The sequence below is a fragment of the Cydia splendana genome, chromosome 26 (genome assembly GCF_910591565.1).
Source record: "Cydia splendana chromosome 26, ilCydSple1.2, whole genome shotgun sequence".
Lineage (NCBI taxonomy): Eukaryota > Metazoa > Arthropoda > Insecta > Lepidoptera > Tortricidae > Cydia > Cydia splendana.
The window spans coordinates 6439739-6583917 of record NC_085985.1 but is presented as its reverse complement, the minus strand read 5'-3'; the positions used below and the strand labels follow the sequence as shown (position 1 = coordinate 6583917).

The window sequence follows — 144179 nt, the reverse complement described above, 5'->3', positions numbered from 1 at the left end:
TACGACGGCAAAAAAATGCATTGGATTTACACTAATGTGCCGACAAACATGGTACGGTCTGCGCCAAGGTTTAATCGTGTGTTCTGAGGTGTGTTTTTAGGTACAGTCGACGTCAATGTTATGTTTACACTTTTTCACCTTACTCCTTTGTAAACATATTTTTAACGTCGACTTGTACCTACAGAAAGTACGTTCATTGTCGTCGTGTAAGGCTATCCAACGTAGGTACATCTTATCGAATCGCACCAAAATCATGCTTCAAAATTTGGCTTGGCACCGACTTCAAACATATCAGTTGGTAACGCATAGACTTAAAAAAGGATAATATTTTATTTCATACTTTTTGAAGTCGGTTTCCTTTTTTTTGTAAAAAGTTTTTATTTTGTTTGCACAGAGGGTCTGGGTTCGATCCCCAGTAATTGTATGCTGGGATAAACTTTTTCTATTTTTTTACTCTTAAAATTAGTATTTTTTTTTTAATTTACTATATTTTATTACAAGCTTTTATTTAGCTTCATCTGTCCGTTGTCTGCCTGTCTGTCTGTCTGTAATCAAATCTTGCAAGTTAAATTTGATCCACTTCCCGGTTTCCGATTGAGCTGAAATTTTGCATGCATGTATAAATCGGATGACAATGCAATATTATGGTACCATCGAGCTGATCTGATGATGGAGACAGGAGGTGGCCATAGGAACTCTGTGATGAAACAACGCAACCTAATTGTGTTAGGGGTTTTTAGAATTGTCTCGATGAGTATTAGTTGTCTGTCGTAAGAAAAGTACAGTCAGCGATAAAAGCTTGTACTTACCGAAAATGAAACTTTTGCCAAAAACTTATATTTATTTTCAATATTAGGTTAAAAATTTCGTATTGTTGATTGATCAAGCGCGGGTAAGTTTCATTTTTACAAGCTTCTATATTTTAACTATCCCTAAAAAATGAGTTTTTTTTGTCATTTAAAATTGTTATATTATTCTAAACGGCTGAGTCATACATTTTTACCCGACTACGGCAACGCAAAAGGAGGGTTATAATTTTGACCGGTATGTACTTGTGTTATCATCTCAGCCATAAGACGTCCACTGCTGAACATAGGCCTCCCCCTTGGACCTCCACCTTGGAGTGTACTTATGTAGGTATGTATTATGTTCATTTGTTTCCTAATAACTTCTAAAGTACTCATTATAATTTGTCAAACGATGTGTCTTTCGAATCGTCTTAATCGTCCGCTGGTTAAAGGCTATTATGACGTAAGAACAATTTGAAAACGGCGCTATCCAGAGGTCATAAAGTCGCAAACCAAAAAAATACAAATAAGTAATGATGACGTGTTGTATATCATTTGAAAGGGATTTTTAATACATTTCAAATACATACATATTGTTAGCTTTTGCGCCCGGCTTTGCTTGCATGCACCCGATAAAACATAATTTATCGGGTAATTAGAACTACGAATTCACAAGCGCTCTGGATTCTATCCGCGCATTACCAGACTACGGCGATACAAGAAGACTTAAGGATGACTCACGCTAGACCGGGCCGTACCCGGACCGTGGCGTCCGACACGTCATTTTGGATGATGACTGATAGGAGATCACGTGGTGCGTATCTTAGAAAATGAAGCGCCGGACGCTCCGGCCCGGCCCCGGTCCGGTCTAGCGTGAGTGCGTGAGGCATCCTTTATACAAAAGAAATTTGCTTGTCCGCTATATAGACTGTATGATACAGTCTGTTTTTTAGTGACCTGGGGCCCGTTTCTCAAAATCTTGTAACGTAACATCTAATACAAGTGGAAGTCCCTTTCTAACTAAAGCTGCCAAAAAGTGACATCTGCTTATATTACGAGTGTGGCCCATAATTTCCAAAAATCATTTTTTCTTCGAGGCAATTACTCCGTTCCCATTTTTTCTTCGCTTTATTTCATTTTTGTGGACATCTTTTCATAAAATGTCATAGGATGCGTTCTGTTTCTCATTTATATAAACGATCTTCCCAAATCTACCAACCACAAAGTCGTTATGTTTGCTGATGACATTTCCCTCTTATTCCAATGCCCAGATAAGAACAGCAGCAACCCTTACATAGAACAAACTTTCAATTCAATAACTCATTGGCTACGCGATCACAATCTCATAATAAATAACGAAAAATCAAAATTAATCCAGTTCAAACCCAGACAAAAGCAACCCATTAACCTAAACACGATAACAAACAACTTAAATATTAAAGAAGTAACCGAGAGTACCTTATTAGGCCTTACACTGGACAGCCATCTGACATGGAAAGCACAAGTAAATCAAGTAAAAAACAAGCTTTCTCGATTTGTTTACGCACTCAGCGTACTAAAAAGTAGCACTACCTTTGAGTGTGCGCTGGCAGCGTATCACTCGCAAGCAGTCGCGTGGCTACGCTACGGACTCCTCTTGTGGGGCCACAGCACTGACATCCAAAACGTTTTTGTAATGCAAAAGAAATGTATTAGGATCCTATCAAACATACATCAACCCCACAGCTGCAGACCCCACTTTAAAAAACTAAACCTACTTACCCTCCCCTCCCTATACATTTTGGAAATAGCTACATTTGTCCGTAAGAACCTACATATATTTAATTTCTGCCAAAACCCCCGACGACTTCATTACATAGAACTCCCGGAGCCTAAATTGGAAATATATAAAAACGGACCATATTACAGAGCCATAAAAATTTATAATAATATCCCCACATATTTAAAAACTGAAAAATCTGATTCAAACTTCATAAACCGTCTAAAATGTAAGCTGCTGGATAAATGTTACTATTCAATAACTGAATTTATGGAGGATGATAATATATAACAATATAGGTTTAGTACATTCTAGTTCATAAGTATAGTTATAATTATAACAAAAAGATGCTAAGTTATTCTTTATTAACTTAAAATATTTTTTGTTCTTGGTTGGAATTAGTAATAAGTAGTTAATGAACAATGTTTTGTTATACCCTTCCAGGGTCCATTATGTAACCTATATGTAACATACTGGTATGCAAATAAAGGTCTTATCTTATCTTAAATAAATTTTCCCTTTCTCAATTTATTCCCTTTTCTTTTTAATCCCAGTGGTTGAAATAACCAGTAGGTTTTTTTTTTTCACTAATTAAATATATTCTCTATCTCCATATTTTGTCTTTGTTTTAAATGCTAGTGCTAAAAATAACCAGGTTTTTTTCAAATAGGTACCTAGGTTAGGGTTTTTTTTTCTGACCCTAAAAACAAAACTGCTCCCAGAGATAGGTAGGTTAGGGTTATTTTTTTTGATGACCCTAAAAACGAATCTGCTCCCAGAGATAGGTAGGTTAGGGTTTTTTTTTGATGGCCTGACAGCGTTTGGGGCAATTTTTTCACTTGTAGTTTTTTAGATTATGTTTTGATTTTAGTGTTTTTGATATTGGTTGTATGTGAAATACCTACAAGTAACAAATATAATTACTACACTATTAACATACAGTAACAAGAAAATATTATCCTAGATATTTAAAAGAACGAAAATTATAAGGAAAAGATTAAAATAATTTAAAAATAGGCGATTGCGGAAAAAAACCATTGGGAAAATATGGGAACTGAGTAATTGCCACCGAGAATGAATCATTTCGGGAAATTATGGGCAACGCAAAATATTACCTAGAACGGAGTAATTGCCTCGAAGAAAAAATGATTTTCGGAAATTATGGGCCACACTCAAATGTCAACATCAGACCAGCCAAAATGTATGAAACAGTAATTTTTTTATAAGATCGGGTTTGGTCCTATACACGTCCTATAGTAAAAGTTGCTCGTATATTTACTTCGTAAAATATTACAGGACAAAAAGGCCTTGGTTGTTGTCAGGCGAAGTATACTGAAATTTACCTACGTAACGCACTGCACTCAGTCCAAAGCCGGGCGCCAAAGGAGCCCCCACACTACAAGAGTCAGGCGTTGCCCGATGTACCTAGTGGCACGCTGTACGCGTTCCAAATCCGAAGCGCCCGCCCTAATACTAAAGGTGTCGGGACTGTCGGGCGTAACCCGACGTACGTGGCGCGCTGCACGTGGTCCAAAGCCGTACTAAAAGAGTCGGGCGTAGCCCGATGTAGGTAGGTACGTGGCGCGCTGTATGCGTTCCAAAGCCGGGCGCCTTCGGCGCCCTAACACTAAATGGTCGGGCGTAGCCTGACGTACTTACGTGGCGAGCTGTACGCGTTCCAAAGCCGGGCGCCGAAGGACCATGAAAAATTGTAAATTATTGGCACAGTGTGAAGCGCATGGTAGCGCAAGTAAAGGCGCATAAGGTGGTATAAATATAGGCACTAACGGGAGTCTTTAACATTTCATAAAAGTTATTCCATAGTGGTTGATAGTTTTGATTATTAGACACTTAACTTACCATTACCAGTCAAACGCTCTATTGTCTTCGTTAGATCGAGGATTGTTGTCGTCAGGTCGATCGTCGAGTTCCTTGTAGCGGGTCTCGCTAACCCTCGGATGCCTTTCTCATCCCGAGGGCCACGGAACGCTCGCTGCGAGGGTGCGAGCTCAAACGCGGACCCCAACAGCCATATATTTGTTTTAACCTTTGTATGGTGGTCGGCGTTGAAGCGTTTTTACATTGGCCGATCGGATGTCGGATGACTTATGGAGCAAAACAGGTTCTAGATAATTCCCTATATCATCAGTCTTCTATTTTTGCATTAACGCATTCTTTCGAACAACAATCATTATTAAATGTTTAAAAAAATATAAAAAGGCACTATTTACTTTTAGCTTCTTTGTAGTCGTATCTATCCGACATACATATATCAGATGTGAAAACGCTCTTAGCGTCGAGCGTCCGTTTCGTGGCCGAGAGTTAAGGCCCCATTACACAGTGGTCAAGGATGGTCCATGACAAGCCATCGCCGTTGTGTACAGGGGGCAATGGTATGCAATGGCGGAAGACTGACCATCAGTTGTCTATCGTGGTGAGAAATCGGGAAGTTGTCAGTTTTTATGACACTTCAAAGGAACGTGGTCTGTGGTGTTCACACAGTCGCCCATGATATGGCTCGGCATGGCCCATAGTTAGCCACTGTGTACTGAGGCCTAGAGAGTAGACGCCATTTGGTTTGGGGAAAGTTTGGTGGGGCTGTCGGGAAAATTATGTTTCGGGATAAAATATAATACAATAGTCGTAATCATAGCATTTATTCATAAGCAATACAAGATTGTGTTTAAAAATACATATTTTAAAAGTAACAGAAAACCAATTCAATAACTTTTCAATGGGTACAACGACTCAAATAAATATTACAAGTCTTAAGACTAAAGAAAAGAAAAATAATGAATATCTAATTTTACAACTAAAGCTTATAACTAACTACAGGAAAAAAAAACCAAAGATTTCATCCCAGTATAAAGACACCCTCTCAACATTAACTGCTTCAATTTGTTTTTAAAGTATTAGAGTTTAGATATTGTTTCATATCGTGACTACTTTAAAAAAACCGGCCAAGTGCGAGTCGGACTCGCACACGAAGGGTTCCGTACCATTATCTATAAAAACGGTCACCCATCCAAGTACTGACCCCGCCCGACGTTGCTTAACTTCGGTCAAAAATCACGTTTGTTGTATGGGAGCCCCACTTAAATCTTTATTTTATTCTGTTTTTAGTATTTGTTGTTATAGCGGCAACAGAAATACATCATCTCTGAAAATTTCAACTGTCTAGCTATCACGGTTCGTGAGATACAGCCTGGTGACAGACAGACGGACGGACGGACGGACGGACGGACAGCGGAGTCTTAGTAATAGGGTCCTGTTTTACCCTTTGAGTACGGAACCCTAAAAAAACACGTATCTTGTTCTGCCAATCAAAAGAAAAATGTAACTATGTATGGGATGCATGCAGCAGAGTTACTGCGTTTTAACTTTCGAGTAGCAGTTTGAGATACGAGATTTTTTTCAAAGTAGTGACGATATATCATATCTAAAATATTTTGAGCAATAAGGGTTCTTAAAATTCAAGGGCCCGAGAGAGAACAAGAAAATCGTCCCTGACCGCCGCGTCGTGTGGTTACATATCAGAATATCGAAAACTGATTTACCTAATGTTGAATCACCTATGCTTGATTCACCTATTTTTAAATTACCTATCGATCTTTTTACCTAAACATTGACTGACCTAAGTTTATAATACCTAAGCTCAAATAACCTAATGGACGAAACACCTAATGCACGATATACCTAATGCACGTTTTACCTACTGCACGTTTCACCTAAAGCCGATATACCGAATGCACGTTTCACCTAAAGCTATTATGCCTAATGCACGAATCACCTATAGCCAATATACCTAATGGACGATACACCTAAAGCTGATATACCTAATGAACGATGTTCCTAAACTTGATTTACCTAATAGACGAAATAGCTAAAACTGTTAAACCTATCGAACGAAATACCTAAAGTTGATATACCTCCTGAACGAATTACTTAATGTCGATATCCCTAATGCACGGAATACCTAAAGTCTAAGAAATACCTAGCACAAAATTCAGATCATTTTGCCGAATGATCAAGTGGCAACTCTACCCAATAAATCGTATGATTTCCCAACCTTACAGTAGAAACTGTTTGTTTGGATAACAACTTAAAAAACACACTTTTAGAAACGCTACGTTTTAGGTAGTAGAATGATTTTGTAAGTCTAATACAAAACACAAAAACTTTATTTTTGTAAGTTAACATCATGACGATGAAACTGAAGTCGGTTTTGGCACTGTTTGGTCACAGTTAACCTAACACGCTCCTCCTCGCTTTGCTCGTCGTCGCACTAATCTCGACTCTGTCAAATGACTAGACCTTATATTATATAAAAAAATAGTAAGCCAATTGAATGACTTGGCTAAAAAAATTACACCAATTGTTCTATGTCCTAATAATATTCTACTAAACAATAATTATATTTTTGATTTTGATTTTAGGTATTTCGTTCATTAAGTGCATCGACTTCAGGTATTTCGTACATTAGGTGTATCGAATTTAGGTATTACGTTCATTAGGTATGTTAACTTTAGGTAATTCGATCATTAGGTATACCGACTTTAGGTAATTCGTGCAGTAGGTATGTTAACTTTAGGTAATTCGATCATTAGGTATACCGATTTTAGGTATTTCGAGCATTAGGTGTTTCGTGTATTAGGTATATTAGCTTTAGGTATTTCGTGTAATAGGTAAATCAGTTTTAGGTATTTCGAGCATTAGGTGTTTCAACTTTAGGTAAATCGACCATAGGTATTCTGAGCTTAGGTAAAGGTAAACCAATTGTAGGTGAAACGTGCAATAGGTAATTCGACTAATTCGTTCATTCGTTGTTATGAGCTTAGGTTAATTGATCATTAGGTATTTAAAAAAATAGGTGAAACGAGCATAGGTGATTCCACATTAGGTAAATCGATTTTCGGTATTCTGATATGTAACCCGTCGTGTGCTTCGCGTACTATGTCAGCTCGTAAGTAGTGATGTACCGACTATTGATTTAGCCGACCGACTAATCGGCCTTAGCCGACTACAGCCACGACCATCTACTAGGGATCGCGCCACACCACTCACGACCACCTGACCAGCACGGGGCCCCCCGAGCCCTCCTACACAACGAATAAAACACCACTACACACACACACTCGGATGATGCCCAGTTTTTTAACGAGTAGATTGGGCCCAATGATAAACAGAAAAAGCAAATTGTCTACCGCAATAAACTGCACCTTTACAAGACCGTCATCAGGCCCATCTTCACATACGCCTGCCTCACCTTCACCTTTCTAGGTGAAAAAAGAATTCAACCCCTGCATACACTACAAAACAAACTTATCAGAAGAATACTAAAAGTACTGTCGCGAATAGGTCTAAATAAAGTAAAATATAAACGTGTAAATAATTAATGATAATTTCTGTATTGTATTTTGTATTAACCAATTTTTATGTGTCTAGTGTAAGTTAATCATGTTCCTAATAAATAACCTTACCTGATCCATCATATTGTAAACATTGTAATAGCTTAAGCCTATTGGTGCAATAAATCAATTACGCACACTCTGCGCAAAACACCCACGCCTTCAATAGACGTGGTCTAAATGCCTATGGTGGGGCGCGCGCCTATAAATACTCGATTACATTTCATTACATAACAAGGAGAGGACAGCCTTCGGACCAACTGCTCCAACTGATCTGCTCGGACGCCCAATCAGCACCACCAGCCAATCCTGCCAGTTTTTCTTACGAAAAATCTCGCCGGATCGCGCCCGGCAACCCTGCCGGAGGGAAACCCCAAGTGCGCCCACCTGCAGCCAATCACCACCGGCCGCCCTGCTCAAACAGGACCGACCGGAGGTGATGCGTCGCAGAGGTCCGACGACAACAAGAAAGAAGAACCATCACGATGGACAAGAAGCCTCCGAAGCCCCCCCGCTCCCCCCGCGGCGGGTGGATACCCGGACAACTGGTTTAAACAAACCACCCACAGCCGACAAGAAGCCCGTGACCCCCCCCCCCCCCCCCCCCGCCACACCGGAGGGGGTGGGTACTTCGAAAAATGAGTTTCGTGCCCTACCCGCACGAAACTCACCCACGGCCGCCGCCCCCGACACCACCGCGGAACATGCGGGTAGCTCGAAAAACAGTTTTTCGCAGCTACCGACACCACCACTTTCACTCGATCCTGAGAGTATAAAAAAAGGCGCAAACGACGACTCGCTCTCGGGAGTATCAAATTACATGACACCCCTATACCCTGGGTACCTGTAGCGAGGTACCTTGGGGTATACCTTGACAGGAGACTTAATTTTTGCCATCATATTAAGAAAGTCAAAAACAGAGCTACTTTTTTCGCAAGTAGGATGAACGTCCTCATAGGGAAATACAGCACCATGTCAACGCAAAACAAACTGACATTATACAAGACGTGCATAAGGCCGGTGTTCGGCTATGCCTGCACTGCCTTCGCACACGCCTCGAACACAAACATTAAGTCATAACAGATCTTACAGAACAAACTGCTGCGGCGTGCCGTAGGGGCGCCGTGGTACGTTAGCAATCTAGATTTACACAGAGACCTTAAAATGCCCACAGTGAGACGCTTCATGAAACTTCTCTCAAAGAAGTTTCACGAAGACGTCGAAAACCACGCAAACCCCTTAATTAAAAAGTTTGGCAACTATATACCAAACCCTCATGCCAACAAGTTTAAGAGAAGACCTAGAAACGTCCTACTTGACAGCGATGACGAAATAACAAAGGCCCAGGAGGTAGAGGACCAAATCATTAATGAACTCCGGAATAAAAAACTTGCATTAGGCTGCGCGAGCACACCCTGCCATTGTCGCCGATGTGATCCCGAACTGGCCGAAAGTTCTAACGGATCTCTCGAACGAGCTTAGGGAGTCGCCATTCACCACACCGCTGGGGGCTGGGATTCTCTTCGAGCCCCGCTCCGAGACGGAGTACCGCCTAGTGAGCCGCTACCTTAACAACATGGAGGCCGCTTATGAGGCCGCCACTGAAGAAGCCGTGAAGAAAGGGGAACCCACTGACAACATCATCAAGCCAATCTACAACATCAACGGGCTGGACGATGAGAAGAGGCTCAAGGTGGCCGTCAGGGGCCTTCCCTACTTCACACCAATAGAAGATATCAAGCAAGCCCTGGAGAAACTGGGTCACCCCGTCGAGTACGCCAAGCAGATAGACGCAAGAGGGGGCCGCCCGGGCTGCATATATTTTGTGCAGCTCGCAGGCCCCGCCCGAGACCACACGGGCATCTACGGGGTGACGGAGCTTCTCCACATGAGGAGTGTCAAGGTGGTGGGAAGAAGGGGCCTGCGCAATGACATCGCTGCCAGGGCTTCCGACACTCCTCGCACGGATGTCACAGACAGCTCGCCTGCGTCGAACCACACTGGGCCAGCCAATGCACGCGCTCGCTAGACCAGAAGGCCACTTGCAAGAACTGCCGAGGCGACCACCCTGGAAACAGCCGCAACTGCCCCGTGTTCAAGAGGGAGATGAGGAACTACAGGGCCGGGAGAACTGCCCTCTCGGCCCCGGTCCCGAAACGCCCGGGCCCCATCACCAACGCCACAGTCCCGAAGCCCACAGTGGAGGAGTCGGCGCTCAGCCCAAACCTTCCCCCCCGCTGCACACTGCAATCTACGGGGTAAAGGAGCTCCTGTGCATGAGTTCCGTGAAGATCGAAGCATGTAGAGGGAAGACCGGCCCCCCGCAGTGCCACAACTGCCAGGGGTTTAGACACCACTCCAAGGGGTGCCACAGGCCGCAGAAATGCGTGCGCTGTACGGGCCCCCACCCAGCAAAAGAATGCCCCCGGCCGAAGGACCAACCCTGCACATATGCCAACTGCGCAGGGCCCCGGCCAACTACCGGAAATGCCCGGTCTTTATACGTGAGGCCGCAACTGGAGGGCGGGCAGGAAGGCACGCACTGTGCTCCAGAAGCCAGGACCAGTGACGAAGGCGAGCGTCACCAAACCCACGGTGGAGGAGTCGGCACCAGCAACCCTGATGGCGCCGGCCAACCCCCCCAAACAAAGGGGGGCGAGCGACCAGCCCCAAGGCACTGGCCCCACACAGAAGCCCAAGAAAAAAAAGAAGAAGAACAAGAAGAGGACGGCTACCGAGGCCCCAGTTGCCCCAGCCCTCGCTTCCAACCAAGAAGCACCAGCTCCAGAGACCGCTAAAACCACCGCAGCGGCCCAAGACCTGGCAACCTTGATAGCCGCCCTACTCCAGGCAGCGGCTGCCCTGGGACCGGAAGCGGTCTCAAGGGCCCTTACGAAGACTGCACTATCCCCACCGGCAAGTTCACTCGCAAGCTGAGGATAGTGTACTGGAACGCCCAGACCCTGACCGGCAAGATAGCTCTGCTCCGCCACTTCCTCCGCGAGCAGAACGTGGACATCCTGCTGGTCAGCGAGACCCACCTGAAGACCGACCTCAAGATGGGAGGTTACATCGTGTACCAGCGGAACGAGAAAAACCAGTTGGGACACCCGTTCCGCGGTCTAGCCGTGATGGTCCGTAAAACCATCGTCCACCAGCCCGTCGACTTCGTCCCCCGTGACTCTTTCACGGCGCTCGGCGTCGACATCCGGGTGGCAGATGGAGACCTCCGGCTGTACACGATCTACCGACCACCAACGACTCCGACAGCACACCTGAAGGCAGAGCTGCGTGCCTTGTTCCAGAACCCAACGCCGACCATCCTGGCAGGGTACTGGAACGCCAAACACGTGGCCTGGAACGCCTTCAGAAATGACCAGCCTGGACGGGTCATTTACAGTGCAGCAGTGGACTACAATTTCGACATATCAGGACCAGAAGAGCCCACACACTTCGCCGATGCTCACTCGTCCTGCGACATCATCGACTTTGTGTCCACAAGGACGTGACAGCAGCCATGGCCCAGGAGGTCCTCCCCGACCTCCCGTCAGACCACCGGCCGATCCTGCTCACCCTGGACACGTCACCAAGCTCCGCCCCGAGGAGAAAGGCGAGGCGGAAGACGGACTGGGAGGCCTTCTCGGCAGCCCTGGTGAACCCTCTCACTGGGCCCGTCTCCACGGCCGAGGAGGTAGAGTCAGCAACAGCAGCCATCACCGAGAGCATCCAGCTGGCGCTGGAATCATCATCGCGCACCATCCCTGCAGGAGAGAGGTGCAAACCCCTACCTGCAGCGATCAAGGACCTCTTGCGACAGAAGCGCCAGCTGCGACGGAGATGGCAGCACACGCGCTGCCCGACTATGAAGACCGAGCTCAACCGACTCGTGGAGCGAGCCAAGGAGGAGCTCCGGAACCATGCTGCACAGGAGTGGGAAGCCCACATAGCCAGCATTGACGGCACACTGCCCTCAATCCACCATCTCTGCAGGCAGCTTGGGCAAACCGCAGACCCAATAAGACCGCTGATCGACGAGGGAGGGGCACCTCGCTACAAAGCCGAAGAACGAGCGGAACTGTTCGCAGACAGCCTGGAGCGACAGTTCCAGCCGTTCCCCTCTCTCAACGAGGACCACACGAGGGAAGTGGAGACACGCTTGGAGAGGTAATACCAGCAGCAGCCGAACGAGGAAGAGGAAATGGTCTTCTTCTCGCCCGACCAAGTAAAGAAGATACTAAACAGAATCAACCCCAAGAAGGCCCCGGGCGCCGACTCGATCCCAAACGAGGCACTCCGTCACCTGCCGCAGCACACCATCGTGGCGGTGACGCGCCTGTTTAATGGGATCACGCGCTCGGGACACTTCCCAAGCGCCTGGAAACTTGGTCGGGTCATCATGATCCCCAAACCAGGGAAGGACAGGAGAAGACCAGACAGCTACAGACCCATCACGCTGCTGAGTACTCTCTCCAAAGTGTTCGAGAGACTGCTCCTGAACAGGCTCCAACCCCACATCGAGCCCAGACCGGAGCAGTTCGGATTCCGCACCGAGCACTTGACGACACTCCAACAGACGCGCGTCCTATCATACATGGCAGAGCGGATGAATCAGAAGGAGCACGTAGTATTCCTCGACATGGAGAAGGCATTCGACAGAGTCTGGCACGAGGGCCTGCTGGACAAACTGTCGACATCTTCGGTCCCAAGTCGAGTGATGCGCGTACTGCGCTCCTTCCTGACCCAGCGACGCTTCCACGTGGCAGTGGAAGATACCATCTCCACGGAACGCCCGATCCTCGCGGGAGTTCCCCAAGGGAGCTGCCTGTCCCCAGCATGGTACGCCTGGTTCACCGATGACATCCCGGTGGTCGGCGACGTCAAGCTGGGACTATTCGCGGACGACGCAGCGTATTACGCAGCGTCCATCACACCCGCACACGCAGCAATCAAGATCCAGCGACAGCTTGACGTCCTACCCGAGTGGCTGACCAAATGGAGGCTCTCGGTGAACGTGGGCAAGACACAGGCGCTCCTGACAGGAGCGAAGGAGCATCCGCCGCCACTCAAACTCTTCGGGGAAGAGATCCAGTGGCAGCACACGGCGAAGTACCTGGGGGTCACAATCGACAGGGGCCTCACCATGAAACACCACGTAGACGAGGTGGTACGGCGAGCGAAGACCGCTCGCATAAAACTCCGTCCAGTCCTTAGCAGCAGCCTACCGTTCCGCACAAAGCTGGGGATCCACAAGGCTTACGTACGGTCCAGATTAACCTACGCGTCTCCCGCCTGGTATGCCAGGACGGCAGAGTCGAACAGGCGGAGACTCAGAGCGCAGGAGACGCAAAGCCTTAGGCCTTAGGACCATCGTCAGAGCCCCACGCTATGTGCGGAACGCGACCATATTCAGAGACCTGAAACTCCAGAGACTGGACGAGTTTGTGGGACAGCTGGCGCGCAAGATGTTCGCCAACGCTGACTCGTCGCGACACCAGTTGCTGAGAGGGATAGCCCCCCTCCATGCCCGCCCCCCAGAAGTCCGACGCGCACGAGCCCAACCGCGCGAGCTCGTGCCGCAAGACTAGCCCCGTAGACCTCAAAGCCGCAGATTGGCCAATATGACCTCTAAGCCATGATGGCCAACCAAGTCCTCCAGGAGCAAGAAGGAGAATAACGCCAACCAAGTTGGCAACAACAGACCGGGCTGTCGTAACAGCCCGCGACAGAAGCCGCCAAAATGGGCGTAGCCCAGATATGGCCACCTCACACCCCCTGAAAGGGGGAGTGTCAGACGACCCCGCTGCTGATTACATAACAATTACAACACACCGGACGTGACAACAGTAAAGTCAGACTTCAACAGTTCTTTCACAATCTCCAAACCACCACTCGCAATCTCAATCTCAGAACACCCAAGAGATGGAGTTGGTATATGAGGCAGAGGACAACGACTCGCTCGTTGAGGACGACGACTTTGACAATTACACAGAAGAGGATGAGGACCAGCCCAAACGGAAGCCCAGATCCCCCCCCCCCCCCCATATTTTGTAGTTTACGACCCTAACAGATGGGCCACACTCTCAAAGCAGGCTTACATTAAAAAACTTGGTTTCCTAAGGTCACATGTTGGTATAAGTAAAATTTACCAAAGAACCCATCCTATACATAGACACCCAGACCCCAGATCAATATAGAGGCTGGCGTAAACTACTGAAGGGGGGATTCCATTCCCACTCTACTGGCAAGCAGAGGAAGCTGAGGGTGGTCATCCTCGGCTTACCAGTGAGCATTGAAACTAAGAACTTAACTGAGATGATATTAAGAACGACCTAATCAGCAAAGACCTCACAGTTTTCGAAGTTTCTAGAATGCTAAAAGGCCCCAAAGACAAGCGCGAACCTTTCAACGCAGTTAAGGTAGTACTAGACCTTATTAAAAAAGGAAAAAAATATTTGATGTCCAGCACGTATGCAGCCTCAGTGGGCTCAAAATTGAACCACCTCACAAGAGTAACACAGTGGCTCAGTGTCAAAAATGCCAAAGGTATGGCCACACCGCAAAATATTATCAGATGCCACCCAGGTGTGTTAAATGCCCAGGCAATCACCTCACAGCTCACAGTAAACTGCGACTAAGACAGCCTGATCCGGTAACGGGCAAATTCGTAACCACATGTGTGCTATGCGGAGGAAATCACTCTGTTAATGCCTCAATTTGCCCGGCAGCCCCCCCTCCAAAAAACGTCAGACCCCGCCGTAGAAGGGGTAATAACAATCCTAACAACCCCCGAACCCAACAGATCTCACCCACCAACCAACCTTTCTTCGATCTCTCTCAGGCAGAGACAGGTGATGCCAGGGGGGTACCTTCCCAATTCAACCCATTCCCCGTTATTTACCCTCTCAAATTCAGACCCAGCCACAACCTAAACCACCCCAACAAAAAGTAGCAGTGAAGAATAACTCAAATTTCACATGGGGCAGTAACCCCCCCCCCCCCCCCTCTTCAAAATCAACCCTGGCAACAAAATTCATCTCCTGCCAATCAGCATCAGGCACAAAAGCCTCACCCCCATCAAAAGAGCTCCTCACACCTCAAACTTTCCCCCCCACCACCTGCATTGCCACATCACCACGAGTCACACTTGCCCATCAAAAACACCCAAAGGCGAACACCAGTCCCGCCTCCGCAGCAGCCACACCTTTCCCACATCCCACACCCTAATGGCAACCCCGAAGCGGACTTGCAGCTGGTGATGGACATCGCAAATGCCCTCGACATTGACGAGGTCTGTCTACTGGCTTCTAAGATCCGGAACGCTAACTCTACAGCCCAACAACTTTTAGCCATGGTCCAGCATGCTTAAACTCCTGTCAAATATAAAGAATTTATGTAAAAACAACGTTAATGGATTGTACGCCCGTTAGCAGAAGTAAACCTAAATCATTAAACGTAGGATTCTACAATATTAATGGTATTCAAGGTAAAAAAGAGGAGTTATCCGGGGCCATGAAGACGCACCAATTGGACGTACTCCTGGTCCAGGAATCATTCCTCACACCAGCTCACAGAAATCCTAAAATAGCAAATTATAAAATAATAAGAAATGTCAGGCTGGGCAACATGAAAGGTGAACTTTAATTTATTATAAAAAAGACTGCTCTGTCATCCCCCCTCCAACCCTAACCAATTTAGAAATTTCCGCGTGTAGAATTGCACTTACAGGTCATACTCCTATTACAATCGTCTCTGCATACCAGCCTGCCTCCAAGAGCATCATCCTGCAGGACCTGGAGACCGTGTTTGGCATGGACGAGTCGGTCATAGTGGCCGGCGACTTAAATGCCAAGCACGTTCAATGGAACTGCAGGGTGAACAACGGTAATGGCAGGTTATGTCAGTACCTACAAAAGTCTGACCCCCCGATTGATATAATCTCACCCCTCGAGCCCACTCACTACCCTGCACAAGACGATTTTCTCCCGGATATTCTGGACGTGGCACTCCTGAAGAACATCTCCCTCACAATGCGCTCAATAGAAGAAGCCACGTTGTTTTACTGCATCCTGCCGCCTATGAAAATTCCTACAGTCCAACAGTGTACTGGGAATTGAATGGTATTTAGGGTAAAGAGAAATAGGACGGGATTTGTCCGGCCGACTCTGTAAAAAAATATTCGGATGACGCCTACATAGGCACGACGTACACGCCAGCCTAAGCTCGCCTTCACTGCGGCCCCGAAACCTGGCCCCGCTCAAACGGTATCACCAGGCTAGGAGTCGTGGGTTGGATAACGGCCGGTAGCGATAAAGCTGGCCAACACCAGATGCACAACCGGCCCCAAAATGACGACGAATGACCGACTAGAAGGCTGACCCAAATCATGGATGCCTCACACCTCCTCCTCGAGGAACAGTTTGGGTTTCGGCAGGGTCACTCGTACGCGCATCAAGTGCACCGTATCGTGGATACTCTACTTTCCCTCCCGACTGTAAATAAACTTAACAAAACCGCTCGCTAACCGCTAACCCATCAATCCATCACCGAAAACTTTTTTCAGTTCGCCTCAAGAACATACTTCCACCGAGCTCCCGACCACTCAAACTCCTTAATCGCTGACACCGTAGCCTATATACACCCCCAAACAAGACCCCAAAAGGGGCAAACGCAGACCCAAACATGTTTTGACTAAAATACGTAAGGTCAATGTGGCTTAGGGATCGTTGGGTTGGATAACGGCCGGTAGTGATAAAGCTGGCCAACAACAGACACACACCCGTCCCCAAAACGACAGCGTACGACCGCCCCACAACGTGGGGCGCGAACCGAAACAGGCTCCAAAGCAAGGATGCGGACGAGCTCCCTCACAACCCCTCAAAAGGGTGTCGAATGACAACACGACGACTGGCCGACTTTCAATCTGCGCATTCAATCTACATTACTAACTCTAATCAACTTTAAAACTAAATGTGTTTTTACCAACACCCTAACAACTAACCCGGTAATGGTGGTTTGGCGGTAATCTAACAGACTTCGTGCAAATCTCCGGCCAGAGCGTTCCAGCCTTCGCGTCTTCTTCTCTTCGAACAGAAAAATAGTCTACGCTCGTCAATAGACCTAATCAACCTGCCTGACGATGACGCCAGGACTGCCGTTGAACGCATTTAGAATCCCCGCTCAAACGGTATCACCAGGCTAGGGGTCATGGGGTTCGATAACGGCCGATAGCGATAAAGCTCGCCCACACCGGATCGCACAGTCGTCCATACAATGACGAGGGAAGACCGCCCCTCGAGGATGGGGCGCGAAAAGAGACAGTCTCCGAAGCAGGAATGCGGTCGAGACCCCTCACACCCTCCCAATAGGGTGTAGAAAGATATATATCAAATAATATACATAATAGCCAATATTTTATAAAATTTGTGTGTCGAGCGTCCCGCGTCATGTATGACCGCGCGGACAACTGCAGCCACGACCATCTACGAGGGATCGAGGGAAAAGTACTGTCGCGAATAGGTCTAAATAAAGTAAAATATAAACGTGTAAATGATTAATGATAATTTCTGTATTGTATTTTGTATTAACCAATTTTTATGTGTCTAGTGTAAGTTAATCATGTTCCTAATAAATAACCTTACCTGTTCCTTCCATATTGTAAATATTGTAATAGCGTAAGCCTATTGGTGCAATAAATCAACGATTTAACGCACACTCTGCGCAAAACACCCACGCCATCAATAGACGTGGTCTAAATGCCTATGGTGGGGCGCGCGCCCATAAATACTCGATTACACCCCCGCTCAAACGGTATCACCAGGCTAGGGGTAGCGGGGTTGGATAACGGCCGGTAGTGACAAAGCTGGCCCACACCTGACACACAGCCGTCCCCAAAACGACGCGCGAATGACCGCCCCACAAGGTGGGACGCGACTAGATACAGCCTCCGCAGCCGGAAGGCGGAAGAGGCCACTCACACCCCTCCTAAAAGGGGGTGTCGAACGACATACCTACTCGATTACATTTTCAGACATTTGCCATTTTGATTGCACGGACGGTCAAACAGTACTTACAGTACGGACGCATTTACTACCTTCGTTCATCCTAAGTGGTAAGCTCCCGCAGTGGTACAAAGTCACCGAAGATATTGCCAAAGAAGTGGGCAGGACAGCGAACTCCAAGAACATGGGGTGAGGAGTACGCTTTGAACCCAAATCAGAGGAAGAGTACAGGTGTGTCTATAACCACCTGGAAAAGCTAGAAAACGAAGGGGTGCCTCTTGAGTGGCACGTCTACCAGATGGATGGGGAGAGGCGCATGAAGGTGGCGCTGCGAGGAATCCCATCCGACACCCCAATCGACGAGATCAAGAAGGCGTGCGAGGGGCTCCGCTATCCGGTCGAGTACGTCAAACAAATCAACGCAATCCCGGTGGTCGGCGACGTCAAGCTGGGCCTGTTCGCGGACGACGCGGCGTACTAGTTACGCGTCGTCCATCTCACCGATTCACGCCGCACGCAAGATCCAGCGCCAGCTTGACGCCCTACCCGAGTGGCTGACCAATTGGAGGCTCTCGGTGAACGTCGGCAAGACCCAAGCGTTCCCCACGGGAGCAGCTACCCGCCGCCGCTAAAGCTCCTAGGCGAGGAGATCCAGTGGCAGCACACAGTGAAGTACCTAGGGGTCACTATAGATAGGGGCCTCACCATGAAGCACCACACCGAGGAGGTAGTGAGGCGAGCGAAAACTGCGCGCACCCTTCTTCGTTCAGTGCTCCACAGCAGCCTCCCCATTCGCACGAAGCTGGGGATCTACAAGACATACATCCGATCGAGGCTGACGTACGCGGCTCCTGCCTGGTATGCCAGGACCAAACACAACCTAACCGCCTACGTCACCTCAGAAGGCAGGGGCTAGCAATAGCCCCACTTCTTCATCTCCACATCCACTAGAAAAAAGCTCAACCAGTGAATACCGAGATAGTGAACTAAGCACAAACACTGACGGGAGCGCAGACTACAGTAGCCCGGCACCAACCCTTACATCAAACAGCACCCCTATACTAGGATTAAATTCAAATGCCCGCGCCGCTCACACCCATGCAGCCCCAATACTACCCAATGGATCATAGCTATGCCAATCCTAACCCACCACAACCCTATAACATCAATAACCAGGTAAACACCAAAATCGGACCTCAACCCAGAAAAATAAACCATAACATCTATCATAAAAACTCTCCCACTGTTAACAATAACTAGCATCACTCCACTCCTTACCCTCCTCATAACCATGAGGGAGGACTGGCCGAGGACCTGCGGCTGGTGTTCGACCTCGCCAGTGTTATTGACATCGACGAGGTATGCGCACTGGCTGCCGAGTTCCGCAGTGCCTCTTCCCCCATGGAGAGATTTCAAATCATGGCTTACTTACTTACTTACTGCCGTGGCGCAGCGACCCGAAGTGGATCTTGGCCTCTGACACTAAGGAACGCCATGCTTCTCTGTCTAGCGCCGTTTCTGTCCAATCGACGGCACCGAGCTCGTTCAGATCTTTCACGACCTCATCGCTCCAGCGATACCTAGGACGCCCAACTGGTCGTCGACCATCCGGACGGCCCGAGTACGCTCTCCAAACCGCTCGATCTTCACCCATACGGACCACGTGCCCGAGCCATCGGAGTCTTGAGGCTTTCGTTTCTCCTACTATGTTGGGCTCGGCCACCAGATCTTCGATTTCCTGGTTCCTGCGTATCCTCCACGAGCCATCCTCTCCGAGCCATCAAATCATGGCTAATCATGCAAATCTCATTAAATCAATGAAACAATTCAACATTAATAAATAATGGACCAGAGGCCGACAAGATACAAAACAAACTCACTCACAATAGCCTTTTTTAACGCAAACAGTATGTCAAACAAAAGAGACGAAATAACACTATTTTTACGTAACCATTCCATCGATATACTTTTAATTCAAGAAAGCTTTTTAAAACCAAATCACCGTGACCCTAAAATAGCAAATTACACAATCATACGTGACGATAGAACCTCAGGCGAAAAGGGTGGTACTATTATCTACCACAGACGAGCCCTCCATATATCTGCTATAACATTGCCAAAACTAGATACCCTAGAGGCCTCCGGGTGCAAAATAGCACTAGCAGGCCACAAACCCATAACTATCTTTTCTGTATATTTATCACCCACGAAATTATTACCTTTTAGCGACTAAAAGCACTTTTAGAAACAGATTAATCTGTCATAATAGCAGGCGATCTAAATTCAAAACATATTTTATCGAATTGTAACTCCACCAACCCTAAGGCCCCGTTCGCACGGCAGCTTTTTCAACGCGCGTTAAAAAAGCGTTTGAATGACACAAATGGATAACCATGTATGTATTCACACGAAGGCGGTTTTTAAGCGCGGCGCTTTTTTATCGAGCACTGTTCGATTTTCGGCGTTGAGCGTTGGCGTCAAATTGAATAGACCATACGGAAATCCGTGTATCTGTTCTCACAAGCGTTGAAAAAGCGCCGGCGCTGCTGTCAGTTGGCTGTCATGTGTCAATTTTTGGTGTCAATCGTCAAGATTATTATTAGTTTCACCTTAAAAATGTCAACTTATGCTTACAAATTCCTGAAATATTCAAGCTATATTCAAATAATACGTCGTAATAGCAAATAAAGTATGGCTTTGCTGAGATGCGTACGTGGCAGTACGACTCACAAGTGATTTTTAAGCGTTCATATGAACACAAATATTGGAAACGGTAAAAAAGCGCCAACGTCGGGTTTTAACGCAACGCTTTTTAAGCTGTCGTGCGAATGGGGCCTAACGGCCGCCGTCTTTATAAATACACTCAAAAACTTGAAGTAGATATTTTAGCGCCTCTCGAACCTACCCACTTTCCTGCAACAGTAACCCATAGGCCAGACATACTAGATTTAGCAATTTTCAAGGATGTATCGTTAAAACTTAGATCTATAGCTGTAATTCACGAACTAACGTCCGACCACCGCCCAGTCATTTTAGCTCTGGGTCCCGACCCAAATTATACCCTACCTCCCAAAACCATAACAGACTGGAACAAAGTCTACAAAGAACTAAGCAAAGACGACTGCCCCCTACTTAGCATCGACAACGTGAGCCTTACAAACTCATCACAAATTGATTCAGCAATAGACTCATTCACCGGAGGCCTTAAAAACATAATTAAATATTGCTCAAGAGAGGTACCTGCGGAGGACGACCGGGATGGCGGCTTCCACAGCACCTGACAGAATTGGTCAGGGAAAAGAATGCGGCGGTCAGGGCATACGACGCATTCCCCTCTCCTGACAAAAATAACCTAAATAAACTAATCAAAAATCTAAAACGAAAAATCGCAATCTGGCGCAACACTAGATGGAACAACACACTTAAAAATATAACCCCTAACCATTTAGCTTTCTGGAAAATAACAAAAGCCCTTAAAAAAGATTCCATCCCACCCATGCCACCACTTAACAGACCAAACGGCTTACCTCCGGCCTTTGAAGATAAAGACAAAGCCTAATGCCTCGCCGAAAGCCTAGAGGCCCAGTGCTCCCCAAGCCTACAACCCACTGACCCCGATCACATAAAACTGGTAACTAATTATCTCATGGAAAAACAGTCTGACCCCATAAATCCAATCCCCCTCCCTTATATCACGATGACAGAATTAAAACAACAAATTAAAATACTAAAGATTAAAAAAGCCCCAGGCTCTGACGGAATTTCTAACAAATTAATAAAAGCCCTTCCAGACCGTGTCCTATCAATATTAATTCAAATTTACAACATGTCATTGACATACTGCCATTTTCCAGCTTGCTGGAGAGAGGCGGATGTCATCGGCATTCCAAAACCAGGAAAAACAAGAGTGGACCCTACCAGCTATCGCCCCATAAGTCTATTACAATCCCTAGGAAAGCTATACGAGCGGCTTATACTTACCCGCCTCCAACAACACCTAAACGACCATAGGGATAATCATCCCTGAACAATTTGGGTTCAGGACTGAACACTCCTGCACCAACCAAATTCACCAGCTAGTTGAACACGTCCTGTTTTGGATGACGGGCTGGGGCCGTTCCATCCCAACTGGTGCCATATTCTTTGATATAAGCAAGGCTTTTGATAAGGTATGGCACCAGGGCCTAATTTTCAAACAAGATAAAATAGGTATTAATAACCGACTAATAAAACTAATAGAAAACTTTCTTTCAAATCGAAAATTCAAATGTAAAATCGAAGAAACAAAATCAGAACCCCATCCAATACTTGCAGGCGTCCCCCAGGGCTCCTGTCTCTCACCAACCCTTTTTGGTATATATATTAACGATATTCCGATAAAACCTCAAACTCATTATGCACTTTTTGCTGACGATACTGCTATTTACGCAACCTCACCCCGCCCCGAAAGGATTTTTCATCTGCTGCAGGAGGCATCAGCCGCCTTAGGGCACTGGTGCCGACTGTGGCGGGTAGAAATCAATCCCGAAAAAAGCGTTGCCATCCTATTCTCCAGATCCTCTATTATTAAAAAAAATAATGACCACTGCACCTAACATCACCCTATGCGGACGATCCATCCCGTGGAAGAACGAAGTCAAATACCTCGGCATCACCCTAGATACCAGATAAAATTTCCACAAACATATTAAAATGTGACGTTCCACGAGAAAAGGTACCTTATGAGGGTTTCTAGTTTCGGAGATATGAAATGTTTTGTAAAGAGGTGAAAAAATGCTCAATTTTTTTTTATTGTGTGATCTGAAACCTTAATGCGTAACGTTTGTTTACCTGTTTTTATTTTTGTTATAAGTTAGTAATAAGCCTAGTAATGTCGTCTCAGAGTTTAGTAGAAAAGGTACCTTATGGAAAAAAGATTGAAAATTCCCAAAAAAACTAGTCAATACGGGAAAAGAAGTTTGGTAGAGAACTGTATCAGCATTCTGCAAAACTAATTTGATAATTTCAGTTCTGGTTGGGGCGCCTCGCAAATATTATAACCGTACATAGACCGACATCACAAATCCATGTAGCCTGCTATTATACCAAAGTTACTCTCGTCAAGTCTTTCTTAACTAGAATAATCTTCATTTGGTTTGGTCGCATGCAGTAAATCAGCCATTGGTTTGCTGAAAAATGCCAATACCCGACGCATTACCTTATGGAATATCTGAGGTCATTGAACCTCAATGCCGCTTATCTTCAATAGCAACCGAAATATATTATTGATAAGAAATAGACGATTTATACCATTACCAAAATATTATTAGTTTATCCTAACTGTTCCATCATCATCATGCCTCATCATGTAACTTAATCACAAGGTACCTTTTCATTACATACAAATTATTGGTCTTTTTTAAGATTATTATGACGAAGAACTAATTAAATTTGGGGCAGTTTAATGTAAATTAATATTTTCTATTCATAAAAGATAAACTGTAATATGATTGATATTTTGTAGTGATGTATTATTAGATTTATTTCCATAAGGTACCTTTTCGTAAATGTATGGAGCAAATACTGTTATTGTTATGTAAGTTTAAAGTGGCATAAGGGGTTAAATATAGTATTTAGTTGGGGTTTTAGGATTTATTTCATTTGAATGACAGAATTTCTTTCATATGTGCTCAGAAAAATTGATTGTGTGTCACATTAAAAGTAAAAATATTCAATTTTGTGATTTTATATGAAAAAATCAGAAAATACATTTTCACCTCTAAATCGGTATTGTTTTTTGCTTAAACTGTCTGTCAGTGTCGTTTTCTAATAGATAAAATTTAAATCTTGAGAGCTCATTGCAATCAATCGTGAAAATGAAATAAAACTTTATTTTCAAGAGATTGGTTAGTATACACATAAATCAGTCGATATCAAAAGTTTCTATTTGCATTACAGAACAAGTCGCAATATTTTTTTAATCTCAGATATATAAGGTATTATTATTTGTAGTCAACTATGTAACTTACTTCAGGAACATAGTTTTTTAGGCGGCTAAACTTAAAACTTCTCTATCGTAAAGTTGCTCATTTCACAACATTATTTTCAAAAAATCATATCTCTGTAACTACGCAACCTAGAAGGTTGATCTTTTGTGTTATCGATAGCTTATTTATTGTAGATTACTGGGGTATGCATAACTCCATACCCGCCATAAGGTACCTTTGACCGTGGGACGTCACAAATAGTCAAAAACCGCGCTTCATACTATCTAGGTCGCATGCACTCAATATTGTCAAAAAACAGTGGCATGAAAATCCATAACAAATTACACATTTACAAAATAGCTATTAGAACAGTTTTTTCATACTCGTCAGTGGCATTCGCTCAATCCTCCAAAAGAGAATTAAAAAATCTACAAACACTTCAAAATAAGTTCCTAAGGAGAACGATTGGCGCTCCGTGGTATGTAAGGAATATAGACATCCACAAGGACCTAAAAATAGCAACGGTGGCCCAGCACTTCAAAACGCTGAGCCACCGTTACTTCGAAAAGGCTGAAACCCATAACAACGACCTGATAAGACATGCCTCGGTGTACACCCCTGAGATTCCTCCCAGGAAGCGTGAAAAGTCAAAACAGAGACGACGCTAACTACTACTACATCGAAGACAGACCCATCGAGCGTGATACCCTGATGTACGACGTTTTAGCAACTACGACAGATTAATAAATTCGACGGCCTACGTGTTACTTTTCATCGAGAAACTGAAAACCAGAAACAAGTATAAGCCGAGCATATGTGGCTTCAAAATAGTCAGCGAAGAAGCTTCCCGGACGAGTTACGAACACTGAACGTAGGACGAGAGTTAGAGAAGAAATCGCGACTATTCACTCTAGCGCCCGAGCTGTGCGACGACGGCGTGCTACGAATGAAAACAAGACTGGGGAGCGCTCCAGTGTTGTATTCATCGATACAACCAATAATACCTGTATCAGACCCGTCTTTAGGGTAATGAGAAATAGGGCCGGATTTTTCCGGCCGACTCAGATTTCTATGTTAAAAAAAAAAAAAAAAAAAAAAGTATCAGACCCGTGTTCTCTTATGCCAGTGTGACATTTGCCCATGCCACGCTGGGTAAGCTCAGAACCCTGCAGACGGTACAAAACAAATTCCCGAGGAGCGCCACGGGTGGCCCCTATTATATCAGGAACGTTAGGTTACACGCAGACCTGGACATGCCGTCTTTGTCGAAATACTTCCAGGACATTTCCAGGAGGTATTTCGATAAAGCAGCACATAATGCTAACCCGCTCATAGTCAAGGCTGCCAAGTATGAGCCTGTTCTGCACGTTAAAAAAGACAGGCGCAGACCTAGACACGTGCTACTAGACGACGACGATATTTTCATCATTCTTAACAGGCTGCTACGTTTACTCCCTGATAACCTGATCAATATACTAGTAGACATATTCAATGCCGCCCTGTCTAACTGTCACTTCCCGGCAGCCTGGAAGGTGGCAGTAGTAATAGGAATACCAAAAATCGGAAAACCAAGTAATGAGCCAGCTAATTACAGACCTATCTCCCTTTTAAATACGTTAGGTAAACTATATGAAAAACTTATTCATATACGATTGATGGAGGTAGTGAACTCCAGGGATCTATTAATACAGGAGCAATTCGGGTTCAGAGCCCAACACTCGTGTATCCACCAAGTACATCGCCTAACAGAACACATTCTCTACTGGCTGACGAGCTGGAAGGGAGTCCCAACAGGAGCCATTTTCCTGGACGTAGCTAAAGCATTCGACAAAGTCTGGCACAGCGGCTTGCTCTACAAGCTGCTTGAACTCCAAGTGCCAGACAGTCTCGTTCACATTCTACGAGACTTCTTGTCGGAAAGATGCTTTAGCTACAGAGTCGAGGGAACCCTTTCGGTTCGTCACCCGGTGAAAGCGGGTGTCCCCCAGGGCTCGGTCCTGTCCCCCACACTCTTTGCCCTCTATATTAATGACCTGCCCAAGATCCCAGGAGTTCACTATTCCTTATTTGCCGATGACACCGCAATTTATGCCTCCTCCCACATCCCTTCAAGGTTAACCTCGCTTCTCCAGCGGGCTATCGACTCTCTCGGGAGCTGGTTTGACCGATGGAGAATAGAGGTCACCCCAGATAAAAGTGCAGCTGTTCTCTTCTCCAGGAAGAAGCTAAATTACACAAAACAGCTGGAATCGCACCCGCCCATCCATCTTTTCGGCAGGCCCATAAACTGGACTGATGAAACAAAATATTTAGGGGTCACCCTTGACAGGCAGCTTAACTTCAAATCCCACATTAAGACTGTTCGTGATAGGGCCGCCATTGTAATGGGACGACTCCATCCATTGATAAACCCTCGCAGAAAAATGGCCACTAGAAATAAACTAACCATATACAAAACCTGTGTGAGACCCATCCTTACTTACGCTAGTGTTGTCTTCGCACACACACCGAAGTACCGTCTTGAAAAGTTCCAAATCCTACAGAATAGATTCCTGAGGAGTGCAGTCGGCGCTCCGATATATGTCAGAGTGGCCGACCTTCACAGGGATCTACGAATAACGTCCATAGCACACTTCATGAACGTTACATCGAGACGATACTTCGATAAAGCGCCCCATAACCCCAATCCCCTTATCAGGGAGATGGTCAAATACATCCCATATCCAGTTTCCGACTCAAAAGATAGACGCCCTAAGCATGTCCTCCAGGACCCTGAGGATAAGCTTACGGCAGCTATAAATAATGGTTCGTTGAATCCGCCTAGGCGCTTTCCTGTAGGTCCTTCAATTGATGTGTCAAACGTATCAGAAGAGGAATTTGACTCTTTACTAAACAAACTTAAGGAAATGGGTGCTGTCTTGCGTGCTCCTTCTTGCAGGTATCGGCCCAGCATTACAAAAAGGAGAGTGGGTAATAGCCCGGGACCCGACATTCGGTCATCCCCGGCTCTGCCCCATGATCCAGGATGATGACTTTCACTCCATTGTTCAATTTCATATAACCAACATACTTATAGACTTTCTACATATACTTTCCAAAACAGTTTTTATTACTGACTTACTTACTGACTTATATCAACACCCACACAAAAAAGACCTGAGTCCCTTCTGGGAAATAGAGAAAGAATATGATGCCGAGCTTAGATCATCACCCACTTGCCATAACAATGAATCTGATGAAGGCAGGGTTTACCTGCCAAGTCTTACTGAGGAAATTACTAAATCCATCCCTATCACAGTCCAGGCTGATGCTGGAGGGCCCGCTGCTGTATCCCAAACCCCCTGTTCCATTTCGTACAGACCTAGGCTCAAAAGGAAAATAACAAGAAACCAGGTTTTCCATCCCCGTTAGGCCTCCTTCCAAAATTGGGCATTTACCCAAAACAAAATAGAACTCTGTATATTTATATTGTGCAAATAGTAATTGTACTGTATATAACTTGTATTGTGTCTGTCTTGTTGCGGGAGAGGAGTGGCGCGGAGGCGGGGCCTCAACCACGATTTGGTTGGGGGCGCGGCCGGTGCCACGTGCTCGCCATGTGCGCAGTACTAGGATGGAATTGTTATGTATGAATTCATTAGTTTAGTTTGTAAAATGTAATCATATGCATTTCTGTTCTGATTTTGGTTTGACTTAATTATTGTTTTGTAAATAATAATAAATGTAAATAATCTCAATTCATGTAAATCTGTAAATATATTCAAACGGTATCACCAGGATAGGAGTCGTGGGGTTGGATAACGGCCGGTAGCGATAAAGCTGGCCAACACCAGATGCACAGCCGGCCCCAAAATGACGGCGAATGACCGACCAGAAGGCTGACCCAATTCATGGATGCCTCAAACCTCCTTCTCGAGAAACAGTTTGGGTTTCGGCAGGGTCACTCGTACGCGCATCAAGTGCACCGTATCGTGGATACTCTACTTTCCCTTCCGACTGGTAAATAAACTTAAGAAACCCATCCATCCACCATCCCTCCATCCATCACCGAAAACTTTTTTCAGTTCGCCTCAAGAAGATACTTCCACCGAGCTCCCGACCACTCAAACTCCTTAATCGCTGACACCGTAGCCTACACCCCCAAACAAGACCCCAAAAGGGGCAAACTAAGACCCAAACATGTTTTGACTAAAACACGTAAGGTCAATGTGGCTTAGGGTTCGTGGGGTTGGATAACGGCCGGTAGTGATAAAGCTGGCCAACACCAGACACACAGCCGTCCCCAAACCGACAGCGTACGACCGCCCCACAAGGTGGAGCGCGAGCCGAAATAGGGTCCAAAGCAGGGATGCGGACGAGCGTCGTGAGGGGTCACACCCCCTCAAAAGGGTGTCGAATGACGACGTCTAGTCTACGCTCGTCAATAGACCTAATCAACCTGCCTGACGATGTCGCCAGGACTGCCGTTGAACGCATTTAGAATCCCCGCTCAAACGGTATCACCAGGCTAGGGGTCATGGGGTTCGATAACGGACGATAGCGACAAAGCTCACCCACACCGGATCGCACAGTCGTCCATACAATGACGACGGAAGACCGCCCCACGAGGATAGGGCGCGAAAAGAGACAGTCTCCGAAGCAGGAATGCGGTCGAGACCTCTCACACCCTCCCAATAGGGTGTAGAAAGATATATATTAAATAATATATATAATAGCTAATATTTTATAAAATTTGTGTGTCGAGCGTCTCGCGCGGGTCATGTATGACCGCGCGGACAACTGCAGCCACGACCAATTACGAGGGATCGCGCCACACCACACACGACCACCAGACCAGCACGGGGCCCCCCGAGCCCTCCTACACAACGAATAAAACACCACTACACACACTCGGATGATGCCCAGTTTTTTACGAGTAGATTGGGCCCAGTGATAAACAGAAAAAGCAAATTATCTACCGCAATAAACTGCAACTTTACAAGACCGTCATCAGGCCCATCTTCACCTACGCCTGCCTCACCTTCACCTTAAAGTGAATAAAGACTTCAACCCCTGCAGACACTACAAAACAAACTTATCAGAAGAATACTAAAAGTACTGTCGCGAATTGGTCTAAATAAAGTAAAATATAAACGTGTAAATAATTAATGATAATTTCTGTATTGTATTTTGTATTAACCAATTTTTATGTGTCTAGTGTAAGTTGATCATGTTCCTAATAAATAACCTTACCTGTTCCATCATATTGTAAATATTGTAATAGCTTAAGCCTATTGGTGCAATAAATCAACGCACACTCTGCGCAAAACACCCACGCCTTCAATAGACGTGGTCTAAATGCCTATGGTGGGGCGCGGGCCTATAAATACTCAGACATTTGACTTGCGCTGAGTGCCTTGCCGATAGCATAGAAGCCCAATGCTCCCCTAGCTTACAACCCACGGACCCTGTCCACACCCAGCTAGTCGCAGATCTCCTCATTGAAAAACAATTAGAAACCCTATATATACCCAACTCCTCTCCCTTCCATATCCATGACCGAAATTAAGCAACAATTATAAAAGATTAAAATCAAGAAAGCCCCGGGGCTCTGATGGTATTCCTAATAGAATCATAAAAATACTTCCCGGCCGTATATTATCAATATTGCTATTAATTTATAATGTCTATGGCATTCTGTCATTTTCCAGATCGCTGGAAGGAGGTAGATGTCATAGGCATCCCTAAACCAGGAAAAACTAAAGTTAACCCTTCTAGTTACCGTACCATAAGCCTCTTACAAACCATAGGAAAATTATATGAGCGTCTTATTCTCTCCCGCCTAAAACAACACCTAACCGACCGCGGGGTGATCATCCCCGAACAATTTGGGTTCCGGGAGGACCACTCATGCGCGAATCAAGTACACAGGCTAGTCGAACACATTCTCTTCTGGATGACTGGATGGGGTCGTTCAATTCCAACTGGAGCTATATTCTTCGATATAAGTAAGGCCTTCGATAAAGTATGGCATCAGGGCCTTATTTATAAATTACATAAAATAGGTTTAAATAACAGGCTCATCAAAATTCTAGAAAGCTTTCTCCATAATAGGAATTTTAAATTTAAAATTGAAAACACTAAATCCAACCCACACCCAATAAGAGCAGGCGTCCCCCAGGGCTCCTGTCTCTCTCCGACCCTTTTTTCCATCTTTATTAACGACATACCTAAACTTCCCCAAACTAATTACGCCCTATTTGCGGATGACACCGCCATCTATGCCACTTCCCCTCGCCCCGACAGGATAATTCGGCTGCTGCAGGATGCATCAGATGCCCTAGGCCACTGGTGCAGACTGTGGCGAGTCGAAATAAATCCTGATAAGAGCGTGGGAATCCTTTTCTCCAGGTCTTCCAATTATAATAATATATTAGCCACCATTCCCAACATTACCCTCTGTGACCAAGCCATCCCCTGGAAAAATGAGGCGAAATACCTAGGAATTATTCTAGATAAAAGACTGAACTTCCAAAAACATATAAAAACTGTTAAAAATCGCGCCACCTTCCACCTTAGCCGACTGCACGCACTTCTAACAAAAAGAAGCTGTATGTCAAACTCAAACAAAATGCACGTTTACAAAATAGCTATCCGCACAGTCTTCTCCTACGCATCTGTAGCGTTCGCCCAATCTTCAAAAAAACAGTTATACAGTCTACAAGTTCTTCAAAATATTTTTTTAAGAAAAATATCTGGGGCAGAATGGTACGTCACTAATAAGGATCTACATAAAGATTTTCAAATAGCTACAGTAGCACAGCACTTCAAAATATTAAGTCGTCGATACTTTGAAAAGGCTGAAACTCACTCCAACGATCTGATAAGACATACCTCGGTGTACACCCCTGAGGTTCCTCCCAGGAAAGGTGTACGTAGGGGGCTATTCATAAATTACGTCATTTCAAATTAGGGGGGGGGGTCTGGACATCGGATGACGGTAGCATGAAGTAGGAGGAAATGGGGTCATTTGAAGCATGATATTTGGATGATTATAGGGGGGGGGGGGGTCCAAAATCGTCAAAAATCGATGACGTAATTTATGGACAGCCCCTAGGCTGAGGCATGTCTTAATAGACCCGGACGACGACATAACTCTAGCCCAAAATCGTGAGATAGAAATCAAAAAAATACTCAGAAATCAGGCCTCTAACAGCACCAATAGTAACTCAAAAAGGAAAAAATCACATTCCTATTATAGGTAGTACCCGCCCGCACTGGGAAAATAAAAGAAAGTAATAAATTCATAGTCACAAACGGTCAATAACACACAGGGCCCTCCGCCCTAGGGAACTTTCAATTGTATAAAAGCACCACAACACTAACAATTTAGTTTATATAGCGCCACCAATTAGCTAAAAATATTGTAAACTTCTCTTTTCTATACTCTAATCTATAATCTTTAACTTCTAGCTATCTCTTTCCCTCTATTTTTCTTCTTGACCCCTGTTATATCATAGGCTGTAACTGGCCCCTGGCACAGATTAATAAATAGTTACTACGTAACATTTTTTTTTTTTTTTTTTTTTTTTTTTACTATTATTATAGTTGTAGGTCCTCGCTTTCAATACGGGCGGCCTATAACTATTATTACTTCGTTTCATTAGTTTTTATGAATGTATTATTATGCAGTTTATTTAGATATATAAAATATTATAAATATAATTATATATGCATATATATTAGGCACTTTATTTACGTATATAACATATTATAGTATATAGCATGTTTATGTGTTATTAAATTGTTTAAGTGTGTTTATTATTTTACTTATGAATTTTTCGAACGATGTTTTTGTTATTTCTTTTTCTATTATTTTAGATATATCATATGGGTCTATTTGATGTAGTCCACAGAGAAACTCGTGGTCACAGCGGAAGTATGAATATTTGGGACAGTGTTTGAGGAGATGTCGATAGTTTGTGGAGTTGTGTCATCGCATGGGCAGGTATCAGTGTCGGTGATGTGGAAGCGTGCTAGATAGGCTTTGTGATATCCATGACCGGTAAGTATTTGAGTGAGTTCGAAGGTGAGTGACATATGCTTGCGAAGTGTTGTTACATGTGTAAGTGTAGGCAGATGTTGCTTTGTGTGGGTTCCTGTTGTACTGTTTGTGTACATTTGTTCATGTTTTCCTACTATTGTTTTATGTAGGTTCTTTTTATGAAAGGATAGGGGAAATCTGCAGAAATCAGGACTTCTGTGTAATGATGCCGCGTGTTTGGCGGCTGTGTCTGCTGCCTCATTGCCGTGAAGGCCGGCGTGGGCTTTAATCCAACAAAAATGGATTTCTCCTGTTTGTTGGATTTGGCGGATTAATTTATGGATACTGTTTATTGTTCTGTTTGTGCTGCTGCGATTTGCAACTTCTTGCAGCGCAGACTTCGAGTCCGAGAAAATTGTGATTTTTTCAAGGCCCAGTATGATGCATTCATGACACGCTCCTTCTATAGCCACACATTCAGCCTGAAAAACTGTACAGCTCTTATGTAGCTTAAATTTTTTAGTTCTGTCACTTCCATCAGGGTAGTGTATAACGAATGCCGCTCCTACTCCTGCATCGTGCTTGCTTCCATCAGTGTAGATTCTGTGCATATCTGACGTATAATAAGGTTCTAAGTCGTTTTCAGTAAGTATGTCGGTTATATTTATAGTAATTCTGTCTGCGGGGTGTAATAAGCCAGTCACTGGTACTCTTTTGTCATATGTTATGTCGTCTGGTAGGTATTCTGTCAGTCTGGTTCGTTTAACAGTTTCGATGGAAGCAATTTCTTGCACTTTCAGCGGAAGGGGCGTGAGTCCAGCTAGTGCTATCGATTGTATGGTTGGGAGAGTTCGAAAGCCATGTATAATTTTGATAGCGAACCCGCGTTGCAGGCTTAGAAGTGCTTTGTTCACTTTTTTATATTTAATAGCGTGATGCCATACCTCAGCCGCGTATGTTATTGTGGGTTCAATGACTTGTCGGTAGATTGTGCTAACATTTTCAGAATGGACCCCCCATGTAGGTCTTACATACATACACATTTTTTTGTAAATATTTTGTGCCTTATTAATTATGTATTCTACATGTTGAATAAATGTTAAACGCTGGTCTATAATTACTCCGAGTAGTTTGAAATGTTTATTAAATGGGATTTGGATATTGTTAAAAAATATTTTGGCGTTTTTGGCTTTCGGCGTTGGTGAGATCATTTGTGTTTTCGCAGGTCCGAATTTTAACTTATTGTTTTCCCCCCACGTATATACCATCTCTAGGATGCTATTTGTGTTTAACTCCAGTTCAATTAAATCTTTTCCGTGACAAATTAATAGAATGTCGTCCGCATACGCTTGTATGTGGGTGTTGGTTCGTGATATTTGTTCCAGCAAGGTGTCGGTTATAGTGTTCCAGAAGATAGGTCCAAGGACAGATCCTTGGACACATCCTCTGGTTTGCGTTTTTGTTACGGTGGCGTCGGAATAGTTTAAAGTGATTGTTCGTTCTGTGAAGTAGCTACGTATGAGATTTAATATATTATTCGGGCAGTTTATGTTACTAAGCCGGTTAATCAAGGCTGGCCACCATGCGTGGTCGAAAGCTCCTTGTATATCTAAGGATATTACTATAATAAATTTTTTGTTAAGTTTTAGTTCCTTCATGGTATCAATAGCGGTAATTAGTGCATCTGTTGTTGTTTGCTGTTCTTTAAAACCAAATTGCTTGGAGTTGCAGGCGTATCTTGTATGCATGTAGTACGTTAATCTCCTCGCAATAAGCTTTTCTAGAACTTTCCCTAAAATATTTATTAATCCTATAGGTCTATATGAGGCGAGCTCGCCATAACCTGATTTGTTTGGTTTCGGTATAGTTTTTATGTACGCGGATTTCCATGACTTTGGAAAGTATCCTAGTAACAAACATCTATTATATAATTTTGTGATAAGTGCCGGGTACGAGTCGATGAAATGTCTACATATATCTGAGGTTAAGTGGTCTACGCCTGGAGCCTTCTTAGGATTCATATTATATATGGCTTCTTTGATTTCTTCGGTCGTGAATGCAGGTTCATTATTTTGCGTATTAGAGTTCATTGTATTTTGTGTGTTGTCATTATCGTTTCTTATTTGTTGGTGGTACGGAGAGTCATCGGTTGGGTTATCTTCGGGGAAGAATTTGAACATAAGTTTTTCAGCTGTGTCATCCGTAGACTTTGTGTAGTTGTTTTCGTCTATTTTCAAAGTTGCCGGTGGCTGTGGGTGAGGTGTACTTTTTAGCAATCTGTTTGTGACAGACCATACGTTTTCTCTATCTTGCTTATTGCAGAAATGTTTGAAGTTATCAGTAGATGTGGTCCGGATTTTTCTGCTGTATTCATCTCTGGCCTTATTTATTTCTATAATTATGTTAGTGAGGTCTTTCTTTCCGCGTTTCAGATCTTGAAGTCGGTGGTGTAAGTGGATTACTTTCTTTTTTAATTCAGTAAGTTCTTCAGTCCACCATGGAATTTTCTGGTAGGGTGTTTTGCGTCGGAAAATGGCATCACAACTCTTGTTTATTGTTTGTGTTATGTTAGTTATGTACGTGTCGATTTGATCTGCGCACAATGAGTCAATGTTGACTGTGTCTAATGACATTTGTTCAAAGTCTTCTTTTAGTTTTGTGTCAAAGTTTTCCCAGTTGGTACGGTCAGTATTATATATAAAAGTTGTTGTTGAGATCTTCTTTTTTAGTCTCTCTTGATTGAGATTGATTTTAAATTCTATAGCGTGATGATCTGAAGATGGTATGACGTTCTGGTTTACCTTCCAGTCTATAATGTTTCTCGATGTGTTTAGTGTTGTCAGGGTAAGGTCAATTATAGAGGTTCTTGTTTGTCCTTGTGCGATCGTTTCAAATGTTGGTTCATTTCCTTGGTTGCAAGTCACTAAATCATTTGCAATGGCAATATCATACACTTCTTCACCTCTTTCATTGTTCCTTGTGGAGCCCCAGGTTGTATGCCATGCGTTAAAATCACCACATATGACGTGTTTTTGTCTTTTGTTATTTTGTAGGAACTGTTCCAGGTGGGGTAGAGTACGTGAAGGATCTTCGCCTGGTTCTACATAGATAGAGGTAAGCATGATTTTATTATTTTCAAGTGATAACTGCACTGTTGAGAAATTGGTTGTTATATGTTGCGTGAGTCCAAGGTAAGTGCCCAATTTTTTATTTATTGCAATGCATGCTTTGGTTCTGTTGGTGGCGTCTGATTTTTGGTATAAGTCATATCCATTAATGGAGCTTAATTTATTATTTTTGCCAACATATGGTTCTGATATCATGATTATATCATGTTCTTTTTCAGCGACATTATGTTTCATTTCTTTGGTTGCTGCATAGCCACGTCCAAGATTACACTGTAATACTGTGAGAGCGGATTTTCTTTGTTTTGTACCTTGTGGGTGGCCCTTAACAATATCGTATTGCCGCTCGTGCTATTCGGTCCCATTTTTGCCATTCCGGGCAAGTCTGGCTATAGGCTGGGTGATCATGTTGGTTTCCATTTTCTTTACAGTTGGTGCAGCATGGTGTGGCTGTGTTTCTTGGGCAGCTTCTTGTATCATGTCTCTCTGCACAAAAGCCGCATCGCATTTCTGAGCTGCAGTCAGTTGCGCGATGTCCATAGCGCAGACAGTGGTAGCACTGCAGAACCGGTGATTGATCAACAGCTCGTACCGATTGATATCCGATCCGCACTTTTTGATTTTGCATAGCCGCCCAGACTTGTGGACTTGTTTCAACAATGACATTTTTGATTGCAGTATTTCTTCCTCTAACACTGCGTATATATTTGATGTGAATGTCTTCTTTTTTGATGGTCCCCAGGATTCTGTGATTCTGTTTGTTTAGAGCATCAACAATCTTTTCACTGGCGTATTCTGGGATAACCCCAATAATTTTTATTGTGGGGTTCTTAATTTGAGGCGCGTCTACAGTTATTCCATTTGTTTTTTGTCTAATAATAGAGCTTAGCTTTTGTTGGTCTTGTTCTGAGTCACATAAGATGACCACCTTCTTTTTCTTAGTCACCCGAATTCCTTGCACTCCAATGCCTATTTCCGCGATGTTGACTTTTTGTTTTATTTCATTGATGATATCGTCTCCTCCTACTACGTAACAGATACTTCATTCCCAAACAAAAGCGAAAATACCTACGCTATAATAGCCTACAAAACCTTAATAATAATACCTGCTGCTCAGGACAAGAAGAAATGTACCATAAGTACGCGCACAAAGAGTCGAGACTGTGTTGCCCGCCGTGCGAGTCACGTGCTAACGCGTCATCGTAAGAATGCGCTAGGGTTGTAGGCATCTACCTATGATGATTATTGTAATAAAACGAATGTTGCGGATCAACCATATTTTTTATTAGTCAATCAAATATGTTTTAGTTTTATATAATGATTTATATTTTTTTCCCTTCTCGGAATTCTCTGTTATTAAATTTTATAGTTGTAAATATCCTAAATTGCGTAAATAATTTTAATAAATACTCAGGAGCAAAGCAACGGAAAATCAACGGTTTTGAAAGTTGTAATACGGTGCTACCAGGCCGATTAATTATTAGTTACGTCGTCAAAATTATTTAAAAATACTTTTTCTAACCCTTCAATATAATTCTTAAACGTTTCAGGTGGGACCTTTAGCCCGCCATAAAAAGAAGAATCTTTATTATAGGCTTTTTCCTTTGTTTGACTTTTACACCCATTTACTGCACAATAATTACGTGGTTTCGGCATTTCGAAGCGTAAGCGCGGGAAACGTGCGGTGCGAGCGTTCAGGCGGGCGTTCGGCGGCCCTCTGTCGGTTGTATCGTCGACGATACGCCGAGCGGTAGGCATATAGCGCGTGGCCTTGAGCGTGTGACGGAGGCCTGCCCCTGGCGAGGCCAAACAGTATAAGCCATAAAAAAAATGGAGAGGGTGAGGGAGTTTAGAGACGAAAAATGGAACGGTTTTCTTGAGGAGTTGTCCCCCAGTCACCAGGCGTACTGGAGGCTGGCGAGAACCTTCAAGACAGACTGTGTTGTGTCTATGCACCATTGGTCCGACCTGACTTCCCGACCCCAGCCTTCACTGACGACGAAACAGCGGAATCACTAGCAACCAGTTTGGAATCACAATGTTCACCAGGTAAAGAAACTACTGACCCTGACCATATACCACTGGTGGAAGAGATGGTAGAAGACAAACTATCTACTGCACCAAATGATCCCCTAGACCAATTTCATTCACCGAGGTTAAATTTCTAATAAAGAAACTAAAAGTTAAAAAAAGCCCCGGGGGAGGACACCATTCCAAACAGGTTGCTACGTCTACTCCCTGACAACCTGATAAATATACTAGTTGACATCTTCAATGCTGCCCTGTCTAATTGTCACTTCCCAGCAGCCTGGAAGGTGGCAGTAGTAATCGGAATCCCTAAAATCGGTAAACCAAGAAATGAGCCTGCCAACTACAGGCCTATCTCCCTGTTAAACACTTTAGGTAAACTGTACGAAAAACTTATTCATATAAGATTGATGGAGGTAGTGAACTCCAGGGATCTCATAATACAGGAGCAATTCGGGTTCAGAGTCCAACACTCGTGCATCCACCAAGTGCATCGCCTTGCAGAGCATATTCTCTACTGGTTGACGAACTGGAAGGGAGTCACAGCAGCAGCCTCAACCACAGCAGCCGCGCAAGACAAAGTACCCGAACATCGAGGCATCGGTGCTCCCGCAGTGGTACAAAGTCACCGAAGATATCGCCAAAGAATTGGGCAGGACAGCGAACTCCAAGAACATGGGGAGAGGAGTACGCTTCGAACCCCAATTAGAGGAAGAGTACAGGTGTGTCTATAACCACCACCATATGATGGGGACAGAACTGGCGTCTGCGGGCCTGAAGGCGTGGATGGCCGCCTACATACGCATCTCATCACACATGATGGGAATACAGACTGAACTACAGCCCGAGGATGCCCAATTCCTGGAATTCCTGAGGGCCCCCCCGGCCGTCCTGAGGCCCCTCTAAGAGACCTAGAGAAAGCCCTGCACAGCAACAGGAAGAGAAGAGGCCCTGCAGGAAGCCGACACCGCCCACGGACCCCTTCGAGCCATAGTTAGAGCCCCACGCGCAGTGCGGAACGTGACGCTCTACAGGGACCTCAAGCACCAGAGCCTCGACGAGTTCGTCGGACATCTAGCACGCAGGATGTTCGATCGTGCTGACTCGTCCCAACATCCAATGCTGCATGGCATAGCCCCCCTCCAGGCCCGCCCCCCTGATGCCCGCCGTGCACGAGCCCAACCGCGCGAGCTCGAGCCACCACCAGACCCCTAGGACCCACAAAGCCGCAGATTGCCCAACATGTCCTCAAAGCCATGATAACCAACACGAAGAGAGAGAGAGAGATGAAGAACGACCAACAACGTAAACGTTGGCCCAAAAAGACCGGGCTGTCGTTACAGCCCGCGACAGATGCAGCCAAAATGGGCACAGCCCAGAAATGTCCTCCTCACACCCCCAGAAAGGGGGAGTATAAGATGACACCGCGCGTTTTTGGCCAGAGGATACCGTGGGTTGAGTCAACCAAATACCTCGGAGTAAATCTGGACAGAAGGCTCAACTTTGGTGGACAGAAGGCTCTCTTTAGTCAGGCCAGTTCTCGAATATGGATCCACCGTTTGGAATCCTAGCTATAAATGTTACATCAACTGCATTGAGGCAATCCAGAAAAAACTAAGTAAACATTTAAAATATAAAGCCTACAAATCTAATCAACCGCCAAACGTCGGAAATTTGGTTTCGCTCGAAGGTCGGCGCACATTAAAGGATCAAACTTTTTTATATAAAATTTTGACAAATCATATTGACTCCCCTTATTTAATAAATAAAATTAATTTTAGAACTCCTCGTTTGAACACACGACATCACAAACTCTTTCACATCCCCTTTACGCGAAAAAAATACAAAGCGAATTCCTTCATTGATAAAGCGTGCAAGTGTAATAATAATCTTTTCTCACACATTGATATGTTTAACATTCCGTTAGTTAAGTTAAGCATGAGGTTCTTAGTACTTTGAATACTTAATGTTTAGAATATTTTAACTTTTAACTGATTTTTTTTTTCTCATTATTCTCCTTTATTTTTAAATTCATTAACAATGCCGACAAATGTTTGTTTGCTCTGTGGATATTCTAGTTGTTATTCCGTTGTTTATTTTTTGTATACGTGTTAGTAGTTAGTGGCAACTTCACTGGTTCATGTATTGAATAATATTAATATCTGTAAGTATTATTGTACCGTTTGTGCCCAAATAAACATTAAAACATTAAAACACATCAGGAAATCGAGAAATAAAGCTGTCTTTTACGTGTCTAGGTTAACCTGCCTGCTGGGGGGCAGGAGTAAGCTCTCCCTAAGAAACAAGCTTACTATTTACAAATCTTGTATAAGACCTGTTTTACCTGTTCGTATGCTAGCGTGGCCTTTGCCCATGCTACGCAGGCTAAGATCAGAACACTTCAAACCGTACAAAATAAGTTCTATAGCAATAGCAATAGAAGGTGGATATCTTAGTTAAAACTCTTTAAAAAAAAAGGTGGGATTTGTCCGGCCGACTCTGTAAAAAAACATTCAGATGACCAGCCTAAGCTGCCGGTCGCCTTCACTGCGGCCCCGAAACCTGGCCCCGCTCAAACGGTATCACCAGGGTAGGAGTCGTGAGGTTGGATAACGGCCGGTAGCGATAAAGCTGGCCAACATTAGATGTGTGTTTTTACTAACACCCTAACAACTAAACCGGTAATGGTGGTTTGGCGGTAATCTAACAGACTTCGTGCAAGTCTCCGGCCAGCGCGTTCCAGCCTTCGCGTCTTCTTCTCTTCGAACAGAAAAATAGTCTACGCTCGTCAATAGACCTAATCAACCTGCCTGGCGGTGACGCCAGGACTGCCGTTGAACGCATTTAGAATCCCCGCTCAAACGGTATCACCAGGCTAGTGGTCATGGGTTTCGATAACGGCCGATAGCGATAAAGCTCACCCACACCGGATCGCACAGTCGTCCATACAATGACGACGGAAGACCGCCCCACGAGGATGGGGCGCGAAAAGAGACAGTCTCCGAAGCAGGAATGCGGTCGAGACCCCCTCACACCCTCCCAATAGGGTGTAGAAAGATATATATAAAATAACATATATAGCCAATCATCATCATATATATAAAATTGAAAAACCAGAACGGGATGAAAAACGAGGGAAGAAGCGAGATGGGGCCTTACATATTTCTAAAAAAGTTTTTGACACGTTTCTCGAATACGACGCACGTATGATAAGAAAAACCTGTTCAAATCAATTATCTACATCATATATATAAAATTGAAAAACCAGAACGGGATGAAAAACGAGGGAAGAAGCGAGATGGCGCCTTACATATTTCTAAAAAAGTTTTTGACACTTGTCTCGAATACGACGCACGTATGATAAGAAAAACCTGTTCAAATCAATTATCTACATATGGGAATAGAACTAGAGCATAAAAGCTATCGCTTCCGATGCGTATTTAATTTACAATAAGGAAAAGAAATTTTCATAACAATCTTCACATCGGCCACATCACGGCAACTCTCGGTTGCTTTCGTTTGGCGGTGCTACAGATTAGACCAAATAATCCGTAAGTTAAAGTAAACTAAATTATGTTTGTCATGTTGGTATACAGGTATTTCTGAGTTTTTTTACACGAAGTAAAATAAAAAGTGCTGTCAACCTCAACCTTAGTCTATAGAGCCCATACGAGTGATTTATGTCATATATGACTTATCATTCTTATCAATCAAAGTAATTACTATATTATTATTATCAATTTGTATTTTGTTGTTTTAAATTTATTTTTGAGTTATATTATTCAGATTGACTTTCACGGCTTCGGCAAACATTGCCATTCGTCCGGGGAACGGGCTAAGAATGCTGAGATGGGCCAAAAATACAAAGTTGATAGTAAGTTATGTAGGTAGATTAAAGTGCATGTTCAGATATTATTGAGCGACCTGATAAAAATAAGCAAATGTACAGTCAGCAGTCAGCCAAATATCGTAATATAATTTTGTTGCCATAGAAATAAGGATGTGGTCCGATATAGTGGCGAAATATTGAGAGACAAAAGCGGCTAAATTCAGTGGTGGCTCGGACACTTAGAGAGAATGGGAGAGGATCGTGGCGTGAAGAGAGCGCAGGTACTTGGGACAACAAAATGGGAGACGCCCGACTGGACGTCCTAGGTACCGCTGAAACGACGTAGTTGCTCAAGACCTGCTCAACCTCGGCCATGGCGACTGGCGAGAGCTATCGCAAGACCGAGAGGACTGGACTACCTATGTTTGTATGATAAGGCGATTTAAGGGCGGTGGTCGTCCATATTCGTCTTAAGGCGAAAATTAATCTAATGAACGTTTTTGCAACTAGGCTTATAAGAACAAATAATAACTTTATCTTGAAACAAGTTTTAAATAAATACGTGTAGATGAAAAAACACAATCTTGCCTTTTATCAAATCACATCATTTTTTGACAAATTTGCGAATTGAGTTATCCAAATAACGGCTACAAATAAGAAATCCCTATCACAGTTTTAAACCATGGCAGGGTTGAATACATAATAATATCGGTATTTAACTAAACATAAGACGAACTCTTTATTTCATTTACGCGAGCGGAGCTGCGGGCCCGTCTAGTATTTTATAAAACTTGTGGTCGAGCGAGCGTCTCGCGCGGGTCATGTATGACCGCGCGGACAACTGCAGACACGACCATCTACTAGGAATCGCGCCACACCACACACGACCACCAGACCAGTACGGGGCTCCCGGAGCCCTCCTACACAACGAATAAAACGGCCTCCCGCACCGCTTCCCCCGCCCCAGCGGGGCAAGAAGAGGAAGAAATAGAAGCAACGGATACAGCAGATCAGCTGCTTCCGGAACCGGACCGATGGCGTCGGCGAGCCTGAAGGCGTGGATGGCCGCCTACATACGCATCTCGTCGCACATGATGGGGATGCACACAGAGCTACAGCCCGAGGACGCACCATTTTTGGAGTTCCTAAGGGCCCACCCGGCCGTCCTGAGGCCCCCCAAGAGACTCAGAGAAAGCCCCTATGTGACGACGCAGGAAGAGAAGAGGACCTGCAGGAAGCCGACCCCAACCACGGACCCCAGACTGCACCGCCGATCCAGGTCGGCAGGAGGCGACGCAACCACACCATCACCTGCACGAGACTTTTACCAGCCCCGTCTCCTACCTCTATCTTGGTGAGATGCGGACTGAAGGGGGTGGTACAGAGGCGACTGAATGTCTTCCCACTACAATTAGAAGAGCCCCCCGCCCCCACACCCGTGGAGGCCCAACACATAGCAGCCCAACCAACAGAAGCCCCCGCCAGCGCGGATCAACAATCTCAGCCAAGGCCGCCGAGTGGCACGTGTACGAGCTGGATGCCGTTGTATGTAAATTGAATGTTGACGGGTATAAGTGCCCTTGTGGCCTATTTGCTTAATAAATGTTGAAGTTTGAACTCGCAAAAAAGACGTCCTAAACATGTTCTCCAAGATCCGGAGGACAATCTAATAGCTGCTATAAATAAGGCACAGACAAGACATCCTCCAGACTGAGCATAGTAGCTCTACCCCGTCTGCCACAATATACGGTAGTTTTACTCCATTTTCGAGTCGAAAGTGTCTTTGTGTGACGTCCGTGTCTTTGAACGGACCAATCACGGCACGGGACCTCGCTCATCTCGTCCCCCGCACCCCGGTATTTTTGGCAGCATCGGTTTCATTAAATAATTAAGGGCAAGAAGGACGAAATCAAAACTTTCCTCTCAAAGCATAATATCGATCTCATACTCATCCAAGAATCATTTCTAAAGCCAGCGACACGATCCTTCGTGCTCCCGGGGTTCGCACTAACCCGAAATGACAGAACAGACCGCAACCTCGGCGGCACAATGATCTTTTACAAGCGCCAACTACATTGCATCCCCCTAGACCCTCCCCCCCTCCAAAACATTTAAGCCACCGTTTGCAGGATTTCCCCCCACGGCCACCAACAGATAACTATAGTCTCAGCATACCTATCCCCGGGGAAGGAGCTCCTACTCGAGGACTTGAGGTTGCTTGCGGACTTGGGGCCTTCAGTCATATTGGCCGGAGACCTCAACAGCAAGCACACCTCATGGAACTGTGTAGCCTCCAACAGAAACGGCAACAGGCTCTACCACCTCATGCTAAACGATAAAATACGTTTCGACCTCATCTCACCCCTTGAACCTACCCACTTCCCCAACATAGTCGCCCATAGACCGGATATCCTAGACATCACATTGCTGAAAAACATCTCCCTCTCCCTCCACTCCATAGAAGTACACCACGAGCTGGACTCAGACCACAGACCGGTCATCCTGAGACTAGGCCCAGACCCCAGCAACCCCCAAAGCACCAGAGCCAAAACAGATTGGAGGAAGGTGGATCTAGGTCTCCAGAAGCCCCTCACCCACATTCCCACATCCCCCTCCATGACTAAGACTCAGACAGAAGACGCAATAAACCTATACAGCAGTCACCTCTCCTCTGTTATCAGTGATGCCTCAGCAGAGGTGCCGGACGACGACTCTCGTCGCCGGCCCCTCCCGACAGCTTGAGGAGACTGCTGGATAGGAAAAACACTGCCCTACGAGCCTACTCCCGATTTCCCTCGCCCGAAAACCGGCGACTCCTGAGGGGCCTTCAAAGGCAAGTCCAGGAGGGCATCGCCGCTTTTCGGGCGAGCGAATTCGACGAGCTCCTAGGAAATATTTCGCCCAGCCACCAGGCCTACTGGAGGCTGGCGACATATTTCAAGGCAGATGTAGTCACCACCATCCCCCCGCTTAACAGACCTGACTGTCCCACACCCGCATTTGAGGACGAGGAGCAAGCTGAGTGCCTGGCCAAAAGCCTAGAAAACCAATGCTCCCCAAACACAAAGTTAGTAGACCACAACCACATCTCTCATGTCGAAAGCACAATAACAAACCTCCTGTCCTCCCCCCCAAAAGACCCCCCAATCCGCCCAGTCACCCTTGAAGATCTAACATATTACATCAGACAGCTGAGACCCAAGAAAGCACCCGGCCCCGATGGCATCCCAAACAGACTTCTAAAAATGCTTCCTGGGTCTCACATCGAAGTAATGTGCGACATCTTCAACTCTGCTCTTATTAACAGCCACTTCCCGGGGCCATGGAAAATAGCAACGGTCATAGGTATCCCCAAACCGGGGAAACCTAGGACCGAACCATCCTCCTACAGACCTATCAGCCTGCTGAGCACCCTAGGGAAGCTCTTTGAGAAAGTCGTCCTGGCTCGAAATCAGACCTGGTGTCATGAGGAGGATATCCTCATACAGGAGCAGTTTGGGTTCCGATCTAGACACTCCTGCGTACACCAGGTCCACAGGATTGTTGAGCACATCCTGGACGGCTTTTCTCGGTTGGGGGGCCTCAAGACCGAGGCGATATTTCTAGACGTGGCGAAGGCGTTCGACAGGGTCTAGCATTCTGGTCTGGTATATAAACTATACCAACTAGGCATGCCAGACCGTCTCCTACATCTCGTGGGAGACTTTCTGTCGAACCGCCAATTCCGTTACCGAATAGAAAAATCGCTCTCGGCCCCGCAACCCATCCGAGCAGGGGTTCCCCAGGGATCAGCATTATCCCCAATCCTATACTCCCTCTTCACCAATGACATCCCCAACACCCCCCCAGTACACCTAGCTTTATTTGCCGACGACACTGCCATCTATTACACCCACACCACTCTCTCCGCGATTTATAAGAACCTCCAGATCGCCATCGCTTCCCTCAGGGAGTGGTGTAAGCTCTGGAGGATCGAAGTGAATCCGGAGAAGAGTGCCGCCATCCTATTCCACCCAACAGCCACCACTACACCCAACATGCCAAACTTTACACTACACAACAAACCCATCCCGTTTGACACCAAGGTAAAATACCTTGGTGTCACTCTGGACCAGAGACTCACTTTCAGACCGCACATTAGTAACGTAAATGCCAAGGCCCAGTTTGTCACTGGCAGACTGGGTCCCATGATAAACAAAAATAGCAAACTATCTACACTAAACAAACTACACCTATACAAAACCGTAATACGACCCATCTTCTCATACGCATGTCCTACATTCACTTTCCTAGGGGAACAAAGACTACAGCCACTTCAAACACTCCAAAACAAGTTACTAAGGCCCTTCTTAAAAGCACCTTGGTACTCGCGCAATACAGACAATCACTTCCAATCCCAACTCCCCACAGTCTACGAATTCTTACGTAAAGCCTCCCGCCACTATTTCGACAACGCCCCCCACCACCCAAACCCCCTCGTCCAACAGTCCGTAAACTACCAAACGCACCCAAAACCCGACCCACCTAAAGTCACCCCACGACCCGCCATTGCCCGGCCTCCCCTACCACAAGACGACGAGATAGAGGAGGACACACTCGGACCCTCCCTCACTCTCACAATCACCCCAATAGACGGACAAACGACGACAATGACAGCAACACCGACTAACAGACGGAAACCAAAGGGCAGCGCGGTTCGCCGCCCTAAGGACGTCCTAAACGACACGACAGACTACATGACAGAAACAATCGAAAAATGGACCAGACAGAGACAGGACATGACAAATGACACAACGATAGACGTTCACACTCGACCTCGCCACCGCCGACGAGGTCGACCACCGCGAGACACAGTTACACTCCCCGATTCCCCGATGGACCTACTGCAATCAGATACGATTGTAGTAGCCCATATGATGGGGACAGAACTGGCGTCTGCGGGCCTGAAGGCGTGGATGGCCGCCTACATACGCATCTCATCACACATGATGGGAATACAGACTGAACTACAGCCCGAGGATGCCCAATTCCTGGAATTCCTGAGGGCCCCCCCGGCCGTCCTGAGGCCCCTCTAAGAGACCTAGAGAAAGCCCTGCACAGCAACAGGAAGAGAAGAGGCCCTGCAGGAAGCCGACACCGCCCACGGACCCCTTCGAGCCATAGTTAGAGCCCCACGCGCAGTGCGGAACGTGACGCTCTACAGGGACCTCAAGCACCAGAGCCTCGACGAGTTCGTCGGACATCTAGCACGCAGGATGTTCGATCGTGCTGACTCGTCCCAACATCCAATGCTGCATGGCATAGCCCCCCTCCAGGCCCGCCCCCCTGATGCCCGCCGTGCACGAGCCCAACCGCGCGAGCTCGAGCCACCACCAGACCCCTAGGACCCACAAAGCCGCAGATTGCCCAACATGTCCTCAAAGCCATGATAACCAACACGAAGAGAGAGAGAGAGATGAAGAACGACCAACAACGTAAACGTTGGCCCAAAAAGACCGGGCTGTCGTTACAGCCCGCGACAGATGCAGCCAAAATGGGCACAGCCCAGAAATGTCCTCCTCACACCCCCAGAAAGGGGGAGTATAAGATGACACCGCGCGTTTTTGGCCAGAGGATACCGTGGGTTGAGTCAACCAAATACCTCGGAGTAAATCTGGACAGAAGGCTCAACTTTGGTGAACACATCAGGAAATCGAGAAATAAAGCTGTCTTTTACGTGTCTAGGTTAACCTGCCTGCTGGGGGGCAGGAGTAAGCTCTCCCTAAGAAACAAGCTTACTATTTACAAATCTTGTATAAGACCTGTTTTACCTGTTCGTATGCTAGCGTGGCCTTTGCCCATGCTACGCAGGCTAAGATCAGAACACTTCAAACCGTACAAAATAAGTTCTATAGCAATAGCAATAGAAGGTGGATATCTTAGTTAAAACTCTTTAAAAAAAAAGGTGGGATTTGTCCGGCCGACTCTGTAAAAAAACATTCAGATGACCAGCCTAAGCTGCCGGTCGCCTTCACTGCGGCCCCGAAACCTGGCCCCGCTCAAACGGTATCACCAGGGTAGGAGTCGTGAGGTTGGATAACGGCCGGTAGCGATAAAGCTGGCCAACATTAGATGTGTGTTTTTACTAACACCCTAACAACTAAACCGGTAATGGTGGTTTGGCGGTAATCTAACAGACTTCGTGCAAGTCTCCGGCCAGCGCGTTCCAGCCTTCGCGTCTTCTTCTCTTCGAACAGAAAAATAGTCTACGCTCGTCAATAGACCTAATCAACCTGCCTGGCGGTGACGCCAGGACTGCCGTTGAACGCATTTAGAATCCCCGCTCAAACGGTATCACCAGGCTAGTGGTCATGGGTTTCGATAACGGCCGATAGCGATAAAGCTCACCCACACCGGATCGCACAGTCGTCCATACAATGACGACGGAAGACCGCCCCACGAGGATGGGGCGCGAAAAGAGACAGTCTCCGAAGCAGGAATGCGGTCGAGACCCCCTCACACCCTCCCAATAGGGTGTAGAAAGATATATATAAAATAACATATATAGCCAATCATCATCATATATATAAAATTGAAAAACCAGAACGGGATGAAAAACGAGGGAAGAAGCGAGATGGGGCCTTACATATTTCTAAAAAAGTTTTTGACACGTTTCTCGAATACGACGCACGTATGATAAGAAAAACCTGTTCAAATCAATTATCTACATCATATATATAAAATTGAAAAACCAGAACGGGATGAAAAACGAGGGAAGAAGCGAGATGGCGCCTTACATATTTCTAAAAAAGTTTTTGACACGTGTCTCGAATACGACGCACGTATGATAAGAAAAACCTGTTCAAATCAATTATCTACATATGGGAATAGAACTAGAGCATAAAAGCTATCGCTTCCGATGCGTATTTAATTTACAATAAGGAAAAGAAATTTTCATAACAATCTTCACATCGGCCACATCACGGCAACTCTCGGTTGCTTTCGTTTGGCGGTGCTACAGATTAGACCAAATAATCCGTAAGTTAAAGTAAACTAAATTATGTTTGTCATGTTGGTATACAGGTATTTCTGAGTTTTTTTACACGAAGTAAAATAAAAAGTGCTGTCAACCTCAACCTTAGTCTATAGAGCCCATACGAGTGATTTATGTCATATATGACTTATCATTCTTATCAATCAAAGTAATTACTATATTATTATTATCAATTTGTATTTTGTTGTTTTAAATTTATTTTTGAGTTATATTATTCAGATTGACTTTCACGGCTTCGGCAAACATTGCCATTCGTCCGGGGAACGGGCTAAGAATGCTGAGATGGGCCAAAAATACAAAGTTGATAGTAAGTTATGTAGGTAGATTAAAGTGCATGTTCAGATATTATTGAGCGACCTGATAAAAATAAGCAAATGTACAGTCAGCAGTCAGCCAAATATCGTAATATAATTTTGTTGCCATAGAAATAAGGATGTGGTCCGATATAGTGGCGAAATATTGAGAGACAAAAGCGGCTAAATTCAGTGGTGGCTCGGACACTTAGAGAGAATGGGAGAGGATCGTGGCGTGAAGAGAGCGCAGGTACTTGGGACAACAAAATGGGAGACGCCCGACTGGACGTCCTAGGTACCGCTGAAACGACGTAGTTGCTCAAGACCTGCTCAACCTCGGCCATGGCGACTGGCGAGAGCTATCGCAAGACCGAGAGGACTGGACTACCTATGTTTGTATGATAAGGCGATTTAAGGGCGGTGGTCGTCCATATTCGTCTTAAGGCGAAAATTAATCTAATGAACGTTTTTGCAACTAGGCTTATAAGAACAAATAATAACTTTATCTTGAAACAAGTTTTAAATAAATACGTGTAGATGAAAAAACACAATCTTGCCTTTTATCAAATCACATCATTTTTTGACAAATTTGCGAATTGAGTTATCCAAATAACGGCTACAAATAAGAAATCCCTATCACAGTTTTAAACCATGGCAGGGTTGAATACATAATAATATCGGTATTTAACTAAACATAAGACGAACTCTATATTTCATTTACGCGAGCGGAGCTGCGGGCCCGTCTAGTATTTTATAAAACTTGTGGTCGAGCGAGCGTCTCGCGCGGGTCATGTATGACCGCGCGGACAACTGCAGACACGACCATCTACTAGGAATCGCGCCACACCACACACGACCACCAGACCAGTACGGGGCTCCCGGAGCAACGAATAAAACGGCCTCCCGCACCGCTTCCCCCGCCCCAGCGGGGCAAGAAGAGGAAGAAATAGAAGCAACGGATACAGCAGATCAGCTGCTTCCGGAACCGGACCGATGGCGTCGGCGAGCCTGAAGGCGTGGATGGCCGCCTACATACGCATCTCGTCGCACATGATGGGGATGCACACAGAGCTACAGCCCGAGGACGCACCATTTTTGGAGTTCCTAAGGGCCCACCCGGCCGTCCTGAGGCCCCCCAAGAGACTCAGAGAAAGCCCCTATGTGACGACGCAGGAAGAGAAGAGGACCTGCAGGAAGCCGACCCCACCCACGGACCCCAGACTGCACCGCCGATCCAGGTCGGCAGGAGGCGACGCAACCACACCATCACCTGCACGAGACTTTTACCAGCCCCGTCTCCTACCTCTATCTTGGTGAGATGCGGACTGAAGGGGGTGGTACAGAGGCGACTGAATGTCTTCCCACTACAATTAGAAGAGCCCCCCGCCCCCACACCCGTGGAGGCCCAACACATAGCAGCCCAACCAACAGAAGCCCCCGCCAGCGCGGATCAACAATCTCAGCCAAGGCCGCCGAGTGGCACGTGTACGAGCTGGATGCCGTTGTATGTAAATTGAATGTTGACGGGTATAAGTGCCCTTGTGGCCTATTTGCTGAATAAATGTTGAAGTTTGAACTCGCAAAAAAGACGTCCTAAACATGTTCTCCAAGATCCGGAGGACAATCTAATAGCTGCTATAAATAAGGCACAGACAAGACATCCTCCAGACTGAGCATAGTAGCTCTACCCCGTCTGCCACAATATACGGTAGTTTTACTCCATTTTCGAGTCGAAAGTGTCTTTGTGTGACGTCCGTGTCTTTGAACGGACCAATCACGGCACGGGACCTCGCTCATCTCGTCCCCCGCACCCCGGTATTTTTGGCAGCATCGGTTTCATTAAATAATTAAGGGCAAGAAGGACGAAATCAAAACTTTCCTCTCAAAGCATAATATCGATCTCATACTCATCCAAGAATCATTTCTAAAGCCAGCGACACGATCCTTCGTGCTCCCGGGGTTCGCACTAACCCGAAATGACGGCCGATTGCGGCCTAAATAAGCACATGCGCACCATGGGGAAACGTGACATAGGGCGGTGCAGACTCTGCATGGAGGCGGAGGAGACGCCCTTGCACATCCTCACAGAGTGCCCTTGCCTAATGCGTACTCGTGACCTAATCTTGGGCGGACACATATTACGCCCGGAGGAGGTAAAGTCTCTCGAGACCAAAAGGATCCTGCAGCTATTCGAAGTTGCAGGGTTGGATCGAGAGTTGTAATAGGTGGCGATCACAATAGATCAGGAATGGTCGCAGTGATACATAGGCTTTGGAGCCTTATATAGCCCCTAATAAAGAAGAAGAAGAAGAACCCGAAATGACAGAACAGACCGCAACCTCGGCGGCACAATGATCTTTTACAAGCGCCAACTACATTGCATCCCCCTAGACCCTCCCCCCCTCCAAAACATTTAAGCCACCGTTTGCAGGATTTCCCCCCACGGCCACCAACAGATAACTATTGTCTCAGCATACCTATCCCCGGGGAAGGAGCTCCTACTCGAGGACTTGAGGTTGCTTGCGGACTTGGGGCCTTCAGTCATATTGGCCGGAGACCTCAACAGCAAGCACACCTCATGGAACTGTGTAGCCTCCAACAGAAACGGCAACAGGCTCTACCACCTCATGCTAAACGATAAAATACGTTTCGACCTCATCTCACCCCTTGAACCTACCCACTTCCCCAACATAGTCGCCCATAGACCGGATATCCTAGACATCACATTGCTGAAAAACATCTCCCTCTCCCTCCACTCCATAGAAGTACACCACGAGCTGGACTCAGACCACAGACCGGTCATCCTGAGACTAGGCCCAGACCCCAGCAACCCCCAAAGCACCAGAACCAAAACAGATTGGAGGAAGGTGGATCTAGGTCTCCAGAAGCCCCTCACCCACATTCCCACATCCCCCTCCATGACTAAGACTCAGACAGAAGACGCAATAAACCTATACAGCAGTCACCTCTCCTCTGTTATCAGTGATGCCTCAGCAGAGGTGCCGGACGACGACTCTCGTCGCCGGCCCCTCCCGACAGCTTGAGGAGACTGCTGGATAGGAAAAACACTGCCCTACGAGCCTACTCCCGATTTCCCTCGCCCGAAAACCGGCGACTCCTGAGGGGCCTTCAAAGGCAAGTCCAGGAGGGCATCGCCGCTTTTCGGGCGAGCGAATTCGACGAGCTCCTAGGAAATATTTCGCCCAGCCACCAGGCCTACTGGAGGCTGGCGACATATTTCAAGGCAGATGTAGTCACCACCATCCCCCCGCTTAACAGACCTGACTGTCCCACACCCGCATTTGAGGACGAGGAGCAAGCTGAGTGCCTGGCCAAAAGCCTAGAAAACCAATGCTCCCCAAACACAAAGTTAGTAGACCACAACCACATCTCTCATGTCGAAAGCACAATAACAAACCTCCTGTCCTCCCCCCCAAAAGACCCCCCAATCCGCCCAGTCACCCTTGAAGATCTAACATATTACATCAGACAGCTGAGACCCAAGAAAGCACCCGGCCCCGATGGCATCCCAAACAGACTTCTAAAAATGCTTCCTGGGTCTCACATCGAAGTAATGTGCGACATCTTCAACTCTGCTCTTATTAACAGCCACTTCCCGGGGCCATGGAAAATAGCAACGGTCATAGGTATCCCCAAACCGGGGAAACCTAGGACCGAACCATCCTCCTACAGACCTATCAGCCTGCTGAGCACCCTAGGGAAGCTCTTTGAGAAAGTCGTCCTGGCTCGAAATCAGACCTGGTGTCATGAGGAGGATATCCTCATACAGGAGCAGTTTGGGTTCCGATCTAGACACTCCTGCGTACACCAGGTCCACAGGATTGTTGAGCACATCCTGGACGGCTTTTCTCGGTTGGGGGGCCTCAAGACCGAGGCGATATTTCTAGACGTGGCGAAGGCGTTCGACAGGGTCTAGCATTCTGGTCTGGTATATAAACTATACCAACTAGGCATGCCAGACCGTCTCCTACATCTCGTGGGAGACTTTCTGTCGAACCGCCAATTCCGTTACCGAATAGAAAAATCGCTCTCGGCCCCGCAACCCATCCGAGCAGGGGTTCCCCAGGGATCAGCATTATCCCCAATCCTATACTCCCTCTTCACCAATGACATCCCCAACACCCCCCCAGTACACCTAGCTTTATTTGCCGACGACACTGCCATCTATTACACCCACACCACTCTCTCCGCGATTTATAAGAACCTCCAGATCGCCATCGCTTCCCTCAGGGAGTGGTGTAAGCTCTGGAGGATCGAAGTGAATCCGGAGAAGAGTGCCGCCATCCTATTCCACCCAACAGCCACCACTACACCCAACATGCCAAACTTTACACTACACAACAAACCCATCCCGTTTGACACCAAGGTAAAATACCTTGGTGTCACTCTGGACCAGAGACTCACTTTCAGACCGCACATTAGTAACGTAAATGCCAAGGCCCAGTTTGTCACTGGCAGACTGGGTCCCATGATAAACAAAAATAGCAAACTATCTACACTAAACAAACTACACCTATACAAAACCGTAATACGACCCATCTTCTCATACGCATGTCCTACATTCACTTTCCTAGGGGAACAAAGACTACAGCCACTTCAAACACTCCAAAACAAGTTACTAAGGCCCTTCTTAAAAGCACCTTGGTACTCGCGCAATACAGACAATCACTTCCAATCCCAACTCCCCACAGTCTACGAATTCTTACGTAAAGCCTCCCGCCACTATTTCGACAACGCCCCCCACCACCCAAACCCCCTCGTCCAACAGTCCGTAAACTACCAAACGCACCCAAAACCCGACCCACCTAAAGTCACCCCACGACCCGCCATTGCCCGGCCTCCCCTACCACAAGACGACGAGATAGAGGAGGACACACTCGGACCCTCCCTCACTCTCACAATCACCCCAATAGACGGACAAACGACGACAATGACAGCAACACCGACTAACAGACGGAAACCAAAGGGCAGCGCGGTTCGCCGCCCTAAGGACGTCCTAAACGACACGACAGACTACATGACAGAAACAATCGAAAAATGGACCAGACAGAGACAGGACATGACAAATGACACAACGATAGACGTTCACACTCGACCTCGCCACCGCCGAAGAGGTCGACCACCGCGAGACACAGTTACACTCCACCACGACACGTCGCTACTCGGTGCATCCGCACCGAGTAGCTGACAATACACTACACTTCACATTTGCTCAAAGACAGTTAGGTAATTATTGACACACCCTCAAACTGCCTCACAACGCCCGCGCGCTGCTGAGTGCCCGCGATTTTCAAATCATAGCATATCATCGGTTCGGGAGGCCCAAAAAAGGAGCCCTCCCAATCGTAGCCAGCGCCTCCAGCAAAATTCGAGAGAATGCTGAAGCGAACAGTACAAAAAAAAAAAAAAAATAATAATTGCCCTAAACTCCGTCTAGAGGATTCCTAGTCTATGTAAATAAGGGATCCTTTAATCCGCCTCAGCGCTTTCCAGTAGGACCTACTATAGATGTCTCTAATGCAACATAAGAAGAGTTTGACACCTTATTGAATCAACTTAAAGAAATGGGTGCTGCGTTGGGATGTCACAGCACATGTCAAAGTCAGTGGCGAGGTCCATCGCTTGGCGCTCACAAGGCTTGCAGTTCCTCCAATGCTCTAGGCAGGCTTCAAATACCACTAACAGATCCGGGGTCAAAGCGACCGGAGTAGTAGTATAAGTCATTTTACACTATACAATACAGTTTAGCTGACACAATAAGAATAGTATAACACTAAATCACTTAATATTACAATTATAAATGAAATGAGTCGCGTAACTTTAAACACGGATAAATTAAACTGTCAGAGTTTGCGACTTGGCATTAAGAAAAGGTAATAATAGGGCTTTATTATTAGTATCTTTAATTCATAGTTAGTTTTAATGTTTTTTTTATTATTAATAATTATAAATTTGTATTTTAATACCTTTAAGACACTGATAAAGTTTCTAAAGAGTTAAAAAAATAATATAGGGTACATTATTTCCTAAGACGGTCCAAAGGATTTATCCGAGTTTGAAGTTAAGAAACTCAAATGTACAAGTCCTAACCTAACTAATTTACATAACCTATCTCATGTTTTAATGTTTCTTTTTTCGATACCAATGTATACCACGCCGACGCCGCGTATACCAGTCTTGATGTGATGTATGTTTTTGTTCTCTTTTGTTCTTATTGATATTTTACCTGCCAGTACAACTTGGCTGCATCCTGAATAGCCGTTTCTGCCAACACAATACGTATCGCGGCTTGCGTACCGGACACAGCACAGCAGGCGAGCTGGGAGTTCCGGAGCCTATCTTGGTGGAGGCCGGTAGAGTACACAACACCGGGCTATTCCTTGCTGGTCCTTCGGTTGCATATCGGCGCAGGTGATTCGATTATCCTGAAAAGATTAAGGATGCTGTGAAATGTAATGAATTAAAAAATAAATAGAATATATTAAATAAGGGCAGTTTTAAGGATCTGAAGTTAACAGCACCATCTTTATGTTAATCACCGGCAACTTGAGTCGCCAGCACAGAGCCGCCGAATTCACCTTTTCATATAGGTAATCGAAGTTACACTCTCATATTTTAACGACATGCTAGAATAACGAGAAACTTGGCATGAACATTGAAGTATCTATGCCTTTAATTAGTTTTCTTTGCTAGAACTCACAACATAGATGAAATATAGCGATTAGAATTTTTGTAAGTATATCTTCTACTTGCTCTATTTTCTTTGTACTTACTACAATTTTTAGCAATGAAAACTAATTACAGGCATAGATATATGTAACTTCAATGTTCATGCTAAATTACATATTATTTTAGCATGTCGTTATAAAATGACCCCCTTATTCATAAACGCGCTACAAACCGCAATTACCTAATAATAGTTTCTCCTTATCTGTCATTTTGACTTATGTATTTGTAAGAAAGGGATAAAATTTAACTAAATCAGTCCCGTAATGTTTTATGAATAAGGGGGTGAGAGTCTTACTACGTTTATATGGCGTGCGGCTCTGTGCTGGCAACTCGTTAAGGGTAGAATGTGTGAGACTAACTTCTGCTCGCGATTTCGTCTGCGTTGGATGATGACGCGGATGATGTTGATTGATAAAAACTATCATATGACCTTCCCTGACCTCAAACCATATCTGTGTCAAATTTCATCTGAATTGATTCAGCAGCTTAAGCATGAAGAGGTAACAGACAGACAGTATTAGTAGGGATATCCTATGATTTGTCCAAAAGTCCTAACAGTTTAACCCTTTTCCAGGGCTAGTACGATTTATTGACCAAATACGAGCCAATAGAATTTCAACTTTAGTAGTCCGATTTATGGTTCAAATTAGATTACACGTCATCAAATGAATCATCAAAGCTGGATTAATTGGTATATATTTGGATTATTGGCAAAACGTTGTAGATTGGTGCGGCCTGGAAATGGGTTAATACATAACCTGCGTGTGGGATATGTAAATTTGGCATGTTGTAGATATATGGATACACTATCTCAGGGCCAAATAGAATCAGGCTTTACGTACTGTCTTATAGTTTCTGCTGACGATACGACCCAGCTCCGGCGAGCGCCGTACTCTGCTGCTGTCCCACAGCTCCACCGTACGCTGCTATCGCCACCTGAAAAACACAGCGATACATATGAATCTGTGAGCTGTAGACCTCGCGCTAAAACTGAATAAGAGGTGTAGACCTCGCGAGCATAACTTAAAACTGAACGAATGTATGGCTCCACCATTTTGAAAAACCGGCCAAGTGCGAGTCGGTCTCGCGTTCCAAGGGTTCCGTATAAAGTCCTACTCACGCTTGACTGCACATTTCTAATAGGTTTTCCGGTCATCTAAAGGTAAAGAGCTATTTTGTGTATTTTTTTTTTCAAAATTTTAGATCCAGTAGTTTCGGAGATAAAGGGGGGGAATAGTCACTTTTCGTCTATTTTCTTAAATAACTTCTAACCTTTATGTTTTATTTCATTTTATTTATTTAAGGTTTACCAACAGATATAACACTACAGAAATTACAGACATAATATAAAAAAATATATTTATTTGAAATTCGAAAAACGGAATCTTGAGCGTTGCGTGGGTTTCAAAGCACGAGGGTTAAACAAAATTTGCCCCTCAGTGAAACACAAAATTTTTCACTACACCAACCCGAAGCAAATATTAAATGTAAAATATCAAACATAAAAACTTTTTACAAAAAAAATCAAACTGACTTCAAAAAGGATGAAATAAATAATTATCCTTTTTGAAGTCTATGCGTTACCAACTGATAGCCAAATTTTGAAGCATACCATGATTTTGGTGCGATTCGATAAGGATGTACGTTGGATTGCCTTACACGACGACAATGAACGTACTTTCTGTAGGTACAGTCGACGTTAAAAATATATTTACACTTTTCGCCTTATTACAAAGGAGTAAGGTGCAAAATTGTAAACATATCTTTGACATCGATTGTATCTAAGAACACACCTCAGAACAGTCAGAACACACGATCAAACCTTTTTGGCGCAGTTTGTACCATGTTTATCGGCACATTAGTGGAAATCCAATGCATTTATTTTTTTCTGTCGTATTTTTAGGGTTCCGTACCCAAAGGGTAAAACGGGACCCTATTACTAAGACTTCGCTGTCCGTCCGTCCGTCAGTCCGTCCGTCCGTCCGTCCGTCTGTCTGTCACCAGGCTGTATCTCACGAACCGTGATAGCTAGACAGTTGAAATTTTCACAGATGATGTATTTCTGTTGCCGCTATAACAACAAATACTAAAAACAGATTAAAATAAAGATTTAAATGGGGCTCCCATACAACAAACGTGATTTTTGACCAAAGTTAAGCAACGTCGGGAGTGGTCAGTACTTGGATGGGTGACCGTTTTTTATTTGCTTTTTTTTTCGTTTTTTTTTTTGCATTATGGTACGGAACCCTTCGTGCGCGAGTACGACTCGCACTTGCCCGGTTTTTTTTAAAGAGTATTTCTTACTAATGCTCGAACAGTCTATGGCACGCAAGTGTGAGATTGGGACTGCGTTGTTTCCCGTCCCTTATCCAGAGGACTACATTTGAAAATATAAAACAATTCAAGAAATTTACCTTCTTGCCAAATTTCACCTAAAGCGGTTCAGTTGTTAAGCCATGAAAAGGCGACAAAGAGGCAGACAGAATTACTTACACATTTATAATAGTTATTAGTACAGTTCTAATGGGATTTATAGCCATAAAGCTGATTATTTTTGACTGGTATTGTTACTACTTGGCTTGGCACCGACTTCAAACATATCAGTTGGTAACGCATAGACTTCAAAAAGGATAATTATTTATTTCATCCTTTTTGAAGTCAGTTTGATTTTTTTTGTAAAAAGTTTTTATTTTTCCATTTTTAGTTTTAACGCATTAAGAGCGCGACGCATGAATGAAAAACAAGATCATGTTTAACACTAAATTCGTGTACCTACCTATTACTTTAATAAATATGTAATCAGGAATTTTCTCGAGTCCGTCTGGGAAATTATAATTCCTGTCACTAAATCCATCCTCCACCCCGCCACTGACCCAATCCCTCAACGCCCCGATCACTCAACCTCACAGCGCATCAACCCCTGATCCAGGAACCCCTCGACCCTGAACCAGCAACCCTTCAACCGCCATTACCCGACCCCTTAATCCCTGCCCCTTAACTCCTAACCCTAACCCCCGATCAGTAGCCTTACCAGTTTACCACGAGTTTGACATTGATATATTCGCTAGCGTGTGTGTAACTTACTTTCTTTGCATCTCGCTCGTACTGGCATATTCGTGCGAGCAAGATGCATAAAAAGTAAGTTACGAAGACGTTAGCGAATATGTCAATGTCAAACTCGTGGTAAGGCTACTGATCGGGGGTAGTGTCAAACTCATGGTAAGGCTACAGTCGCACTACATCAAATTGGTGGTTTTCGGAAGCAAATGCTCGAGTTACTTTAGAAAACACCGAAATCACTTTACACGTGCCTTTAAGAATTGAGGAGTTCCCTCAATTCCTCATGGATTCCATCATCAGACCAGAACCAAAAATAATACGGAAACACCTTGGAGGTAACTTCTTCCAAACAAAAAAATAATTACTCAAATCGGATCACAGGTGCCGGAGTAATCGCTGAACAACTACATTTAAAAAAGTCATCATCATTATCATCATAACCATCATCATCATCAGGTCTACTTCATCAAATTGGTGGTTTTCGGCAGAAAATGCTCGAGTTGCTTAAGAGAACACCCAAATCACCATGCTTGTGCCTTTAAAAATTGAGGAGTTCCCTCAGTTCCTCATGGATCCCATCATCAGAACAGAACCAAATTAATATGGGACCAACTTGGAGGTAGCTCCTTTTAAACAAAAAAAGAATTACTCAAATTGGACTACGGATGTCGGAGTAATCGGTGAACGTACATAGAAAAAAAAAAACCGGGCAAGTGCGAGTCGGACTCGCGCACGAAGGGTTCCGTACCATAATGCAAAAAAAAAAAAAACAAAAAGCAAAAAAAAACGGTCACCCATCCAAGTACTGACCACTCCCGACGTTGCTTAACTTTGGTCAAAAATCACATTTGTTGTATGGGAGCCCCATTTAAATCTTTATTTTATTCTGTTTTTAGTATTTGTTGTTATAGCGGCAACAGAAATACATCATCTGTGAAAATTTCAACTGTCTAGCTATCACGGTTCGTGAGATACAGCCTGGTGACAGACGGACGGACGGACGGACAGCAGTATTAGTAATAGGGTCCCGTTTTACCCTTTGGGTACGGAACCCTAAAAAACAGCCACAACCGAATACAGAACCTCCTCCTTCTATGAAATTGAAGTCGGTTAAAAATCAAATCCAAATGAATGTTATTAAATATTTATCATCCAAAATCAACATTTAAAAGTCAATTCTACCAGAAAACGTCACAAAACAAGTCAAAATTTGCATTAATAAAATGCAACTTTGCTATCAGTTTTTGAAGTGCAAAGCCAAGCAAGCCTTTCCGAGCTGGTGTGGTGAAAAATACTTACAATGTTCTCCAGTTACTGCCGCTACAACCCAGCATATGTGAGTGTGGTGCTCCGCTGCTGTCCTGTGAACATAGCCCTGCCTCACGCTGTTATCGGCAACTGAAAAATACAGGCATACTATGTGTTAAACATTGCCATTACTTTATTTAATAGACGTAAGTACCTAATGATAAAGAATGAGTCACATTTATAAATTTAAAGTTATAGAAATGGTAAAATAAAAAAACGTCTTTTCTATAAACTCACACTAAAACCAAACTAAAACACTAAAACTCAAATTTTTGTCAAAAATATAGCCTCCTAAAGACTTAAAAAAAATTATAGTCTCCTATCCCATCCCCATTAAAGAAGAAATAATCGTCCAAGAGCATGTCAAGCCATGCCAAGGCATCATCCTTACTGTTGCTGCAATAGGGTGCTTCTAGTTTAGTTGATATTTTCCATATTGAAAATTAACTCTGTCTTCGTTATGTTTATGTATAGGTACTCAGGAAAGGGATGAATGGTAATGGATGAAGAGCGGATGGTAGACCCAAAAAACGATGGATGGATTGTGAGAGAGGATATGAGAAAGAAAGAAGTTAGTGCTCAGGTGACGAAAGACAGAGGAGAATGGAAGAGAAAAACCGTGCCGACCTCACATAACGTGGGATAAGGGCAGGGAAAAGAAGAAGACTCAGCAAAGCTATTAGCTTAGCTAGACACCCCTACATGACACATTTGTATGCAGGGGTACTTTTGGGATAACTTCAAAAGCAGAGATTAAATAATAAAGAGCCAAAGTAATTTACCTGTAGAAAAGAATTATCCGGAATCCAGATACATATGTTCAAGGCAGTTTCTGTTTTCCAATTTTGACATCATGTCAGATTCAGAGCCGTGAGGAAGCTCCATCTGCAAAACATTTGCCAGGTAAAGGTAATGGCAATAAATGTTTGTTAACTCCAATGTAGAGCAAGTTTTACAATTTTTTTTTTTAATGGTGCTACTACTGAATTACTTATAATATAATTTTCTTACATCCTAAATTAATATTCAAATACACTAATAAATATTTAGGGGCAAAAAAAAGCACTGGTAGCCTAGTGGTAAAAGCGTGCGACTTTCAATCCGGAGGTCGTGGGTTCAAGCCCCGGCTCGTACCAATGAGTTTTTCAGAATTTATGTATGAAATATCATTTGATATTTACCAGTCGCTTTTCGGTGAAGTTTTAAACATCGTGAGGAAACCGGACTAATCCCAATAAGGCCTTGTTTGTTTACCCTCTGGGTTGGAAGGTCAGATGGCAGTCGTTTTCGTAAAAACTAGTGCCTACGGCAATTCTTGGGATTAGTTGCCAAGCGGACCCCAGGCTCCCATGAGCCGTAGCAAAATATCGGGATAACGCGAGGAAGAACAAATATTTAGGGACAATCTTACACAGACTTAGTCCCAAACTAAGCAAAGCTTGTACTATGAATACATTGTAGTACCGTTCTTTTTAGTATTAGAAAGAAAGGAAGCAATCTTAATAACACATTATGACATTACATACCTGATCAATTCAATCTGTGGTGTCAGAAATGCGCCCCCATAGTTGCCTCCTCTGGTTTTGCAGAACTATTTGCTTGAAATCTTGCATTTTGCTTCCATAGAGACCTGAAAATATAAATTAATATTACATTTAAATAAATCACTAGTTATTTAAGTGGTATTTAATATATTACAGACGGCGCACTAAGAAGGCGCGGCGCAGGCATGATGATAATGTAAGAAAGCGACAATATGTTGTGAATTATTAGTTAGTAAGATGCCGTTTGTCGAGGTTGTTTAGAGATGCCACGCCATCATCATTTTATGCTTTTATTGACCTCTGAATCAAAATAAACGCAACTTCGCTTGAAATAAGATTAAATAAACACGTACGGGTTTTAACTCACCTCGATATTTTTATAAATACTCCACTTTTGCCACTGTTTCAAATATATTCAGTTTAAAATAAAGCAAAAGAAGGCGTGCGCTGCTAATTCTGTAGGTAGATATAAAATTCGTGGAAGTGGTCAAGCAAGTGGGTGGAAGCAGAAGCACATGGAAACGGAAGGAAAATCAAATCACCGGATTCACCGGACATGAGACCCACGTTTACATTCGCGTGCGAGCCGAGCCGAGCCGAGCTGCGAGCCGAGCCACGAGACGCGAGTTAAATAAGCTTAGAAATGAGAAAGCGGCTCGTGGCTCGTCTCGTGTGCGCCTCGAGCTCGTAAGCTCATCGAGCTAATTATTACACTTTCGCCTCGTGGCTCGTCTCGTGTCTCAGCCACAGCTCGTAAGCTCGTCGAACTAATAAAAAAACCGCTCCTTCACGCGAGCCAGGCGAGCGCAAGCCGAGCCGTGAGACGAGCCACGAGCCCACCGCTTACACTCGCGTCTCGTGGCTCGGCTCGCGGTTTGGCTCGTGGCTCGCACGCGAATGTAACAAGCTGTTTACATTTTCGCGCGAGGAGCGGTTTTTTGGGCACGAGTCAAAGGGGCTCGCGATGGTCTCGTGGCTCGGCTAAAGTACCAAGTCTATTGACATGTTTACAATCTCGTGCGAGCCTCCAGCCGAGTCACGAGACGCAAGTAATCATTAGCTCGACCATAGATGGTAGAATCCTATAGATGTCTATACGCGTGCCACCGTGAGGGACAAAAGATACGCAATGCGACACTATGATTAGTCGAATTTATTTGTTGCTCACCATAATCCATACTAAATTTACGGTGGGGATAAAAAAAAGTGAGACTGTGACAAGGACAAACCATAATAGCGCTTTCGCTGCTACTCCTACTGAAAGATACATAAGACAATCCCGTTCGATCACTTCCCTCCACCTGATTCAGTTATAAGTGGTATCCAGACGGGACTGATTTTGATCAGAAATGAAATTGGCGTCAATCTCCAATTTTAGATTTATGGTGATATTAGAGCGCTCTAAATTGAAAAAATGCCCCAGAACGAAAAAAATCTCCTCACAAATTGGTATTCTTGCGTCCGCACCTCATTTTATCGGTAATTATCGGCGGTTGAATTCGGCGAGCCAAATTGGTATTTGCGTCCGCACCCAGGGGTGCGAAACTCCTGACTTCGGTCAAACTCGGCTCCGCTCGGCTCAGCATTGCTCCGAGCAATTATTAGGGTTGGCACCACTTGACTTCCTTTTGCGTGCACGACCACAGATAAGATAATCACTTGATTTTTGACAACCCTAGTTGTCAAAAATCGTTTTTGTAGGAAGTTTCCTTTCTGTACGGTAGTACTATTAATTATTCTGTGCCGCACCCACAGATTATTAACATATTAAATAAGCTAGCTAGGCGGCACCTCCTGTGGCCTATTTTATAAAGCTACAAGTTACAATTTACAAGCGGAAGTCTCTTTCTAACCCTATGTGTTAGAACGAGACTTCCGCTTGTAAATTGTAATTTGTAGCTTTATAAAATAGGCCACTGATTCAATCGGGCAATTTATCAGATTGGCAAAAAATTTTATTGACTAATCTGGATACGCCTATATACTAGATTCATGAGCTCGACGTGCTTACGCGCTCGAGGCGAGCCATTAGACGAGCCGCAACCCGAGCCACGAGCCGCGAATGTAAATCGTCTATATGCCCCTCACGACTAATCGACTATTGAATTCAATTGAATCATGCTTGAACGGCGGTTTGAATAAAAAATTTAAACAGGTGACTGTCTGGAGTATCTGTTGGTGACTGAGTTTCTTTGATTACAAGTAGTTTGACTTAACTGAGGAGTTTCGAACGCACAATGCTCAAATCAACAGACTCCATGAAAATGTAAGTTACTTTTCCATAATTACCTACTCATAAATCTCATCAGATTCAAATTAGGGTTCACACTTCAAACTCTTGCCGAACAGTATAGCGCTTAATGGGGTCAAATTTCTTTTCGTTGCGTTGTTTCTGACCACGCCGCGCTTCTATTTTTGTCTTTTATCAAATAAAAAAAAGTTTGTGCTATCCTAGCTGTAAATTATAATTTTCCTTCTTCCTCGCGTTATCCCGGCATTTTGCCACGGCTCATGGGAGCCTGGGGTCCGCTTGACAACTATTGTGATAAATTAAAAACTTAATTTCACCCCATACACTCAGTCACATTTTTGGTGACAACAAAACTAGAGTTATTTTTATTTGTCCTAACTATAATTATTTCTCTACTTGCAGGATCAGCATTGGGAAGAACAGCGACAGTCCCACTCAATCATCATTGGAGCTTGGCTTTTCAATTGATGCACTAGAACAAGGCACCCATGTAAGCCAAGACTTTGATATTTATAACGTAGTAGACATACAATTTCTTCTCAAACAACATGAAGACAATAAAATCAATTATTACATCTCCACAAAAAAAGCGGAGTCAGCCAGCGCAAGCAATTTAAAAATTATGATTCAAAGAGCCTGTGAGGATACTCGCACCTGCCATTTCACATGTAGAGATGACTGGAGCCAATGGCAATTAATAGGAACAGACTTATCAAATGATTCAAAGAGATACCTTAATCTCTATTGCACTGTCTCTATCACTTCTAATAGAAACAATGAAGTTACAAAGGGCCTTCATGAAGACGAACATCTTACCGACTTTCAATTAAGCGCCACTGATGGCAATGTTGCAGTACACAAAGCAGTCCTAGCTGCAAATAGTCCGATATTCAAGACTATGTTTGACGAAGAATGGAAGGAGACAACTGAAGGCTGCCTACAAGTGAAAGGTATTACTCTCCGGACACTTAACCATCTCAAAGACTACATGTATTCAGGGCCGGATTAACCCTAAGTCAAAGTAGGCAACTGCCTAGGGGCCCCGCCTCGGCTAGGGGGCCCCGGCGGCTCAGCGCGCACCAAATAAAATCTTGTTTCATAGGGTCAAAATTGAAAGGGGGAAGAAGACGAAAGTGTCCCTAGTTTTTCATAGGAATGCTCGACCTCAATTTACCATTGGTTTGTGTTCCACATCTCCTCTAATTCAGCTTAAGGTGGGATCAGACGGTTCATGTTTTGTTCATTTTCTAGTTTCAATATTCATCTTTCACTCAAAGTGACACGACTGAACACAAAATGAACCAAAAATGAAAAATGAATTCATTAGTGAAAGAATCCAACAATGTTGGATATTTTCATTCGGCATCATTCACTCGCACTCCGAATGAACAAAAAATTAACAGTGTGAACACATAAATGAACGTTCATTCGGATTTTGCATATTTTTCTCGAATCCTGTGGTTATCTAGACAAAGATAACGTAACAGCAAAAAATGGCGTTCAAGTGGAACGAACAAAATAAATGTCTCTGGAACCACAAAATTGATGAGTATAGTATAAAGACAGATCAATTGTATAAAATCTCTAATTAGTGATTTAAACTTAAACTTCTATAGGATATAGTTTTTCTAGGTACTGTATAAATATTCCAGAGTTCCAAAACAATCGCCAGTAGTAAGATATCGCAGTACAATTTGGAGTTTTATTCGGCTAGGTGTCTGTCTCATGACTGTCTCTCATTAAAGTGTTTTCTTTGCTTCTTGTTTGTTAAAATCTTTATTAAATGATCACAAATTAAACTTTCTTATACCAAGACGTACAACTTCATTCGACGCCATAGTGAAAGAAAAGAAAAAAATGAATAGTCCTTCCAGCAGCCGTGTGAACGTGAAATGAAAGGAAAATTATACATTCACTCGAGTGAACATTCATCCGAGTGTCGAGTGAACCGTCTGATCCCACCTTTAGCCTTTGGCCTCGCTGCGCCAAGCTCAGCCTGCGGTCTCGCTTTTTAATACAATGGACATTGGTTCGTGTCTGTGCTCAACTATTTATTCTGAAGCCTGATGAAGCACGGCTTTGACTTCGCATGAAAGCTCGCCTCACTGGCGCACTTCGGACTTTTAGGCCCAGATGAAGATCGATAGGTACCCGGCCTTTTAACACGCTTTCACAATTTGCGATATTGTTAGCAAAAAATTTCGCGCTCGCTGCGCTCGCGTTTATTTTTGATTCTTTAGTTGACCCTGTATCATCTACATATTAGCTTGACTGGTGAATGAATAGAGTTAGACCAAGAAAAGTGTGCAATGATATTTATAGCATACGCAATATATTAATTAATTATATATAAATTATAATTATGGCATAACAATTTTGATAGCACTCGCAGTGCAAGTGTTATTTATACGTCATAATTTCATAGAAGTTTTGACGTTTAAAATAACACTTGCACTGCGAGTGCTATCAAAATTTTTGCAGGCTTATCTTGGCCTAATTCTAGTAATTTTAATAATTTTAACATATGGAAATTCTTTACTATTACTTATTAAGTTAATTGTCGTAAATAGCTATTAGGGTTCATGTATGTGTTTAATTAGTCTCTACGTTTAGGTTACTATTTTTACTTTTGTATATCATGTTTTACTTTGTGCTCGTATATTATGTCAAATGAATTGCGTGGAATGTTTTATATCTAGTTATAAGTCTAGGATTCATGCTCCTTTCATACGTGCTTAATATTGTACCTATTTATAAGTCTAGGATTCGTGCTCCTTTCATACGTGCTTATAATTAACGAGATTGGCAAAAATATACATTACTGACTCTGCATGATACACCCACTAGTTGAAGAAGGTACCAAACGGCCTTGTGTTTTACTATATAAGGCAGAGCCGTTTCGTGGCTTATTCAGAGATATCAGAGACATCAAGAGAGCTACCTGCCTGAACACTCTCCAGTAAATAAACAAATATATGTGTTTTCATTTCACACAACACATATACCGGTAAATGGAGGTATAGCGGACTTCGAGACAACAGCGGCCAGCAGCGATCCAGTTTGCTGAGATTCTACGCTTCTCCCAACGAACCCCCATCACGAAAAGCTACAGTCTACACTCCACATTAATTCTAATCATGTGGCTCGGCGTTTGGTCTTATGGTCGGACAATCGCTGTTCAGCCTCGCAAAATATTAACTATTGAGAAAATCAACTTTGCGGCACTAGTTGAGCTTAAAATTTGCCATTAGAGGTAAGGAAAGTGACGCTGAAGCTCACATCTTTGGTATTCCACTGGGAATTGGCCTTAAGCCTAAATGGTTCTCCCCACACTAGACGCGACGGAATCGGCAAAAACCAATAGAATAAAGCTTTATACGTCCACGCAATAAGAGCGAAAAAGACATCGTTCGATTCGGATCGGCTGGACGGCTGGGCTGACGCCTGAAGATTGAAATTAAAAACGCAAACTAATTATTTCCCTGTACTGAATATGCTGTGTGCAGAATTGACTGTAGGGGGCCCCGAGCCTCGCACTGCCTAGGGGCCCCGACATGCTTAATCCGGCCCTGCATGTATTTGGGAATTATGCCTAACAGTGAATACAATGACATTCGTTCACTTCTCTTAGTAGCACACTGCTACCTAATTGACACTTTAAAGAAAGAATGCATCATTAACCTTGCTCAAAGTGTGACCTCTGAGAACTTGTGCAAATTATTAGAATGTTCTACACTTAATCGGATCCCAGAATTAACATATGCAATACTTGAAGCTGTGCCAAAATATATGGTAAAAATTTGCCAGAAAAAAATGAAGGTCTCAAAAGCTAACCATTGACATAATTATAGACATAGAAAATCAGTTAATGATCGAAGATTAAGCATTATTGATTTGCTTAAATATTTATATGATGAAGATGTTGATTGAATACACCAAAGTAATATTAAACAATATTCTTAGATGACTATTGTTTAAGTAGAAAGAATATTTATTTTAGAGACAAGGAAATATACAAAGTTGTCTATATCTATTTTATGATACATATGGCAAATAGCACTTCATCTTCCATAAATTAGAAAAAAATCGTGCAAGTAAAGCATAGTAAATACATTCAATGAAAACTATAGCAATCAAGATTGGTTAATCCATTTTTGAGTTTTAGCAAAAAGTCATCCCTTCTTTGTAAAAGTGCTGCTAAGGTACTTCCTTTTGCTCGTTACCACAGAATAAATAATAGTACTAGGTACAGATCTAACAAAACGCGTCTGTTACGATCAGCACAGATATGGCCGCTAGGTGGCGACAGCGCCACGCGCGGCTTATGGCAAACCCCAAAATTGGGGCCGAACGGATGTACTTTTAACGACAAGACAACTGTAGCAAAGCGACGAAATCGCGGAGTGAGCCACGCCTGTCGTTACATAGGTACAGGATACCCACAAAATATCACCTGTTTTTGGCAGTCTATTATGACGGACGAGCAGAACCCTACATTGAGCATGGCCCGGCATGCACTTGGCTGTTTTTATTCCTTGCAGTTGCAAAATTACCTACTTTTATACGATACAGCAGAATTAACTGTTTACTTTCTAAAAAATATTACTAGATGGAGCTATACAATGATATCCATGCCTAAAACTACTTGTTTAGAAGTTTTGTGCTTATAACAGTAGTCAGACAATAACAGTTATAAAGATAGTTCTTTATTCGTCTTGTAGTTGCATGTTGTATAAAGATGAAACCTTTGTATATTTTATTGTCTCCGTTGATTTACGTATTTACTATTTTACCTCCTGACGACCAGCGTCCTTCAAGTAGTACATTCAGCATCAAAAGTAGCCGATGAATCAACGCGTCAAATGTATCAAGTTTAATTATTGGACATAGAAGCTTAATCTCTTTTTGTTACAGCTTGGCAAAAAAGAGTAGAAATTAAAAAGTGGCAACACTGTAGTGTCGTCCCTTTCAAATCAATACATATATGAGAACGGGACGACACTACAGTGTTGCCACTTTTTAATTTCTACTCTTTTTTGCCAGGCTGTAAGCTATTAGATACTTGTAGATACTTTTTGACTCATGGTCTAATATATGTAACTTTTGATGCTTACTACATAAGTACATAAGCAATATAATTAATGACTGTCAATTTATTATAAAATGCCAAATTTTAATATAGTCGTCAGGAGGTTAAATTAAGACCTTACACATTTTAAGTTTCGTGTACTATATGTATATGTGGGTTGGGTGGATTAGTAGCCCCTCTTGATACAAATCCACAAAAAATTATATTATGTAGGTACAGTAGATACCGACAACTAACGCAGTCAAATAGTCTGTCTAACTTTGAACAAAGTTTAGACATGTCAGCAATGACCTATTTACTTACATCTATGCATGTCAGTGAATTCAAATGAATAATTCGGATGTTGTTTTGTTTAATATGATAAAGATGTAAACCATGCAGGTTATTGTTATATATTCATTCCGTCACCCATTTTATCAAGAAAATTGAGAGTGATTAAACTAAGATTAAAATATTTTAACATGCTTTTTATTTAATTTCCCTATGAATTTCTCGCCTCTTTTCTACTGACAAGTTCGGTGTTTCAGTATAGTTACTGAGATTCCTAACCACTTAACTCAGACGGTTGATTAGTTAGGAACTAGGGAGGCGGTATTCTAGCCGGGGGTATGAGGGGCCTGCCACCTTTAGTCCCAACTTAACTATTTTCAGTCTGAAAACAGCTGCCTTCTACAAGAAAATAATCGCGTATCATCTTCACGAACCGTCTTAGTTAAGTGGTTGATCTTTAGAAAGATAAGGTCACCACAAACCTAGGGTCGGTTGCACCAAACCGTCTGACACCGTTAAGCGTTCGCTAAATTTATTTGAAAGGGAAATTTCATACTTCACTGCTGTTTGACGTTAATAAGTCTGTTAAGGAGAGTAAGTAATAAAAACTTTTGAGCTTCACAATTACATATTTAATTATCATTTCACATTGCAACATATCTATACCTATTACAAAAGTTAAGCAGTCTTGAGATTCAATTTTATTATTACGCCGCACAAAGCTCCGTTTTGCGAGAGGGATATCGCTATAGTACACATGCTTGGCCGTCCCGCTCACACACCGGCGCGTGGTGCTGATCCTCATTATCGTGTCATGTCATGGTCAGAAGGCCTACCGCGAACATTAAAGTTCGCAAATTGCGGGCTTTTTTCTCTTTAAATCCAATTAAGGCGTAATTAGAGTGACAGAGGTAGATGCCCGCAATTTGCGAACTTCGCTGTTCGCGGAAGGCCCTCTGGGGACATGCACACATACTCTACGTCTACATGGTCTACACTAGTTAAGTAAGGGCCACCACTAGCGTCTCCCGAGCGTCGGCGTCTACTCAACTCTATGACTGCTGCTCGACGCAGCGTTGGCGTAACTGCGCAGCGACGTCATTTTCCATAGCACTGATTGGACGCCGACGCTCGAAAGACGCTTGTGTGGGGTGGCACTAAGGGTGATATTCCACCTGTCCAATTTCTATTTTGTCTCACATTTTGCCTCAATGAGAGAGTGAGACGCAATGACATTGGATCAAGATATTGGACAGATGGAATGCCACCCTAAGACAAGACAAGATTAAAACAGAATGGCACGTAATCACATTAAAAACGAAGAAAATAAAAAATAAAAATTTCAGGGCACTAACCTTCTGGCCCCATACTAAGTTTAAACTAAAAACTAAAATATACTTTCTAAAAGTAAAATAATAGTTTTTGAAACATAATATAAATTGGACATTAATAAAGCTGTTCGAATCATTTTAATCATCAAGTAAAACATATTGTAAAAGTTATGGGCAGTAGTATGAGCCCACATAGGTTTTATATTGATAGAGTCTAACAATATAAGACCAAACAAACTTTCTACATCTGACATACTTTCTAAAATAATATTATTTTTAACAAAATATTTTCAGTTAAACACAAAGGAAATTGCACTTAATCATTCATTAAAATAAAGGTGGGATAATTTACGTAAGCATTTTGCTCTCAATTAGCAAAAAAATAGACTTAAATTTTCTTACAAATAATGGCAATCAACCATAAACATATCAGTTATGGTCAGATGGAACAAGCCTGCATGCTTTCTTCTTTAATAATTAATAACATTTACAATGACATTGAACTCCAAACTTTTAAAACTGGTCTACATATTTTACAGCCCGCTAAGGTGGTCTACACTCTCTGCATTTAGCCAATTGGACATTCCATAGCAGAAGTATTGAACAACCAATTTAGCTAAAGCTTTAAATGACTTAACAATTATGGAGCGTGACTGTACCTTAAAATAGGTACAGTCAGTATCAGATAAATAGTAACAGCAAAAGTGAAAAAATATTGTATTGCAACACACATTTGTTGCTATAGGAACAAGGATGTGTTGTGATATATGTGGCTTTGATTGTCACTATTGTGATATATTTGGTATTGTAGTCATTTTGCTTTAACTGTAACTTCTTATGGTACAGTAGATGTCAAAATTAAGTTTATACTTATGCAATGAGGCGAAAATGTAAACACATGTTTGGTGTTGACTGTATGTCTAATTAGACAAAAAAACACTCTTGTTCCTCGTTGACTTTACTTACAAAACGTGCATCAAATGATGGTCCCTTTTTAAATGGAGTAACTATCACAATACATATATGCTTATAGTTTTTTTTTTCGAATTTTTGCACGTTAATTTATTTAGAAATATATCAAGTAATAAAAATATGGTGAAAATGAAAACATATTTCTTCTATCTTATATCTTGAGCAATTTTTGTTGATGGCTCCTAACAATTTTGGTGAAATTTGCTATGTGGGGGTTTTCGGGGGCGAAAAATCGATCTAGCTAGGTCTTATCTCTGGGAAAACGCGCGTTTTTAAGTTTTTATATATTTTCCAAGCAAAGTACGATCTCCCAGATATTTATTTTTTATAAGCCAACCAACCAAAAGAAAATGGAAGCAACTGTCATAGGACCATCATTGGACGCGCGTAGGTACTACACATTTAATATGCTTAAATATTATTACAAGTCCAGGTAGGCGGTGGACAGGCTGGAATATAAAAGTTACAATTTTTCAGCCTATGCCATAAATATGTATTATCGAGACCTTTCTTAAGGAGTTCATACAAAGTCATATTTGGCTTGGCTCTAAGCAGTTTCATCACCTTATGTTTCTTAAGTCCAGGGGTGTCCAAATAAATGGTTCTGGTTGTGTAATGTTGACCACAATTGTTCTCATCAGCCGGGTTCACACAAAGTACTCCAGGGACATGTCTGACACAGAATACACCTTGCTGCAGAGCCTTCATGATAGGATGGTCTTCAGTGTTCGGGTCCAGAACGATTTCTATGTTGGGCAACATGTTTGTCGCCTTACAGTTTTCTGTGATTCTCTTCAATTCACAGTTTATCTGACCGCAGATCTGCTCTGCAGGAGAATAACTAGGTATCTGTATAGTGTCTACTGCGGTGCAAGTTGTGGATGGTTCATCTGTTTTTTTGTATTGTTCTCCAATCTCTTTAATTTCTTTGTTCATTTCACTGATTTCAGACATCATTAGTTTCAATTCATCTTCAAGCTGACTAATTCTGTGCGATCCGACTAACATCATGCAGGTCTCTCGATTTTGAACTGCAATTGCTGTTTCTTCAAAAGCCAGTATTTTCTTGCTGATATGTGCTTTTATTTGAGTTAACTCTGACTCCATTTCTTTAAATTTAATGTTAACATTATCAATTACTCTGATGTTTTTTATTAATACTCTTGATAAAAGTTTAATTAATTCGTCAGTGACGACATAGTTATCATTTTCAATAGCATTCTCGGCGAAGGTATTCTTTGGAAAACATGTCTCGTCAATTTCCATATCACCAATACCACTCTCATCCCCAAATATTTTATCTTGAATATTGTTATTTCCAGGCGTATTGTTATTTCTAACCTGCTCTTCGAGTCTTTCAATGTATGATTGCTGTTGGTCTAATTTTCCCTCCATGCAACTTAACTTCTCATTCATGTTTGCTTGTAAAACATGCATGTTGTTCATGTAATCCTTTTGTTTATGTAAGTCACGTTGTATTTTTTTTAACATATTCATCTCCATATTAACCGGCATTTTTGATACAAGGAACAAGCAGCAAAAGTAGAGGAAAGCTAATGCACTTAGAATTTCGTCGATTTGCAACGTCCTTGGAAAATTGTATTTGTCGTTCCAAAGTTCATAATCATTCCATCAGAGTAACACTTGTTTATAAATATGTTTAGCTTCCATAATTTGTGTACTCGTTATTTTCCACTTAATCTTATAGAAAACAAATGAAACATGTATTTTATTTTAACCGTTAATTCAGAAAATTAAGCATCAATCAAGTAAATAAATGACATGCCAAACCTTAGCGTAAATATTTTTTTTTAATCAATTTTACACTGGATGCGAGTTATTTAAGCTAATGAACAGCCATATATTGCATGACACGATAATGCCGTTTGACGATAACCATTATCGCACAATCTGATAAAATTATCAGTTAGAGCCGTAACAGACTACAACACCGCACTTTGCTTTATACCCATTATTTCAAAATGAGAAATCGACTTTTTCAATAATCGACTACGTTCATGTTCAAAAGGTCGATTTGATTAATCGTTTCATCTGTGCATCTCGAATCGTGAATTCGTGACACCACTCGAGCGGCGCAGGCGCAGTGTTGCCAGATGGTCACAAAAGTCACATTTTTCGTGACTTTTCGCCTTCTCGTGTGACATGTGCGTGACTTACGATCTTGAGGCAATTTTTGTGACTTTTGAAGTTAGTCGAATTTTGGACAAGTTTAGTTCTGCAATTCGTATTATTTAGGAACCCAAGTTGACACTTGCACTGACACCTTGACGTTACATCCACCATCATGTTTATTATAATAGTCGTGGCAAAATGAGACTTGTTACCTTGATATGACGGTGTCATTTAGTTTGATAGTAGTAGTTATTTTTTTTAGTGTAATTATTCATTTCTTTTAGTCTGTATCTATACTACTCATTGCACTGCATCAGTTATTTTGAGATTTTTGAGCGCTTAAAAAACATTACTGTGCTATTTTTATCCGGGGGTAAATTATTTACGCATATACTTTTTTATTTTCTTTTGATTAAGTTTAATGAATAACCGCAAGTTGAGTACGGTCTTGCAGTAGCGCGAGCGGTGAACAATGTAAACTGTGACTGGGTCCGGCTATTTCACGCTTCGCGCTTTTATTTATTTACCTGTGAAGTTAACAGTGTTTTATCCGAATTCGTTTACGATTCGATAGATAGGTAAGTAAACTTTGTTAGGGTTCCGTACCTCAAAAAAGGAAAAAACGGAACCCTTATAGGATCACTCGTGCGTCTGTCTGTCTGTCCGTCTGTCACAGCCTATTTTCTCGGAAACTACTGGAACAATTAAGTTGAAATTTGGTACACATATGTAAATTAGTGACCCAAATATGTTCATGTTTTTTTTTATAATTTTAAAATATATAGGTTCAAGTTATTTAAGAAAATAGCCAAAAAATGACCATCCCCCCCCCTTAATCTCCGAAACTACTGGGTCTAAAATTTTGAATAAAATACACAAAATAGTTTTTTACCTATTGACTACGACTCACGCTTGACTTCACATTTATAATGTTTTCCTGTCATCTATATGTAGGGAACTATTTTGTGTATTAGAAAAAAAATATTTTTATGGTGGCTGCCCTACATTAAAGTGGGGATGATTTTTTTTCGCTTCCAGCCTATAGTGTGGGGTGTCGTTAGATAGGTATTTTAAAACGAATACGGGTCTTCACGAACCATTTTTTGATCAACTTAATATTTTCGGAAATAATCGATCTGAAAGAAAAAAAGTTTTGTTTGCCCCTTTAGTTCCCCTAACTTTTGAACCATGGGTCCAAAAAATATGAAAAAAAACATAAAAACATAGCATAGTAAAGACATTCAAGGAAAAATATCTTTTTCTTTCCCTGTTCCCTTTATTTGGGGTCGGGCCTCCTCACTCTTCTGCGCCAAGCTACTCTGTTTTGGGTTGTCTCTTTTGACATCTGGAATAGTTTGAGGTCTTTGTCTACGTTTGACCATGGTCACCGGGAGGCGGCCTGGGCTCTTAATTTCAGATGTTGTTTGCCCGCTAAATGGGCACTTTAAATACTCGGTTTTACTTCGGCTAACTCTAAGACCGTATGTTTCCAATGAATGCGTCCACGTTCAAGGAAAAATATAGCGAACCTAATCGGTATAGCTGTTTTTGAGTTTTTGCAAATAGTCTATTTTGACAGACAGACAGGGTAACTACGGAACCCTACACTGAACATGGCCCGACATGCTCTTGGCCGGTTTTTTTTATATTTTATCGACAGGTCGCTTAGCTTGCTTACTCTAAACTAATTTTTTTATTTATGATGAACAATTACGTAAAAACGAAGTTTTCTTAAATCGTCTATTTTTTATCTCTTATTTAACTTTAAAAACAGCCTGAAGCTCCTAAAGTATTGATCGTTTTACTCTAAAAATAAACATAACCAAATTTGTAGGAAATTTTATGATAAAACTTTTGTCTGAAGTAATTATAATGCTATTGGTATAGATATTCGAGATATGAGCAAAAATATGAAAAAGGTACCTTCAACCCCCCTGCACCCTCAGCACACCCCCTACCCTCAAGGGCTTTCAGTATGTTTATCTGGACACCATAAGGTATACCTGTACCAATTTTCAAAACTACACGAATTATTTCCGCAAATTTTTCTAATTTGCTTCTTAGGTTATGGAAAATCTTTATTTTTTAACTTTCTCATTGATCCCCCAAAAGTAGCCCCCATGCTTAAAATTCATTTGTTTACGTTACATGACTTACATGTCCGTCTTTGGGTCACTAATTTACATATGTGTAATACCAAATTTCAACTGTTATAATAGGTATAATTAACAAATACAACAGAGAAGATAACGTAAATGTAACCTAAAATTAAAACTACCTACAAAACTAAACTAACATTAAAATAAACCTACTTAAAAATTAAACAACAATAGAAAAAATATGAAAGGCCTATGAAAGGTCCCCCAAGTCTGTGCCCTGCGGAAGGGTGCCCATGAGGCTGGCTACATTACCCCGCTGGATGGCTATGCCTACTCGTTGACCTAGGAATGAGCCAGCCCTAGGGTCACCCGAGGTCTCCAGTAATTTTTTTTTTATTTCCTGGAAGAGGACATGGGCGTCGCTGCTCCACGGCCCTAGGGTCTCTACCGCAAACGCCGCAAATATGTGGTTGTTAGAGAGACCAGCATATTTGCGGCGCTTTAGGCCTTCAGCCTCTGCCGCCGCTCCGCCAGCCTTTAGTGACGTGGCGGCTAGATGGGACGGCGCTAGGGTGTCCACACATGTGGCATCCCAGATAAGCGGCCGCCCCATTTTCCATGGAATGAGGGTAATGCCATCGGGCCTCTTGCCATCGTCGCGCGCCAGGCCGGGTGGTTCTAACGCGGCCGGCACGCCCACGCTGACAAGGGCCCGACGGATGACATCGTTGAGGCTGGCATGGCGGGACAGACGACCGGCACTCCTTCGGCAGGAGAGGCCGTGGGAGCCCAGACCGTCAACTTCTGTTCCGCAGGGACAGCGGTGAGGGACAACTATTTCGGCACCCAGGCGAAGGCCGACAGCCAGTCTAAAAGAATTGTTGTCTAATAAAGTTGCGCAGGTACTAGAGGGGAAAGCGTGGAGCCAGAAACCGGATTCGTGTTGTGAAGAGGCAAGAAGACGGGCTTTTTCTGTTCTAGAATGGGTTGAATTGAGGAGCCAGTTTTGTACCTGGCGGCAGAGCGGTTCGTCCCACAATCGTTGTGTGGATTTTTCGGTCGGCATGTCTTTGTCTGGGCAGGCCGAACGCCATGCATTTTCAACTTAATTGGTCCAGTAGTTTCCGTCAAAATAGGCTGTGACAGACGGACAGACAGACAGACAGACGCACGAGTGATCCTATAAGGTTCCGTTTTATCCTTTTGAGGAACGGAACCCTAAAAATCATATATAAGGTTAGTAGATTTTTTGTGAAATGTATTATTTTCTGAATTTCTTCTAACAAAATCGATTTACCTACAATAATATAAAAATGTGACTTGGGCAGCAAAAACGTGACTTTTAGGGAAACGAAACGTAACTTATGACTCCAGAGCCCTGGCAACACTGCGCAGGCGTCTCTCGGTCGTTGACACTGACAGTTGCACTTGTTTAACTTGTTTTATTTATAGGGTCAGGTGTATTTTTCAGCCGTGTTTTTTCAATATTTATGAATGAAATGGAATCAACAAATGAGTGTCACTGCTGTCTGTTGCGCCCTGCGGCGAGAGATATGATGACGCCGTACTCCTGTCTCGGAATAACGGAGACATACTCTATCATGCTCCAAGCGTGCTTTCTAATTGACGTAAGTTTCCATACAGTCTAAGTTCTAATCATAGATTTGATTATAGCAGTCTCATAAAAACTTCCGATTCCGACCTCTATATCACTCCTATAGGGAATGGATTCAGGGAAGGAAAGTAGTTATTGTGTTATTCTAATCTACAACCCAGATTGAGTTATGTGACCAGTTTGTTAATCATCGTACCGGAAGGCGCAGCGTGGGTAGACCCCCCACAAGGTGGACTGACGACCTGGTAAAGGTCGCGGGATGCGGGTGGCGCAAGACCGGTCATTGTGGCATTCTTTGGGGGAGGCCTATGTCCAGCAGTGGACGTCCTCTGGCTGATATGATGATGATGATTGTTAATTATTTCCTAATCTGTACCTACTGCAGTTTTTGTTTGAATTAGTAAATAGATGGTAAATAGTCTAAATAGCATACTTCTATTGTTACTCCAATTAATAGGTTCTATATTATTTTCTTTAAAATATTATTAGAGGATGCCTAAGGTTGGGCTTTAAGCTTTCTTATGATTTATTAATATGTTGCAGCTAATACCTGGCAGTGATGGGAAGAGTGGTATCTGTGAGGCATGTGTAGAGCGCTTGCGGGATGCATGCCACTTCAAAATGCTTGTGCAACGCAGTCAGGCCAAGCTGCAAGAGAGGTTGGAGAGAGAACAAAGTGTCAAAGGTATATACCGAGCTTTATTGGTATCAAGCTAGATAGACTTCAGGGATCAAGAATAATTTTTTTGGTTCTTGTGACTTGTAACAAGGCCTAGTTTACCCTCTGGGTTGGAAGGTCAGATGGCAGTCGCTTTCGTAAAAACTAGTGCCTATGCCAATTCTCGGGATTAGTTGTCAAGCGGACCCCAGGCTCACATGAGCCTTGGCAAAATGCCGGGATAATGTGAGGAAAATGAAAATGAACCTCAAAGTTAGTTGGAGAGGAGGCGTAACATTATCATAGTAAATATTCCCCTACGAGTACTCATATGCATACTTTATTGATAATATAGATCAGTGTTTCTTAAGCTGTGGTCCCAGTATATGTATGGGGGTCCGCCGCAGTGAACCTATTCTCACCAGTCTGAAATGTATTGCTGTTTTTTTTTTTTTTATTAAGGGGTCCTTGGACTTGTGCTTGATTTCCTAGGGGTCCGTGGATGGAAAAAGGTTAAGAACCGCTGATATAGATTACTGGTCAGGCTCAAATGACTAATATGTATAAATTAGATGTTAAGTATACAAGATTTATGATATGAACATGACTGACAGCAATTAGGGCCCTTACAGACGAGCGACAGTATACCAGTGACCACCCGCGACACCAATCAGCTACACTTAGTAGACTACACTTTTTACAATCTTTGAATCAGGGTTTACCAATCTTAGGGTCAATTTTTCAACTAACTAGTATTACTAGTACTAATATGTTTGTGTTTGGTTTAGGGCTCATGGAAATGGCGATTGAAGATGCTGCGCGTGATGTAGTATCATTACGTAAGTGTTGACTATTTTATTTATCTTTGATCAGTACCCAATAAGACAATCTATTTGTAAGAGCAGCTACTGAATCTTATAGTCGAGCAGTGCAGTGAAACACCGGTAGGAGGCCATGCAGAGGGCAGCCCGCTGGACCCTCAAACATGTTACGCGCTGGGACCTTATTGGTCACAATTCTCAGCCCCAAGGGAACAAGAGAGAAGAAGACTGAGTCTTATCTTAATAGTCTATGTGAAAATAATATTTGGTACCCTTTGTTAATTTGTCTATTTAGGTGTCCGTGCCTTTGCTTGAACCACATATGAGATTACACCCTTGTAACTCAGCCCTAATCTAGCGAATTCATCAACTAGTAGCGCCATCTATCGCACTACTCAAGTACTAATGTCGCCCGGTTGCCAGCGCTCGGCTGCTTGCTCTACAGTACGCTTTTGTAACTCAGCCGAGCAACACGTGTACAAAGCAAGTTTAGAAGATCGAGAAATTTCACATTCCGCTCGGTGCCCATGGCCCAGCGACGAGACGCAGTGACCTTCCTACAGGCACCGTCATAAAAAGTACGGGAACTTACGCCTCATGGCGTCGTCCCGTGAGACGAGATGGCGTCGTAGAAGATCGAGAAATTTCACATTCCGCTCGGTGCCCATGGCCCAGCGACGAGACGCAGTGACCTTCCTACAGGCACCGTCATAAAAAGTACGGGAACTTACGCCTCATGGCGTCGTCCCGTGAGACGACATGGCGTCGTCCAGTGAGACGACAGGCGTCGTCCCGTGAGACGACAGGTGTCGTCCCGTGAGACGACATGGCGTCGTCCCGTGAGACGACAGGCGTCGTCCCGTGAGACGACAGGCGTCGTCCCGTGAGACGACAGGCGTCGCCCCGTGAGGCGACATGGCGTCGTCCCGTGAGACGACAAGCGTCGTCCCGTGAGGCGACATGGCGTCGTCCCGTGAGACGACAACCGTCGTTCCGTGAGACGACATGGCGTCGTCCCGTGAGACGACAAGCGTCGTCCCCTGAGGCGACATGGCGTCGTCCCGTGAGACGACATGGCGTAGTCCCGTGACTCGTGAGAAGACATGGCGTCGTCTCATGAGACGGCATGGCGTCTTCCCGTGACAGTACATGGCATCGTCCTGACAGACGTACATGGCAGCGTCTTGTAAGATAAAGAGCATCGTCTCGTTAGAAGACCTTGTGACATTCCGCTCGGTGTCCGTGGCCCAGCGATGAGACTAAGTGAGCTCCTATAGCTATCGTCATAAAAAGACTACGGGTGTAAATGGCACATGGCTTCGTCCCGTAGGACCGCAAGCGTCATTGCGTGTAAAACGATAAGACGTCATCCTGTGAGACGACAACGTCGCGTTAAGTCGGTCGGGCTCGTATTTAAGATCTGCATAGTCATGAACTAATGTGCGAACCCAGTTATTAGACGTCATCATCATTGTAGCCGGCCGAATGGTGTTTTTCAGAATTTCTATTAGCGGGTTTGGCGCGAAATTGATAACGAAATGCAGTTACAGTAACTGTCTCAACCCGCCGGGAAAAAGGAAGATTTCCGTCTTAGTCGTGCACAAATGTTGGTCTTGGTCGATAACAAACAATTGCCGGGGGGATACCAAACACCCCAAAAATATACATTCTGATGATCCTAAACTGTATGACCAATTGGCAATTAAAAATACCAGTTAAGAAGCTGTGAAAAGGGAAAAGTACACAGTGGAAAACCTTGTGTTATACTTTGCCCAACTAGATCCTATACCAAAAAGAGAGAGGGGGAGGCAAGAAAATCGACAATAGTTTTAAAGAACGAAAGAAGATTAAAACTTTCTCTCTTCTGAATAGGATTACCAATACACGTATAATGCCAATTCATTTACGGCTCTGTCATAGGCCAACAAAAGATAGCCCTTTACTGCAGCTCTAAACCTGAAAAGAATAAAGGGTTTATGATATGAGTGGAAAATCATCGCACTTAATCCCTCTTTAGAATGATGAATGACTAGTCAGGTGGATAGTGACTCCAAATATTGACCATTAGCTACAACATAGCGGCCTGTCACAAAGAAAAATCTTTGCGCTATAGTCTAGAAATTATCTATACTTACTTTAAATCGTCTACTAAGTAGCTGTGAAACAGGGACCACTGAACTAAGAGTAACACGTAGAAAACAGCAACTCTACCTTCCATCACATTCCGTTCAAGAGATCGAACTGACAAAAGTATTTATAATGCTCCTTACATATCAGTCAGGTAGAAACTTGTGCAATCAGGTTCAAATGCTGTAAGTAATAAGCTCCACTTTGGAAGATTATCTAAGCAGCGGGTTGTCAATCGACCTGCCGTTAGTATAACAATCATGCATCATAAAACGTTGACCGCAAACATGAACTAGTGGTATAACTATCGGAAACAGACGGTATTTGTAGGAGGTCCTTTCAAAGAATGACTAAAAGGACCAACTAGTACAATGTTAATTTAGTACGGCAATCCCCGTTGTTACCCATGATTGATCAATAGGAGGTTAAACATCGATTTCTTTAGTGGTAAACGTTATACCTATGTATGATGAAGCGCCCCTCCAAGCTATGTAAATAAATAACGAATTAAATTAGAGGTGAAGCCGACTAAGGGAACTAAACCGTCGAACCAACAGCGACGGTCCACGGCTTTGCATCTAAACGATGATTGTAATTTTTTATTAAATGAAATCACTTCAGAATCCTTGAAACCATGTGGATTGCGGGGCAAGCCATTATATGTACATATATACAAACGTACAACGTATGTAAACGTACAGCATACGTATGCGTAATATTTAGAAAATATTCAGTCAAAATAGGCAGTCACTGATAGCAGATACCTGATTCTGAAAGAACACGGGTCAGAAATACCCTTCTTTCGTTTTCCGATGAGAGGTTTCCTTTGTAGATAAAGAAGTACTCACATGATTTTGTAAAAGAATTACAAGTTACGGTGGTTTAGGCAAAATGCAACCTTTAATGAAGATATGTAATATTTTCACAGGAATACCCGAAATAGGACATCCTTCTCCTCCCAAATAAACGGAATCAGAGGCATGTGATACTACTGTTAGCACGCTCATCATCATCAAACAATCACGCAAGATCTAAGTGAAATATGATCCTTGTAGTGACTCACAACTACAAATTTGGTCGCCGGTCAAATAAAGACTGCAATATACTCTGAAAATCAACACTTACTTACTCTGCTGTTATTGCCAGATCTGAGTACTACAAGCTTAGCTGAAACGTAGTAGTCCAGGTTTTACAGCATACTATTGAAACAGGTCTCGTAGGGCATGTAATTTTATACAACATCGTTAATTCAATCAAGTAGAGTTGTTGGATAGGTGTACTGGGTGTAGTACCCTTCATTTATACCTACCGTTATAGGGCAGATGCGCTGCTAATCGAATTAGAGCATTAGTTGTGAAGACAACTACAATTCATATATTTATATATTCATTATTATATGCTTACATCATTAATAAATACAGTAGGTATCTATGAGATGTCAGTAGACATATATCAGCATTACATCTAGGTAATGACAAATATAATATGTCGCATAAAAGCTTAGATCAGTGGTGGGCAAAGTACGGCCCGCGGGCCATCTCCGGCCCGCCGCCGGTCCTATGAAATAATTCGTATATGGCATTGGCCCACGATTATCAATTTATCACAAATCAAAATAAATTTTGGCTACAATTCTGGCCCTCCACTTAAATTTTCTAAACTTTCTGGCCCCCTATGAAGAAAGTTTGCCCACCACTGGCTTAGATCATCAAATAATTGTTTATTTGTGGACATCATGATGCCTAATTAGCCCTAGGGTTCCCTCAAGATAATGAAAACAGTCTAAATTCAACTGATACACAACTTAATTGCACAATAAGTCAATAAACAACATACAACGTCCTTGTATTGCAAAAATTTCTAATCAAAAGTACAATTTAATAATAATAATTCGGCCTATATAGGTACGTCCCACTGCTGGGCACAGGCCTCCTCTCACTCGCGAGAGGGCTTAGGCTATGACACATGAGGCTTGACCCGTGGTTTGTACCACTGCAATGATATATGCCAAGAACTTACTCGTTCTGACCATATACAAATAATAATAATGTTTTGATTTGTCTGGGTGGTACGAAAGTTTCGCAATTGGTTTTAATAGGTTATACTACAATTTAAAGTGCATATATCCACCTCAGGGCCGTCTTAAAATATGCTGGGGCCCTGGGGCACATAAGAATTTGCGGCCCTTTATGAAAGTAAAGAAAGCGAATTAAACTAACATTTTTCTAATATGATCATCTATTCACTATGGGTAATCAAATATACTGCTTTTGTCTGTCATTCGGGGCCCCCGGACGGTGGGGCCCTAGGCACGGGCCCCGTGTGCCCTTATGGTAAAGATGGTACTGGTCCACCTCCTCTACTCTTATTTAAAGAGTATTCCATCGTCAGTCAAGAGGTATTTACACTCTTATTAGAAGACCGTATGTAGGTATAGGAAAGGATTAAAAACTTACAAAGTGTGCTAAGTCTAACAATAAAGCATCGTACAATCCATTACCACCGCGCGAACCAAAAAATCTTCAGTTTGGGAATCAGCTCGCCACCAGAAAAAGTGAACATTAAACGACCTAAAACTACAAACCTAAAAATTATAGGTGAAGGCATTGGAATGATTCGCAGACTAAAAAATCTTCTAAAATATTCTACTTTGTAGTCGTCATCTTCAGTCAACACACAAATCACACAATATCATGGAGAGATGTCATCCACAACAACTGGAGTTGTCAGCATCGCTTTAAATTCACAATCATTCCATACGATTGTCACCTGCGTGTCAGTGATTCTTTTCATTTGTTACATTCGCATTCGCATGCATGACTGACAAGACAAGCATATAAATAATATAAGCCTGGTTGACCCGGCACCAGCCTAAATGGCATGTTGTCAGTTATCTGTGGGGAGTAGTCAATTTAGCAGTATAGTTACCATAGATGTAAGTAAAATGAGGTAGATATGGTTCATATGGTACGGTCGTGAGCCATTAAATATAGGTTACGGAACCTATTGAGTTAGTCGTATGGGTGACGCTAACGTGTCAAGTTGTCACAATCGTTGGATCAAAATTTTAATTTTGTCAACTATGAACGTCACACGTCTACATTAATAAAAGGTCATTGATAGTTACACTTAAAATAGGTAGGAACCTACCGTTCCATGTAAGAAATAAATAGCTACTCATGGTTTACTATGGTTGTTAGTATTTGTGGTATTTATTTATGGTTGTTCTTAAAGCACCTCACCTAAAACCAATCAGTAAGGAAGGATGTATTATCGCCTCAGTTGAAACTACTGCTAGGTAGTTGAGAGTTGTTACTAGTTAGTAACGCATACATTAAATCATGAAGTGTTGTATTATTCTTCACTTTCGTACGCTACTTTCAGGCAGAGGAGTACTCGATTCGAAATAAATTTCAATTGCTTCCACAAATAAACACATTACGTTTATAATTTTCAACACATTTTCGGAATATGTTGTCCTTATGTAATGAGCTATGAACAAATAAAGCTGGTATACCTAGTCAGTAACTATGAAGTGGATTCCAGACGTGGTGATCAAATCGACCGATTTGATCAGGAAACGAAAATACTGGCGTCACAAATTGATATTCTTGCGTCCGCACTCCATTTTATCGTTAATATCGGTCATAATCGGCGGTTGAATTCGGCGAGGAAAATTGGCGTATTGCGTCCGCACGGCCTGATTCGATCGGACAATTTAATCAGATTAGCGAAAATTGACTCGTCTGGATACGCCTTTAGTATCTAAATAATATCAATATCGTACTCTAGTGGGTACCTATACCAATATTTGGTTATTCTTCCACATTAAAATACATATTTCATTACATCTGACCTATGATGCAACTTACCAATTTTCATTAAATTGTTGGAAAATACGATAAATCAGAGAGAACCTAAGCTCTTCCAATTAGTTACAAAACAGTTTTTGGATGGGGCCAGCAGTGCTATATTTGTGTTAAGCAGTATATAGATAAGTAGTATTTTGTTTTATTTTTGTAGAATACATAGTATCATTATTTCATACATCAAAACCTTTTATCACCTATATAGTGGGCTGTTGTAAGGAAAACATCAGAGGTAGTCTGGACGGAGTTAATGTAAAACTCACTTGATGAGGTTCACGTTACATGCATCAGAACTACTACTTCAGATAGTGGTTACACTTAAAATTGTACAACCTACAAGTACTTACCTACTTATGTCTTTAATGATCATTTTAGGGAAAGTTTATCAATTAATAGACACACAGTTTTGTTTTATATAAAAAGTTAAGTAGTTAACAGTCACAATGCATAACTTATGTTGCCAATCAGTGCTAACGATTATCTCATCTATCGATAATTACAAATAAGGAAAATATAGTTCAGGTTTGACGCAAACAATTCTTTAGTAGATCAGTATGGAATAAATTTCAAGGCCATATTCTTATTAATGTGATTTTCGCATAAATATAAATATTATTAGTCACAGTACGCCCGGGCCAGCGCCGGCAGAGGTTTAAACACGTCTCATATGTGGTTCAAGCAAAGGCACGGACACCTAAATAGAACCGTTTTTCCCCCGAAGGGTAAAAAACGGATATTTAGGTTCCTGCCGAAGCTTGAACCACCGCTAAGGGCCTTGCCGGCTTATATGGTACTGGAGAGCAAGCAGCCGAGCGCTGGCAACCGGGCGACATTAGTACTTGAGTAGTGCGATAGATGGCGCTACTAGTTGATGAATTCGCTAGATTAGGGCTGAGTTACAAGGGTGTAATCTCATATGTGGTTCAAGCTTCGGCAGGAACCTAAATATCCGTTTTTTACCCTTCGGGGGAAAAACGGTTCTATTTACATAAATAAGCATTCAATAATCTTCAAAAACCATATTTTTGAAGTCAATATATCACTTTTATATATTTTGTAATAATCAGCATTAAAGAGACCAGCCATGTTTAAAGTACTATGTTAAAGAAATCTTTGATTTAATTAAGGTTAGAGGTGTAACTTTTATTTTCACTATATCAGTTTTCTTTATTCTTCAAAAACTTTGTTGCATTGGTATTGTGAAAAAAATATTGTTAACTCAGTCGCACAGTTTGTTTAACCCTCGCAAAACTCAAGATTCCCGATTTCGAAGCACTCTCTACGCTTGTGGTTTAATTTTGGAATTGATTGCTTGCTCATTCTGGAATAGTAGCACAAGAAGTTGAACAACAACTTTGCCCCCATGTAAAACAAATAACTATTATTCAGAGTTACAGTGTTTAAATTTTAATACTATGTGTTTTGTTATTAGACGAAGAATCTGTGGGCCTAACGCATGGAGATGGAATTTGTCACGAGCCTTCCCTTAGTAAGTTTATACATGTATTGTTATGTTCACTTTAATACAGTAAAATTAAACATTTAGCGTTTGCGTCAAATCCGGTAGGAACAATCGTGCCAAGCGGCATCGCCTGAGTCAAAAGTGCATACTCACTGCGCTCACTTAGCTTACGAGCACAATTTCAGAAAAATCTAAATTTTGAAAGCCTTTATCTCGGAAACTATTCAATCTACAGAGACACTTCTAGCCTCGTATTGTAGCAAATTTAGTCTTATTTAAAAACGTCTAAGGAAGGTACTATGAAAAACTAGTCCTTTAGGGTTAGAATCGCCCAAAATTAAACAAAAACCGAAATTTTCGCAGGTTTTTCGATTTTTGACAAAGTTGCGTTCGGCGCTCGAGGTACGAGGTCACAAACTTGGATTATTAATTGGGCCAACATCATAAATAAGTCTGCAAAAAATCAGAACTACCGGATTCGACGCAGAAGAGCCACGTTACAAAATTCTACAATTTCACTGGATTACTTTTATTTCATTTCGTTTTAGTCTGGTTTCACTTAAGAGGGGGCTAACGCAAGATTGCAGTTTTTATTTTAAATAATTTAACAAAAAAATGTCCTTTGCTGCCTGAAATACAGGCAATCCTAGTTCAGGCATTTGTTAACTACTTTTCCCTAATAACAATTCTTACCCCCTTATTCATAAACGTTTACTAAAGTTGACGAGCCGATAATAATCGTTTGTCCCCTTCCGACGTATTGGCATGATGGAAAGGGACAAACGATTATTATCGGCTTGTCAACTTTAGTAAACGTTTATGAATAAGGGGGTTAATCTTTAAGAACCACTGTACAATACTTTTTTCAATAAATTATTTGTATTTGTAGTATAATTTCAGTTTAAAATAGCTAGTGATATAGCCGAGGGATTTGAGTGAAAAATTTTCATACAGAAGTATTCTTTCAGAGATATTGATGAAAAACGTCAACACCCGCGTGAATCCAAAATCTTCCGTCGCAAGTTTCGCGCGGCGCGCCTAATCTTTTGTTTCTTCGTAATTTCTTGGGTGGGATGCCCCCTCTTAAAGGCTATTTTGTTTGAATTCGTTGCTCTATAGCGATAAAACAGCCTGTATTATAATGTATATTTATTTACACGGTTACCACTTTTTCCTAAAACTTAGCAATCTCTTAAAAATCAGTGTTAAAGTTTGTACCTATGTTTCTAACAAACAGAAATATTAAAATGACGGAAAGGGACAAACTATTATCAAAGGTTTGTTAGATTCAACAAGTATACTAGCGACCTTAACAATACACCCAAACCTTTCTCAAGAATCACTCTATTGATAGGTGAAAACCGCATGAAAATCCGTTCCAAAGTTTACTAGTTTATCGCGAACATACAGACAGACAGACGCGAGGGACTTAGTTTTAAAAGGTGTAGTGATTTTATGACTTACTAAGGGTCGGTTGCACCAAACTGTTCGTATCGTTAAAGAGTTCGCAAAATTTTTATGTATGGAAAGTTTCATAGTAAAGGGCCGGGGCGCGCCGTCAAATGTGGTTGGTGCAACTGGCCCTTAATGTATGATGTTTAACCAAGTGTGTAATGTTAACTACTTTTGGTAAGGTTAGATGTAATAGGTAGGTATATGTAATAATAGGTACGTAATCTTTTTCAGTCGAGGAACCAGGGTTCCAGCCGACTGAAGAGGAGCTGTGTGCTGAACCTTGTTTACGTAAGTACATGCTCTTACTACGTCTCATATACATAGTCGCCGTTAACCACTACCAGAGAGTATAGAGGGTATAGAGGCGGATTGTCAAAGTAACTTTTGTAGCTGACAATTTAAATTGCTCTCAGTTCACTAGATGACCCTAGTAGTTCTTTTTTGTGGAGTTACGTCCTTTTCGATTTGCGTTTGGCGTTTAGAATTCACATGCGTTCACCACGTTAGCGTAGCTTTTTACCCAGCCAATTATTGACAATTAGTCTTGTCAGATGGCGCTAAGTTTAAGATGTGACCAATTTCATAGATTATAAAATATAATTTGTTAAATTTGACGTTAGGTACCAAGACATTAAGTGTCATTGTCACATTTTGCGAAAATCTCATCGAAATGTGCGTACCTATATAAATTGCAAAAATAACCAAATTATACAGTCTGAAGTTGTAAGAACGCACTGCTACTGGCGGCCCCGAAAGCACGGTTTGCTGTGCTAACTTTACCTAACACCAATTCTAGCAATTAGGTGACTACCGAATACTTGAAGCTCTGTAATCAGTCCTATGCATACATATGCTATTGTGCTTGTAAAGCATAGAAAAATACAGGAAACATTCGATACGAGTATTAACAGTGACCCCTACCGTCAGTATGTCCGTCTGTCTGTCTAATGTCTTTCTATAGTTCGTTTTTACCAAGCTTTTATTAGGTCGACCTGTATGTAACTATGTAATGGAATCTAAGGTAACTAATTTAACCATCTTCCAAGGATCGTAGCGTCATGAAAATTGGCAGCTGTATGTAGTTCTGATGACAATACAATAATATGGTACCGTCGAACTGATCTGATGATGGAGACAGGAGGTGGCCATAGGAACTCTGTGATGAAACAACGATGAGTATTAGTTGTTTGTCGTAAGAAAAGTACAGTCAGCGATAAAAGCTTGTACCAAAAATGCAATTTTTGCCAAAAAAACTTATTTTAGCATTAGCAAGAAGGTAAGCGATCTTGAAAAAAATGTGCTATATGTGTTTGTGTGTTTCAATGTCTGCATTAGTATGCTATTACGCTTGAAGAACATAGAAAAAAAATACAGGAAACATTTGATATTAACAGTGCCCCCACCGTCCGTCTGTCCGTCTATCTGTCACCTATCTATCCATACTAATTATAAAGGCGAAAGTGTGTCTGTCTGTCCGTCTGTTACCTCTTTACGCTTAAGCCGCTGAACCGATATAGTTGAAATTTGGTATAGGGATAGTTGAGGGAAGGACGTAGGATAATTTAATGTCGAAAATCATCCCTGAAGAGAGTGCAAAGGGGGGTGGAATTGAAAGAGTTAATGAATTGCCTAATAGTTGAAGTAAGCAATGCGCGAATTGAATGATTGCTATTAGCATTATCCAAGCCAAGCGCTATACTTACTTTAGCCGCTGTCACTAATTCCACGCAGACGAAGTCGCGGGGCAAAAGCTAGTTATATATATATATTTGATGTGTGTATGCATTGAGATAGGTACTAATGTACTTTACTTGCAGGAAGCTTGGTAGCTTGCTTTGTAGAAAAATACAGAAAGCATTCCATATTAAATATCAGCGACTCCTACCGGCCGTCTGTCTGTCTATATATCTATATGTATGTTTGTCTGTATGTATGCATTGCGATGCTAATGTACTTACAGATGTAGAAAAATACAGGAAGAATTCGATAATAACAGCGACCCATCCCGTCCGTCTGTCTATCTATATGAATGTTTGTATGTATGCATCGAGATACTAATGTAGGTACTTGCGGATGGAGAAAAACACAGGAATCATTCGATATTAAGTAATAGTGACCCATCCCGTCCGTCTGACAGGCCCTATACTTACATTACCTAGTCGTAGATGAATTTAATGACTGGAATTGTTTTGTGAAGGTCCTAACATTTTAAAGACATGCATGGTAGTTTGGTTGCATTTTTTATACAACGTTGGTGGCAAACAAGCATACGGCCCGCCTGATAGTAAGCAGTCTCTTTAGCAACAAGTATTTTGTCTCGAAAACCACCTATTTGATGAAGTGGGTCTGATGATGAAGACATAATATATGATACCCAATATATGAATCTTGCCTTATACATATCATATATACCTTTAAACGAGCAATTCTTGTATATATATTTATTTATTAAAGTGTAATTTTTATTCTAGAGTCAGTCCATGAAAAGTCTGCAGCGGATTTGATAGCTCACGCAGTGCACGTGTTATTTTAAACGTCAAACTTCTATGAAATTATGACGTATAAATGACACTTGCACTGCGTGGGCTATCAAATCCGCTGCAGACTATTCTTGGTCCGACTCTATCGCCCCAAATTTTTTGGGCTGTTTTTAGCATGTCGCGTTGCAGAAGAAGTTGTTTAACATCATTTAATTTTGGCTACAAATAAATAATGACCACCAAAGAATACAAAGTACCCTAAATAAAAAAATCATGCTCACCAAAATAAATTACTGAACACCAAAAAAATAAGGCCTAAAAATACAAAAGTACCACCGTTTTAATTGCGACTGCACTTCAAATTGTATTCAAATACCAAATATATTGAATGATCACCAAAAATCATTAATGATCACCAAATCTTGAAGACTTTGGTCATGCGATATTTTCACCTAAATAAACCACTATGATTACTAAAAAATGTATACATATTACCAAATAAAGTAAACTGATGCCAAAATTACTGGCCCCTCCCGCTCAACCCCCCGTACCCCGCACCGCATACCCACCTAACCTACTTTTCTAGTAGCATTTCGTTATGCTACTAGAAAAGTAGGTTAAACTGCTATCAGTTTGAACTGCTATCAGTTAAGTGGGTTAGGTTAGGTTAGCACTGCGACACTTACAGAAACGAAATGCTACCATAAAAGTGGGTTAGGTTAGAACTGCGATCCTCACGGAACCGAAATGCTACTAGAAAAGTGGGTTAGGTTAGGTTTCAACTGCAACCCATACAGAAACGAAATGCTACTAGAAAAGTGGGTTAGGTTATGTTAGCACTGCGACACTTACAGAAACGAAATGGTACTAGAAAAGTAGGTTAGGTTAGGTTTGAACTGCGACCTTTACAGAAACGAAATGCTACTATAAAAGTGGGTTAGGTTAGAACTGCGATCCTCATGGAACCGAAATGCTACTAGAAAAGTGGGTTACGTTAGGTTTGAACTGCGACCCTTACAGAACCAAACTGCTATCAGAAAAGTGGGTTAGGTTAGGTTTGAACTGCGACCTTTACAGAAACGAAATGCTACTAGAGAAGTGGGTTAGGTTAGGTTTGAACTGCGACCCTTATAGAAAAGAAATGCTACTAGAAAAGTGGGTTAGGTTAGGTTTGAACTGCGACCCTTACAGAAAAGAAATGCTACTAGAAACGTGGGTTAGGTTAGGTTTGAACTGCGACTCTTACAGAAAAGAAATGCTACTAGAAAAGTGGGTTAGGTTAGGTTTGAACTGCGACCCATACAAAAAAGAAATGCTACTTGAAAAGTGGGTTAGGTTAGGTTTGAACTGCGACCCTTACAGAAACGAAATGCTACTAGAAAAGTGGGTTAGGTTAGGTTAGAACTGCGACTGTTACAGAAATAAAATGCTACTAGAAAAAGGTGACGAAGTGGATTAAATAATTTAATAGGATAACGATACTTATATTAAATATTTGCACATTTTTAATTAAAATGGGGTTACAATTTTGGTGGTCATTTACTATTTTTGGGTTTACAATTATTATTTTGGAGTCATTTGCTTTAATAGGATAGCAAGATTTAAAAATTTGGTTATAATTTTACATTAAAATGGAGTTATAATTTTGGTGGTCATTTACTATTTTTGGGTTTACAATGATTATTTTGGTGTCATTTTCTTTAATAGGATAGCAAAATGTAAAAATTTGGTTATCATTTCACATTAAAATAGGGTTTGAAATTTGGTAATCATTTACTATTTTTGCGTTAATAATGATTAGTTTGGTGTCATTTCCTTTAATAGGATAGTAAAATGTAATACAATTGGTAATAATTTCACATTAAAATGGTGTCATAATGTTGGTGATCATTTATTATTTTAGGGTGGTAAAATAGTTTATTTTTGGTATTAAATTTTACTAAATCTGGTGATCAGTTAAATAGCAGCCTTTAATTTTACATTCAAGAACATAACGGATCCAATACTTAACTCATTAATTAAGGCTGATACTTGTAATTTCATACAAAATGGAGATCGTCGATTTTGGGCCCGGAGTAAACCATCACGAATATGGTACAGACTATTACAGTAAGTATATACGCATTTTATTACTGAAATAAATATAATATTGGGTAAAAATAAAACGGGATTTAGAAATATATAATTAAAAGATATTATAGTATTCATTTTCGTAAATCAATGTATTATAATTTATATATTAACAAAAGCCTTGCTGTCGTCAACATCTTTATTAGCATTGACATAAAGCTCAACTTCACACAAACCGTGAGGTTTTTTCACTAAGGAGTTATAAAATCTCATTGCATTAAACCAAAGACATATGTAACTTATTAAACTATGTATAAGGTGGGTAGCCATAAGTCATAATAGACATAAGTGCGTTTCGAAACTATTCAAAATATCAGTAGTATTCGTTATTAATTGAATATATACCTACTTTAAAATTCTAAATCGACTCTAAAAATGCCTAAAATAAGTAGTTAAGAAATATAGTAATTCGAATTTTTATTTAGTTACCGTAAAACGGTGTGAAAAGACACGATTTTCAACTTCAAGGACGATTTTCGCCAATAATCCAAATGAAAAATTGATATCATTTTTTGAGTCTTGGTTAATTCTTCAATTTTGCATTTGTGAAATAAATTTTTACCTTCCCAATTCAGAGAAAATAAAAGAAAACTACCTGTTTTCTCCATAACCTTAAAACGGGGTCGATAGACACAAGAAAGGGGTGAATAGAAATATTAAGTTTTAGTTGTCATAAGCATCGAATTTGGTAATTATTACGTTGATACTCTATTGACAAATGGTATATATATCTGTTAAATAGCTACTTCACACAAAATTATTTTTTCGTGTCTTTTAACCCCCAAGGCGTGTCTTTACACCCCTTTGTTGTATCTAATCACCCCCTATGGCGTAACTATTCATCCCATATGCGTGTCCACTGACCCCTTTATCACGTAAAATTGCTTGTTATTAGTTTTTTGCAAAAATAATGCTTCTTTATTGAGCAAATTAGTGATATTATTTATTATTTAGGTACTACAGATACTATATTGCCAGGTTAGCTAACTTTTACTTAGTTAATGTCAAAACATTTACCGCTAGAACAAAGTTCAGACAGGCTTCATTTCTTACCTCGGCGAGACCTTACTTTAGAGTCAAATAAATCTAACTTTTAGGCAGTTTGATTAAGTTCTTTTGGTATCAATGTAGAGAATAAATAGTCTACTATATACGCATTCCAAAAAATCTAATTTTAGCGATGTACGTTTTTAAATAAAATAACTTGAAAGAAAAAGTTCAAAATTTTTCTATTCACCCCGCGATTTCTGTTGACCCCGTTTTACGGTACATAGTTTGGAGATTTAAACGAGTTCAGAGGGGCTACCGCGAAAACCGAAATTCGCAAATTGCGGGGATCTTTCTCTTTTACTTCAATGAAGGCGTAATTAGAGTGACAGAGAAAAATGCCTGCAATTTGCGAACTTCGATTTTCGCGGTTATAGCACAGAATACGACGATATGCTACTTTTATTTAACGAAACGCAACCATTTTTTTTAATCTGTCAAATATTTTCAAGTAACGCCAACCTTAAATAAATCTTACTTCATTGAAAGAAGATTTAAAATGGATCTGTTCACTCTCCGTAGAAGTAACAGTGAACTTCCGAACAAGAACAAAATATAACTTTTTATTGAACGCGAATACGTTTTCAGTTTAATTTACATGTCAGACTTTGCCTATTTTATTTTAAAAAGCCAAAACACTTTTACAGAATAGTGTGAGTAGTATACGCTTTTGTATATAAAAGTTTTTCTTGTCATGTTCAAGTTTTTATTGCAGTATTTCTCAAAATTCCCGTTATATTTCGTGATTCTGTTTTTATCATCATAATCTTGCAATTATAACGATTAATTTCCTATATATATTACATGTATACGTTACAATTTGCGAGGGGGCCCAGCAAACGCCTAAGAAAATCGACGATCTCCTTTAAGGACAGTAGACCTTATTAACCTTAAATACGGTAGGGCTTCTGTCAAATTCAAATAGAATCAGTCAAAATACATAAAGATGCATAAAGATGTGTATGTTAGTAGTAAAATTCAACTTTAATTCTAGTAGTTAGAGTTCATAATGTTTTGTCATTATTCTTTATGTGTATCTGGAATATTAAAGAACATTGGCTACTTAGATTGTAATGTGAATAGCAATATAGCAAATATTCATCGTGGCAGTTGTAACTTAGCAACTGTTGTTTTTACGTACTGTCACACAAAAGTAAATGTCGTAAACAGAGATATTATAAGATTATTATTTATTCATTTTAAAGTGTAACCGAATAAAAATAGAGCAAGCATTAAACACGACGATTATTCAAATAGGGAAATTAGTATCCCAATATTATAACACTGGTGGCTTAAAATTTTAGTAGTGTAGTGCTCGAGGCAATTTTAATTTTGTTCACGACATCCATGTCCGCGATTTTGCGATTTCATTTCGCTAAAGATGTGTGGGAGGAACGAGAGCGCATCTACGGAGGTACCTGCTTAGACAAGGCCTGAAATGATTCAGCTACAAAATGGATGGACCCGTATCATGACATCATTACTCATGTGTTAAATTTAAAGAATATCTGGAGCAAACTGTGTACGGAGTCAAAGCTACAGAGCGTGACTCGTAAATAATAACACACTTTCCACACTTGCATTGAAATGTACTACAGTTTTGTTGTGGACAATCTTGATTTTTAAGAGGTTGTTTTGTGAAATAAATGGTATGTTAGATCCCTTTTAATTTTAACACAAATTGTAAAATGACTCTCTGACAAAAACTATTGCAAGTAGGTTATTTATTTTATTTTAAATAAACTATTCTAAAATAAAATAAAACTAAACTAAACTACATCTAAAAAAGGCAAGAGGCTCTGGCTGCGTTACCCCGCTGAACCGCCGGACTGAAGCGTTAAGCTAGCTAACTGCCAGGTCATGTTATTTTTATTTATTGTTTTTTTACTTGTTTTTTGTACCATATATATGATTAAATGGAGTTGAAGTAAAGCTTTTAAATAAATTGTTAACGCAATAGAGTATTCTTCGGTGTATAATGTTTTATTTAACCTGTTCGCCTTACCTACATTTTGTGCCCCATATGCCACGACTTGATACTTATGTTACATATATGTATGGGTTGTTTACGTGCATTTTGTTGCTTGGCGTTGGTTACAATTTTCAAGGTAACATGAATAAGGGCATTAGTAACCGTCTACCTAGTCCTAAAAACATGTATACTTGGTCAAGCAAATCTTGTCAGTAGAAAAAGGCGGCAAATTTAAAAAAATGTAGGCGCGAAGGGATATCGTCCCATAGAAAATTTGAAATTCGCGCCTTTTTCTACTGACAAGATTTGCTTGACCAAGTATATTATAGAAATATGTATGTGGAGAAGATAAGGTAATAATAATATACTCGGTCAAACAAATCTTATCAGTAGAAAAAGGCGCGAAATTCAAATTTTCTATGGGACGATAACCCTTCGCGCCTACAATTTTTAAATTTGCCGCCTTTTTCTACTAACAAGATTTGCTTGACCGACTATAATACGAAGTTCGAACTTTCAATAGGAGAAGCAGAGCCAGCGCTATTATCATTTGTCTTTATCTTAGTCCAGGTTTCATACTCTCAACACTCAGATACAGCTTGGCAAAAAAGAGTAGAAATTAAAAAGTGGCAACACTGTAGTGTCGTCCCTTTCAAACTAATTTCTATAAGAAAACGGGACGACACTACAGTGTTGCCACTTTTTAATTTCTAATACTCTTTTTTGCCAAGCTGTAGTTCGGTTACCATTAACTCGCTGCTATTAAGCTAAAAACCTTTTTCCTGTTTTCATCGTTATATAACGAAAAGATATAAAAATAGGTTATATATTCATTTACACGACTAATTGAATTAATTGCCATCTATCGACGCTTCAATCATTACGATGACATTTTATGCACTTAGCAAATTTACTGCCATCTTTCGATACATACCTAAAACATTGAGAATGCCTTGTGACTAAATTTAAACCATGTTCTTTCACTGAAATGTGTTAAGTATCACCTAGGTCGCCATCTAGTTGAGCATAGGCTAAAGGTATAACGCCATCTGAGCGAGAGTAAATTTTTACGAGGCACGTTTTTTTCTTAGACTTTACACATCTTATACGAAGTTATATATATCTCTGCCACTACCAATAGGGAATATTAGGCAAAGCTCTGCGTAGGTGGCACCTTTGTGGCACATACAGTAAACAAACCACATTGACACATCACACGTCACGTCAATCACATGGCCTACCGCGAAACTAGAAAATCGAAATTTCGTTACCTAATCTCTCTATCACTCTTGCATATTCGAGCGATAAAGAGGCAGATAACTAAATTTCGATTTACGCGTTTACCGGTAGGCCCTTGTTAACAAACCGCCTTGATGCATCGATGTCATATTTTATTGTCTGTGAAAACTTTGTCAAAAAACAGTTTAAGGCACAGTATGTATAAGTTAGTCTATGAATTTACTGAGTCGGTAGTGCTGCACTCTGGCGGCAGAAGTTGTAAAGAGGGACAGACTTACAGTATGTTGTTGGGCGTGGTACTCGTATACCAAATATTACAACCAATACTGGCGTAACGTGGAACGAACGAACTCGAGGTGCAGAGCAGACTTGAGAAATGGCGGCAAAAATTGGAGAATGTTGGCCTGAAGATCAGCAGATCTAAAACAGAACACATGTTCTGCGATTTTGGCGGTCTCTCCAGTTTTGCTGCCATAGAACTCGACGGCGTTACATTGCCGGTCTGCTCCGACTTTAAGTACCTCGGTTCGCTCGTACAGTGCGATGGCGATATTGACCGTGACGTGAAAAACCGGATTAGCACAGGATGGATGAAATGGCGACAGGTCACGGGAACCATTTGCGACGCCCGAATGCCTCTTCGGTTGAAGGGTAAAATTTATAAATCAGTCATAAGACCTGTCGTCATGTATGGATCAGAGTGTTGGGCCCTAAAGGTGACGGATGAAAAGAGATTGCATGTAGCGGAGATGCGAATGTTAAGATGGATGTGTGGCGTGACGAGAATGGATAGGATAAGGAATGAGTATATAAGAGGAAGCCTGAAAGTTGCACCCATAACAGAAAAAGTAAGGGCAAATCGCCTAGCGTGGTACGGGCATGTGATGCGGAGGGATGAAAGTCATGTGACGAGAAAGGTATTACGAATGAATGTGGAGGGAAGTACGAGGAAAGGAAAACCGAGGAAAAGGTGGATGGACTGTGTGAGAGATGATATGAAACGAACGCAAGTGAATGATGAAATGGCGGGCGACAGAGAGGTGTGGAAGAGAAAGACATGCTGCGCCGACCCCAAGTGAATGGGACAAGGGCAAGAGAATGATGACTGGCGTAACGTGGAATCGATGTTGCTCTTGTTGCAGATACTGGTCTAGATGAGTGCTCAGTGAAATCGGAGACGTCTGGCGACGCGATGGGATACGGGGACGTCCGGGGCTGTCCGACCGCGCCGCGTAAGTTATTCATTACAGTCATTACATTAGTTACTACTGCGCCATCTCCGCCGTAACTCGATTAAGGTGGTGGTACTAGTGCTCGCCATGCTAATGCCGAATAGATGACACCACTATTGACAATGACTTAAGTTTCAAGATAATATGTACTAGTACTACCACCTTCACCGGCTTACCTGATGGGACAATGAAGTGGATTATTAGTAAAATAAACAATTTCTTAGAATTCTATTATCTATTCTTACAATAGCAACGCATTAGTATTGGAGCGTCATTATTGACATTCATAACAGTGTAAGCGCCAACGTCCTTAAGGTATATTTACTCAAGGAAGCCGGCACCGACCTAGAGCAGACCTGCAGGCTCGTACAGGAGGACGTCGATGCTGTTGTCAAGTGGTCTCACGATAATGGAATCGTACTAAATGCCGATAAGACAAAACTTATGATAATACATTCTCCATACTTGGTACCTAAAAACGATATCCCATCGATTTTCACTCATAGTTTCCATTGTTTTCATAGTATTAATAACCCCGGAACTTGTAAATGTCAGCCCATAGAAAGAGTTAACAGTTTTACATATCTTGGCATGAAAATCGACGAAAACTTCTCCTGGACGACTCATGTAGATTTCATTAGTAATAAATTAAGAATACTTTTAAGCATATTTTACCATCTTAGTTTTAAAGTTCCTGTTAGCACGTTGAAATGTATTTATACTTCTTTAGTAGAGTCTATTATTAGTTACGGTCTTGACTGCTATGGCCTCACGTTTAAACCAAACAGATAAATTAGAAATGTTACAAATCCGTTTTCTAAAACTACTAGTTAATAAAAAGATAAAATACAGTTGCAAATCTGACTACAGACAATTATTTAAATTATGTAAAATTTTACCAGTGGGAATAAAACTTAAATATATGTTAGCTATAAACAGTCATGGCAGCCAGGAACACAGAGATCTAGTCAAACATAGTCATAATACCAGAGCACTAACTGCGGGCAAATATGAAGTACCTAGGGTGTATAATTATTACGGCGATAGGACACTTAAGAAACGTTTACCCTATTTACTGAATACTTTGCCCGCGGACATAGTCAAAGAGCCCAAAAAAAAGTAGATTTAAAAATAGTCTAAAAAGGTATCTCCTGAATACTCTATAGGAGATGTGTTGTTACCCTACAGAGTATTCATGACATACCTACTTACCTAAGTATTTTAACTCCCAAATGTAAACCTATTATAATATTTAAATGTTATTAAGTATAGTATAGTGAGACTCCACAGTCAAACTAAATGTAGTTTTGTGGAGCATTGTCCTTACAAAAAAGTTGTAACTTCTTGTATAATAAATAACTATAATAATAATAATAAAATAAATTCCAGAGCCTCTATTGATTCTTCATAGGTACGTTACATTCGTACACACAGCAACACTCCTGACTATACATCAGTGGACCTTATTACAAAAGGCATAAGGTACAGGTCCACCGATGTACAGTAAACAGTGTGGGCGACTGTACATACACAGGGTCATTTTTGGACCGTTAGCCATATCGTGGGAGGTGATTACTTGATTAGGTTGCCCGTTTCATACATTTTGGTCGAGTGGATGTCGACATTTTCTATCGTCGTAAATTTAAGAGTTAGACTCTTGTCGGTGTAGCTATCTCCATTTGACTCTATCCAGGGCCGCCTCCTTGATTTCCTTATGCGACATTACAGCTACCTTTTCTTTTATTTGTGTTATGTAGCTTATCCTCGGCCTTCCCCTTCCTCTCTTGCCTGCAATCTTTCCTTCTATTATGTTATTTATATAAGCGTCATGTCGTATAAGATGACCAATCATTTTCCCTCTCCTACTCTCTATTGTCCTCAACAGTTGCCTCCTACTCTTTTTAACACTTCTCCATTTGTGATTCTTTCTGTCCATTTGATCTTTTCCATTCTCCGCCAGCACCACATTTCAAACGCTTCTAGTAGTTCTCTGTCCTTTTGTGTCATGGTCCATTATTGAACTCTCAACGCCCAATATAGCCGACGATAGCAGTTGGAGAAGGTAACTGGTCTACTGGCGCCTCGCTCGAAACCGCAGTCGCCCCAGCCTACTAGATGCCCATGTGCGAAGCCCTCGACGAATATCTTCAACCGCCTCGCGATAAGGAATAAACTACACGATTTAAAAAACTGACTTTTATTTACGCGGTACAAATATAAAAATACTCCTACAACGATTAGGCGGTACAGCTTCGGATCCCTCAGGTCTTCCTTGGTTTTCTTCCTTTGGTTTTCTTCCTTTTGGTTTTTCCTTTTCGGCTGCTCCTGGTGTACTGTACGATCCGAAGCGGTTCCGTCTTACTTTTATACGAAAAATCAAGAAAGAGAGTCACCTACGATAGGGAGATAAAATCATGTCTTAATTCGCGGAATTAATCGGCCTGTGATTGGTCGCTTACGTCATACGGTCATTTTCGGGTGAATTTTCATTATCCCGCTATCGTTCTGCGACTCATATTACATATATCCGATTAATTACTAACTTAAAACTATTACAAATAGTTAACTACGTTCATTAGTTATAAAAACAAACGATAACAAGTTCACTAGTCCTTACGACTTGGCTTACAATAGATAGGAAAGCGGCCGAAATGAATACAATGGATGGTTTATGGCCCTTTTACCGACTCGCAGGCCTTTGTCTACCTGTGACTGCCTTATGATTCTTATCTAACTAGGTGACTAGGTTAACGACCTATAATATCTACAAATATTGTTATGATGTAACTTTAACAGGTTACGAATTAATTAATGAAACGTGTATGTTTCTAAGTGAAAATTACGCTGTATCGGAGCGCTGAGCTCGAATTTGGCCGACCAATGAGAAGCGGTCAGTCTGTCCCTTTCATATTGAGACTTCCTTGTCTTGATCCGCCTTTCTTTGGTTAACCAATGACAGAGCCTACATTATTTTACCAAGTTTATAGTGATTACTTGGGAATTGGGAAATAGGTTTAACCATGTTTTTTCCTAACTTACTGGGTGACCTAAAACTTATTACGAACCTACGAGTTAAATAATGGATATTTTGAATACTTATGACTACTGACAATCTAATCGCGGTTTTCCCTACCTATCAAATAAATCTTTATTGAGAATACAGTCTTAATCGAATTTGATCTTAATCTAACTTATAATTATCCGCGTCTTGTCGTAGCGTCGCTAACATTTTGTCCCCGCAGTCGAAGACTCCTGGTGCATGGGTTGCGACGCGATGACCGCCAGCTTGCAGCTCGGCCTGCGTAGCGTCCCGTGCCTCGTTCTGACGTCTGCGGAGCGAACCCTCCCGTCGGGTCCATGATAGACGGTCTCGACGACTCCTTTGGGCCACACGCTGCGTGGTCCGTTGGGTTCAGAAATGATGACAACATCTCCCGGCTGGATCTGTCGCCCTCCGTCGTCGGATGATTTGCGTGGTGCCAGCAGTGGAAAGTACTCCTTGGTCCAGCGCCGCCAGAAGTGGTCTGCTAGCGCCTGGGCAGCCCTCCATTGTCGCTTGTCGTTTTCTTCGTAAGCGCCAATCATAGGTAAGTTAGCGTTATGAAGTAGAAGAAAGTGCGCAGGTGTGAGACTTTCTTCGCTCTCTGGGTCGACGTTCACGTGTGTTAACGGCCTTCTGTTAACGATATTCTCGATCTCTGCCAGTAGAGTCTCGAACACTTCGGTTTTCGGTGCTCTAGTGTTGAAGGTATAGAGCATCGCTGTCTTCACGGTGCGTACCATCCGCTCCCAGGCTCCGCCTGCAGATGGGTTGCCGGGGGGAATGAATTTCCAATCCATTCGTCGCTGCACGCCGTAGTGTTGCAATTGCGGAAGCCATTGCCTGTAGGCCTCGCGCAGCTCGTTCGATGCCGCCTTGAAGCAGGTTGCGTTATCGCTATACATAACGCTCGGCCATCCTCTTCGTGCGGCGAAGCGCCTTAGCGCCAGTAGAGCGCTATCCGTAGACAGGCTATGTACAGTTTCGAGGTGAATAGCCCGGGTTACTAGGCATGTGTACAGACACACCCAGCGTTTCTCTCGTCGTCGTCCTATGGTCACGTACATAGGCCCGAGGTAGTCTTGCGCGGTGTATGTGAATGGCCTCTGGTAAGCCTGTAGCCGCTCGGGTGGTAGATCGCCAAGGGGCTGCGCTCGCGGTGAAGCTCGACGTAGCTTACACAGCGCGCAGTCTCGCGCTACAGCTTTCACGGTAGGTCGCAGTTGTAATATCCAGTAATGTTGTCGTAGCTGATTTACCACTGCCTCGTTATGAATGTGCGCCATTCGCCTGTGTGCGCGTTGGATCATTAGTCTGGTAAATGAGTCCTTGCCGTCCAATATTACGGGTCGTACCGATGTGTACAACACTGGAGCGTTTCCTAACCTCGTCTTCATTCGCAGCACGCCGTCGTCGCACAGCTCGGGTGCTAGATTGTATATTCGCGATTTCTTGTCCAAATCGCGTCCTGCGCTTAGAGTGCGCAGCTCGTCCGGGAAACTTCTTCGTTGGCTATTCTGTAGCCACATATGCTCGGCTCGCTTTATGTGGTTCACTTGCAGCTGCAGCGTCTTGTTCTTATTTTTCATCTTATCTATGAAAAGTAGAACGTAGGCCGTCGAATTCATTAGCCTATCGTAATTACTGAAGCGTCGTATGTCAGGTAGCACGCTCGACGGATCTGACTTTGACGTAGTAGTAGATAACGTAGTCTCTACTGTGACTCCGCTTTTCCTTTCAGGAAGGTCTTCAGTCGGTCTGTCTATTTCTTGACTCGGCCATTCCACTTCTGGTCGGTGAAGAAATGACGGTCCTTTGTACCATTCGTCGTGAGCGGTGATTTTCCTCGCCGGCTTCACTCTCGTAGCGTGGTCTGCGGGGTTCACGTCGGTTGGCACGTACATCCACGCCCGCCGGTCCGATTTTTCAGCTATTTCAGCCAAACGGTGTGACACGAACGGCTTGTAGTTTCTTGCGTCGTCTTTGATCCATCCTAGCAATACTCGAGAGTCCGTCCAGTAGATGATTTTCTCGACGTTGTATCGTTGCTCCTTTTTAATCGTCTCGGCCAGTCGAACTCCGATTACTGCGGCTGTGAGCTCTAGTCGTGGTACTGACAATACTTTCAGGGGGCAAACTCTGCTTTTGCCCGCTGCTAGGCTGACTCGTACATCTTCTTTGTTCTCGATACGCCAATACGCCACGGCGCAATAGGCTTCAGTTGACGCGTCGGTAAAAACGTGTAGCGTGTATCTCGTAGCTCCGCCCGGTGACTCATACCTTCTAGGTATGCGTAGCGCCGCTACGTGTTTCAGTGCGTTCTGCCACTGAAAAAAGTCTTCAGCTTCTTTGTCTGGTAGCGGTGCGTCCCACATAGTGCCTTTTGTCCAAACTCGCTGAAATATTATTTTAGCGCTGATGACGTAGTGGGCGATAAGTCCCATGGGGTCGTATATGGACATTATCGCGCTGAGAAGTTCCCTTTTTGTCGGCGGCCGTTCTTGCGTCTTCACAGCCTCGGGAACTCGCAGCATTTTCGTGTTGTAGCCCAGAGTGTCCGTCCTAGGGTCCCACGTCATGCCTAGAACTGTAGGTTGACCTTCGCCCAGATGCGTCGGTCCTTGCGCTGCGTGTAGTGAGTGCTCGACGCTTGCCAGCATTCGCGTACTGTTGCTCGCGTAGCCTCGTAGATGAAAACTGCCCTCCGCGTGCGAGTCTCGCACTTGTTGCGATACTCGTAGCAGCTCATCCTCGGTCTCGTACGATGCCACGTAATCGTCCATATAATGATTATTGTGGATGTCGTAGACCGCGTCCGGATATTTGTCCTGGTTGTCGAGCGCGTTCCTATTACGCACCGAATGCGCGAGGAAAGGCGATGACACGTTGCCAAAACAAACTCTGTTTAGTTTGTACACCTGGGGCTCCATATCTCTTCTAGTGCCGCGCCACAGGAAGAGTTGGCTCTGTTGATCTTCTTCTCGCATTTGAATTTGCAGGAACATTTCTTGTATGTCCGCGACCACCGCGAAATTCCATTCGCGGAATCGTAGCAAAATTCCTAATAGGCTTCGTAGTAGGTCTGGCCCCGATAAAATATAGTCATTCAGACTATTTCCTTGACTTTTTGCCGCGCAGTCAAAAACGGCTCTTCCTTTGCCTTTATTTAAATTAAATACATTAAAGTGCGGCAAAAACCAGGTTCGGTCGGTCTGCGGCGGCTCCATGATACGTTCCGCGTATCCTTTCTGTAGTAACTTCTGAATTTGGGCTTCGTAGTCTTCAGCGAAGTCCTTGTTGCGCCGCATTTTCATCTCCAAGTTGTGTAGCCTCGACCGCGCCATTACGTAACTCGGTGGTAGCTTCACGTTGTCCGACGCCCACAGTTGACCGACCTCGTATCGGCCCCCTGCAGTCTTGCGTACCGTAGCGTTGAAAATGTCGATGGCTCGCTGATCGCTCGGACTGACGTTTTCTTTATTCGTTACTCCTAACGCTTCGATCGACCAATGCTTCTTAACTTGATCGATTAATTCGTCGTCCTCTGTGCGGCAATGAAGTACGGTTTGCTCGATCGTGCGAATGATGCGCGGCATTCGCCCAAAAAATACCCAACCCAAGGGTGTCTTCATTGCGCAAGGCTCGTCCTCTCCGCCCTGCCTGATCTCGATGGGAGTCTTCAGGTGGCAGAAATCGCCTCCAATCAGCATCTGCGGTACTCCTGTACCCACGTAGCATTCGTCGCCCAAATCTTCTAAGTGTTTGTGCTTCATCAATTCGGCCTTGTTGAGTGATTGCGATCGTATGCCAAGTCCTTCTACGGTCTTCATGACGATCTCGTGCACGGTGCCTCCTCGCAGCGGTCCCACTTGCGCCTTTACAGTTTGCGTGATAGATGTGTGCTTCAGGTTTCTTATCCCACGTAGACAGAGAGGTTCGTCTTCGCCTACTGCTCCGATTTCATCTGCGACGTCTTGATCTATCATGGAAAGCGTTGACCCGTCGTCGAGGAAAGCGAATATTTGAGCCGTACCCTTCGGCCCCGTGACTGTTACAGGCAGCACCTTCAGTAGCACGTTGAAGTTTGGGGTTGACGACACGTAGACGCGCGGATCGTTGTCCTCTCGTTCTGTAGGCCGCGACTCCGTTTCGGCCGCTGCCGCAAACGATGACGTCACTCTCGGTGAGGCGACCGCTCGATGCGTCGACTGAGCTACCGCTATTGTAGCCCCACTGCTGTTGTTCGCCTGTGTAGGCTCGGTGTGCAGCAAACGGTGATGCGTGTGCGGGCAGCCTGTCACGCCGCACCCTTTCGCGTTGCATTGCGACTTCAAATGTTTCGCGTCCATACATCTGAAGCATATACGATTGAGTCTTGCCCATTCCCATCTAGCGCCTATACTCTGTGCGGCCAGCTTGCGACAATCTGTAGTAATGTGATTGCCACCGCAGTACAAACACGTGCTCTTCGCTGTGATTTGTCGAGCCGCATACGTCGCCTTCTGCCCTCCGCTGCATCGATTTGCGGCCGGAGCTGGAGTGGGGATGGGATAGCGCGGCGCGGGCGCGTTCAGTCTAGCGCCAGGCGCGCGCGCGTACGGTGCTGTCATCGGTCCCTGCGCGCGCTTCGCTGGTGCGCGCGCGTGACAGAATGACATCTCTAGCTCGCTCTCTTCCATCAGAAAATCAGCCAACTGCAGGATCTCGGGGTCGTCGGTATCGCGATGTCTGTTGGCGTAGTCGCACCATCTGCTTCGTAGATGAGGCGATAATCGATCGGTTACTTCCCGTATCAGCATCGGGTTGTCGGCGTAGTGTCTTCTATCTATGTCCATGATAGTAGATACGACGTTCATAATCTTGATCGCAAACGTATTGAGGTCGTTCGCGCTCGGCCCCAACGGTGGCAGTCTTCGTAGGTCCTCGATTGCTTTATCCAAAAGCACCTCGCTTCGGCCAAACTGCTTCTTCAAAATACGTATAACCATGTCTGGACGAGTAGCTGTAGACAGGACATGTGACACGCACATCTTAGCGTCCCCGCGTAACGCCATACGCAGTCTTGCAACGTTCTCGTAGTCGGTGAACTTGTAGCGCTTCGATGTCTCGATGTAGGTATTGTAAAAGCTTCGCCATTCGCTCACATCTCCGAAGAAGTGAGGTAGCTCGAAGATATCTTTAGGTGCTGGACGAGCCGCCATCTGCATCTTCTCGAACAAATGCAGCATAGACTCCGCAACTGTGCCTTCTTGCGTGTGTTGCGTACGCGCCGTGTGCGGCGTACGGGGCTCCTCCGGTGGCGATTCCGATCGCCGTTGACGTTCCTCGCGGCTCGGTGAGCGGCGTCGCATATGTCGCTCGTCCCGCAGAGGCCGTCTAGGAGTCTCGTAGTCCGGTGGTGGCTCGTTGGCTAACCTCTTCTTAACTGGCTCGGTTATAGTCTTGTCATCCTGAGAGTCGTCCATCCACTTCAGGATTCGTTTCTGTTGTGGCTCGATGTCACCCGCATTTGAGACTGCGCCCGTGCTTCCTTCCGCTATAATCTGTGATTTCTGCGCCTCTAGCCTCTTCTTTATTAAGTCGGCTTCGATCCGCAACTCTTTTCGCTGAATTTCTGCTAGACGTTCGCTCGCCTCAAGCTCCACTTGAGATAGCCTTGCCTCGATGACCGTACTAGCGCATGAGTGCACGGACTGAGTAGGGGCAGGTGCATACGGAGTGCTCGACTCCATAGTGCCTCCCTGCTGCGTAGCTGCGACGTCCTTAAGTTTCGTTCTCGCCCGTCGCAGTGGTAACGGTGTGGGCCTCGCAAGTCGTCGTAACCGCTTGCGGAGCTCTCTGCTCCACAGCAGTGTATTTACTTGCGAGGGAGACCCCGGTGGCCTCGTGAAGTCGTCCGCCCTGAGGGAGTGCTGTGGTGCGGCCGCTACGCCAAACGGCTCGGCGCTAGCGGCGCGCGGACGCTCGCTGAGCGCGTCGGACGACGTTACAGGGGTGAGGAGGGGGCGCGCCGCCTCGGCGCCCTCCGACCTCTCGGCGTCCGCGCGGGCAGCCCTCTGAGCCGCTGCCGCGCCCTCCGCTAGGTAACGCCGCCTATCTTCGTCGCTCTGCATCGACGCAGCCTTTCGCGAACGCGTACCGACCATTTTATCGGTCATTTGTGACGTTTCTTCGCAGCAAGTGTAGACTTGAGCACGACGTCCCGGTGCGCTGACAGTAGATCCGGCTCGAAGGACCAGAAAATATTGAACTCTCAACGCCCAATATAGCCGACGATAGCAGTTGGAGAAGGTAACTGGTCTACTGGCGCCTCACTCGAAACCGCAGTCGCCCCAGCCTACTAGATGCCCATGTGCGAAGCCCTCGACGAATATCTTCAACCGCCTCGCGATAAGGAATAAACTACACGATTTAAAAAACTGACTTTTAATTACGCGGTACAAATATAAAAATACTCCTACAACGATTAGGCGGTACAGCTTCGGATCCCTCAGGTCTTCCTTGGTTTTCTTCCTTTGGTTTTCTTCCTTTTGGTTTTTCCTTTTCGGCTGCTCCTGGTGTACTGTACGATCCGAAGCGGTTCCGTCTTACTTTTATACGAAAAATCAAGAAAGAGAGTCACCTACGATAGGGAGATAAAATCATGTCTTAATTCGCGGAATTAATCGGCCTGTGATTGGTCGCTTACGTCATACGGTCATTTTCGGGTGAATTTTCATTATCCCGCTATCGTTCTGCGACTCATATTACATATATCCGATTAATTACTAACTTAAAACTATTACAAATAGTTAACTACGTTCATTAGTTATAAAAACAAACGATAACAAGTTCACTAGTCCTTACGACTTGGCTTACAATAGATAGGAAAGCGGCCGAAATGAATACAATGGATGGTTTATGGCCCTTTTACCGACTCGCAGGCCTTTGTCTACCTGTGACTGCCTTATGATTCTTATCTAACTAGGTGACTAGGTTAACGACCTATAATATCTACAAATATTGTTATGATGTAACTTTAACAGGTTACGAATTAATTAATGAAACGTGTATGTTTCTAAGTGAAAATTACGCTGTATCGGAGCGCTGAGCTCGAATTTGGCCGACCAATGAGAAGCGGTCAGTCTGTCCCTTTCATATTGAGACTTCCTTGTCTTGATCCGCCTTTCTTTGGTTAACCAATGACAGAGCCTACATTATTTTACCAAGTTTATAGTGATTACTTGGGAATTGGGAAATAGGTTTAACCATGTTTTTTCCTAACTTACTGGGTGACCTAAAACTTATTACGAACCTACGAGTTAAATAATGGATATTTTGAATACTTATGACTACTGACAATCTAATCGCGGTTTTCCCTACCTATCAAATAAATCTTTATTGAGAATACAGTCTTAATCGAATTTGATCTTAATCTAACTTATAATTATCCGCGTCTTGTCGTAGCGTCGCTAACAGTCCATGATTCGCATCCATACAACGCTATGCTCCATATTAAACCTTTTTTTACTTTTACTTTTTCCATGGGAAGGCCAAATTATTTTTTGGGATTTCGGGGTTGGTCCCATATAAAAAGTTGTTCAGTATGACCTACCTAATCACCTCACACAATATGGCTAATGGTCCAAAAATTACCCTGTATAAAGCGGGGTAATGCTGCTAGTGTGATGGGGACCTTTGGACCCGGCATGGCTCAGAACGGGTTTTAGTTTCTTACATCTGCTATGTATTTCTTAAAAGTTATTTTTATACTATGTTATGTTGTGCTTTCTGTTTCAGCCGAGGAATCAGGGACCCAGTCGATTCAAGAAGGGATGTGTGACGAACCCTGTTTACGTAAGTACAAACTTTTATTAGGTACCTACATATCATATGTACAGTCAGCACCCCTGCATACATGTTTGTATGCAGGGGTGCTAAGCTAATAGCTTTGCTGACTATACATCACTGTACACAGACTGTGTATGATGTGAAGACAACTATGTCGTATAAGTCCAAGGAACTTATACACACCAATACACCAACTCCTCAGGCCACTAATTTTGTTTATTGTACTAACTGAATGATACGAGTTATACAAATTGAGGTAATTAAATCCAATAATTATTATTTACTCATCTATTTGAGCTGTCAAATGGGGGCATGATTATGTTTTATGATGTCATTCATAAACATAATACAAGCCTCAATTAATAATTTGTTTTAATCTGTTATTTTGACTAACGTATTTGTAAAACAGGGATAAAACATAACAACTAAGAATTGAGGCTTGTAAAGTTTTATGAATAAGGCGGTTAGACTTTACGTGCCTGCACCATCAATAACTAACTCGTTGTGAGCGTAGTACCTTAAACTATACTCTGGCACAGCGACCTAGTCAGTATAAATAAGGCGGCCAATTTAAAAAATGTAGGTGCAAAGAGTTGACTTCCCATAGAAAATTAGAATTTCGCCTTTTTTCTACTGAAAAGTTGGGTGTGTTCCGTGTGTCACTATAGAATTGTTGTTGCAGACGAAGAGCTTACAGTGAAGTCGGAGGCGTCGGGCGACGCGGCGAGTGGCGGAGACTGTCCGAGTGTGCCGAGTAAGTTACGGCTGCACTATCTCCTTATAAGTATGGACCGGGCTTACATAGGGGACAGGACGATCGTGAGACCTGTTGTTATGTATGGACCAGAATGCTGGGCGACGAAAGTGGCAGATGAAAGAAGAGAGCACGCAGCGGAAATGAGAATGTTGAGATGGATTTGTGGAGTGACGAGAAAGGATCGGATTAAGAATGAGTATATAAAGGGAAGTTTGAAAGTAGCACCAGTAACGAAGATTAGGAGTAGTAGGTTAGCGTGGTATGGGCATGTAATGAGGAGGGATGAATACTATATAGGCAAAATAATGTTTAGGGATGAATATTGATTGATGGGCGGAGAGCGGATGGTATACCCAAAAAACGATGGATGGATTGTGTGAACGAGGATATGAGAAAGAAAGGAGTGAGTGCTGAGGTGACGAAAGACAGAGGAGAATGGAAGAGAAAAACATATTGTGCCGACCCCACATAACGTGGTATAAGGATAAGAGTAGATATATTCCGACATATTTGGCTACTATGACCGTTACTATATATATATATATATATATATATATATATATATATATATATGATGTTGACTGTACTAATTCTTGTTCTGTTACAGTGGAGGAATCAGGGCTCCCGCCCCCTGTAGGAGCGTGTGTTGAACCTTCTTTACGTAAGTGGACCCATGAGAATTAATACTCAGCCTGCAAATGCCTCCATCCCTCCCGTGACTATAATGTTGTATGGCCTGTCCGATTTCTAAGATCAAGTTCGAAATACATCTACTATGGCGTACTTGATCTTAGATAAACCGGTCAAGTGCGAGTCGGACTCGCGTTCCAAGGGTTCCGTACATAAGCCCGACTCACGCTTGACTGCACATTTCTAATAGGTTTTCATTCAGGTAAAGTACTATTTTGTGTATTTTTTTCAAAATTTTAGGCCCAGTAGTTTCAGAGATAAAGGGGGGAATGGTCGGACAGACAGACAGACGCACGAGTGATCCTATAAGGGTTCCGTTTTTTCCTTTTGAGGTACGGAGCCCTAAAAACGGACGGACTATACAAATATGTATACATAATGTGTGAAATGTGTGTATCTATTTGTGTTTTGTACAATAAAGAGTTTATACATACATACATACATATGTACCTATGTAATGTACCTATTAGCTTTTTATTAGTTCGTCCCGCCTATGAAACTGGAGGTTCCTAATTCTAAGGGTATTTATTTGTTTGTTTACCCCAAATATTTGTTCTTGAGCTATGGATGTTTTCCATCATTAATTCATTCAAAAATCATTCATATAACCGGGAGAGATGGCCAGAATGAATAGGGATAAACCTTCAAATGAGATTTACTTGATAATTTCTGATACAGAGCTTACTGTGGGCCTGTGGTAAGATAGTGCAATATATATTTTATTCTTTATTGAAGTAATAGCGTAATGTATCGTTGTTACAGATAAAGAGGGGTCAGTGAAGTCGGAGGCGTCGGGCGACGAGGCGAGTGGCGGAGACGTCCGAACTGTGGCGCGTAAGTTACTGCTGCACTAGATAAAAGATAAAAAAACCGGACAAGTGCGAGTCGGTCTCGCCACAGATTAATAAATAGTTACTACGTAACAGATACTTCATTCCCAAACAAAAGCAAAAATACCTACGCTATAATAGCCTACAAAACCTTAAGGTGGTTCTACTTGCTCGAATTTCATACAAACTTTCTTGTTAACTCACTACTATTCTGTAGGGTGTCTTCACTTGAATACGTAATGTTTGGGCAGTATATATATTTCTTACTGCGCCAAAGTAACAAAATACTAGAAATTGATTAATATTTTTAAGAAAAAAGCCTTTGAAAATTAGTAAAATTTTGCCCCATTGCTTGTTTGTGTGAGTGATGCTTATAGTATAGGTGTAATTCTAACATGGCGACTTCTTTGACAAGCAATCATTTTTAATTTATCAAAAGTGTAACAGATGGCATTTTAAAACCGGAACACAGGTTACCTGTGTATTTTGTTTTATCTTCACTCAATAGAGGGAGATACATTTAATGCACAAAGCATGTTATGAGTATACTCATTTAAGAGTCTCCTTTTTCTGATATAATTTCATTCCCAGATGTAATATAACTTATATTATATATTAAAATACATTTATATAACTATACATTTAATAGAATTAAAGGTCAGTCCAAACAATCATTCGCGTAACGGTCGTCCACCGAAAAGCCTTGTGAATTCTGTTTTCGTCTCGGCAGAAATATAAATAAATGTTCTCTGGAAGCCTATATTTATTCTTACAATGATTTTTAAACTAAAGTAGCTATATTTTTCTCAAAAATATATATATTGGGAGCAAAATGTCATCTTCTTGTAAATAAACAAGATTCTATATGTTCTGCTTGCGCATAACAATAGTAGATTGTTAACCAAGGGATCATTTCTGCCGAAATCATCAATGATCACCTAGGCAGAAATGATGCCTTTCATCCGAGTTAAACACTTCGCATACAAGGAAAGTAAAATGCATGTGCTTTTTTTAAAACATGACTAAGTATAAATAGTTTTTATAGTATTTTTTTAGGATACTTTCAATTAACAATTTAGCCAAAAGTATCGTTATTTATGGAATGGGGAGTCAAATATCAGAATGGAAATTATATGAAAAATCCATTTATACCCAAATTTCAATTGCTTATCGTAAAAAAAAAACGTACTTGGAATTGGAATCAAAAATGCTCTAGTGCAGAAACTTATCATTTTCTGCACAACTTTTAGAATAACAATGACCCTCTTTCAGAGCATGAGAAATGAAAACGGATATTTCTTGTTTTCTTTGCAAGCATTTTTCTCTCAATAATTTAATCAATTTGCAGCATAGAAAATCGTCATAAATTTATAATCATAATAATTTAAAAATTTAAATATCAAAATAAAAAGGACATACATTTTTAGAAGATTTCTAGTTATTCCCCGGGCGACGTTGCCAAATGGTTTGAAAAGGCAACATGCTCGCAACGTTCGGATGTCGGTAAGTCGGCAATGAAAAATTCTATTTCAAACTTGATATTTTTGACAGTAATGGGTTACTTAAATATAATAAGAAGGCATGTTTCGCCCGGATCTACTATGGTCAAATGGTCTAGTGGCTTCTAGCTATTGAGTATAAGTCTAAGTTGAACAGCGTTGCCGAGTTCAAATCACGAACAAAGACTGAATTTTTGTTTTTATTTATTTCTTTTATTTCTTTTTTTTTTTTGCTTTTTATTACCTTATGCGACTGGCAAATCAATGGATATTTCAAAAAAAAAATTTTTTAATTGAAGAACAGATGATAATGATACGAAAAGTTTAGTAGGAAATACAATATGTAATATAAACAAAAAAATATATAAACTAAAATTAAAAACTACATAAAGCTAACACTAACTACAACATAAACTAAAATTCAAAAAAATCTAAATATGTATATTTATTTGACAACTTGAATTACAGAGGGGCAGTACCTACAGTGATCCCCACACTAGGTTTAGCCTGTAACGTGGGGATCTAAGCGAAATGCAAATTATTATTTCGTACATAAGTTCCGAAAAACTCATTGGTACGAGCCGGGGATTGAACCCGCGACCTCCGGATTGAAAGTCGCACGCTCTTACCGCTAGGCCATCAGCGCTTCTATGTGCAACCATATACAGGATGATTCATGAGACGTGAGCAGGACTAATCCTGCACACTCAGTAACTGATAATTGATCGATCACCGTCGTATTTAGGTGAAACAACCACACTTTTTCCTATTTTTTAACTTTTTAGTGAGGACAAATTTAATTCTCTGCAATCATGGTTACCCTACAAGACCTAATTAATAAACATAAAACCTCTTTAAAGTCTTGACCGTAATGACAGCATTTTGATTACGAAGAAAATAAACTGTCAAACTTGAGTGAGATACGAGTTTTCAAAAGTAACCAGACCGTGATGACATTCAATTTGACACAGAATATCGATAGTTTATTATTTTAATTTTAAAGTGACCATGCATGTCGTAAATAAATTAATAACTTTTTTTTTTCAACACGACTAGAAAATTAACGTTAACCTCACTAATACTCATACGAAACAGTTGCTTATAATTTACGAAATGCGCAGTGTTAGTCCTGCTCACGTCTCCTGAATCACCCTGTATAGGCAAATAAGTTCGCATCCCATCATAATCACAATATTATATTGTGTTTAAAGAACACTATTCTGTTTTTTTCTGTTTCTCATTACTTCCCCAGAAATGTGACTCACACGCCAGCTTCCGTGCCTCTAACGCCTTGACAATAGAGGCGTGTTCAGATATTTGTGAGCGCCTTATCCGCCCCGATATATCTGATGGCGACTCTACTAAGCTAACATTAAAAGCGCTATTGTAATTTTAGGTAAAATAATTTGCGTCATTTTCAATTGATAATAAGAATAAAAACATATAATCTATAAAACTTAAAAAAAAAAAAAAAATTAAGCACTGTCGGGATTTGAACCCAGATTCATTGATACTCTAGATAAAATTTATTCAAAACAGATGTTGTGGGTGCCACAAGCACATGACAATCAACGTCTGAAAATACCTATCAGTTGGTTCTAAGTTACTTGTCAATGTCTCAAATAAGAATTTAAATTCTCAATTGTTCTTCCTAAAAATATTCATGCGCTGCACTGCGCCCTCTAGGTTACTTTACTGTAACATTACAAATCTACTGACGTTAGACACTGACTTTAGGTATGTGAGTGTGCGTGAATGCAAGATATTGCAATATTTTGCAGTTTTATTCTCTGATTATTTAGATTAGACACTGTTGAGTATAACATGTTTCGATTTGGACGTAATATTTTTTATTGTTTTCGCCAATATCAACACATCTTATGAAACTGTTTATATTTTGGGAGAAACGGTGAAAATCCACAATTCGTGCACACTGACGCCATCTTTTGGCTGATAATCGGCATCCCATCCCTAGACATCCACGCTGCTCAGGACAAGAAGAAATGTACCATAAGTACGCGCACAAAGAGTCGAGACTGTGTTGCCCGCCGTTCGAGTCACGTGCCAACGCGTCTTCGTAAGAATGCGCTAGGGTTGTAGCTACCCTACCTATGATGATTATTGTAATAAAACGAATGTTGCGAATCAAATATGTTTTAGTTTTAATATAATGATTTATAATTTTTTCACTTCTCGGAATTCTCTGTTATTAAAATTTTATAGTTAAAAATATGTATCCTAAATCGCGTAAATAATTTTAATAAATATCCAGGAGCAAAGCAACGGACAATCAACGGTTTTTAAAAGTTGTAATACGGTGCTACCAGGCCGATTAATTATTACGTCGTCAAAATTATTTAAAAATACGTTTTCTAACCCTTGAATATAATTATTAAACGTTTCAGGTGGGACCTTTAAAAAGATGAATTTTTATTATAGGCCTTTTCCTTTGTTTTTTTGACTTTTTCACCCATCTACTGCACAATAATTACGTGGTTTCGGCATTTCGAAGCGTAAGCGCGGGAAACGTGCGATGCGAGCGTTCAGGCGGGTGTTCGGCGGCCCTCTGTCGGTTGTATCGTCGACGATACGCCGAGCGGTAGGCATATAGCGCGTGGCCTTGAGCGTGTGACGGAGGCCTGGTCTCGCCCACCGAGGGTTCCGTACTTTTTAGTATTTGTTGTTATAGCGGCGGTTGTATACATCATCTGTGAAGATTTCAACTGCCTAGCTATCACGGTTCATGAGATACAGCCTAGTGACAGACGGACGGACGGACGTACGGACAGCGGAGTCTTAGTAATAGGGTCCGAATTCGTGACGATCACAATCCTCAATCAGTTGCCAAGTAAACCACTTTATAAAACAAAGTCCCCCGCCGCGTCTGTGTGTTTGTATGTTTCGATAATCTCAAAAACTACTGAACGGATTTGCATGCGGTTTTCACTTATCAATAGAGGGATTCTTGAGGAAGGTTTAGGTGTAAAATTTGTTAAGGTTTACCCGTGCGAAGCCGGGGCGGGCCGCTAGTATGTAATATTATTAATTAGTACAGAACTACAGACACTAATAAAGTTACCACTAAATGCTAACCCATATACCTACATAAAAAAAAATCGAATAACAACTATATTACATAACAAACATTTGTGGGCATTATTAAATACAAGTACTTAAGAAGCGCTGGTGGCCTAGCGGTAAGAGCGTGCGACTTTCAATCCGGAGGTCGCAGGTTCAAACCCCGGCTCGTACCAATGAGTTTTTCGGAACTTATGTACGAAATATCATTTGATATTTACCAGTCGCTTTTCGGTGAAGGAAAACATCGTGAGGAAACCGGACTAATCCCAATAAGGCCTAGTTTTCCCTCTGGGTTGGAAGGTCAGATGGCAGTCGCTTTCGTAAAAACTGGTGCCTACGTCAATTCTTGGGTTTAGTTGTCAAGCGGACCCCAGGCTCCCATGAGCCGTGGCAAAATGTCGGGATAACGCGAGGAAGAAGATTAAATACAAGTACTTACTCGTAATGAAAAAAATAATTACTTACTAAATAATAACTATGAACTAGTGGCTGGATATATGTAACGAAACTCATTCTGTTTCAGTTGGGGAATCAGGGTTCCCGCCGACTATTGCAGAAGAGAGACCAGTGAAGCCGGAGGTGTCGGGCGACGCCGCAAGGGACGTGGACTGTCCGCCTGTGCTGCGTAAGTTAAGCGGGATTCACATTACGAAATTAGTGTCATGCATGTTGAAATCAGTTTCACGAAAGTAGTTTCGATATATGTGAAAGTAATTTCGTGAAATAATTAGTGTTGTGAAATTCACAGTACCGCGGTGACCATGGCCCCATCAGCATCGAAGCTCGTCCGCACAGCGTAACTAAACAATAATCCTTTAGGCGCTTGCAACTCGAGAGTTGTCACGTACATATAACTATGCAATGGTACGCGTTTTGTTTCAGTTGAGGAATCAGGGCTCCCGGCGACTGTAGAAGAGTGTTCAACGAAGTCTGAGTCGGGCGATGAGAGTGACGAGGACTGTCTCATTCTGGCTCGTAAGTTATTTCTCCACTCTCACCTACACCTTTATAACTTTATATAAACAAAAAACTATGTTATAACGTTATTTTATATATTTCGTACGGTCCAAGATGCACTTGTAAGTTTTACTTATGTTAGTAGGGGCACCACTATACTACAGAATGAGAGATGAATATCGTTATCTCATTCTAACAAATAGCTTTGTCCCTACTTACGTAAGTGAAACTTACAAGTGTATCTCAGGCCTAAGATACTCAAACAACGTATGCGTCTCTAAGTTAACAAAGTAATACTTTGTTAACTAGTACAAAATCAGTCGAAACTCTGAAAGGGATTCGGAAACAGTGGCAGCACCTCTAGAGACTTTTGTTCAGGACTCTGAAATCTATAACATATCAAAGTGTCAAGATAACTGAAACCACATTTTCCATACTTTAGGTCCGGGGTCCTTTAACAACGAAAATTATCCCTAGACATACTGTATCTTACGTAAATGTTCAAGTTTCATGTAATTGAAGCATGTCGTTTTAAAATGAAAAAATAATTTCAATTCCAATCCCGTACAATTCAATTGTACGGGAGCGGATTTTTAGCGGCGGGTTCTCGTGACTCTTAAAAGCTTCTGACACACAAACTTACTTAATTGTGTTGTGTTCTAGCATCGGCCGACAGATGTGGTGCTAGGACGTCTCTGCCTGCTCGCGCTAAGGAACAGCTAGAGATGGCTTGCTGCGTAAGGCTCGAGCGCCTCCGCGACTCCCCGCGCGCGAGCCAGCCGTGCCCCGCGACACCACACCGCGAGCCGAGCCCCGCCAGCAGTGTGCAGGACGCGTCTGCTCACACACCCGCCGTCAGCGCCGACCCACAAACCTACACCTGCGACACTTGCCAGACACAGTTCACAGACAAGTCTAGTTTAATCTCACATATACAGGAACACATGAAACAGTCGGATAAGTCTAACAAAACCTGTTTCAAAAAGGATATATGTAAAAATAGCTTTACTGAAAATTCACAAATTCACACGGATACCATCACCTACAGCTGCGATATGTGCAGTGAACAGTTTACGTCAAAATCGATTTTAATCCAACATATTGAAATCCATAACGACCAGAAACGCTTAGAACTGATAAAACAACGAAGTATGAATTCTATAAAAAATATGCCTGATGGAGTGAAAACATACAGGTGTGAAGAATGTAACAAGCAATTATCACATAAATCAAGTTTATATTTTCATATAAAAACGCACAGTAAAGTGAAACCATTCAAATGTAAAGAATGTGATAAGCGATTTCCAGACAAAAGAAGTTTAAAATATCATGAAAAAATCCACGGCCCAACAAAACTGTACGTATGCAAAGTATGTAACAAACAATATACAAATATAGCTTCTTTCAAAAGCCATGAAAAAATTCATAGTACACCGAAACCATACAAATGTAAGGAATGTAACAAACGATTTCAATATAAAACTCTTTTAGCTCAACATGAGTCAATTCATACTGGAGTGAAACAATACCAGTGTAAAGAATGTAAAAAGCGTTTCGGATTCAAAACTAGTTTAGATCGACATGAAAGACTTCACAAAGGATTGAAACCATACACATGCAAGGAATGTAATAAACAATTTGCACAAAAAGTTGATTTACAAACTCATGAAAAAATTCACGGTGGAAAGAAACCATACAAATGTAAAGAATGCAAGAAGAAATTTTTACACAAACATCACTTAGATGTCCATGAAAGATTTCACAGCGGATTAAAACCATACGCATGCATAGAGTGTGACAAACGATTTACAACAATAGGTGAAATAACCAAACACGAACTAGTCCACAATGGACTTAGGCCATACAAATGTAAAGAATGTAACAAGCAATATAAACAGAAACATGCGTTAGATCACCACGTAGAATCTCGCCATGGAGATAAACCTTACAAGTGTAAAGAATGTAATAAGCAATTTGCAACCAAGAGTCGTTTAAGGGGACATAAAGGAACTCACAGCGGATTGAAACAAAACATTAAAACTAAGAAGAAACCATACACATGTAAAATATGTGAAACAATTTTCTTACATGAAACAAGTTTAATAAAACATATTGAGATACATAACGACCCGGTCAGACGGGATGATCAAATCGACCAATTTGAACAGGAAAAAATTTAGCGTCCACGCGTACATTACTTAATCACCAATTTTAGATTTATGGTGTCTTGGCGTGACGTGGCGAAGGCGTTCGTCAGAATCTGACACTCTGGCCTGGTATACAAGTTATACCGACTAGCCATGTCAGACCCCTCACACAACCTCCAAAGTAAAACCAAGATCTTTGGTGATTGTTTTTTTTTAGTGCCAATGACCTGAGGTCACAAAAAGATAAGGTGGCTGTCTTTCTAAAAGATCATATTGACATTTTTCTGGTTCAGGAGAGCTTTGTAAAGGCCTCCTGGGGCAGCCCAAGACTTGCCAATTACCGTAATTTATTACAGGCGCTCACTCCACTGCACGTCATTCATGCCGGAGTCTCTCAGGGCTCTGTGCTCTCCCCGGTTCTTTTTACCCTTTTTGTTAACGATCTGCCAATTATTGTTGAAACACAGTAAATAATTATACTGTGTAACAAAGTTAATGTATGGAAAATAATTATATTGTAACACCTTAAGTATTTGGAGGCGTGGCGCGGAGGCGGGGCCCTCCATCGCGAGCCATGTGCTCAGCGCAAGGTCATATTTGTTTTTTTTACTTCTGTTTTGTTTTGCATTTGTTTTCTGTTAGGTTTGTGAATTTAAATACTCAAAATTAGTAACCTTATATTAAATAAAATTACTGCGCTTCTTGGTTTTTAATTTCATAATGGAATTTTAGTAAATCCCTCTGTTGGGATTTGTGGTTAAGTAACTGTTTGTAATTAAATTAGTAACGTGTAAATATTGCTTATTATATCTAATGAAATGCTTCAGTAAAATAATCAAGTGAATGTATGTAAATATTTGTAAATACACATTACCGTCCACTCTGTTTAAAACAGTTATAGCCTAAGGTCTGTTTTATAGCTTAAGGTTTATGCTTAATTAGGTACTTAGTATGTGTTAGGAGGTTAGTAATAATACATTTTATGGTTAAATAATGTTTTAATGTTTATTTGGACACAAACGGTAAGGTGCATTGGGGTGAATCCGAAGGCGGGGTAATTTTGAAAATGCCAAATATCTACTAAACTAGAAACACTTCACACTTTAGCAACACTTACGCCACTGCAACGCTAACATGGCATCTGGCGTACTGTTGCTACAGTAGATAGGGATTGCAAACCGGATTGATTTTCAATCCGGCCGGATCCGGCCGGATTTTGGCCTCAATCCGGCCGGATCCGGCCGGACCGGATCCGGTTAGGTATAAGGATATTAAAGTTAATTAAATGACATATTTTTCAAGTTTTATGCGTTATATGAGAAACAAAGGGTATTTTTACAAATGTATTCATAAAACAACAATTTGAAGTTAAAAGAAATAATGTTTTAACAATAAAATAAAAGTAAGTATTAAAAAGTGTCACATAGTCAATCTCAATTTAAAAATAAAATTTGAAGTCTAAGTCATTTATTAATTTTATTATATTTAATCATTCACATTCTGCTCAAATTTATACGTTTACAATAAAAATATAAATTTGATTAGATTCCAAAGCCTGTTAATGGGATAATTATGGGATGGGAAATGGTACTCCTTGAAAGGACAAGTTTTCGTAGCTGTTCTTTGATGGAATTATTTGTAACGCTGACATCCATTCTAGTAACAAGATATTTTACTTTTAACCAGAATTGTATGAAATGCGCCCCAATATTATCTTGCTTTCATTTTTTATCCGTGAAAATAGTTTTATAGCCTAAATCACAAATAAATAAATAATTCAAGATGGGGACAATTTTATACAGATCGACCTACTCGTAGCCCCAAACCAAGCAACTAGCTCTAGGTAGTACTACTACGCGACGATATATATACGTATAGTATATTGATAAATACATGCTTATATACGTAGAAAACACCCATAACTCAGGAACAAATATCTGTGTTCATCACACCAATAAATGCCCTTACCTGTATTCAAACCCAGGACCATCGGCTTCATAGGCAGGGTCACTGAATGGTCACTCACTAGGCCAGACCGGTCGTTACAAATGCCTTCCATGGCATCTCCGTCCTTTAATTTTTACTTCTAATTATTTAAGTAATCGTCGTATCGTGCCGATTCGTGCCACCAACATGAAAGAAGAGGAAAGCCTCTTCTGTTCTCAATCATCGTCATATTAAATATCTTCTTATTTTACTAAATTTGGATATTTTCATTCGTTCTTTATTCTATTTAACTTCTTTCTTCTATCCGTCGCCTTTATCTCACCTAAAACGCGCAGTGGGTGCTGCGTGCGGTCTTTTTTTCTATTTTCCCGGATCCTGTCCGGATCCGGTGATTTCAACCGGATCCGGTAAGCTCCTAAAAAGTGCCGGATCCGGCCGGATTACCGGATCCGCCGGACCGGATTGCAATCCCTAAGTAGAAAGTGGTTCTAGTTTAGTAGATATTTGCCATTTTCAAAATTACCCCGCTTTCGGATTTAGCCCAATGCACTATACATGTTTCTTATAACTAATGTCTATACATATGTACTTCATAAACCAATACATTTGCCACCACTTATTAGCTCAATACTTGGTTAGTAAGTGGTCATACCTCGAGTGGTAGTGTAAATAAAATAAGAAATCACTTTTTTGTAGACTGGATTTTAATTGAGCCCGGCAGCTGGTGCCCTTTGCTCGCTAACGGACTTTAGCGTCAAATGCGCGAGAGGCGCATCGAGCTTTAAGGGCTAAACTTAAAACTAACTGTACAGCTTACTAAGGCAAAGAACTCAAAGGGGTCGTCGTGGGGAACATTGACAATATTTTGGACTCGTTTACTGGTAGGAAAATTAGAATTATTTACAATGCACTTTGAGCCTTTTGGCTTTTTAAGACACTTTTTGGCCCTGGAGTTATAGAGTACCCTAGAGGTACTCGGACCTGTAGGGGTGTTACCTGGTGTGCCAGATAGCGCGGAAGGGTGGATGAATAGGTGGAGGGGGAGTTTATGACAGGGCTTAGGTCCCCTCACCTTCATCACCCTCATCCTCATCCCTACTCACGTGACCCGTGTATCATGGGACGCAGAGGGGCCGTCAATAACCGTCACCGAATTCTTCCTGATTTCGGTGTGTACCTCGGAACAATATTAACTCGGACTCCACTTCAACGCTCACAGACGTAAGGCACTGAGCCTGACCCCGACTGTGAGCTAGACTATGAAATGGCTTACGACTCAGATGCCTATAATAACGTCATCAGTAAGAAGCGTAATAAAATAAAGCGTAAACGCGAATCTCCTTCCTCACCTACAGCTTCCAACTCAGCTAACCTGACATCTGGTACTTTAGCGCCTTCTGCGTCAGATGGTACATCTGCGTCCACCTTGCCTCCCTCTCAACAAACAAATTCTTTCTCTTTACCTGACCACCATCAAAAGTCTGTAAATGAAAACCTCTCGGATGACTCGGCGGGCACTGTTGCCAAGCGTCCTAACAAAGCAAACTCTGGCTGTAATCCAAACAGAACCTCAACTCCCTAGCGAAAGACAGAGTAGAAATATTTGCAGACAACTTGGAGAGTCAATTCAAACCAAATCAAATAGTTAATCAGGAACACAATAATACAGTAACAGAAAAGCTAAAAGAATACCTAAACCAAAGACTCTAACCAAACGAAGACCCGATATTTTTCTCACCGACCATGATTCAAGTAGCGATCAAGAAAACCAAACCTAAAAAGTCACCTGAACACGACCTAATATCGAATTTGGCCCTAAGATATGGTAGACTATTAGTTATTTTGTGCCTAAGACACCTGCCTATTAATACCATAACAGCCATTACAAGACTGCAGCAGCCTGGAAGGTGGCAGTAGTAATTGGAATCCCTAAATTCGGTAAACCAAGAAATGAGCCTGTCAACTACAGGCCTATCTCTCTATTAAACACTTTAGTAAAACTTAAAACGAAATACTCATTCATATTATAAGACTGATGGAGGTAGTGAACTCCAGGGATCTCATAATTCAGGAGCAATTCGGATTCAGAGCCCAATACTCGTGCATCCATCAAGTGCATCGCCTTACTGAGTACATACTTTACTGGCTGACGAGCCGGAAGGGAGTCCCAGCAGGAGCCATATTCCTGGACGTAGCTAAAGCTTTTGACAAAGTCTGGCACAGCGGCTTGCCTTACAAGCTGCTTGAACTCCAAGTGCCAGACAGTCTCGTCCATATCATACGAGACTTCTTGTCGAATAGAAGCTTTAGCTACAGAGTAGAGGGAACCCTTTCCGTTCGTCACCCGGTGAGAGCGGGTGTCCCCCAGGGCGCGGTCCTGTCACCTACACTCTTTGCCCTTTATATCAACGACCTGCCCAAGATCCCAGGAATCCACTATTCCCTATTTGCTGATGATACTGCAATTTATGCCTCTTCCCATACTTATCCCTTCAAGGTTCTCCAGTGGGCTATTGACTCTCTCGTGAGTTGGTTTGACCGATGGAGAATAGAGGTCAACCCAGATAAAAGTGCAGCAGTACTCTTCTCTAGAAAGAAACGAAGTTACTCAAAGCAGTTGGAGTCGCACCCGCCCATCAAACTTTACGGTAGGCCCATTAATTGGACCGATAAAACAAAGTATTTACGGGTCACTCTAGATAGACAGTTAAACTCCCACATAAAGGCTGTAAGAGATAGGGCTGCTTTTGTAATGGGACGTCTTCACCCTATGATTAACTCACGCAGTAAAATGGCCACCAGGAACAAACTAACCATATTCAAAACCTGTGTAAGACCCATTCTTATCTAGGCCAGTGTCGTTTTTGCACACACATCAAAGCATCGTCTTGAGAAATTCTAAATCCTCCAAAATAGATTCCTGAGGAGCGCAGTCGGCGCTCCGATCTATGTCAGAGTAGCTGACGTCCATAGCTCATTTCATGAATATGAGCGCAAGACGATACTTTGATAAAGCCCCTCACAATCCCAATCCCCTTATCAGGGAGATGGTTAGTTACACGCCCTACCCGGTTTCCAACTCTCTAAATAGACGCCCCAAGCATATTCTCCAGGATCCAGAGGACAAGTTAACAGACGCCATTAATAAGGGATCCTTTAATCCGCCTAAGCGCTTTCCTGTTGGACCATCCATTGATGTGTCAAATGTGTCAGAGGAGGAGTCTGACACATTACTGAACAAACTTAAAGAAATGGGTGCTGCCTTGTCTGCTCCGTCATTCAGGTATCGGCCCAACTTAACCAAAAGGCGAATGGGAAGAAGCTCGGGACCCGACATTCGGCCATCCCCGGCTCTGCCTTACGAGTCTTACGACCCAGGATGATGGTCTCTCCATTATTCAATTATATGAAACAAACAGACTTACTGACTCCTGACATATACATTTCAACACAGTTTTATCACTGACTTACTTACTTACTCACTGACAACACTCACAGAACCAAGACCTGTGTCCTTTCTGGACTCAGGCACCCCTTCTCCCCCGGAGCGTTCCTCCGGGACGCCCCGGCGTCATAGCAATAGAAAAAGGAGGTTCTCCTATCTTAGTTATACTATCAAAAAAAAACAAGACTAACGGAATATTAAGATCAGGACATTTCCCTCCCCACCGCGGCCATTTTCTTAGACTTAGCGAAAGCCTTTGACAAGGTGTGGCACAACGCCTTAATTTATAAGTTTAACAAACTAGGAGTGCCACACCAGTTAGTCCTTACCATCAGACTACCTGGATTGTCGAGGCTTTCACTATCGCGTAAAAGGCACGCTTTCTGACCTGCCTCCAGTGGGTGCGGGTGTTCCTCAGGGGTCCGTTCTTGTCCCCCACCCTCTTCAATCTTTTTGTCAATGACCTTTCCAAAATTCCTGGAGTAAATTGTGCCCTGTTTGCGGATGACACGGCGATTTTCGCGTCGTCTCCGCACCCTTTGAAAACCCTTTGAAAAGTTTGGCCAACCGGCCAAACTCCTCCAGCGTGCAATCGATTCCCTTGGGGATTGGTTTCGTCGCTGGAGGATTGAGGTCAATCCTGGGAAAAGCCAGGCTATAATCTTCTCCAGGAGAGGAAAATATCAGGAGCTGGTGGACAGACACCCACTCATTAAACTATTAGGACAACCCATTCCCTGGGTAGCCTCTGCCAAGTATCTTGGGGTCCACTTGGACCGCAAGCTAAACTTCTTCAAGCACATAAAGACAGTGCGCGATCGTGCTGCCTTTATCTCTGGTAGATTAAATATTCTCACGAACAGCAAAAGTAAGATGTCCCTGAAAAATAAACTCACTTTATTCAAAACCTGCATACGACCAGTTTTCAGTTATGCGTCCTCTGTTTTTGCTCATGCCTCAAGGAAGAGGCTAAAGTCGTTGCAAATAGTCCAAAACAAATTCTTACGTCGTGCCACTGGCTGCCCTGGCTACTTTAGGAATGTGGATCTACACAGGGATCTAAAGATACCCTCGGTGGGTCAATTCATTAAAATGCTATCGAGGAGATCCCATGAGGGGGCTGTGGCTCATAGTAACCCTTTGATTAGGGATGCGATGACCTACACCCCTCTCCCCTCGGTAGTGTTTCGAAAGCGTAGGCCCAGACACGCTCTTGATGATAGTGATGATGAAATCACCAAAGCCTTCGAGGAAGATGTTCGATTGGAGGGTGAACTCCTCAGAGCGCGCCTGGGCCTCCCTCCCACTCATACTCAAAACCATAAGCAGTCCCAAAATTCATCATCATCATCATTATTACCATTACCATCCACTAATCATGTCACAAACTTCCCCTCAACCCTGTCATCCATCCCTTCGTTACCTGGCACACCTTAATAGCTCCAAGTACCCCTAGGGTACTCTATAACTTCGGGGTCAAAAAATGGCTGAAAAAGCCAAGAGCCTCAAAAAGCACCTTAAAAAATACCATTCTTCCAGTTAATAATGGAGTTCAAATGTAATACAAATTCCCCTCGATGACCCCATTGAATTCTTTGCTCTGAGCCCTTAAGGCTTAGGTACCCAAAGGGGGCATCGGTTTTGAACAGATAGTTTTAAGTAGTTTTTAAGTTAGTTTGTATAGCTCGGTGTGCCTCTCGCGCACTCGACGCTAAAGTCAGCTAACTAGCAAAGGGCACCAGCTGCCCAGCTCAATAACAATCCATTCCTAAAAAAAAGGACATTTCCCAAGCTTATGGAAACAGGGAAAGTCATAGTAATTTTAAAACCGGGGAAAACCCACAAAAGGCCGACAGCTACAGACCAATAACACTGCTAGAGTCTGTGCGGAAAGAGAAGAGTCGTAGAATGTATGGGTTCCCTTACATTCCACGACTCTTCTCTTTCCGCACTGACTCTACCGAGTTTATCGGAAGTATTCGAAAAGCTTCTCCTAAGAAAACGAATACCAGTACCACATAAGTATAAAACCTAGAGTAGAACGACAGTACGGTTCTCATTCATTCTCGCTCTGGCCGCGCTACCGCTCGCACGCGCCACTCGATTACGCTCTCGCTAGCCACGATTACCGCGATCTGCATGATGCGCCCGGTCTAAACGGATTCAGTGTTATCATACAGCGGATCTTTTGGATACAGTGCCGCTCCGGCTAGGAGATGGTAGCATCAGATACGTTAACGAGTCAAGGCAGACAACAGTAAGTACACAACTCGAGCCGTCCCAGGGCGGCTCGAATACATTAACCATAGGTACATCGAGTGTTAACATAGACATAATGGACAAGACAGACAACGACAGTATCTCAGATCGATGAAACTCACGTGGAGAAGTTCGATGCCTTCTTCAAAAAAGTTAGGCATCGAACTCAAATCACAAACACAGAAAGACATGAAGGACAAGTCTAAAAAAAGCCGGGCGCTTCCGGGAATAGTGGACGGGGCTCGGCGGCCGCCGCGATGGCTCCCGCCAAGATGGCGGCTCGCCCAGCCTCGCCCACAGTGGGCGTGCCCGTGCCCGCCGCGCGCGCCGCCATCTTGCCTGAGCCAGGATTGGCGGCGGGCGCGGTGGCGCGGGCGGGCCCGCCCGCGGAAGGGAACCCGGGGTCTATTGGCCCCCGTAGGAACAAAGTCAGAATTGCAAGGGAGAGAATTTGCTCCCGATCTCCAATAAGATCTAACAGTGACAGTGGGCAAAACAAATGATATCAAAATAGACGCAAACAATGACGCAGACATGGAGACTGACGGGAGTCAGTGGAAATCCACTGACTCCCTCAGGAAGAATAAGCACCGAAAGCCCAAGCGAGCTTTCGAAAAGCTAGACCCAGAGGGAAACTTCTTCCGAGTCATCCTGAAGGGAATTCCGAAGGAATTCCTAAGGAATTCCCTTCGGACGACATTAAGAGGGACCTCCGGGAAAAGGCCATAGAGGCCGCAGAAGTCCATCGCCTACATAAAAGAAAAAAAGGCCAATTTGATATGGTCCTAGTAAAAATAGTTAAAAATGAAAACCAAGAAGACATTTTTAAAATCAATGAGGTCTGCTTCCTGCAGGGCGTCAGGGCCGAGTACCCCAGGACCCACGACTGGGAGGTGCAGTGTTTTAGGTGCCAAGGCAGAGGCCACACCCAGAGGGTATGCACTGCGCCTCCCAGGTGCGTCAAGTGCCCGGGGCACCACCTGTATAGGGAGTGTGAGAGACAGGACGGTGACCCGGTAGGGTGCTCGCTCTGCGGCACTGTAGGAACTCACCCGGCCAGTTTCAGAGGCTGCCCTAATGCCCAACGACCCCCACCTAACAAGATTACCAAGACCCATCCTGCCAACCCAAAAAGCCAATTCCCCCTACATCCTCATCCTCCCCCCCCCCCCCCCCCCCCCTCAAAACCAAACCAAAGCCGGCTCCTACTCACAGGCGGCAGCAAGAACCGCACTCCCGCCAACCCCAACGACCCGCTCCACCCTAACGCCCCGGCACCAACCAGCCTGGGCACCCTTATCAAGTCCAACGACCCCCAAAAACCATCAACAAATACCGGTCGGCGGTGGCAGCAGCATGCTCGACAGAGGTCGAGGCCAGGCTCGCTGTCGCTGACGGCCGGCAGACACTTCTCATACTAGAGGAGTATGAGAGAGAAATGGCAACATTTAACGGCCAACGTCCCTCTTGCCCTTAATGGACAGTACAAATTTAAAAATCAAACCAAAATCGTTATGCATAGCCACCTTCAACGCTAACGGCATTAAGGGTAAGAAGGACGAAATAAAAACATTCCTCGCCAAACACGACATAGACATTATACTCATCCAAGAATCGTTCCTCAAACCCGCCAATAGATCATTCGTGCTTCCAGGTTACGCATTGTCCCGTAATGACAGAACGGACCGCAACCTGGGAGGCACGATGATCTATTATAAACGTAACCTGCACTGCATCCCTCTCGACCCTCCCCCCCTCCAAAATATAGAAGCCTCGATATGCAGAATCTCCCCCCATGGCCACCAACAAATTACCATAGCTTCCACATACCTATCTCCCGGAAAAGAGCTCCTACTCGAGGACCTGAAGTTGCTTGCTGATCTGGGGCCTTCGGTCATAGTGGCCGCAGACCTCAACAGTAAGCACACTTCCTGGAACTGCGTCGCCTCAAACAGAAACGGGAATAGGCTTTATCACCTTATGCTTGAAAACATAATCCCTTTCGACCTGATCTCCCCCCTTGAACCTACCCACTTCCCCAACATAATAAATCATAGACCCGACATATTAGACATAACCCTATTAAAAAACATCTCACTCTCCCTACACTCACTACACGAAGTCCACCACGAACTAGACTCAGATCACAGACCTGTTATACTGCGACTAGGCCCTGACCCCAGCAACCCCCAGAGCACCAGGACAAAAATTGACTGGGGGAAAGTAGAACAAGGCCTCTTAAAACCTCTCACCCACATCCCCACGACCCCTAGCATGACAAAGCCACAGACGGACTGCGCGGTCGACCTATACAGCAGTCACCTCACCTCTGTACTCAGAGAAGCTTCAGTAGAGGTTCCGGATGACGACTCTCGTCGCCGGCCCCTCCCCGATAGCTTGAGGAGACTGCTGGATAGGAAGAACGCAGCCCTTCGAAGCTACTCTCGCTTTCCCTCGCCTCGACTTTCACACGCGTCCTCGTCGCCGTCGACAAGGCCGACCACCGCGAAACCAAGATACACTCCACGACGACACGCCACTACTCGGTGCACCCGGCTAAGAAGAATGCCTGTAATAGGTCAGCCCCAAATGGCGCTGCCCCAGCAGAAAATCCAGCCCAGTCGCAGTCCCAATATGTCCAGCTGCAGGACAGCTGTGGGAACTCAGCAAACCCGGCCGACGACCTGCGCTTTGTCATGGACCTCGCCTGTATCTTTGATATAGACGAGGTCTGTGACATGGCTGCAAAGTTTAGAGCGGCGGGCTCTCTCGGGGACCAGCTCTTAGTTATGTCAGAGCATGCGGCCCTTCTCAGGAACATTAGATCTTACGCTCTTAACATTCGCAGCTCGAAATAAGTCTAGGACTCTCAGCTTAGAATTTTTTAATGCTAACGGCCTCCGTAATCAACGCGATGAAGTCTCCTGTTTCCTTAAAGACAACCAAGTGGATGTCCTTTTGGTTCCGGAGACTCTCCTAAAACCTAGCGTTAGAAGCCCCAAAATTGCCAACTACAATTTATTGCGCAAAGACCGCGCCACCCCAGGAGGAGGTACTGCCATCTATTATAAGCGCTCCCTTCATTGCTGTAATATAGATGTCCCTGATCTTGTGAATATGGAGGCGTCAGCTTACCAATCAGCCCCCAATAACCATTATTTCTATCTATCAACCGCCGAATAAATCAATCCTTAGCAGTGACCTGGATCCTGGATGTGTTGTTGGGGTTGGACATATCGGTAATATTGGCCGGTGATTTCAACTCCAAGCACGTCCAGTGGAACTGTAAATTATCTACAGCCAACGGCCGCAGACTCCATAAATACATAACAGACAACAACATTAACATCATAGCCCCCTTAAGAGCCCACTCACTACCCCCTCACCAACAGAACTTACAACCCAGACATTTTAGACATATCCCTCCTCAAAGGAGTGACCCTTAGCTTCAACAGCATAACAGTTATCCAGGAACTTGACTCAGACCATCGACCCGTGCTGCTCAAATTGGGCTCACGAGTCGATGGACCTCCAGAAACAAAGACTGTCACCAACTGGGTTGAGCTTGGCAAACGCCTGGCTCCTGAAGACCTGCAGCTCTTAGCTGACCTTCCTAGCAAAATTGATACCAAACAAGAAACTGATGAAGCGATCTCTCTCCTCTCTAGCGGTCTTCAAAATGTGATAGCCGAGTGCTCCAGGGAGGTTCCAGCGGACGGTGATAACCGACGTTGGCGTCTCCCTGAACACTTGAGGGAGCTGTTGTGGAGGAAAAATCGCGCTCTCGAAGAGTATGACAGGTGTCGTTCCCCTGCGTCCAAAACCAAATTAAATAAGTTACAAAAACTAGTTAAGCTGGAAATTGCTGTCTTCAGGGCTGACAGGTGACGGCCAATTTCTGAAAGGGATCACGCCAGGTCACCAGGCTTACTGGAACCTGGCGCGATCACTGAGGAAGGCCACAGTGCAGTGACCATGCCCCCGCTTGTTTTCCCTGGATCTGGTACTCCTTTCTGGATTCTGACAAAGCAGAATGTCTGGCTAGCAGCCTGGAGGCCCAATGCTCCCCCAGCCTGCAACCAGCTGATCAGGCACATATTGATTTCATTGATAATGAAGTTGATAAACTCTCTAATCAGTCAATCTCTCATCCACCTCTCGATCAAGTAACTGGAAGCGAAGTCAAGACACTAATTAAGAATCTAAAAAAACAGGAAATCGCCGGGAAACGACACCATCCCTAACCGAGTTTATAAACTACTACCTGAAGCCATAATCACCTTTCTAACTTTAGTTTTTAATGCAGCCTTATCTAACTGCCACTTTCCGGAGGCATGGAAATCCGCTAATGTTATAGGAATCCATAAGCCCGGAAAGCCAGCCAACAACCCCACTAGCTATCGTCCCATCAGCCTATTGAGCACTATGGGCAAACTATATGAGCGCATAGTGCTTAATAGACTTACTGAACAAATAAATAAAGAAAATCTCATTATTGACGAGCAGTTCGGCTTTAGAGCTGGACACTCTTGCCCGCAACAGGTACATAGAATTGTGGAACATTCGCTCTACTGGCTCACAACATTTAGACACTATCCCTACGGCTGCTATATTTCTAGACGTGGCGAAAGCGTTTGACAAGGTTTGGCACAACGGCTTGTTATACAAGCTGTACACCACTGGAGTGCCGAACCAGATAGTCCATATCATCAGGGACTATCTTAACTGTCGAACCTTTCGCTACAGAGTGGAGGGCACGCTCTCCAACGCCCACCCAGTCAGGGCGGGTGTTCCGCAAGGCTCAGTCCTTGCTCCCACCTTATTCACGCTAGTTATCAATGACATCCCTAAGGTCCCCGGTGTAAATTATGCTCTGTTTGCGGATGACACAGCAGTTTATGCTACGTCGCCGCACCCTTCTAGGTTGTCCAAGATCCTCCCGTCTGCCATCAATGCCCTCGGGGATTGGTGTCGACGCTGGAGGGTCGAGGTCAATCCGGAAAAGAGCCAGGGCATTATTTTCACCAGGCGTGCTAATTATCAGGCGCTAACATCTGCCCATGGGAACATATAGCTGCATGACACTCCCATACCCTGGGTATCTGTAGCAAGATACCTCGGGGTATAGCTAGATAGAAGGCTTAACTTTTTCCACCACATAAGAAAAGTCAAAAATAGAGCTGCTTTTTTCGCCAGCAGAATGCACGTACTCATCGGAAAATATAGTACGATGTCCACTCAAAATTACTGACACTATATAAAACCTGTATAAGGCCAGTATTTAGCTATGCTTGTACTGCCTTTGCACATGCTTCTAATAAAAATATTAAGTTACTGCAGACACTTCAGAATAAACTGCTGCGGCGTCATGGTATGTCAGTAACTTAGATCTCCACAGAGATCTTAAAATACCAACAGTACGACGCTTCATTAAACTTCTTTCTAAGAGGTTTCATGAAAGCGTCGACAATCATGCTAACCGCCTCATCAAAAAAATCGGTAACTACAAGCCCAATCCGTTAGCCAATAGATTTAAGAGACGACCCAAAAAATTATTAGTAGAGAGTGACGATGACATCACCAAAGCCCAGGAGGTAGAGGATCAAATAATCACAGAACTCAGGAGTAAAAGGCGTAGTGCTGGCAGGGTGGGGGTTGGGGGCCCCTCGGCTGCTACGGCAGCAGAGGCAGCCCAACTTCCCCCCTCCCTCTCATCACCACAGCCATTACCAACCAAAACCCTACTTTCCTTTTAACGTTTTTGTAAATCGCTTCGCCTTAAGGGCGTTAGCTCACAATCCGATATTAAGCATAAGAGCCCTGCGCGGCTCAGCTTAAAAAATCCATATAAAAAAAACAATGTACGACAGAGCCGATAACTCTCACCACGAACACCTTAATCAAATAGCCTACTATTTCACCAGACCCCCAGATGCACGCCACAAGCCCCTGCCCCCAGAACTAGCACCAAAAGAAAACTTAAAATAAGTAGTCACCACTATCAAACCCAACTCCCCACAGTAGACGATTTCCTACGTAAAGCCACCCGTCACTACTTTGACAACGCCCACCACCACCCCAACCCCTTAGTCCAACAAGCAGACAACTACACAACCCACCCGAAACCCGACCCACCAAAGGTTGCCCCACGTCCCGAACCCGGTCTCCCTTAACAGACGGTATCGAGACTGAGGACGCGCTCAGCCCCGCCTCCCTCAAACCAACCGTCAAACACCAGTAACGACAGAACTGAATAGCAGGAGACAACCTAAACGCAGGGCGGTTCGCCGCCCAAAAGACGCACTAAATGATACGACTGACTACATGACACTGACAATAGAAAAATGGACAAGACGTAACAAACCACACGATAATCGACATCCACAATCGGCCTCGTCGCCGTCGGCGGGGCCGACCACCGCGAAACACAGCTACACTACACGCCGACACGTCACTACTCGGTGCACCCGCACTGAGTAGTTGACAACTCACTACACTACACACTTTCAAGACAGCTAGGTTAATAGACTCACCCCTATATTGCCTCGCAGCGCCCGCGCGCTGTGAGTGCTTGCGCCTATCACATTCATCGGCATTTCGGGAGGCCCAGAAAAGGAGTCCTACCACTCGCAGCCAAGACCTCCAGCCAAATTCGTAAGAATGCTGTAGAGTACAGAACAAAAAAAAGTAGTCAATATATCAACTCAGATCAAGGCTAGTAAATGGTTAAGGTTATTTAATTTTAAGATTTGTTGTACTAACTATGCTATTATTAAATAAATAATTGAATTGAAATTGAATTTATTTCTGCGAAAGACAAAGTTATAATGACCTATCAGTAAAATCACAATTTAAGTGTGTAGAAATGATCAACCGTTTAGATTTTATTTATTTTTACGCTTAATTTGTTTCTTACTAGTGTGAACCCGTTTGTGCTGCCTCAAGCTCTCCTTAGTCCCATAACTTTTAGGACAAAGTTCACAAGAATAAGTTCCTTTGAAATGGGTTAGTAAGTGAGTGCTCAAATTAAATTTATCAGCAAACCGCTTTCGGCAAACGTTACATGCGTATGGCTTCTCACCCGTGTGTGATAGCTTATGTTTCTTTAGATGGTGACTATGGATAAAGCATTTATTGCATATATCGCAGGAAAAAGCTCTCTCTTTCATATGTTTACTATGTTGAAATAAGTCATGCCTTTTGTAAGACGACCGACAAGTAAATTTTTTTCCACAATTATTGCACGCATAGGGCTTTACGCCCATGTGTGCATGAATGTGATCTCTCATATCATTTTTACTAAAGAATTGCTTTTGACAAATATCGCAAGTGTATGGCTTGTACCCAGTATGAGACCGTAAGTGAGAAGCAATAGAGTATTTTGATACAAACCGCTTTCCACATACTTCACAACAATAATTCTTTTCCCGTTTAGTATGTATGACTTTATGTTTTTCCAAATGCGAAATAGTAGGAAACATTTTCGAGCAAGAATCGCATTTGAATATTTTTTTCCTGTGTAATTTTATCATATGTGATGTCATACTCCATTTTGATGGAAAAATCTTTTCACATACGTCGCAGTCCCACGTATTTCCTTCACATATTTCAGAGTTAGGTTCAGTGTGATTTAGCATATGGCAGGCCATAGAACGTCTGGTGGTTATCACCATCTTACAGATCTGGCAGGTGTATGGCCCCGTTGCAAAAATATTTGTATAATCATTATTCAGCTTGGGTTTGCTTTCGAACTTGACTTTGCTACGCAGAGGGTAGATCGTGTCATTTTCTTTCTCAGATCGCTGTGCGTTGCTCGTCTCCTTTTCTTTGCGGACTCCGGAGGTCTTTTTTTTCCTTTTATGTGGTTTCCTTCTGGATTTAGAGTGTGATTGGCCCGCAAGTGTCGTGAGATGCGTTTCTTGGCACGCCTGGCTCGCGTCGTCATGACTAAAATGCTCAAAGCTGGCGGAATAAGTCGTCCCCACCATTTCTTCGCTTGGCACAGACGGCTCGGGCTGACTGGGAACCATGGCATCTTCGACTGTGTCTAAATTGGAAATTAAATTAACTATTAGTTTGCCATACAATCTAAATCAATCATTTATTTCCTACTGTAAGTACTTATACTGTAAGTTATCAGCGCGTAACGATGGTTAGATGTTAACGCACACGCTGATCTTGTTATTAAGATAATGTTAGTATCGGCGTAGATAAAGAATACCTATATATGTATAAGCATGAATTTATAGGAAATAAACGCATTAAGTCCACCATTTGTACTTATTATTTTATGTGCAATAAAGTATAAATAAGTAAATCAGTCTCAAGTTAACCTTTCAAACGAGACTTTCCCTCCTCCAGCCGCTGCCCATAAACTAGCATTTTTGGATTATATCGGCATACTTGACATTTAAATAAATCTAAAAAATACAAATAAGGCCAACAGTGTAAAATAAAACTAATTTGCCACAGACTTAAAGGCCGGAAGTAGACGCACGCGACCCCCGGTGCGGGCAGCAGCATCGTCGCATGCGCCCATAAATAAATGGAAATTAGACATGTTCTCGTGATTTATTTCTATCGAACCATTGAACCTTTTTAGGTTTTGGTTGGAGTCTAATCTTATCTAAAAGATATCTTTTAACAACATCTTAAGAAACGACTTACATAACTTGCTCAATTTAATATATTGTTCTAATTTTTATAAATTACTTCTCGAGGGGGCATGGTGGTGGCGTCCTTGTAGCAGTATCTACTAAATTTGCTTCTGAGCATAAACAACATTGGAAGTCATCAATAGAAGATCTGTGGGTTGCAGTTAACCATAATGGTATGAAGCTCAATCTTTGTGTGGCATATTTGCCATCTTACGTCCCTCCTGATCTGTTTGAATGTTTTCTGAAAATCTGTGAGAGGAACGTGATCGCTTCTCATAATAATTCTACGACAATAGGGTTAGGTGACTTTAATTTACCGAATATAACATGGCAGAATGGCTCCTTTGATATCACTAATGTTCATTTAACAAATGATCCCTAGTGTTTGGCATTAAGAGCAAAATTTGTATTTAGCTTAATAATTACTATTCCATGATAATTTTGTGTACAATTATAATCGTAATGTAAGTAATGTATAAGTTGCTTATGTGAGAAATATGTTACAATGTTGTTTGCCTGCATTATGTTATTGTACCTATTAAAATAAAATATCATTTAAATTATAACAACAGACCACTGCACTAAGTGCTAAAAAAATAATAATTTTCCTTATCCTATTTGTCGTGTATAGCTAGCTTATAATCATGTATGTTTAGTTTTAAGCGTTCTTAAATGTTAATCTACTTTTGTGTGTGTTTATTTTATTATTAATTATTGTACTAACTTTTGTCTATTTTTATAATTTTACTCTGTGTTTATGTGCCTAATTTTAAGTCTAAATTGTTCCCCAATAAATTATATTCCCTTATCCCATAAAACATGTAATGGAATAAGCTTATTGGTTGAATAAAACAATTACTGACTCTCCACGTAACACCCACGCCTTCAGTAGGCGTGGCCTGAGAGCCTACGGTGGGGAGCGCGCCTATATATACGCGCCCACCCTGGGTGCTCACTCTCTCACTCATCTCAAGCAACAGAGGCACCAGCCTCCCAACACTCTCCAAGTTTTCTTTTAAACCTACAAATGTGTTATTATTGGTGCCCTATTGATATACCGAAAAAAAAATACCCCGATTTTTGTTTCGCCGACAACGATTCGCAGACGGGTTGTTTGGCAGAGTAACGATTCGCCGAATCTCGTTACGTATAATAGTCGTTTTCGAGAGTAGTCAATAAGGGGTCATCCATTAATTACGTCACACGAATTTCTAGGTTTTTTTACCCCTCCCCCCTCCTTGTCACACTTGGTCACATTTGGCAAACCCCCCCCCCCCCCCCCTGGTGTGACGTCACATTTCTTCAACGAAATCGGCAAATATTTATTTAATATTTTAACAAAATATTTTTGACAAAAGAAATATTAGTAAGTAATTTTATAACCCAAAACTGATTAAGAAATAAAATTAGACGAATAAAAACGATTATCGTTTGAAAACCTTGTTATTTAAATGATAATTAGCGTATAAAATAATTTAAATACATTTTCGGTTACTGATGAAGTTAAAGTGACGTCACAAAGTTTATGACTCCCCCCTCCCCCTTGTCACAACATGTCACATTTTCTTGAGCCCCTCCCTCCCCCTAAACGTGTGATGTAATTAATGGATGGCCCCTAAGCAGAACATTGATACGCATATTTACTATTCGTAGAATAATCATTTAGTAACTGTCATAATTACCCGAGAAACCATTGGTCGAAACACAATAGGTCGAATGTTCATTTGGCATTAATATTGAATGTTCGTTTTTTTAGCATTAGAAAAAAGGTAAACAATCTTGACGTGTCTTTGAATTGAAAAACTCTTTTTAAAAATAAGTCATGGCAAATATGTAACATTCACAAATCTAATACGATCATTTATATTCTTCTGCTTTCATAAGTAATACTTAGTTACTGATTTTTAAAAAGCGTTTTTCAATTAAAGACATGTCAACGTCGCTTACCTTCTTTCTAATGCTAAAAAAAAAAGGAACTATAGCAGAACTTCTCTCTTATTTATGACTAGACTAGGATATGACTAACCTAACACTGATTTAAACTTTCACGATTATTAAACATTATCAAACTACACAACGGGACTTAATCGCGTATTTAAGTTTTAAGATTTACCTCCGACGTTTCGAGGCCGGCGTTGTCCCCGTGGTCTCGGAGAAGACTGGCTCAAGTTGACATCAACATCTTCTAGCCGCGCGAGTTTTTCGAACTACGCGCACTTGGTCTTGTTTATCAGTTTGAATGTACATTTACTAATGACTGGATCGAAAAACTCGCGCGGCTAGAAGATGTTGATGTCAACTTGAGCCAGTCTTCTCCGAGACCATGGGGACAACGCCGTCCTCGAAACGTCGGAGGTAAATCTTAAAACTTAAATACGCGATTAAGTCCCGTTGTGTAGTTTGATAATGACTAACCTTACACAACCACTTTTAGTTTGAGTCTGATAAACATGGTTTTAGATACATTTAATTATATACTTATTTTCACGTAGGTAGGTATACAAATGACCATACAATTAAAATCTACGTTGCATAGATACAATATACCTACCTATGCTTTTGTTCATATTTAGGTTAAAAATTTATTAAAACCCAAACCAGAAGCAATCACGGTATTCTATACCGGTACCTACTTACTAGTTTGTTTATGACACAAACTAACAACGGCAGCAGGATGTAAGTATGTGATTCTTAGGTAGTCAACGACTTATATGTAAAATGTGAAACGTAATTCGACTAAACATTGCTTAAACGAAACGATTACTCTGCCAAATGGAAATCGTCCAATAATAGTTCAGCGAATTTACACAGAAGCAAACTGAACGGTATGTGAACCAAGAGTCTACGTAACGTTAGTTGACCAAAAGTTATATTTACAAATAAATAACTCTGCGAAACGATGTTCGGCGAATCGTTGTCGGCGGATCGATAATCTGCTAAAAGTTTTTCGGAGAATCATTAGGTACCCGAATGGGTGCCCTATTGATATTCCGAAAAAAAATACGCCGATTTTTGTTTCGCCGACAACGATTCGCAGACGGGTTGTTTGGCAGAGTAACGATTCGCCGAATCTCGTTACGCATAATAGTCGTTTGCGAGAGTAGTCAATAAGCAGAACATTGATACGCATATTTACTATTCGTAGAATAATCATTTAGTAACTGTCATAATTACCCGAGAAACCATTGGTCGAAACACAATAAGTCGAATGTTTATTTGGCATTAATATTGAATGTTCGTTTTTAAGACATGTCAACGTCGCTTACCTTCTTTCTAATGAGAAAAAAAACGAACTATAGCAGAACTTCTCTCTTATTTATGACTAGACTAGGATATGACTAACCTACACAACAAATTTTAGTTTGAATCTGATAAACATGGTTTTAGATACATTTAATTATACAGTGTGGAAAGATAAGTCGGGCCCTGGAGGGAAACTACCTTAAATCCTTAAGCTGGCTCATTTTACTTAAAGGAGACATTCCTTTATTTTTTAAAAGAAACAAAACTGCATTTAAAGATTTTCTAAAACTCGCTTGCCTCGCCCGGGACTCGAACCGACAAAAAATTCCAAATAATAAACACTCGCAATTTTATTCTAGTAGTCGATACAGTTAATGTTAATTGATAATATTTCTCCAAGAAACATTAGGTCTTACACTCGTCTGTCGTACAAAATATCCATAAAATCTAATATTTAGTACTCAAGATTTTTTTTAGACAAGCCAAATTGAAGAATAAAAGAAAAATCTTTGAATGCAGTTTTGTTTCTTTTTAATAATAAAGGAATGTCTCCTTTAAGTAAAATGAGCCAACTTAAGGATTTAAGGTAGTTTCCCTCCAGAACCCGACTTATCTTTCCACACTGTATACTTATTTTCACGTAGGTAGGTATATAAATGACCATAAAATTAAAATCTACATTGCATAGATACAATATACCTACCTATGCTTTAGTTCATATTTAGGTTAAAAATTGATTAAAACCCAAAGGCAAAGGCGAAACGTAACGTAAAATGTGAAACGTTATTCGACAAAACATTGCTTAAATGAAACGATTACTCTGCCAAATGGAAATCGTCCAATAATAGTTCTGCGAATTTACACAGAAGCAAACTGAACGGTATGTGAACCAAGAGTCTACGTAACGTTAGTTGACCAGAAGTTACATTGACAAATAAATGACTCTGCGAAACGATGTTCGGCGAATCGTTGTCGGCGAATCGATGATCTGCTAAAAGTTTATCGGAGAATCATTAGGTACCCCTACGAATGATTTGTGATTTTTTGGCATACTACATATATCCGTCACGGGTGCGGTTTTTTTTTAAATCAATGATTGTTTCTATGGAAAAAGCACAAAAACCAAAGTGAACATTTTAAGATTTTTTTGATTGATATGGGTTTTGCTTAGTGTGTTTATGCTAAGTTATAAGTTTCAGACGATTTGAGTTGAAAATAGTTATGATTTTTTTTCAAAAAAAATGTATGGAGCCGGAACAAAAAATCAAAATATCTCAAGAACCGCAACAAATACGGTAATATCCTCGCAGATGGTTATTCTAAGAATTATTTGAGATTTTTTGGCATACTACATATATCCGTCACGGGTGCGGTTTTTTTTTAAATGATTAATTGGTTTTATGGAAAAAACACAAAAACCAACGTCATCATATTAAGATTTTTTTGATTGAAATAGGTTTTGCCCAGTATGTTTATGCTAAGTTATAAGTTTCAGACGATTTGAGTCAAAAATAGTAGTTATGATTTTTTTTTTAAATGTATGGAGCAGGAACAAAAAATCAAAATATCTCAAGAACCGCAACGAATACGATAATATCCTCGCAGACGGGAATACTACGAATTATTTGTGATTTTTTGACACCCTATACATTTCCGTGACGGGTGCAGTTTTTTTTTAAATCATTAATCGTAATCGTTAATAACCGTATTTGTTGCGGTTCTTGAGATATTTAGATTTTTTGTCCCGGCTCCATAATTTTTTTTTTTAAATAATCATAACTCTACCAGTTTCAACTCAAAACATCTGAAACTTATAACTTAGCATAAACATACTGGGCAAAACCCATTTCAATCAAAAAAACCTTAAAATGTTGACTTTGGTTTTTCTGTTTTTCTATAGAAACAATTAATTATTTAAAAAATAACCGCACCCGTCACGGAAATGTGTTTTTAATTACCTTATTATTGTTTAGTTAATAATCCTACCAAAAATTTCAACTTTTTGTAGTGTAATATTTGATAATATGAAGTTTGTAAATTGAGGTTTCTTTAGCATGCTATTTGTAACCTTACTGAAACGATAAGTTTATACTTACTTAAAAAAAGCGAATTATAATCACTCATATTATCCGGCGTCTCCCACTTGGGTGGCTCATCTAAAACAATGATCAGAAAATCGAAATAAGCACAACTATTTACAAAATTCTCAGTACATACATAGAAAACACTACATCAGCCGCAGCCTTGGTATGCGACACAGTGTGGATGTGCATCTACAAACCTCAAATACCTATGAAAATATGAAGCCACTATCGGCGTTGCGCGAAGTTGGTGATGGAGGAAATACCACGCCACGGCAACGCACGACTTGGTGAAAATATAAACTCTAATGAGACCACAGAACAGAGATGTTGCGAATATTCGCATCCGCATTCGCGGAACAACCACATTATTTTCAACATCCGCATCTGCATCCGCATTCGCATAAAATCGATGCGGAGCTTATGCGGATGCGGATGTCGAACAAGTCGGTATAGGAACGTCTTAGCGGCGGTGTAAATGCTAGGTAATTTCATCATTACCTATTACGAAATCGTCTAGATCCAGAAAAGTCGGCCAAGTTACTGTTTATTAAATATAACGCACCTATATTCTTATTCAAATACTAAACGTTTCGTTTTTTTTAAATAAAAATTACTAGAAATGTAATATTTTACGTTTTTTAAGTACCTAATCTTGACATCCGCATCCGCGGATGTGAGCCTTTAAGCATCCGCATCCGCGGATGTCAAAAAATCTGCATCCGCAACATCCCTGCCACAGAATAAATAATAGTACTACCTACCGTATAGAAAGGACATTTCCTACAAAACCGAAGTATGACAGCAATTTAGGGCCGAATGATGTTGCCCCTTTCCCATGCCGCCATGCGGCGCCACAGTCATGCACGTAGCGAGTAAGCACTTTCACACTGTGTTGCTACTAATAATATAATATAATAAAGCCATTTATTCCAAATGATATAAATTACAATTGAATATATTTTTTAATTATAATATATCCCTCAGTTCGGTGTGCCGTAAGGCATAGGCCTCCTCCAACTGTCTCCATTGGGCTCTGTCTCTTCCTGCTACTACAAAACACTAATATCTACAGACATTGAGCGTGCCGACTCGTGCCATGACAGACAAAATTATACTTTTATATATACAGTGTATATCTTCTAGTCAGTGCCGCACAGATGCTGATAGACAACCCTATAATAATAAAATTCACGGCACGTTTCTGGCACGCTCAATGTCTGTACATATAAACCAACCTTAAATAATAAAATATGGTGCTGGCAAGGCACATTTACCGAGACCCTCTGGTGGCGCAAGAAATAACAAATATTTTGTTACATTCCGCCCAAGTTATTCGTATTTGAGGCGTGAGGCTGAGGCCCCTCGGATGGCGAGGCCGTAGGCAGTCGCCCACGCCTAGCGCCACCTCCTAATAGCTTGTGTTCTAAAAGACACTTACATAATATCAGTCCGTCAGCATCACTGATGTCATTGTCTTCTATTGACTCCAATTTTATATCTGGTTCTTCATCTGGAATTAAAATGCACAGTAAGCATATACTAGTACCTGGAATAAGGTCAGCTTGTGTCTTGTTTACTACAAACATGGTTAAAAAAAATAAGAGAAAAAATATAGCAGCAGGTCTGACCTTTATCTGACAGGTTATCCCTTCTCCATAAATATACTCTGCCTGCAGCTAATGCAAAATTTCCCTCAGTTTAAAAAACATTGATATTAGTCACAAATGTTTATTGGCTAAAATTAAATTTCATATGTTGTACGGCTTTAGAATCTTTGATGTTGTCAATCTGTGCACAGTACAGTTAAGTCAATGGACAATATATGTGGGGTAATTTTTGAGCTCTAGTCAGACTTCTACAAGTAGTTATTCTAGTTTGTTACCAAGATGTATTTACCTTTAATCTCCAGTAGAGAATCAATACACTCTTGCAGCTCGGCCTGGCTGCGCTGCACTTGCTTTTTGAAGTCACTAGCATCTATCAGCCGGTCTACACACACCAAGCAGATGCCTCTCTCATTGTTGCCCAATATTACCTGAAATTTATATTATAAAGTAGTATTCTAGCTTCAGTTTCTCATATATTGAATACGCAATCACTTATATAAATTACCTACAACTTATTTCAGATTTCACCAAAGTCCAAACTGAAAATGTTATCTGAAGATATTCATTGCAAAAGATTTAAAAACTATGGTTTCAGATGATACTGCAATCAAAAGTAAGTATATTATTTTAGTGTGTTACTTAGAGTTCCATTATTTTTATTGCAACAATATCTAGTTAATTCCGCCAGTGTTCAATATTGCTGGTCTAAAAATATTAAAGATGTAAATAACCATACTAACATGTAAATTGAAGCAGTCCGCGAGCATATCCGAGTATATCTCTGTATCTCCGCGGCGACTGTATGGCGTAGTCATACCCCTGTCCGGCGGCCGCAGCAAGCAGCAGTAACACAATCTATTAGTTTCCATTGTATGCCTGGAAAAATAATATGGTTAAACTTAGAAAATAATAAGTTGTTTGACTAATCCTTATAATAACTGGTATTCAGTTGAAGGAGAGAATTACAGTATTTGGCGATAATATTGCAAGTAATGTAACAATAACAAAATCAGCAGACGAACCGCAATAAAAGCGAACTTGAAGTGAAGTGAAACATCAGCTCATAATAATATACTTTTTTGAAGTGAAAACTTCTTTAGAGGCGCTGAGCACTTTTTGAGGTGGGGAAAAAATGATAAACTCGATTCAGCGTAACGCCACAGATTAATAAATAGTTACTACGTAACAGATACTTCATTCCCAAACAAAAGCGAAAATACCTACGCTATAATAGCCTACAAAACCTTAATAATAATACCTGCTGCTCAGGACAAGAAGAAATGTACCATAAGTACGCGCACAAAGAATCGAGACTGTGTTGCCCGCCGTGCGAGTCACGTGCCAACGCGTCATCGTAAGAATGCGCTAGGGTTGTAGGTATGATGATTATTGTAATAAAACAAATGTCGCGAATCAACCATATTTTTTATTAGTCAATCAAATATGTTTTAGTTTTATATAATGATTTATAATTTTTTCCCTTCTCGGAATTCTCTGTTATTAAATTTTATAGTTGAAAATATCCTAAATCGCGTAAATAATTTTAATAAATACTCAGGAGCAAAGCAACGGAAAATCAACGGTTTTTAAAAGTTGTAATACGGTGCTACCAGGCCGATTTATTATTACGTCGTCAAAATTATTTAAAAATACTTTTTCTAACCCTTCAATATAATTATTAAACGTTTCAGGTGGGACCTTTAGCCCGCCATAAAAAGATGAATCTTTATTATAGGCTTTTTTCCTTTGTTTTTTTACTTTTACACCCATTTACTGCACAATAATTACGTGGTTTCGGCATTTCGAAGCGTAAGCGCGGGAAACGTGCGGTGCGAGCGCTCAGGCGGGCGTTCGGCGGCCCTCTGTCGGTTGTATCGTCGACGATACGCCGAGCGGTAGGCATATAGCGCGTGGCCTTGAGCGTGTGAAGGAGGCCTGGTAACGCGAAACGTAACGCTGACGTCATGTGTCACGGACTTAGAGGATATAACCAACGGAGACGCCATGTCTAAAATTGTCGGTACAAAATAGTCTGCCGTTTTTTGCGGGGGAGGGGCACATCAAATGTATAGGTAGGTACGTCATGTCAGATAAACGTCAGTCCATACATATGGTTGACAAGTTGTTGACCATTGGCCGCCTATTTTCGACAGAGGGGAACGCCTGTTAATGGCGGCTCCATTGTTAATTACTCCGAGGTCACGGACAATGTTATTCACCAAAGAACTTTAGTCATAACGTATCATAATCAGGTCAATTATTTAAAACTGGACTTTTATGTTAAGCAATAAAGCTCAATGTTCTAATCTTGTACGGGCTGAAATACGAGGATCTCACAGTTACATTCTAACTTTATATCACTCCAATATAATTCAATAATTCAATAAAGTCTCATCTTGATGAAATCGCTAATAAAAGTGAACTCTAGTACTGGTGAATAAAACTCAAAATATCATGACCAAATATATTTAGATGCGAGGTCTGCAAGGTAACTTTATAATTTCTATTCGAATTTTAAACAATTAACGCTACAAATTTAAGCTCACTGGCCAGCAATTTCGGAACTAAAGTTTTTCAATAGAAAGGAGGATGGGTCAATTATTCATAGTGCTGCAGACATTTTGGACTAGTCATTGAGTTTTCACTTCTGTCGGCACTACCGGAGTGCAACCCGTTGTTTTTTTTATGGCATTTACTATAGTAGCCAGTGTCATGTCGATGTGTTAAAATGAAAAGGAGAACCGGTATAGTTGAATTATCGAGAAGATGGAATTGCATTTGTAGTGGTTGTATGCTGATAGTACAAGAAAATAGAAAATTCAAATATAGAATGCCTGTAAACAAACAATACTACTACATATGCAATTCCACGCTCTCGATGATTCAACTATAATTTAGAATGAGAAAACAAAACATAAAATATACTTCAATCAATCTTTGGG

General features: G+C 42.3%; 2 protein-coding genes across 2 annotated transcripts; one reads left to right on the top strand and one right to left on the bottom strand.

The window, feature by feature from the left end:
* The first annotated feature begins 76490 nt into the window (after positions 1 to 76490).
* LOC134803070 (zinc finger protein 135-like) lies at positions 76491 to 118509 on the top strand. Its single transcript, XM_063775777.1, has 13 exons — positions 76491 to 76685; positions 77216 to 77357; positions 78119 to 78169; positions 85580 to 85636; positions 87296 to 87352; positions 97075 to 97164; positions 107984 to 108040; positions 108717 to 108788; positions 109399 to 109452; positions 110244 to 110315; positions 115415 to 115516; positions 115774 to 115866; positions 116512 to 118509. The coding sequence occupies exons 1-13, from the start codon at positions 76548 to 76550 to the stop codon at positions 118026 to 118028; spliced, it is 2502 nt and encodes an 833-aa protein (XP_063631847.1). The 5' UTR covers positions 76491 to 76547; the 3' UTR covers positions 118029 to 118509.
* A 13988-nt stretch (positions 118510 to 132497) lies between these two features.
* On the bottom strand, positions 132498 to 142106 carry LOC134803069 (zinc finger protein 37 homolog). The gene is made up of 5 exons (XM_063775776.1): positions 141978 to 142106; positions 141527 to 141665; positions 141069 to 141140; positions 139643 to 139702; positions 132498 to 133693 (listed from the first exon to the last, which is right to left on the bottom strand). Exons 1-5 carry the CDS (start codon positions 142104 to 142106, stop codon positions 132531 to 132533), a joined length of 1563 nt encoding a protein of 520 aa, XP_063631846.1. The 3' UTR covers positions 132498 to 132530.
* Positions 142107 to 144179: the final 2073 nt, after the last annotated feature.

Excerpts from the sequence above, each read along its gene's own strand:
- LOC134803069 (XM_063775776.1), bottom strand. The coding sequence starts at position 142,106 with ATGGAAACTAATAGATTGTGTTACTGCTGCTTGCTGCGGCCGCCGGAC. Across the intron at positions 141,666-141,977 it reads CGGACTGCTTCAATTTACAT|GTAATATTGGGCAACAATGA; the intron begins GTTAGTATGGTT and ends TATAAATTTCAG. Across the intron at positions 141,141-141,526 it reads TTCTCTACTGGAGATTAAAG|ATGAAGAACCAGATATAAAA; the intron begins GTAAATACATCT and ends TTTTAATTCCAG.
- LOC134803070 (XM_063775777.1), top strand. The coding sequence starts at position 76,548 with ATGAATGAAATGGAATCAACAAATGAGTGTCACTGCTGTCTGTTGCGC. Across the intron at positions 87,353-97,074 it reads GTGTGCTGAACCTTGTTTAC|ATACTGGTCTAGATGAGTGC; the intron begins GTAAGTACATGC and ends CTCTTGTTGCAG. Across the intron at positions 110,316-115,414 it reads AGACGTCCGAACTGTGGCGC|TTGGGGAATCAGGGTTCCCG; the intron begins GTAAGTTACTGC and ends ATTCTGTTTCAG.